This window comes from Oryx dammah, unplaced genomic scaffold (assembly GCF_014754425.2).
Source record: "Oryx dammah isolate SB20612 unplaced genomic scaffold, SCBI_Odam_1.1 HiC_scaffold_28, whole genome shotgun sequence".
Taxonomy (NCBI): Eukaryota; Metazoa; Chordata; class Mammalia; order Artiodactyla; family Bovidae; genus Oryx; species Oryx dammah.
The window spans coordinates 56,372,518-56,516,696 of record NW_024070212.1 but is presented as its reverse complement, the minus strand read 5'-3'; the positions used below and the strand labels follow the sequence as shown (position 1 = coordinate 56,516,696).

At 39.2% G+C, this 144,179-nt stretch overlaps 1 protein-coding gene and 3 long non-coding RNA genes across 7 annotated transcripts; 2 read left to right on the top strand and 2 right to left on the bottom strand.

Annotated features, from left to right (window-relative positions):
• Positions 1-3,583: 3,583 nt before the first annotated feature.
• LOC120856924 lies at positions 3,584-7,955 on the top strand. The gene is made up of 2 exons (XR_005719519.1): positions 3,584-4,406; positions 5,178-7,955. It is a non-coding gene; the product is annotated as an uncharacterized LOC120856924 (long non-coding RNA).
• Positions 7,956-15,557: 7,602 nt separating this feature from the next.
• LOC120856923 lies at positions 15,558-19,316 on the top strand. Its single transcript, XR_005719518.1, has 3 exons — positions 15,558-15,773; positions 16,443-16,561; positions 18,139-19,316. It is a non-coding gene; the product is annotated as an uncharacterized LOC120856923 (long non-coding RNA).
• A 10,012-nt stretch (positions 19,317-29,328) lies between these two features.
• Positions 29,329-101,147, bottom strand: ZNHIT6 (zinc finger HIT-type containing 6). Of its 4 annotated transcripts, XM_040232416.1 has the most exons (11): positions 100,308-101,141; positions 99,143-99,208; positions 98,951-99,057; positions 98,777-98,862; positions 91,126-91,229; positions 90,555-90,602; positions 53,534-53,602; positions 52,414-52,494; positions 50,806-50,883; positions 34,864-34,988; positions 29,329-30,945 (listed from the first exon to the last, which is right to left on the bottom strand). In XM_040232416.1, the coding sequence occupies exons 1-11, from the start codon at positions 100,961-100,963 to the stop codon at positions 30,905-30,907; spliced, it is 1,461 nt and encodes a 486-aa protein (XP_040088350.1). In that variant the 5' UTR covers positions 100,964-101,141; the 3' UTR covers positions 29,329-30,904. The 4 variants fall into 4 exon arrangements, with proteins under 4 accessions (XP_040088350.1, XP_040088352.1, XP_040088351.1 ...); XM_040232418.1 differs by lacking the exon at positions 50,806-50,883 and having other exon boundaries at positions 100,308-101,133; XM_040232417.1 differs by lacking the exon at positions 90,555-90,602 and having other exon boundaries at positions 100,308-101,133.
• Positions 101,148-115,673: 14,526 nt separating this feature from the next.
• LOC120856921 lies at positions 115,674-129,194 on the bottom strand. Its single transcript, XR_005719517.1, has 3 exons — positions 129,184-129,194; positions 123,246-123,255; positions 115,674-115,863 (listed from the first exon to the last, which is right to left on the bottom strand). It is a non-coding gene; the product is annotated as an uncharacterized LOC120856921 (long non-coding RNA).
• Between the last annotated feature and the right edge of the window lie 14,985 nt (positions 129,195-144,179).

Below are 144,179 nucleotides of genomic sequence, written 5' to 3'. Positions count from 1 at the left end.
ATCAGGGATGGGGCAATCAGCCAAGGCCATTGTCATCTCTCAGTCTGTATCACCAGGAGCCTGTGGAGGCCACTCCTGGATAAATACGACCCTGTCTAGCTCTATTCCACAAAATTATATCACAGTCCTTCCTGGAAATTTCTTCAAGAAGGGGATGGAGATGAGAAATGCCCACAGGGAAGGTTTTCATAGTGGTCCACAAGCTCAATTGACTGGAATCTGAAGAAGGCAAAAAAAAAAAAAAAGAGAAAAGATAGAAAGAAAATGGAATCTTCACCCAAATGATTGAACAGAAGATAACCAAACATCGGGTGACAGAACAAACAGGCAGGGAATATGACCTACCAGTCCTGGGAAGGGACATAGTTCTCATATTACTATCAAAATGAGAGAAAGTTCTAATTAACTCTGCGGCTTTGAACCCAAGTCTGAGCAAAAGCTTCAGTCTTGATTCCTGGAAGAGCTGCACGAAGTGCAAGGGCCAAGGACTTTTCAAGCTAATAGGATCTGAGAGTCAGTCTCATGTGAACAAAAGTTCCCAGAACCAACAGTAGCTGGCAGCAGATAAACTCTCCAAGCTGGAAGATAGCCGAATCCTTGACTGTTAGTGCCAGAAGGTATCTTAGAGATGGCCCAAGCCCCAGTCCTCTACTTTAGAGATGAGGAAACCTAGATCCAGAAAGGGTAAAAGCTTGTCCCAGGTCACAGAGCTGCATAATGGCACAGCTGTGACCAGGATCAAGGTGATCCGGCTTTCATTGCCACCCCTCAGCCAATGTGTAACCCAAGATAAAAATAGTCAGGGGCAGAAGGAAGGGGAAAAGTTATGGGTTTTGAGTCATTAGTAATCCTAGCATTAGATACACAGTTGACATCATTAGCCAGCTAACTCTGCTGATGTCCCACGTCCTCAGTGTAAGAGGCAGTATCTATTGTATGAATGAGGGGACTTGTACTATTAGCCTTTTGGCAGACATTTTTTTCAAGTTTAGGGTTCTAGCGAGATATATATATATATATATATGTGTGTATTAATAGAAGGTATCCCTGATGGCTCAGCGGGTAAAGAATCCTCCTGCAATGCAGGAGCTGCAGGTGACTTGGATTTGATCCCTGGGTTGGGACTATCCCCTAGAGGAGGAAATGGCAACCCACTCCTGTATTTTTGCCAGGAAAATCACATGCACAGAGGAGCCTGGTGGGCTACAGTCCAAAGTGTCACAGAGTTGGACATGATGAGCATACACACACACACACACACACACACACACACACGTGGAGATTTATATAATGTAATCACTAAATATACACTTTGACCATTTTATTATGTAGATTGAATGAATGAACATTTGTCCTTTAATTTTGCCAGGAAAAAAATTCCTTTGAATTATACACAAAGTTATATGGCTTGTAGTTTAAAAACAAAATTGGTTAGGTCCCCCTCCTCTTTTTTACTGTTTATTAGTTTTTAAAAAGTGACTAGTTTTTAAAAAGTAACAAAGGTGTTGAAAGAGCAGTGTTTCAAAGGTGTTTCAATCATCCCTGGCAGGATGAGGAACATTTGTCCAATGGTGGAGTTCCTGAATCGGGACAAGGAAGAAGGGTTTGCCTATGAAAGGTATGGGTAAGCCGGTATATTTTAGATGTTTATTTTGGGGGACCCTTCAAAGGACTGAGTAATTAGAATGCCAAGTTGAGAGAGGATATAGAGTTTTTTCTCATTGTTTTCTGATGTAGGTTAGCTAAAACACTTACAATACTGGGAGACCTCTTGTATTTTATTCAAGGTAGATGAATGGCAGTCATAGTCATTTAAATCTAGCAGGACCTCAGAAATCACCTAATTCAGAACCTTCATTTTCCAGATCAGAAAACAGAGCCCCAGATAGATCCAGTAACTTGATCAAGGTTAGCACAAGCTCTCCGAGTGTTTTGCCAACCTCTACTGTGTGTACCTGGGGGTGGGGGTGGGGGTGGGGGGGTAGGGGCAGGGGTGAGGATGGGGAGACAGCATTCCAGCAAGTCTGTGAATCTTTCAAATTGCAAACCATACAAAATATGTATGTAGAATACTCCCCTGGCAGATTTCAATCTACATGAATTAACTTGAAGATTTAAATGAAGATTTTAAAATGTTTTGATTATAATCATTACCCAGCCCTCCAAAGCGTTTAGGTGTGAACGCTCTGGAGACAGATTTTCTGTTCTCTTAGAGGTGCTGGAGTCTGTGTAGTTCTAGACCACTGCTGATAAAACAGAATGGGTGGACTAATAGGATCCAGATGCTGGGAGGCCGCTCCTGGTGTTACCAACTTGCCTCAACTAGGCGTCCTAGTTGTTTGTAGCAGATCACCTTTGGCAGTTGAAGTCTATACTTTTCAGTGATGGTCCCATCTTATGACAACTGTCCACAAAACCAAGGTGGGCCAGCACTGAACCTCCTTGGCGCTCCCTAAATGCTCCAAACCTCAGAACCCCAAAGACAGCTCGATGAATGAGCCCACACACTTTGAGCTTAATGGGACGGCTCTCACCACTCCACAAGGATGGCTTTGAAAAGTAGTAGTAACGGTAGTCGCTCGGTTGTGTCTGACTCTTTTTGATGGCATGGACAGTGGCCTACAAGGCTTCTCTGCCCATGGAGTTCTCCAGGCAAGAAAACTAGAGCGGGTTGCCATGCCCTCCTCCAGGGGATCTTCCTGACCCAGGGATTGAACCTGAGTCTCCTGCATTGCAGGCAGATTCTTTACTATTTGAGCCACCAAGGAGGACTACTATTTATTTATTGAACAGTTATTGTGTACAGAGCTCAAGACCTGTTATCTTATTTCCTCTCAATATCAGCAATGCAAGGTAGGGATAATGGCTCCCTGATACAGAGATGAGGAAAGCAGAGGTCAGTCAAGGCTTAGTAACTCACCCACTTAACTCACACAGCTTGTAAGCGGCAGAGCTGGTCAAATCGTTGACTCTTGGACTCTAAAACCTTTGCTTCCTGGGTCAGAGTCCCTGCTGGTAAAGCAGCACCCATACACTGCAGTTCCAGATTTCAAGTTATTGTCAGAAACCCTCTTAATTCTAGTGTGTTTAGAATCCTGTCTTCTGAAACTTCATGTTTGTCAAGCATACATACGACTTCCTTCGATTTCTCTGCAAATTTTTACCACATAAAATCATATGCACTTCCATAGCAACATTACAACACAAACATGGTGTAATCTTTGTCCACTGCAGTACACAGCTTGAAAAGTTTTTTTTTTTATTAGAAAAAAAATTACATCTGTATACAGTTGAACTGAACCCCATGGCAACAAATACAAATATAAACGAGGGCTCTTCTCTTTAAGCATTTTCTTCTTTTCTTTGCAGGCAAGAGTTTGAGAACATCAGAAACTGGGTTGTACCACTTGTGACTAAGTAGAGCCCCAGTTCGGTGACCGAGGAGCCGCCAGGGCGACGCGGGCCTCCTGCAGGACAATGGCCCCCGCCCGCTGTGCGCGCGCCCGCGCGCGCCACTCCCCGCCCGGGAGCCCCGGCTGCCGGCGCTTGACGCACGCGGCGCCGCGGGGGCCGCGACCCCGGCCTCTTGGAACCCGAGAGCGGCTAGCAAGACGAGCCGGGTCAGGTCCCCGGGGGAGGCCGGGCGCCACCCGACCCGCAGGAACGCGGGTGGCCGTAAGGGAGGGACCAGGGATGCGGGCACATCCTTCCGTTGCCGCTCTGCCTCTGCACCCCCTGGCGTGGCGCCGGCCGGTCCCATTTCATCCTCCCCAAGAACCTCCAAAGCGGTGTTGCCATGAGCCACGTTCACAAACGAAATCTTCCAGCCTCACGGACGCTATGAACTTGCCCAAGCCGCCTCGGCTGGGAAGGTGGAGTGAAGGGATTTGAATACAGGACTTTTCTTCTTCTTCTTTTACTTTATTTCGCCTGGCTCCCGATTCCTAGGGCGCCAAGGAAGGTAATTCGCGCCCCTTCGCGCCGGCTGTCGTGATGCTTCCCGGAGCAGACCTGGGTGCGCCTTCTGGGGAGCGCTGGGGCGGAGGCATCGGCTGCGCCGAGTGATGCAGGTAAAGGCGGGTTTGTTGAGGTCCCTGCTCCTCTCCCCTGATTTCCCCTCCTCCCAGAGCCCCAGCTGTTTAAGACTTTCTATGTCTTGACAAATGGAGACACTACCGAAATGAATACAATCCCAAACAAACTAGGCAACTGGGGTTTATGCGGTGATTTGTTCTCGTTTCCATAGGGAAAGGCCCGGCACGCACCAGCTGATGGGGGGTGGGGGTGGCTGTCATTGAGTAAATGCTATTCTTTGTGTTTCATTTTCTTGAACCGGAGAGACTTATTATGAGCAGGTGCTAAAACCTGAATGTCCTTGGCTGCTTCCTCACTGAGCTTGTGCTGAGGTATCCAGTTGACTGCTGAGGGGGTGGGAGGGGGTGGGGGTGGGTGGGTTGAAGAACCTCCCATTTCTGAAATACTTGCTAGGTGCCAGGCACTCTGAGAAGCCCTTTATAGCATTTCATCCTGACAAAACAGGGGAGACAGATAATACTGTTTATTCTCATTTAACTCATGAGAGATCCAGAGCTCTCAGAGGTAATCTGTTTTGCCCCAGATTCTGCAGTGGCAGAGTGGGTTCTGCCCAGGGCTTCAGACTCCAGAGCCTGTCCAGCAGTGATTTCCCTATAGAGGAGGGTATTGGTTGGTTGGTTAGTGGCACAGTGGTGTCTGACTCCTTTGCGAGTTGGACATATAGAGCCCTCCAGGCTCCTCTGTCCATGGGATTTCCCAGGCAGAATACTGGAATGGGTTGCCATTTCTTTCTCCAGGGGATCTTCCCAGCCCAGGGATGGAACCAATGTTTCCTGCTTTGGCAGGCAGGAGAGAGTGACCTAGGGAAGTCACTAGGGAAGCCCCAGAAGGGGCTGAGTGTGTACTCAGTCGTGTCTCCTATGCCACCCGAGAAGGGTTAAGGGGCCACTCCAAAAAGACACCCATAAGACCGTGCCTGGAGAGACACCGACTCTCAGGTGGTCTTGAACCAGCTTTAGGATATGGTGGGGGAGGAGGAGGAGAGGAGTGGGAACACCCCCGCTTCTTGTCCAGATCCAAAGAGGGGATCCAAAGTTCAGTCAGGAAGGTTCTTTATTTAATCAATTGTTTTTTGTTTTCAGAACTAAAGTGGAAATGACCCAGTGAGGAAGGAAAGTGAGCACCGCCTGCCCAGGCCACACAATTAAAACATATACGCCGGCCAAAGGTGCATCACTCCTCCGCCCATCTCTTCAGAGTGAGAAAGGCTCTTTTTGACCTGGAAGCCTATTAAAGCATTCCACTTGGGGAATTCTCTGCCCCTGCTGAAGGGACACTGTGAGAAAATCTTGTTCTTTAGAATGCAGCCACACAAAGGGTTTTGTGCAAATACCAAGTCATGATTCTATAAATGCAAAGAAGAATTAGGGATGGTATGTGAACAAAAGCTGGACAGAGGATGCACGCCCAGATGCTGTCTTTGGCCAGGTTGCAGTTTGAATGATCTAATGTTTTCTGGCTCCTTGCTTTGCTTTTCCAATTTGGTTTGAATATTTGCATTGCTGTATTATTTTCCCTGTACAATTGCTGTTGTCTATACACAATTAGGTCATTTTCACAGTTGGGTGAGGAGACGCTTCAGACCTGAGATGAGCTGCAGCTGCTAGCTGATTCCCTCCTGGGATGTGTAATTAGATTCCCATCTTGTTGGTCCCAAAGACACCTCTTGCACCCAACATCTGAAAGTTTTAATGTAAGCCATTTAGCCAAGTGGAAAGAAATCATGACATCCCTTTGTAATGGTGGCTAAGCACATCTTGTCTCTGTAAGTTTTGGGTTAATTTGCTGATCTAGTCATCCTGTTCTTTGTGCCAAATCTAACCTTGTATTTCTATGCTCCAGACAAGAGAAAAGGACTGTTTTCTGGCAGCCTATGGCTTCTTGGTTTGTGGCAGGTCCACTGAAGACCTGGGCAAGGGAGAAGAAAAGGAAATTAACAGGATGAGGAGGAAGGACCAGCTGCCTCCAGAAGTGCACACGGAAATTCATGTAGATGCTCAGATCAGTACAGAGGCTGGACTTCGAACTAGGACTTTGAGGAGTGAAAGAAAGGGGATCCCAAAGGAAAGGAGGCTTATTTGGCAGGTGAAAGCTGATCAGGGCCATGTCCACAAAGTGCTCTACAATGCCTCACTGGTGTAAACTCTCACTGATACACATTGACTGATAGAGCTTTCTCGACTAAGTGGAGTTTGTGGCCCTTCAGTCAAGGCCAGGGCTAAAGTTTACGTCCATGCTACTTTGAACTAAGGTTGGGCTAAACAAATGGAAAGGACATCTATGATTATAATCACTAGGGAAGCCCCCTGACTCTTAACATGCTTCATAATCAGACTTGACTGTGCCCAGCTGATTGAAAGGGCAGGACGGTCTCTCTGGCTCAGCCTTCTCATTGTTTTCTGCTTGCTTCCTCTTTGGTACCTTAGGTCTGAATCTGACAGTGGCCTTGTTACTCCTCTTTTCTTTTTTCCTTTTTATCCAGATCACTCGTTCACCATTCATTTACTAGCTATTTGATCCCCTTCTGTGTGTCAGACATGTGTTAGATGCTAGAGTTACAAGTGAGTAAGGAGTCTTTGCTCTCATGGAGCCTGCAGTCTCATGAGGGACAGCAACCATGAGTGTGAAAGGGAAACCCATATTCAGGTGCTGAGTGATGGCTGAAGGATGAGGCAGCCAACCCTGAGAGATGGGACACCTTATCTAAGCTCTCACAGATGGCTGATGACAAAGTTGAAACTAAAGAGATGATTTGGGAATAGAAACCTGGCCTCCTGCCATCATCTCCTTCCAAGGCACCACACTCACAATCTTTTCCTCTAATTCTTTCTCATCCAGTTGCGCATGCTTAGTACTTACCCTTTTCTCAAAACTGAGCTATTCCCATCTCAGTAGAATTCACATTTGTCACTAAAGCTAGATGTCTGTCCTATCTCTAAGAATTGATGTGCTGTGCTTTGAGAACTAAACCCAGTACAAACCTAAGTAACAAAGCTACTATCTAAAATATTGATTCAATACATGAATCCATCAAGGGATCAATCATTAATTAATACTGGTTCTGTGAGGGCAGGACATGTCTTCATATACAGGATGGCCCCATCCCTAAAGGAATTTGTGGACAAGTTGATGGTACAGGGTTAAAGAGGGAAGAAAGTAGGCATTTACTGAGTACTTATTGTGTGGTATGCAGTGTGTTACCTGTTTGTTCTTACAGTATCTCAGATAATCGTCACAACAATCTAGGAGGTTGGAGTGACTTCTTAATGTATGGATGGAATGCCCTCCCCCAATCCCTGTCTGTTCAGGCACAATGTAGCATAATAGCTAAAAGCCTTGTAACAGGACTCAAACTTCTTGAATTCATATCCAGGCAATGCTAACTACTTTTGGTATGACTGAGCAATACAGATTCTCTGTACTTCAGTTATTAAATGGGGATGATAAGAATGGTGCCAATTTTATGCTTTGTTGTAAGGATAAGATACATAGGAAGTACTTGCCACAGTGTCTAGTACAGAGTAAGCACTAGATAAAAATTAGGAATTGTTGTTATTATCCAGCTCCAATCCCTTTTCATCTGCAAAGCCTTCCCAGATCCCCCATCAGAATTGATCTCTTTTGCTTCTGTAGCCTGACATTACTGTGGGCATGCCTTGGCACATTCTTATGTGTATGTGCTTATCAGTGTCTGGCTCAGAAAACACATTTAATAAATGTCGATGGTTGGATGAATGGATGTTTCTGTCTCCTAGATCTCTCTCTTATGCTCATAGAAGGAAGATAGTATTGTGTTTCTTGCTATAAGGCAGAAAAAACACCCAGATGTTCTAAATAAAATATAACAAATATACTTTGAATGCATGGCCAAACTCTTGTGTAAATTAGGAAAATCCTCATGGACACCCACACCCACACAAAGAGGGACTGGAATTCAGAGAGGTAAACTGCTACTGAAACTCTGCTGCTTTGAGAAATCTGACTATCTTGTGACTTTGGGGTTTGGTTTCAGGGACTTTATGGAGGACAGAAGACAAGGCATAGTGTCCTCAAAAGATGGTAAGCTGGAGTGAGATGTCTGCATAAAAGTGAGACTCACGAGGGTAGACTAAGGGAAGAAAAAACAAAACCCTATCTGCATGAAGAAAAACAAAAGAAATGTCTGTCTTGGCTTGTCATAAGATGTTAAAATCACAGACTTCCCCATCACAGATTTTGAGTTTAAATTTGTATTACCTGCATGGTCTGGGAACTATGGCTGAAAATTAGTTTCAGTTGGTGTCAGATTGGTAACATCCCAGAGCACCTGGCATCTTCACTGGAGGGATAGTCACTATGGTCTCACTGGAGTCTAACAGATAAAGCCCCACTGAACATGAGATCACAATCTAAAATCACAAATCACACTAGGAAACAAGCTACCATGAGTGAAAACTAGTAGAAACCATAGAAATAGACATGATAACAGTTACCATATATGAGATATAAACTGCTTAGAATGTCTAAAGAAATAAAGGGGGAAACAAAGATATAAAAAAGAATTAATAAAATCTAAAAGATCAGGAAGAATCGAGAAAGAACCAAATACTACTTCTGGAAATAAAGAATACATAATTATTAAAGTTAGAAATATGGTGAATACATAAAAGTAGCATAGACACAGATAAAAGGAGAGTTAGGGAACTGGAAGACAGATATGAAGAAATTGCTCAGGATACAGGAAAAAAAGGGAGAGCTAGAGAGACAAAGAAATGTGAAACATAAGATGTTAAAGGAGTCAGGGAGAAAAAAAATAGAATATGAGAAAGGCAAAATGGCTAAAGTTTCCAGAGTTCAGTTCAGTCGCTCGGTCGTGTCCAACTCTTTGTGACCCCATGGACTGCAGCATGCCAGGCCTCCCTTGTCCATCACCAACTCCCGGAGTTTACTTAAACTCATGTTCATTGAGTCAGTGATGCCATCCAACCATCTCATCCTCTGTTGTCCCCTTCTCCTCCCTCCTTCAATCTTTCCCAGCATCAGGGTCTTTTCAAATGAGTCAGTTCTTTGCATCAGGTGGCCAAAGTATTGGAGTTTCAGCTTCAACATCAGTCCTTCCAATGAAGGACATTCAGAGTTAAGGGCAGGAAATAGGACTTGCTTAATTTTTGAATCTAAAGCACTTTGGCAAGGGCCTGACACACAGTAGATGTCCAGTAAATGTTGAGCTGAATTGACACATGTGCTGTGGAACTTTCTTGTCCTTTACTTCATACACCTATTTATTTTAAAAATATTCACTAAAGATACGGTTGTGAACAAAACAGACAAAATCCTTGTCTTCACTGAACTTATGTTCTGGATGAAGAAAACAAACACGTTAAGAAATTAATATTCAAGATACTTTAATACTGTAAGAAATGTTATGAAGAAAGTGAAAGGGTCATTTAATAGAGAGACTGGGAATAACTTCATTGACAAAGTGAGAGCTCAATGATAAGAAGTCAAGTGAAGACATTACAAGTGAATGATACAGTGAGTACAAAGGCCCTGAGTGAGAAATAACTTGGCATTTTTGAGGAAGAGAAAGAAGTCGACGTGTCTAGAGCTGACACAAAAAGTGGTATGAGATGTGATCTGATGGGCAGGAGCAGCAGCATTTTTCCCCCTTGAGAGCAGCACAAAATCACTGGAGGGATTCAAGCACAGGAACATGTATTCTACCACACTGCATACTGGGTGGTAATAGATTGTAGTGGTAGCAAGAATAGATTAAGGATCCCAGTTAGTGATTTCAGTCATTAGGGCAAGAGATGACAGCAGCTTGGACTAGGATGATGGCCATGAGTATGGAGAAAAGTGGAGGGACTCAGATATATTTTGGAAGTAGAAACAGGGTATTTGGCTGGTGGCTCAGATGGTAAAGCGTCTGCCTACAATGCAGGAGACCTGGGTTCAATCCCTGGGTCGGGAAGATCTCCTGGAGAAGGAAATGGCAACCCACTTCAGTATTCTTGCCTGGAAAATCCCATGGATAGAGGAACCTGGTAGGCTACAGTCCGTGGGGTTGCAAAGAGTCGGACATGATTGAGCGACTTCACTTTCTTTCCCTTTCTTTTAAAAGGTGAAGGAAAGGGGAGGTGGGATTAAGTATGATTCTTAAGTTTTTGGATTGAGCGGCTGGGTGACTTGCCATGCCATTTTCCAGACGGAGAAGAGTAGAAGAGTAGTACGTGGGTGGGAACATGAAACAGGAGTTCTTTTTTGTGCATGTTAAGCTTGAGATTCCTGTCAGATGTCTGAGCAGACAGCTGTAAATGAGAATATGGAGGAGCTCAGGAAAATGAGCCCCAAGCCAAGGAGTGTTCCTATTTTGCAGCTTATGTTTCCTTCAAGACCCTCCTATAGGGTAGGTATGGATGGGGGTATGTATGGGGGACTGACCACTTTTAGCGACAGACTCTGTGGGAGCAGGGTCAATGGAACTCTGGAGTTTAGGAGACTCTTTTGGGCCCATTGCTTAACTCAGCATGGGAGCTTACAGTCTTCCAGGCCCGTGTAACCCTGATGATTTTGGTTGCTGCTGTAGTTTTAAGGCGATGTGATTTTTGAGGGATGTCAAAAGTCTGAGTTCAGAAACGACTCAGTGACAAACTCAGGCAGTTCTTTGTGGGGAGGGGTGGAGAAGTCATCATGTCATCTGGCTCCCACCCACTCCCACCCACTAACTCAGAGCATTGTATCTCAGAGATCCAAGGGAGTCAAGTGTCAAGAATATGACGCATCAGAGATACAAAGGAAAAGGAGATCCCAGCATGAGTTAATGACCGAAGAATGTCTTAGCCCATTACATAAGCGAAAGTGAAACCTCTGAGGAACAAATAAACAAAGGGTATCATATTGATATAAAAATACAAGCTTACTCTGTGGTTGCTGACATACATCACTGTGGAAACAAACTCATGTCCAAAGTGACTATGGTTAAACTTGGAACCACATGACAGGAGCTTTAGGAAGTTTTGAAGTAATCAAGAATAACTTGAACAAAATAGCTTTCTCCCCCCAAGCTTATGGCTTTGAGAGAAAGGACAAGGATTCCTCTCTGGAGAGGAGGGACCACAATGCAAGGGGACCAAGTGACTCAAGGTACGTTATTTCATATAAAAGAAAGAAACTACTGTCGCCTCGGAAAATGACTGTAAGTTGACTGCCATCAGTCAGGATTCAGCTCTAAAATCCATGAGACTGTGGTAGGATTCTTTTCTTCTCAGCTGTGCATATGTTCAAGGTTGCTGAAAAATCTTTCTCCTTTCATTTCTTAGGAAAACCAAGGCTGTTACTTTGATCCTATACTTTACCATGTCGCTCTGCCAACTAGGAAACTCAGAGTCAAACCAAGGCCCACCCTTAACTTATAAGTACAGAAAACTTTAGGTAAATGTAACTTTAAGTCCACCTCATTATTGGATTAACTTTGTTTTTAACCCTTATTTTTCTTTCATTCCCCATTTTATGATTTTTTTTTTAAAACAGTATGTTTCACATACCATGTGTTTTAGAATGAAGTAGAATACAAGAAAAAAATAAATAAACTTTCTGCCCAAACAAGGCAGCATGGAAAACAGGTACCTGGTGGTGTTACGATATCTCAATGAACAGAAAAGGTTCTAATTGCTGTCTGTTAGACACCTACGTCAGTATCATTAAGTTCATTAGATAGACAGGAATCTTGTTGCAGCTATACCATGATGGCACATTAAACGTTCATGAACAAAAGAGGAGGTATTCAGGTAAGATGGGCAGAGCCAATGAAAACAATCAGCTGTGCAACTCCAACTCTTTTAGGGTTGATTTCCACCCAGCCTGGGAAAGGCTTCCAGGAGGAGCTCCTTTGGCCTGCCTAGGTGGTTCTCTTACAGAAACTTGGTTGTGTCCTAAGTACACTTAGTCCCTCAGCTTCCACCTACTGGGACAGACCAGACTGTTGTCCAGACCAATGGGTCAGAACCCACCCTTGACCTCTGGAAAGGTTACTTTGCTTGTTATCTGATTATTTTATTTATATGTTAGCAGTTTTACTTCTTTTTTCTGTTTTTAGAAAATTAAAAAATATTTTTTTAAATCCCAAGAGTAAGAGAAGGGCAATAAAAACTCAGATATACCAAAATATATAAAATATAAAATCAAACTTCCTTTCTTTTCCTCTCTTCTCCCCTTCCAATGCTCCCACCCATTTGTCAAATGTCAGTCAGTTCATTTCAGTTGCTCAGTCGTATCCGACTCTTTGCGACCCCATGAATTGCAGCACGCCAGGCCTCCCTGTCCATCACCAACTCCTGGAGTTCACTCAAACTCATGTCCATCGAGTCAGTGATGCCATCCAGCCATCTCATCCTCTGTCATCCCCTTCTTCTCCTGCCCCCCAACCCCTCCCAGCAACAGAGTCTCTTCCAATGAGTCAATTCTTTGCACGAGGTGGCCAAAGTACTGGAGTTTCAGCCTTAGCATCATTCCTTCCAAAGAACACCCAGGACTGATCTCCTTTAGAATGGACTGGTTGGATGTCCTTGCACTCTAAGGGACTCTCAGGAGTCTTCTCCAATACCACAGTTCAAAAACATCTAACTGCAGTGCAAACCCATCTGGATCTTTTCTGTACACATTCAGACATCTTTACATACACATACATGTGCTCATAAAGTCTGTGTATAGTGCTTTTTTCTTTAAAGAATTTTTCTCTTCACATTCTATAACTTGCTTTCTGCAGTCAGTAAAATATTGTGAACTACTGTTACATACATAGCAACCACATTCTTTATAACGGCTACTGAATGAATCATGAAACTATACCAAAATGTACTCAACCTATTAAGCAACATAGGTTGTTTCTAATATTATGATAGGACAGATTAATGCTGCATTGAGCAGTCTTATACTTGTATTACTCTTTTTATTTCTAAGAGTAGAACTGCTGGGTCAAAGGGTATGCATGTATTGAATTTTGATAGCCACTGCCAAACTGCCTTCCAGAAAGACTGACCAATTTGTACTTCTACTAACTATGAAAGAATGCCCTTTGTTCACACTCTCATCAACAATGGATATTGCCTGCTTTTTTTCCATTTTCTTTTTTTTTAAATTTTGGCAGAACTGATTGGCAAGAGCATGGTACTTATTTTAATTTGTATTTACCAGACCAATAGTAAGCTTGATCACTCTTAGTCTTTTACTATGGATACAATGAAAGACAAAGTTGAAGGAGTGGTTTTAACGTCTTTCTTTTAGGTATAGGTGACCAATCCAAAGTGTGATATTTTCAGCTACTGATCTCTAAGCAGGCTTCCTTGGTGGCTCAGATGGTAAAGAATCAGCCTGCAATGCAGGAGACCTGAGTTCGATCCCTGGGTTGGAAGATGCCCTGGAGAAGGGAATGGCAACCCACTCCAGTATTCTTGCTTGGAGAATCTCCATGGACAGAGGAGCCTGGCAGGCCACAGTCCATAGGGTCACAAAGAGTCAGACATGACTGAGCTACTAAGCACAGCTTAAGAAGATCCAGTTTTGAATGTTACACATTTCCGTGTTAGGAAAGTCAGTCATAATTGTACTCCCAAGGTCAAATTGCATATGATGTTTATTCTTGGCTTTACATAATGGCTTTGGCCCAGAAAATTAAAAGATGTCAGAACTATATTTTGATAATTTTCCCTTGTGCCAACATTATCACGCTAGCAGTTACAAACAACAGAAACAACTCTGACCAAATTATGGATAATAAGCTTATTCTGTAATGGTTGAGAGCCCACAGTGGGGCTAATTAATGGGATGACTGGCCCCCAGTCAGACCTTGGTGGTCTCTTAGCAGGCATGGTATGGCTGGAAGGTCTCCTCCACACAGCAAATGTTTTAAATTTCTTGATCTCTGTGCTCAAGAGTCTACTTCTAGGGAGAAAGCATCTATTGGTTTAATTTGGGCCTCAAGGGAAGGCAGGCTGTTAATTACAATCCAAATAGACTGAATCCAACAGGAAGAGATCCTTCTTCAAAAGAAAACTGGAGTATTGTTAAGGAGTGAAGTGGATGCTAGTCAGCCAAAACCAAACCAGAAAAACAAAACCATCCTCTACACTAATCTTTCCAACTGCCATTTCTTCCCTTCCCCTTGTAAACCTTTCAGTGCCCACAGTCTTCACAGATAATCTTTCAGATAACAGCAAGCTGCTTATATCCAGAATGGGGACTCCATGGGGGAATAACAGAGACCATCTTATTCAGCTTGCATTTTGTGCTATGCTTTCTTAAGTATTTTCTACTATTCCAGCCCTGGGATCAAAACACTGAAGTCAAGACTTCTCTTGTGGTCCAGTGGTTAAGAATCTGCCTTCTAATGCAGGGAATGAGGGTTTGATCCCTGGATGGGGAACCAGAATTCCACATGCCGTGGAGTTACTAAGCCTGCTCAATACAACTAGAAAGCCCAGGTGCAGTAACTATTGAAGTGCTCCAGAGCCTGTGCTCCACAACAGAGAAGCCCAAGCATTGCAACTAGAGAAAACCTGCACACCGAATGACGACATAGTGCAGCCCAAAGCAAAAAATACACTGGAGTCTTAGAATACGAAAAATTTTCTGGAGAGGTTATAATATTGGCTTTCTCTCACTCTGCATTTTACTTGGTTATCCTTGAATACATAGACATTCTGTGTATTCATTTATTTATTCATTCATTCATCCAACTACTACTTATAGAAAGCAATGTTGTGCTATACATTGTTCTAGGTGCTGAAGGAACAGCAATGAAATGGAAAGACAAGGTCTCTGTCCTAGTAACAGATGATGCTGGAAGGAGGAAGCAAGGCTGGAATTTGGACTTGGGATTTTATCTGAAAAGCAATATAAAGGTTTTGGACAGGTAAGAAAATACAATCAGATTGTATTTTGGATACATTATTTTAATTTGTACTTTAAGTCCATAGAGAATGGACTATGAGGAGATAAGAAGAGAAGCCAAGAGAGCAGTTTGAAGACCAGTGTAGTAGCTAGATGAGAAAAGATGTTAACTTGGACTAGTTTGGTGGCCAAGAGAGAATATCTCTAAAGAGATATTTAGAAAGCTGAATGAATAGGATCATGTAGCCGGTTGGAGTATTAGGGAAAAGGAAAGCAAAAAAGATAATTCTGATACTTCTGGTGTGAGCAACTGAATGAATAGTGATGACCCAGGGGAGCTGGTTAGGGGGAAGTGGAGAAAAGAATGAACTAGCCATGTGTTACACTGAATACATGTGTGATTGTCATGTCAAGTAGCAGTTAGGTCAGGTCTGAAGGTCAGAAGAGAGATTCAGTGGTCACTAAACTAAGGAGTTAGAAGATGATGTCCAAGGAGAGGGTGTAGATTGAATTGATGGGTCACCAACACTGAACTCATATCTTAAATAAAGGAACTCTGGCACAGTTTGCCTCAAGAACTATTTCCCGTGGAGCCCCACATCAGTTCTTAGAAGCTGCAGTTTTTTTCCAGTCTCCAGCACCAGCTGGCCCCTGCATGTAAGGAGGTTATTAACTCAAGCAACACTGCTGGTGGACCCATCATTTGGCCCAGATCATAGAAGGATTCTCAACTAAATCTGTTCAGTTCCATCTTGTTTGGAGGGAGACATGTTCCTTATCATGCCCACATCCTCACACAGACTGTAGAGGTAAGTCTCCCAGCTTTGGCTCAAGGGCTTACAGGTTTCTGGGGGCACTGGACACAGGCTATGTGTATGGGATGGTGGGTCTACCCCTTGATGATATCCCAGCCCTGAGCCCTTCCTACTCTGTTCCTCGGTCTTCATGGCAAATCTGAGGACCCTCCTCCCTCCACCGTGTCCTCTCTGGTGCCACTTGCCCCTTTCCTGCCTCCTTGCCTCACACCAGCACTAGGATGTCCAATCATTAACTACGGAAAGATCGTATACTCAGTGGATCCTTTGGGTCTTTGTTTCTGTTTCCATCTGCAGTGCCCTTAGGTATCAGGGAGAGAGAAGAAGGGAAGGGAAACATACAGGAAGCATGTCAATAGGCTGAGAACTCTGCCACACTTTCAGATGACAGCTCACCTACAGACAGATGGTTCAGGAATCAGCTAAGCGCTGGATTTCTTAATACTGCCAGGAGTAACTCAGAAGGCTGGGGATATGGCTGGAAAGATCAGACACCGAAGCTGTTGAAAACCACAGTTTTGGTAAATATATGCACAATTAAAAAAATGTATTTGCAAAAATCTAGTTGCCTCCAGTCCAGTCTTGCCTATTAATCAAAGGATTTTTTCTTGAGCTCTGTGGCCCAGTCTATGATCCCAGCTCTGACCGCTGCTGCCCATGCAGGTCTCAATGAATTTCTCTCAGAGTCTCCAGACTGCCTTGGCTGACGACTTGTTCCTCTTGGGACAGATTTTGCCCGAGCTGAGCAGCCTGGCCCCCAGCTGTGCGGGGCCCTCTCTCCGGTAAGAGGAAACGCTTTCAGTTTAGTCCATTAACACAAACATTCAAAAGCAAACATTCAAAAGCCACAGAACGTGTTCACATAAATAAAACAGGATTGAGAAAAGCTTCACCCCAAGAAACCAAAGGGGTGTTTTAAAAAACTGCCCCTGCCTTCCAAGTAGGCAGGCAGCAAAAGCCACAGTGATTCCAAAGCCTTGTGTGCTCCTTAGAGCTGGGTGGCTGCGGCCACAGGCCTTTGAAGAGGAAATGCCATCCCTGGGACAGGCAGAGAGCCAGCCCCCAAGTCCTGAAAGTACCAGAGAAGCTGAAAGCAGCGAAGGGGAAGGGGGAGCACAGCTGGGAAGTGAAAAACGGGAGGAAGGTGCAGGGAAAATAAAGGGGGAGGCTCTTCCCAACTGGGCTCCCCACACCCAGGCCAAAGAGTCAGTAGACAGAGCAATTCACTGTGCCCCTGAGACAGAGCTGGGCATGGAGAGGCCTGGGCGGCGGGCACAGCCCAGGGTGACTAAGGCACCGCAGAGGGGTGTGTGTCCCTGCTGAGGGGTGGAGAGGGGTGGTGGTGTCTGGGCTGAGAGATGCCTTTACTTTGAAAGCTTCTGAGGAAATTAACTTTACAAGGTGCCTCCCTGTCTCCCAGAGTTATTAAAAGAAAGGAGGGAGCAAAGAAGAAATGGAAAAATGGTAACACCTCAGGAAGGGCTGAATGATCCCAACTGAAGGAAATGGGAGGCAGATTAAGTGATGAATGTGCAACCTCCTCTCAGGGAGGAAGAACTCTGAGTGTGACCTTGTGTAAATGGGGAAAAGCACAACAAAACAGAAACCCCCCCCACAAAACACAACACTCAGTGTGGCCAAGGGCAAAACACACAGACACACATACACATGTCCTTTGAATATGCAGGATGAATGACTAATTAAATAGCCTAGGAACTTCCAAGTAAAAGGTCTGTTGGTACTTCTGTCTCAATGGGGCAGCACTGAACGCTAAAGGAATGGAGCAAGGAGAAGAGGTACTGTAAATCATGGGGTTCCGAGAAGGTGCAAGTCTTGGGAGCCTTTGAGTCCTAACAATGGGGCCCATAGATGGATATCTCTCTGGACATCCGTTGCTCATTTGTTGATGAAGAGAAAAAAAGCACTAAATCTAATCACTCTTTAAAAAAAAAAGGAAGCCAACTGAAGCCATTCATTTCACAGGAAGCCAGGTGTTTTCCTATGTGTTAAAAATCTGGGATTTAAAAATTTAAACCCCTCCTGCCTGACAATAATCCTCAGATCAGATGAGGCCACCCTCACCCAGCTTTGGCAAGCCCAGTCAGTGTTTGAAAGCATGATCCTTAGAAGCTTGTGCCTGCCCAGACACGTGTACCCACAACTGCCTTACATTCAGAATTCCATTCAGGTGGGCTATGGCAAATCCAGGGTTGGAAAAAATATACTGGGAGAGAAACAGCCTACCTTCCGCTCCTCTTCTTGCTCTTCACTCCTAAGCCCTCAGTCCCCTAAGACTCTGCAGGTGACACTTGGAATGAGTGGCCTTCTAGTGGCTGGGTATCTCTGTGTTTCCTTCCAGATGGTGCTGCATTTGCCTGGTGCTGGAGGAAACATTTCCAGCTGGTGTCTGCTGGCTCCTTCATCAAAGCTGCTTCTGAACCTCTCATACTACTCCTCCCAACATGCAAAGCCTTTGGGTAGTTAGGAGTTTTCTCCACCAAATTGTCGGAGTCCTGATGACAGTACTTCAAGACAGAAGCTGACTCACCCAGGTACACAAGGTCATGATGGACAGCTCCAATCTCCATGGGCTAACTTTTATTTTCAACTCCTCTAATTATTTTGTGTGTGTTTTAAGAGAATTAGAAACAATCATAGCCACTTATATTAAGTGTTTACCATGTGCCAGATGCTTTATATATATTACTCTATGTAATTCTTGGCCTGAGACAGGCACCGTGCTGTTTCCTGGGTTAACTGAGGCTCAGAGAGGCTGTGCAGCTTGTGAGAGGATATAGGACTAGAAAGTCAAAGAGTCAGCATTTGAACTCAGTTCTATTTAATTCACTAATGGGTTCCTTCAATCAGTATCCTGGACTGGCTCCAGGGGCCAAAGATAGATTTATTTCTGCAACAGGGAAAAACTGGTAAGAAATCCCATGCTGAGCTAAACCTTTACCTGATATAACTCAATGGTCTGCCTCTGGTGTTGACCAGCAGAAACATTAGACAGGCAAGGTTAGGATATCATATTAAAAAAGTTGAGCACCTCCCTAAGTATCTCCTAATCTCTCATTGATATATGCTAAATCCATTAATATTTTCAGTCTACATCAATCTCTTGGATACTAGTTTCTATGTTTATTATTTTCTACATTTACTATATTACTTTTAAGTTTCAAGGGACACTCTCATACTCTGTTATTCCTAGATTTATTGGCTGATAGAAATCAAGACCAAAAGGAAAAAAATCTCAACAGGCTGAAATGATAGAATGAAAATGAGTAAGAACAAATGACAAGTCATGAACTGAGGTTCAGTTACTCAGCTAACTGACTGCAGAATGATGGTGAACAAAGATGGACGTTGTTACTTCATGGTCAGCCGTGGATAAGGTGATCTTAGGCTGCCTGAATAGAAACATAGAGTCTAGGACAAAGCGGAGGACAGCTCTAGTTTAGTCTACACTGTATATATATTAAGTCATATTCTAGCCACACAGCTTTAATAGTAACAAAGACATTTGGGTGTTAAATTTTTTTAAAAAAGTGAGAAAACCACATTTCATGAAGAGATCTGATGTGTGTATTGAGCGAAAAGTGGAAGAGGGCAGGATTAAGTGTCTTGAAACATTTGAAGCCAGGGAACAGCTTCAGAGGGAAAAACTGGAACCAAGTGGAAAGAAACTTCAAGGGGCTGATTTTGGTTCAGTATATGCGATAATTTTTCTACCCAAACTTCCAAAACAGAATGTGCTGCCTTAAATGGTGATAAGCTTTCCATCCTCGGGATATGCAAAAAGAGGTTGGATGACCACTTGTGAGAGATGCTTCGGAGGAAATTCTGAAATTGGAAGTGGGCAAGGGCAATTTCGTGACTTCTAGGCTTCCTTCCAGTTATAAGATTCCCCATTTAATATCTCTCATCCTTCATTCACCATCTGGGCAATCCCTAAAACATCCAGTAATCTCTCAAAGCTTCAATTTTCCCTTCGGTAAAAGGATTACATGAAACTTGTTAAATCACAAGTTTACTATGAAAATGCTAGTTATATTTTACTAGGATTCATAATTATATTTTAAAAATTTCATGAATCACATAAAAATCACCTTGCTTAAACCCCTGACGCATCTTTGGAAGTCCTAGAGTAGCTGATTTCTATGGTCCTTTTGGTTCTAAGATCCTACAGTTCTGTGGTTTTGCAGAGACCTTAAAGGCCATGACACACAGGGGAAAGAAAGCTCCTTGGAAAAGACAAGACCACTAAAAAGAGGTGCTTGTTTGACTTTCCTCACATTCTCTATGTCACTTAGGAAATTTTGTTGTTGTTGCAAATGAAGGGAAAGCCCTCCAGAATGACTCCAAAATGAAAGCAAAATGTTATAACCAGGATCCATCTCTTAGCTCTGCTTCTAGCTTCTCACGCTGGGTCCCCTTGTGGCAGCAAAAATGGTGACATCCCTGAGTTAGGCTAGTGAGGAAGAGAGATGGAGTTCTAGCAGTCCTAGCAAAAATTGGAGGCTCACTCTGGTATGGATTTCCATGCCCGTTCCTGAACCAGTGACTGTGGCTGAGATGGAATGGGAAGGCGGGCATCAATCCCAACCAGCCCTACAGCTGAGGATATGGGGAAGTGGCTCTCAGAGGAAATGTGGAGAACCAGACAAGACTCAGCAACGTTGCCTGGTCCAGCCTTCGGCTGCCTGACAGCAACCCACGGCTTCCACGCACTCCGGGCACGATACTTCTCGACAGGGACATCATGTGAGACTTCATTACTAAAGCTAGATCCAAGTTCAATATTTCACGTCAGTGTGCAAATCTTGTCAAGTGATTCTTCTTTGTTCAGTGATCTGTGGGTAAATAAGTTAAGCCACACCCAGAAAAATTCCAAATTGCAAAGGACATCCGGTGGCTACCAGGCCTCACACATACTACAATATTTTTGGACAAAAGTGGCAAAGACTCCCTATTTTGCAGTGAAGTGGTGGTCTGGGGCTGCCTCAGTTTCACTTTCTAAGAGGATCCCCTTGTCTGCTGTTTCTGTGAGAGAGCCTTTTCATAGGACAGCACAGCTTTAAATACCATTGCTCTCTGGTATAAATGGGAGTGCATCTGTGGTGGGGGAAGGGGTTCCAAGGATAGTTTTCAGACTGGTTCCCATCTATGTGTTTCTGGTTGTGATGGTTAATTTAATTATGTATCAACTTGACTGGGTCATGGGATACCCAGATATTTGGTAAAACATTATTCTGGATGTTTCTGTAAGGATATTTTGGAATGAGATTAACATTTAAATCAGAAGAGGCAGTAAAGCAGACTACTCTCCCTAATATGGGTGGGCCTCAACCAGTCAGTTGAAGGCCTGATTAGAGCCAAGTGGTTGACCACTCCCTGAGTAAGAAAGAATCCCTCTGGCCTGACCTCCTTTGAACAGGGACACTCCTTCAGACTCAAACTGAAACATCTGCTCTCCTGGGTCTTAGCTTGAGCACTTACCTTATAGATCTTGGGACTTGCCAGACTCCATAATCACACGAGCCAGTTCCTGATAAATCTGTTTCTCTCTCTACATATATACCAATTGCTTCTGCTTCTCTGGATAACCCTGATAATACACTGGTCAATTCCATGAGTTAGTAATAAAAGCAGAGATCTGGCTGATTTAGAGCTTCAGTTAGAATGCAGATTTGGGGTGGCTGTAACTTATTGGCCTCTTTTGGAGGCAATGCAATGCAATGACCTGGAGCTTCTCTCCCTTTGCTGGAGGGCTGCACACCAGCTGCATCTGTTCAAGAGGCATGACTGTCCCTTTTTACAGGTCAGGAGGGTGCAACAAGAGGATTCCAGAAGAGGCATGGGAGATCACACTTATTCTAGGTCCTAATCTTTCTTTGGGTTTTCCAGGTGGCTAAAGAATCCTCCTGCTAATGTAGGAGACCAGGGTTCGATCCCTGGATTGGGAAGATCCCCTGGAGAAGGAAATGGCAACCCACTCCAGTATTCTTCCCTGGGAAATTCCATGGACAGAGGAGCCTGGCGGGCTACAGTCCATGGGGTTGCAAAAGAGTCAGACATGACCGAGTGAATAAACAACAGTAACAATCTTTCTTTATTGTACTTTTCCCTTCTTTTTTCTTTTGCTCAAACTAATTTAACTTTACAAGGAATCTGGCTTTTCTATTCAGCAAAGGATCCAGATGAATACACTCAGTTGACTTGGGTCACAGGCAGAAACTGTTTTTTGTAGCAAAGCCTTATTTCATTCCTTCTTGGTTTTAGAGGCATTAGCTCTCGTAAAATTTACAAAGGCTTCAACCTGCAACCACTACATTCCTACAACCTGAACTTTCCATCCAAGTCCCTGAATACTGCTGCCTGGAGAGTCACATGGGCTGAAAATCCCAGTATACATTTAACAATTTACCACAGAACAAGAACTGCCAATAACTGACTGTGTTAAAGACTGTGATTGTCCCAATACCATCTAATTATCCTCCTTAGTAAGAAGAATCCACAATTTTTATTAGGCACATTGCTAATCAGAAGGACTTCTTCCCATTCCTTTGAAGCAGGTGTGGCTATCTGGCCAAGTTCTGGATATGGGATATCAACAGAAGTGCTGTGTGCAACTTCCACAAACTGTCCATAAAGGGCCCGTGAAGATTATTTTTCCTTTTACAGACCAACCTAATCCTCACTAACACCCAGAAGTTCTTCTATCTTCATTCATCCAATTCTGTAATCCAGGGGCTGCAACTTGCCACGCTTCATTTCCTGGTATTAAATTCTGACAGCTGACAGAAAATCTAACTTACATAGACTTGATTAAGGGAGGGAAAAAAGAGGAATGTAATGGGTAATGTAACTGAGCACTACACAGGGATATATGGGCTTGGCTTAATCTAGATTCAATCAGCTTCCTCTGAGTTGTCACCAGTCTCAGGCAGGCTCCCCTTACAGTAGCAAAACAAGCTAACCCGCTTTTAACCTGCATCGTTATAGTAGGGGAGATTCTATCTGCCTGTAGAATCTGTAGACCTACAGATTCTATCTGTAGGTCTCTTAGATTGCACCAGCTTAGGTCACCTGCACAGTTCTGAACCAAACACAGGATCACGGGAGTGGGATCTGTTGAGGCTGCTGAAAACCCATCCTAGAGCTAGGGTTGGTCTTAATTCCATCTGAACCAGATCACTGTGAACAGAAGGAGCTGCTAGCTTTCCAAAGAAACTCAAGGTAGTGTTCTGAGAAGGGGGATGCATGTTGAGTAGCAAACAACACATTTTACCATACTTTTAAATTTATACTTAGACCATCACCTGGCCTAAGCTTTACCGATTCATTACCACCCTTCGGAGAAATCTTAAACAGGACTAAAGGAGATTACAAAATATTTTAAAGTCCTTTTGAATAGACTAAGTTATAGGATTTCAAATTAAGTACTGTTTGACGGGTTAAGAAAGAACTTGCTGTCCTTCATACTCCTAAGGGGCACGGAAGTTTGGTAGGGGAAAGGAAGATTTGATTGCTTAGGAAAAAAGAAAATCAAACCAAACCTCCCAACAGGTCTTGGCACTTAAGAAAGTAAGAAAAGAACACCTGGATCATGCTTTCCCTTTGACTGTCCACACACAGGTCAGCCACAAACAGTAGCTTCCTTCTTGCAGAGTCACATTAATTCAATACCTGGAAGACTGGATGCCTGCTCTCACTTGGTTTCCTGGCCACCTCAAGTTTTCCATTTCCAATGCTTAGAAGTTTTGTTTGTGAGGGTCCAAATGTGGCAGGAACTATTTACAGGCTTCTAAGCCGCACTCGTTGTGCAGGCCAAGGTTGTTGGCTGAATAACCGACCAACCTTTCCAGGGAGAGATCTGAAGCAGGGTTTGAAAAAACACCTTCCAATCTGTCAGGAACATGGAAAAAGTTGCTGTTTCTTCTACATTGGCGGGGGCGCCAAAGCACAACATCACAGCATCTGGTTAACCAACTGCTAAAACTTCAAAACACAGAGATCAGACGCTCCTGTTTTTCTTTAGGAACACAGAGCAGCAGTCAAGCATAGGACCACAGGGTTCTAGGAAAAATAAGAAGTTATTGGGCTTCAGGGACTGTCTTTGCACCACAGAATCATACTGTATAGACTTAAACTAGAATCAACTGTTCAGAGAGCCAAAAGAAATCATACCGAGAGGTGATATGTGACAATCTCTTCTCATGGTAAAAATAACTGAGAATACTTAGCAGAAAACTGGGAGAAGGAAAGCTTTTCTGAGATACAAAGTGAAACAGTTATTTGATGAACGCTGCATTACCTACCCAAGGGGGATGGAAATTTCTTTTAAAAATCAAGAGGCTTAGTTTACTCTCCTTGGTTATATAGTTTAGAGCATGAACACTTGCTTTCATGAAATTAAGACTCATATTTCACTATTTACAAGGCCTTTGTCTTTTCATAGATTTTCTCCAACTATCCCATTTCCACTTTTAAAGTCATTCTCAAGATTTCCAACAGGTCCTGAGATTACACCTCCTCCCTATGGTTGTCCTAGCTGCCCAAGCCTGTCCTGTCCTGAGGCAATGCCCAGCAGCTCTCAGTTGGATTCACCAGTGTGCCAAGCACATGTTCCTGCCACAGCTCAACATAAGGTCAACTCGACAATCATTAACAGCTGTCTTTGTGTCCTTATGTCCTTTCCATGTGGGCTCCCTTTAACATATAGTCCTGGACAGCCATGTTCCCTGAGGTCGGTTGTAACAGCTCTGAGCAGTGCTCAGTACAGTGGTGCACAATCCATCATGGACAATGAAACAGACTTGATACTAACATCTTGGATTCCACTGAAAGAAACTGGCTCTAGCATTAACAGCTGGTTTCAAACTAACTGAAGTGATTTAAGTTTTTATGCCCAAACCAGCAAAATATGAGCAACATGGATGAAAGACTCAAGACAGGAACTGAAAACATTAGGAGAAACAGCCCACTGTCCATCAATGGCGAGAAAAACCTCCAAGAAAAGCGGTTTCACAAACTCTGAAGAAACTGTCCTACTATTTCAAAAAATTCTTTAGGTAAAATATTAAATAATATTAAAATAATTATCTATTTTTAAGTAGCAGTAAACTGTAATATCATCTCAAAATCATTATGAAACATAGTATGAATTCAGGATGACTTGATGACCTGGGCAGAGCCCATCCAGGAGTCCAATTAACCTAATGGTTAAGGACATGACCTCTGAAGCCCAACTTGCCTTGGTTTAAATCGTGGCCTGCCTACTTAATTTCCATGTAACCCATCTGGTTTGGATCTTAATTTCCTTTCCTATATAAAATGGGGATGATGGTGCTGTACTTTATTGACATTAGAACCCACATTTTAACATTCTTGAAATCTTTTGGGCCTTAAAAAAGGCTGGTGGCCAGGCCATAGTCATGATGTGCCTGACAATCCTTGTGCATACGTAGTTGTTTCTGGTGGCACAAATGGACATCAGCAACCTTTCAATATTTCATTCCACAGGCCATCATCTTAATAACAGCTGACCAAAATCCTCCTGTTAAATACCTTTAGATCAAGGAAACATCAGCATCAGAACGTGCAGAATGGGTGTCAGTGTTTGACTCTTTGTGACCCTATGGACTGGAGCCTGCCAGGCTCCTCTGTCAGAATTTTCCAGGCAAGAATACTGGAGTGGGCTGCCATTTCCTCCTCCAGAGGATCTTCCCAAGCCAGGGATCAAACTCATGTCTTTAGTGTCTTCTGTATTGCAGGCAGATTCTTTACCACTATGCCAGCTGGGAAGCCCTCATTCCACAGACCATTGTCTTAATAACAGTTGATCAAAACCTTTCTGCTAAATACCTTCTGATTAAGAAAACAGCATCAGAACTTGCAGAATGGGTGTCAGTGACTTTGAAGGAAATTGCACAGACAGTGGTGGAGCAGTTCATTAAGAATTGGCGCATCATGTGGTCTGAGTCATAAAGGTCAGACTGTGAAGTTTTAGGAATGCCTTACCCAGTTCATTTCACTTGTTTAAAATATAAGCCCAGAAAGATATGCTTGTCTCAATATCACACTACATCAATTCTAGCTATTTTTTCCATATTTTAACATCTCAAGTCAGGATGTGTCATACAATTTGTTGAGCCATGTATTTTTATTCCTAGTGCTATACAAAATGGTATGTCTTACAATTGACAAAGTCTGAGATTTATTGAAATAAAACTCCTAAAAGAGCTTTTTGCATAAGCATTCTAAATTTTCTAAAAAGCATTGTCACAATTTAATTGGCAGCATTGTTTTCTGTTAATAAAATGGCACATCTTATCACTAATGACACTGTGGAGTCAATGAAACACAGCAGTACTTACTTCATTGGACTGTGACGAATCAGTGATTAACAGTGGTAACGTGCTTAGAATGGTGCCTTAAAAATTTGTTTTCAACCTAGAGAGCTTCCCTACTTCTCCCAACTTATCTCAATATCCAGTCTTTACTGAGATCTTACTTTATGCCAGAAACTGCTTGATATTGTGCCATAATTATCAACCACAGATTTGGCCTTCAAGACCAGTTAAACAACAGTTTGAGCAATAATTATATAGACAGGAAGAAAGATAATACCAGGTTCTGAGAGGAATTAAGAGAAGGAAAATATTGAACACCCATCATTCATCATTTAACAGTGTGATCTAAGGATAAGTTTGAACCTCTATTGCCTTGGTTTTCTCATCTGTAAAATGGATTTATTGTAAACCCCATTGATAATGCTGTCTACCATAACATGAATCAGTTTCATTTTCCACCTGAGCCCCTGTTCACAAATGCACGTGGGTTCAAATCGTAACTCTTGGTCGAGGCGAGGAACATGAAAGAGAGGGTGAAGGTGGGTGAGGTGGTAGGCTGTCTCAGGAAGTGGGGAGGCAGAGGGGGAGTTAATCTCAGAGAAGGGTGCTGAGATGGGCACTGACTACCTGAGAGACCCCTGGACTCCTGCTGTTTTCCTAGATGTACAAGACAGACATAGGCCTGGCTCACAGTTGTCAGAATAGTGCATGGTATTTAGTAAGCTATTAATATATGCTAGTTATTAACCTTATTATCAGTGTGATATTAAAAACACTTAACAGGCAGTGTGGCATGAGCATCTGCCTATCAGGAGATGCATGCAGTGTGAACATAACTATGGGTTCTACATGAGAGGCTCACAGCCATGACTGGTCAAGCTGAGTCTCAGAGAGTAGGGAGAATATGCTCATATGGAGATTATGAACAAGAAGAAATGCACTTCAGTGGGGGAAATGCTTGGGATGTATATCTGGTAGGGTTTTTGTTGTTTTATGAGACTGAAGTTAAAGGGTGGAGATACAAGAAAGAAATGACTGTAAAATTAGGTTGGGGCCCAGTCATGAAGAGTAAGTGGTATTGTATTCATTAAGAAAACAAAACTGGTGATAGCAGAATTGTATAGCAGCTTATCAAAGGCTAAAGGATGCATTTGGTTATGAAGTTCAAAATGAGTGCAGCTCACCACACTTCAATATGGAAAATGTCCACATTTTAGTTCATTTTAAAGAACACATGCACACATACTTTAGATAGCTTTCAGCTGACCAAAGTTAAAAGAAAATATTTTGTAATGAAGTACAGATCCTCAGAGGTTTAAGGGTCTATTTTTACTAAAATAGTCTTCATTTTTTTGAAGCATTATCCTCCAGTACAACTCTAATTTCAAAATCAGCATTTCTCATATGTTGACGAAACAGGCAATTTCCAAATCCATCTTGGAAACAGACTGGTGTGGTGCATCTGATCAAACCAGTAGCAACATAATGTCAAACACAAATGGGAAGCATTAAAAAAAAAGCCTATAATGGCAACTCAGCAGCAATGGCACAAGTAGGAACTAAAATCTCTAGTTAAAGCCAACGATGGCCTGCAGATTAATTCTGAATTTTACTCCTTATGTGATTTCAAATCAGTAACCCCCTGCTACTCAAATTCCAATAAATGTGAAATGGACATCTGTTTGTTTCTTTTGTATTCTCAGGCACCACCTTTCCTCTACAGTTCCTACACCCTTCCTTTTTCTGGTAATTTCCCCTTCCTTTGGGGGAACTCCTCATCAGCTCAGGGATAGAATGTGATCTAATCTGGTTAAAATGAAAGTTCTTACCGCCAGTTTTACATAACTTCCTGCCAAGCTTTGTATGATGATGTAACTACTATCCTCACCTCAGTGCAAAGTGGGCATCCCCAAAGAGAAAGTTTGCCTGGGAAAGAAAACCAATCCATGGAAAAAAAAAGAAAAACAGGGTCAAATATGGGAGATGGAAAGACATACGGCTTCTTTGTTGTTTGGACCCAGTCATGCCTGGACTTCCCAGCATAGGAGTCAATAAACTGCCTTTCATGCTGACACTAGTTTGAGTTTTTGACACTTGCAGTTGAAGGATGATTGGCTAATAAAAGTATTCAATACTTACCTGAAAATAAACCTAACACATTTTAATACAGTAATTTATGACTAAATAAAAGCAGCTTAGGTTATCTTTACTTAAAATTTAATGCCTGATATAAAGTCAGGCACAACACACTGTATATGCCAAAGAAATTAAACAAAACATATAAATTGTTGGCATTATATGTTTAGCATTTCACTAACATCCTGAAACCTGAATCCTATCACTTGCTACAGTGAAACAAATTGGCTCAACTACACTTAGGAATATTACAGTAACTCTCTTTAATTCCTATTTATAATATGAACAGGTGCAAGTTTTGTTTACTGTAAATTTATGTCTATTAACCCCATATGTAATAATTAGCAATTATGAAAGGCCTACCTTCCCTTTGAAATCATTGTTTAAAAAATAAAGAAGACCAGGTGGAGCCTTTCTCCTTTTAAAATATGGTTCGTGAATGAAATGTAGGATGTTGAACTTAACACGGGTCAGGGAGTTTGTTTATTCATCAGAATTTGTCAGGAATCCAAAATGGTGAAGGCCTCTAAAAAAGAAATTGGGTTTGAATACTACAAACTTAAAGGGCTCTCAGTGAATTGTTCCAAGTTTACCCCATCTAAGCAGTTGACATAGTTATTCACTACAACACGTTTACTGTAAATTCTGTGGGAATAAATGTGCATATTAATCAAATGATCTGATAGTTATATTAAGGGAACTCTGCTATATTCTTTGGAGAAGGCAAAGGCAACCCACTCCAGTACTCTTGCCTGGACCTGGTAGGCTGCAGTCCATGGGGTAGCGAAGAGTCAGACACGACTGATCGACTTCACTTTCACTTTTCACTTTCATGCATTGGAGAAGGAAATGGCAACCCTCCAGCATTCTTGCCTGGAGAATCCCAAGGACGGAGGAGCCTGGTAGGCTGCCGTCTACGGGGTCACACACGACTGAATCAACTTAGCAGCAGCAGCAGCGGCAGCAGCTATATTCTTTCCTAAGGAATAGTCCATAATTTAAAGTCTAACAGAATTCTAGACAATAGATATGGTAAAGATGCATTAGATCATGTGGGGTTTTTTCTGTCCCCCCCCACTCCTGGGGAGGGAAAGTACAGGATAAATCCTTTGGTTTTTGTCCAGTTTTTTAACTTAAATTCTAGATGGGATGGAACTCAACACTTTTCTTGGAAATGAGACTACATCATAACAGATTTCACTGTCAGGAAATTCCTCTCCACCCTGATGCTCAGATCACATGTTCTTTTCGTGTACTTTATCCCACTTTTCCCAATAACAATTCTGTGACACGTTTGATTCAATTCATTCTCTTTCTTGCCTGTCTCAAGAAGATAAATCTCACTGTTAAGATTGTGAAATCCCATTCAGTTGTCAATCCAGTAATTATTGTGAAAAACATAATTCTACACAAATTTTTTGCTATATATGGGGAGAAGATCCCTGAAGCTGCTTTAGGAAGTATATGTATTTTTCGAACGCCTAACCCTTATTGTCTATGAATCACATTTCTACCACTACTCTGTATCAAAGGTCTTTGGGCCATTACTGTCTTCAGATGCTCTTCTCCAATTTCTACCCCAAGTTACATATATTTGTACTTTACAAGTTTCTTCTGTGCTTATAATAATGTTCTCATTATCTTTTCATATTTCTAATCTTTCCAAGCCTCTTTTAATGAATATTTCTGGTTTCTTTTTGGTCTAAAACTTTTCCTAATTATAAACTAAAAACGAATTTCATTGATATTCAATTTTATCATTTGTTTTCTTAACCGTTAGGTACACAGATGCAATACAGATGTAATAATCTTTTATAGTCATATTGCAATTTCATAACTATAAATTCCAATAAAAATAGGAAACTTTAATAAGTGAGATCATAATGTATACAGAGCTGCCATAAGGTATAAATTAAGTCATGTATATACATAAATACACATACACGTTCCAAAAGCACTTTGAAGAGTTCCAAGTGTTTCTTCTTTAGCTATTGTTAGATGTTTCCAAACACAGTGTAAAACTGCTCATCACAACACCCTGTGTGGTAATGTCAAGAGGAGAGTTGAAATGGGGTGCAAGGCACAGAATTCACAGTAAGACACAGCTCACTGTGTGGACAAGGAAAGCCAGATTTGTGAGCACTGATGGTTCAAACAGCAATGCAGAGCCGCTGCTTTTCTGAACTGACTGTAAGAAATAGCAGTTCCTAGTACTTACACAACCTTTTACATAGGGCATCATACCAGGTGCCACCCAAGTATAAAAGATCCATTCGGCTGTCTCAAGAGGTTAAGTTACATACAAATCCCAAGGAAAGAATGGGCATCTGAGAGACTAGTCCTCCTGTGCCTAGATGGTGTGCCATATGGGCCCTTCTTTAGTGAGGTGGATCCTTGGATCAAACTAACAACAGTTTTCAGCCTACAGAATAAAGCATATTAAAGTCTGAGCCTTACAAGTCAATTCAGGAGGCTAGAAAATACATTAAAACATTTTTTTTTTTCCAAGATGGTTTAATCACTTTTCAGAGAAACAAAACTTTCCAATGACCAAGAGAAAGCACCCCCAAATCTTCCAACAAGGTCCTCTGCCACTATCTGGGTATTGTCACATTCTTCCTCCAAAAGAAGTGCTCAATTTTCGTCACCAATGTTCTTAGTAGATTCACTTTTCACTGAAAAAATAAGGAAACATACAGTCAAGTGTGTATACTGTTTCTGTTTAGCCTGTTCTGTTTTTCCCTCTTCTCTCCTCCCTCTGATTCATACCAACAGCACTGCTCATGGGGACAGACAAACCATGTCATGTCCCAGGCAGCTGAGATATACAATTCTGGCCACAATAAATACAGAAATGATGTCTGAAAGTGGCAATTATATTTTGTGAGGTAACATCCTTCCTGCCTCTGCGGAAGACTCAGGAATGGTCACTTCACAGTGTGGGTAGGATCCGATACTTGCACCACTGGACAGACCACTATTATCACTCAGGCTGGCCAAGTGTGGTTGGAATAAATTTTTCCAGGATTTTTTTTAAACTTAAAATTGAGGGTCAGTATATATTGAATGAATGTGGGCTGACAGAAGACTAGCTAATCGCCATCTCCTTCTTTTCACAGGAAAGGAGACTGAGAGCAGAAATGGAGCTCCTTTAAAGGAGCTGTCTTGACTACAGCAAAACTATGATTTACTCACTAATGCAGAGTTCCACGAGGATAGACACTGGGCCTTTCTCTCCTATATTTATTTCCCCAGTGTAGCATGTATACTGAGTTAATATAACTGTAAGCTACTCCAACTTATAGACTGTTTTTTTTTTTTCAATTTGCAAAATGGGAACCAGAATAACTGCTCTCTTTATTTTATTGTACAGGGAAGCTAAAAGGAAATGGCACATAAACACTCTGAAAACTGTTAAGGTTAAAATACAGATTATTTGCTTGAGGCTTATAGCCCTTTATCTCCATTGTGTAGGTAAGGAAAATAAAGCTCAGAGGCAGAATGAATGCCAAGGACCCAGCTAATAAGAGGTGATGCTAGAACCATAAATTTGGATCTTGCTTCATATTCCAATTGCCAAGTTCCTTGGGTTCGTCAATGGTACCTAGATGTAACACTGTACCAGCAACCAAACTGGTGTCCACAGGGTCAATTTTAAAAGGAAGGCATTGAAACAGGTTCTACCCAAGAGATCCTAGCAGAGTCCTTCATAGCAGAGTCCTTCAGGTCTCTCTCCATGATAATACAAGTTACTCGTTTTCTCCTCTGGCTTTCTCAGGATTGAAACCATTATAGACCTTATTGCACTGTAAACTTGCTGTGCTGTAAAGACGGCCTGAACTCCATCCCCATCCCACTGCCCACCCCCACCGCGCCACACACACACACACAGAAACAGAAAGGGGGTTGGGGTTAAGCAGGAGTGAGGCAGGAGAAAGGAAGAAAGGATTTATTGGCCCAAGAAGAGACTGATGTGGGAATTCCCTGATGGTTTGGTGATTAGGACCCAGTGCTTTCACTGCTGAGGGCCCAGGTTCAATCCATGGTTGGGGAACTAAAACCCCACAAGCCTCATGTCATGGTCAAAACAAATAAATAAGAAAGGACTGATATGTAAGTAACTTCTATGTTAGTATTTTCACTAATTCAAGTAATCATTTTTGGGTTGTGTGCATGCATGCTAAGCCACTTCAGTTGTGTCTGACTCTTTTAGACCCTATGGACCATAGCCAGCTAGGCACCTCTGTCCAAGGGATTCTCCAGGCTAGAATACTGGAGTGGGTTGCCATGGCCTCCTCCAAGGGGATCTTCCTCTTAAGTCTCAGTACTGGCAGCGCCACCTGAGAAACCTAAAAAGGCAGAAGTAGTCTGTGATTCTGAGTTATATTAGAGAAAAATATTTTGCTAAGTTTTAAGTTAGTGGGCTTTGCCCTGTTTGGTATTGCAGTTTGGGATGCTTTTCCTTTTGCTGCTTACTGAAGTTGCCCAGTTTTCTTCGTTTAATGGAGCTCCATTCTTTTTTTTTTTTCCCTTAGTCTGAAATGTAGCATGCCTTTACTGTGTCATTTAAATCTACCAGCTAAGTTTGGCAAACAGGACCTGTGAGACAAGAAACACCATTCTGAGCACTTCCCACTGGACTGATACAAGGTGTGGGGACAGCACTCTACGCCTCCAATCCAGTGGGGCTACATTAACTGCTTAACCTTTCCCATTTCATAAAAAGCCAAAAGCAAACAAAACTTGTCTATTGCCCACAGACAGAGGCAGACTTTTTAAAAAATAAACTATGGCCATCTATACTCATAACAAACATTTTAACAATCATCAAACGTGAAAACAACTGAATCCCAGGCCAGAAATACACATTCCCCAAACTAGAAGAGAAACACCTTTGCTATGAACTCGAGATCAAAATCCAACTTTTTTTGCCTCTGGAGAGAGAAAAAATTTCAAGGCTTTCCAAAGAAAATGCCCCGTTCTTATATAACACCCCCTTTCGGCCCCCCTCTGCCCCCCCCACCCCCGCACTAAGGGACCACCCTGTAGAATATCCAGTGCTGTGAGAATGTACAAAGAAAAAGACACCTTGAGGTGCTTACACAAAGCAATGCATCTATAGGAAAAGCTGGCATTATTTTCAGAGCCCATGCATTCATGATGTGGCAACACTGATGTGGTCCTTAAAGTCCTGCTAGACCCTCTTCAGTTCTCTGTCACAGCAGCTCTGAATGAGCCTCTCTACTGAAAGCGCAAGTCACTTGAGGTTCGTGTAAAGAAGTCAAATATCGAACCACCACCAAGAAAGACCAAATTTTACTTCATAGGGTTCCAAGTACACTACAAAAGTAGCCCTTTCTTTTTGCTTCGTGACAGGAAGCCTTACTTCAATGTGCATTCCTAAAGAGGAGCTGCGTGTGCTGTGTTTATTTACACAGACAATGTTTGCTCTGGCTGGTAACCCATATTGCTAAACCACTTTCCCTGAAACCAACATTTAGAGAGAGAGCTATGTGAATTATATTAAGGAAGAAGAAGGGTATAACACAGTTTAAAAAAAAAAAGTGAAACTGGCCATTTAGTACTGAAATTTCTAATTTAATTTGAAAAAATAAAAATGGATGTTCTCAAATTATTTTAAAAAACCACCAAAACATAAAGTCAAGAATTAACCTAAAGATTTAGAGAGCTAATTGATTATTAGAAACTTCTGTTTGCCAATTAAAAATTTGGCTTCAAATTGTGGCACTAACAAAGTCTGGCTAGTTTAAAAAAATTTTTTCTATTAACTTTCACAGAGAAAAAAAGCTACCATCCACATATACAGAGAAGACCTTACAACAAAGGAAATTGCCTATTAAGAGTCTATAATGCTGGTATAACAATAAAACCCGAACCATATATTTCTAATCCAAGGATTTTATGTTTCTCTGGAGTTACAATGAGACTCGGCCTGTACCTATAATTCTCAGCTGAAAGTGCTATCTAGTGGTTCTGAGTTAAGGTAAGTAACTTCTTTTTCTTTTTAGAAGTAATTTTTAAATTTTATTCATCTTTTAGATTACATTCAGCTACATAATTAGTTTCAACAGTAATTGCAAATACGGGTAAGTCACCTTATATACGAACATTTTACACATACCATTTCCAGTTTAGGTACTTCCTCCCAACTTCACTACTCATCAAAGAGGGAAAAGTATAGAATACTAAAAATGTTTTGTGATCTCTCATTTTAGGAATCTCTAAGGAGTTTTAACTAGGGAATAAATTTATCTGATCTTAGACAGACTGTTACTTAAAAGATTATTACCTTAGAAAAAGACAAAATACAAAAAATTCCAAAGAGGCAAAGGACATCTTTTTAGAGGCAGACATTCAATGATTCATTCATTTTAAGTTGATAAAAGCTTACAAGCTCTCAAACAGGACAGAAGCAACAGCTCAATCATATTTTTCTTTATAGCATTATCTGTAGTTATAGAGGAAATTCAGTTAAGTGTGTAAATACAGTGAAAAAATATATAAAGACAATCATGTAACTGTTTCAATTTCACCAGTTATTTAAAAGTTACCAGGAAGAAATTTACACTCACCTTGGTGAAGAACTTTCATGTCATTACTGTATTCTTTTAATACTACATGTAATGTTGGGTACTCAATGATCACTTTGCCCCTCAAATTGTCAAGGAGACTTTTGTCAGGATCCAGCTCATAATATCTTTTAGAAAAAAAGCAAAATAAAAACAAAAATACCCTTTTATTTGAAGTTATTCATAAATAAAATATGAGTTCCTTATATTAAAAAATTTTACATGGAGATGACAATAATTCAATAGCTATTTCCTTATAATATAGTAAGTTTACCACCACTAAGAAAATTGGGTAAAAGAGCTATTATTATGGGATTCCCAAAGTAAATCAAAAGCATATCAAATAATTTGATATTAGGAAAGCTCTAGAATAAGTTATTCATTTTCATCTTAAGGGATAAAGGCTTTTTATATAATATCTATATTTGATGTGTCATGAATTTTTCTTGGATACAATAACTGACTAGCTAAAAACTCAAATTCCTCAAATATATTTAGTTTGAGCCTTAAAAGATAACCAAACAACTAGCCCTGATAGTTTATAGTAATATATGGCAGTAAAATAACTGGCTATAAAATACTCTGTAAAAATTTAATTCTAAATTATATTTTCCAAAATTTATATTACCATATAATTAAATCTGGCTTTATTTTGAAATTAAAAAAAAAAAACAGGTTTGAGTTTATGAATGAGGTAAAAGCACAAAATATAAGAAATATGGAGTTTATCTATAAAGAGTTGGACACGACTGAGTGACTTGCGCTTTTTGGGCTTTCCTGATAGCTCAGTTGATAAAGAATCTGCCTGTGATACAGGAGAACCCAGTTCAATTCCTGGGTTGCGAAGAGCCGCTGGAGAAGGGATAGGCTACCCACTCCAGTTTTCTTAGGCTTCTCTTGTGGCTCAGCTGGTAAAGAATCTGCCTGCAATGTGGGAGACGTGGGTTCAATTCCTGGGTTGGGAAGATCCCCTAGAGAAGAGAAAGGCTACCCACTCCAGTATTCTGGCCTGGAGAATTCCATGGATTGTATAGTCCATGGGATCGCAGAGTCAGACACATTTTCACTATGACATAAGCCAGTAAATGTGTCACAGGAAATTAGATGTTAATATTCCTTAAAGACAGTAAAGCGTCTGCCTAAAATGTGGGAGACCCAGGTTCGATCCCGGGGTCAGGAAGATCCCCTGGAGAAGGAATGGCAACCCACTCCAGTATTCTTGCCTGGAAAATCTCATGGATGGAGGAGCCTGGTAGGCTGCAGTCCATGGGGTCACTAAGAGTTGGACAAGACTGAGCGACTTCACTATCTATTCCTTAAAGTATGAAATTCTCAAGTCATTATTTAAAAACAATTTTTTTTTCAGTTGATTAAAGATATATGCCCCTAGCATTCTTCCTTGCTTGCTCTCTGAGGTAGGAGGAAGGGTGAATTTCAGCTAGCTCATTAGGAGCTGTTTAAGAGAATGTGCTGGCATGTGACTATCATGTCATGACAAACAGGAAAAACCTCAGAACTTCCACCAGTGTAGTGCAGAAGTTCTCCAACTTTTTTCTCTTATCTCCACAGATGACAGATGATACTCACATGCAAAGCACATATACCAAGAGATACCAGGCCTGACAGCTGGAACACCATCCTCCTTCCTTCCACTCAAGAAAGTACACTGAAATACCAGTGATCAAGAGTGAGGGTGCCATTGAGATACATTTGAATCTGCTGTAATTTTAAGAGTAAAACATTCAAATTTTGGTATTTCTTAATTAGCAACAAACTGTTTGCACCACACTTTGCAGCTGAGACAGGCAGCACACTACACTCTTGGAATAGCGATTCCTCTGTACGCTCTGTCCCATGCACTAGTTTTTCAATGAGGGAAAACAGAATTTCTTCACAAAATGCAAAGCTGAGCCCACTACAAAAACTGATTTCTTTTTAAGAAATGAGTGACAAGTGAGAAAACAACTGTAAAACCAAAACTTTACTTATGTTTGCATGACCACAATTAAATTCTTCACTTTAGAATCATAGAATATTTTATATGTTGAAAAGAAACTTGAAATGCAAAACATCAGTTTTCCTAAACTAGTCACCCTTGTGCCCATAGGCCACAGAACGCGTACATTCTTTTCCCTGTGTAATATAATACAGACGTGTTTATGATATTTTAAAAGTGGTTCCAGCCTTCAAGGAATAAATGTTTCACATCTTTTACACATTATTTCCATTTGAAACAAGCAGTATTTTTTTTGAAGTTAACAGTGATTATACAAAAAAGAGAGATTGAATTAGATACAGACATATACAATTAACTTTTATAAAGTAAAATATAAAATGGATGTAACTCAATTTTTCTTAGGAGAAAGTAAGACTTGAACTTTCAAATAGGAAGTTTTCAAGTGGCATCCTACAAACACTTGTGGTAACTTATCTTCTGTACATTTTAACTGAATCATAAGGCTTCTATTAAGAGACATTTTCCAAATAAGGGAATGTTTTCTACATATTTAATTATTTTTGGTAAATAATTTTTAGTTATATCTAATGTTGTAGGTATTTTTTTTGTAAAATATTAAATCTTCGTTAAGCTTCTCTAGATTTCCAAAGTGAAACAATTAAAATAAACCTGGTCAGTTGTGTGGTTTTAATGAGAATCACTGAATTTTACTGTTTACTAAAAGATGTTGCAAACTTATCATAGCAATATTGTTATTGAGTGTCAGTCAGCTTGTAGACCTGTCTTCCAGTCTGTCACTTAAAAGAGGTCAGACTTCACTGAAATTCTGAATTTCTTTGATTTTTCTTACTAGTGGTTACTCTTAGTCTACCATTAATATTTGCCAGTAATTAGGAAGTAAATTATATAAACTGTTTTATAAAGAAAGGCTATTAAACATAAATGTGGTAATGTTTTGTGGACCTGGCATTTAGTTAAAGGAGGAAGTAACTTTGGCTGGTTGCTTGGGTTTGAAGTCTAACACTCAAAGTCCTGGCTCCATCTCTTACTGGTCTGTGATTCTTGACAAGTTACTTCTCTAATTCCTATTCCATGATCGAAAGTGGAGATAATAACTGTATCACTTCAGAGAGTTATTACAAGGGCTAAATGATAAAACACAGAAATTGTTAACTCATTTACTTAATCTGTGAACACAATTTTACAGTTGTATTTACCTAAAATAACAATGCATTCTTACAGAAACTTTAGTTCACAATAGTCAGTCAACATTTTCAATAATGAAGAATGGCACTTATGTAGCACTGAAACACTTTTTTATGCGTTCTGCATTCTAAAATGTAGCCTCACAGCCTTCCTCACAACTTTCAAACCACTGTTTGGTATTACATTTACTTCCAAGAGGCTGTAACTACTTTGAAAGCTTCTGTTTCCATTATCTCAAGGCAAGCTGTAGAGTCTAGCTTGGCACTGCCCAAAACCTTTAGGAGTCAGCTCCTTTGCAAACCATTAAGTCACTGAATCTTAAGTGAAAGCTTCATCTTTTTAAAAAAATTTTCAAGAACTCTGGTGTTCCCATTAGTAAAGGGGTTCTACTACCACAAGACAAACTACTTGGGTTTGAAAGAATTAACATACCAACATTTGTCTTTTCTTTTTCCCTTAGGGACTCTCTTAGACATTTCCTCTTGTTATTTCACTTGCTTATTACTCTCACAGGCTCACTAGCCGACCCAGCTCTAGGCACCTTCACTGGGGCATTGCAAGGGCAGCACAGCTCAGGAGGCTAGACAGGTATTACAGTGATTGACATCATATAGGTAAAAGGGGACTGATATTCAAGGGTATGCTTTTAAGCTTAGCTCTGTCACTAACTTTCAAAGAAACTGGCCAAGTTCTTGAACTTCCTTCTCCGGACTTTATTAGCAAATTAGGATTTTTTAAACTTCCCATAACTCAAAAGGAGACAGAGATTTAAAAAAAAAGAAGAGTCACAAACCACTCTATTTCCTATCTAACTAGTGACAACCCTTAGATCACCTTCCCTTTCACCCCCTTAAAAAACAGGTGAACTAAAATTGAATATTCTCCAAATTTAACAGTTTAATAGCAATCCCAAGGCCACAGAACTTTTCCACCACAAAATAAGGTCATTGGGTGAGGTAATCACCAAGCTCCCCTTCAGCTCTAAAACTGTGCAAGTTTTTTGACATTTATCTACAAAAGGCAGCACTTAACCTATATTCTTCATAGCTGTGTGTTATTTCTTAATTTAGGTTTCTAGGTTAAAAGTGCAAACTGTACACAGTTGAATCTCTTGCTGTTTAGAAAGACAGCCTTAACATAAATCAGTTTATTGTTATCTTATAGGCAAATTTTTTTCAAGTATGACTTATCTTGGTATAAACTGAATTCAGTAAAGTTAATCAATTATAAACTAAATGTTTTAGATTCATACTTATCAAATTCCTTTAAAATAAGTACTAAACTTATTTCAATAGAGCAGAAAGAGAACAGATTAAGTGAACAAACTAGTTTTTAAAATCCAAATGAAAAGGAAGAAAGAAACCAGATTCGTAATGAAGACCCAGAATAGGGGAAAAAAAGGATACATAAAATTCTAATTAACACATGTAAAACCAAACTAAATATAGGGGTCAGACAGTTTTTTTTTTTTTTTAAAAACTCTTCTGTTTAAAAGAAAATGGCATTAGTTAAAATTTCTCCAAATGATACTCCCGTGTGACAATTTTTGCAACTCAAACTGTCCATGTTACATTAGAAACAGGTTTTGCCAAAGTCAAATTTTCTTCTTACCTAATTTCATTTAGTTTTCATATTAAAAATATAACAGTAGTTGAACCAGTAGTTTGCTGCACCTCGTTTTGGGACTTTTATGTAATTTATGTAAACGTGTAAATGAAGACTCCACATGCTTGGCATGGAGCACTGGTCATGAGTGGGGGCAGTGCAGACACCTGCCTCCGTTCATAAAGCTCTACAGCTCAGAAACACACAGGTAGATGATCCCAGTCTATTGATGACATGAAAGCTATGGAATGTAGTGAAATAAACTGACCAACTACACAATTTAAAACATTCTTTAAAGAGGGCTTTACAAGACTCTTATTCTAGATGCCATTAGTAGTAAGCTCAATTACTTGTAAATCCAGAAGGCTTGGGTTCCAATCTTATCACAGGTCCTTACATGCTCTGATTTCTCAAGAGTATTCAGTTTTCCTCATCAGTATAATGATGGAAGTTATCTAGCTTGTAAAAGCTATCTAGCTCATCAGCTAGCTTGTAAAGATTAAATCTAATAGGTGAAAATGTTTCTAAAATGTAACTTGCCAAACTAGTATCAGTAATAAGACTTTGCACTTCAAAGGTAATTTTGCACCTTTAGCAAGGAAATAACATACTTTTCAGGAATTATGTTCATCATTTAAATGATGGACAAGTTAGTAGAAAAAAGCATAAATTCTGTAGACAAAAAGACCTGAGTCCAAATCCTGGCTTTGTAACTGTAATTTGGTTTCTTTGGGTAACTCAATTCCTCAGAGTCCACAATCCCTATCTTGTAGAGATACAATACATGCTTCATTAGAATTAACGCACATGAAAATGTTGTAAACAGTCCCTAGCATTCATTCATCAATCAATTCCTCAAAAATTTATTTAGTATCTACCATGTAAGGTGGCTCAGATAGTAAAGAATTCGCCTGCAATGCAGGAGACACAGGTTCAAACCCTTGGCTGGGGAGATCCCCTGGAGAAGGAAATGGCAACCCACTCCAGTATTCTTGCCTGGGAAATCCCATGGACAGAGGAACCTCGAGGGCTACAGTCCACTAGGGTCACAGAGTCAGATATGACTGAGTGACTAACACTAAGATAAAGATAGTCTCCTAGGTAATGGAAGTTCACAGAAATAAAAGCTACAGTTTACTGGAAGTGCCAGTTAAAGAAACAAGCTATCACATTTCATTGGGACACGTGTCATGATAGAAATCTAAACCCAAGTAGATACTCAATAAACCTTCTCTCTTATCCCTTATTCACCTCCACATGTTCTTTCAGGTTGCAGAGGTGCCTGTAGTATCTAGGCACTTCATTTGCTAACTCGAGCTCCTTCCCTCCTTAACTGGTTTCTTAAAAATCCTTCCCCCTGCATGGATTTTCTCCTAATTAATACAGGGGATTTTAAGTAGTCTTTCTCCTGTTAACAAAGCATATCCTTCTTCTGGTGCTAGACTAAATGCAAGAGTCTTATACACCTTCAATCTTCATTAGGAAGTATCACTTTGGAAAATATGATCATGTTCCTCCAAATAACTTGCTTAAATGTTAAGCAGTTCATGAATTAACTACACCATAGAATTATTTGCCTGTTTGGTTATTCCTCACTCAACACATACTTACTAAGGTCTACCACGTACCAGCTGCTGTTTCAAGAACTGGGAATACAATGGTTAACTATTAGGTATTCACTAGATATGAAAAGATGAAGGCTTTCTAGGAAGAAATCACATGTACAAGGTATTAATAGAGAATATGGGAACACACGCAGAATTCAGTTTTGGTACTTATGAATTTCAGTGAGAAGTCTAGTTGAAAAGGAGATGAGGTACTTTGGCTAAAATGAATCACCTAGAAATTTCAATATGTCGTTATTCTCTCTGCAGAGTATATAAAATTTGGCACGAGTTACCATGTAACGTAACTAGAATGGATAAAATTAGTGGATTAACATCAAGCCGAGACTTAAAATTTATTTTCCAAGTTTTTAGAGAAAACTTTTTATGTTTTACATAATCCTCTTAATCAATAATCAAAATAGTATATAGTTGAAATGAGATCATTACTATGGAAACTGTAGGCTTATCATCTGTTAAGACTTTGTCATATCATTTGGATCTACTTTTCTGTACAGTCTCTCAAATTAATATTTACAAGTTCACAGCAGCTGAAACTTCAACCACTCATCCATCCAGCTGAGTTTCAGCTTCCCTGGAGCTAAATAAGAGTAAACTTCTCTAAAGCTATGTTTACAATTCTTATCACAAAACTGCCTCAAGCAGAATGCCACACATGAAACCCATTTCATCACTGGATATGTTGTGAGATGATGAAAATATTTAGCAACCTGTGCTACATATTTTCCTTATGTGTGCAGACATTCTTCACGTTGATTCTAACATTTTCTAGTTCTGAAATGATCCCTTGCTTCCTCTCTTCTAGAGTCTAGATCCAAAATGTGGCCAACGGTTAAGACCATTTGGAGCACGTACTCATCCTGCTCATGATTCTCACTTTGGAAAATAATCAATAATCCCAGCAATGGATAACAAAGAACTGGGGTTGAGTTCTACATCTTCCAAGAACGTGTACTCTGATCATTTATGGTGCTGAGAGCCATGTGTTATATCGAAAAGACCATACCAAGGCTTTGGAAGCAGGTGTGCCTATGTTTGGACCTAGGTTTCACTAGTTAGTGGTTACAAATTTGCAGTCAGGGCTTTCTGGGTAATAAAACATATTTATGATGTATAATGTACGTATGTTGTTGTTTAGTTGGTAAGTCGTATCTGATTCTTTGACCCCATGGACTGTAGCCCACCAGGCTCCTCTGTCCATGAGATTTCCCAGGCAAGAAAACTGGAATGGGTTGACATTTCCTTCTCCAGGAGAACTTCTGGACCCAGGGATTAAACCGTCATTTCCTGCAGTGCAGGAGGATTCTTTACCACTGAGCCACCAGGGAAGCCCAAGGTATATACTGTGTAACATAACTGTAATGTCTATAAAATGCTTAACAAAGTACTTAAAAAACAGTAGGAGGCACTCAATAAAAGGGTGTCATTAATACTTATATGTTCCATAAAGACATCCAGCAGCCTTTAGATTAACTCTGATTTTAAATACCCTTGCAGCAAACATTTGTGTATGTCTCCATTTGGGAAAACTGATGCACGTTCTTCACATTTTTCTGCTTATCATAACCTAAAGTAATTTTAGAAAACAAACATACTTTTGTACATTTTAAAATAGACATCTAAAATTTCATTTAAAAATCTTTATTCACAAGTTTAAACAGATTATAAAGAACATAATTTGTAGTGCAGTGCAAATACTGATAATTTAAAATGAAAATGTTATATCACTCTTAAGTATATTCGCTGGAATTTAAATAAAATGGGAATGGTACCAGTATCACCAACTTAAAAACTGTTTGAACAAGTTCTTCCTTAATAGTTAGAAATCTTATATGGTTTCCCTTTCTCCTTGATTGTCTTTCCATTTCAGTTTTCCACAGAATTTTATCCTAAATACATTCATGCTTGAAAACCCTTTACTTATCACCCAGTTATACTTCCCTATAACAAAAATGTGTATGTTACGTAAAAATTTCATTTTATTATCTATGACCTTAAGGCTTTAAATGTTAAAATTTCTTCTGGATAGAATAATTTTAAGTATTAGTAGTACAAAACTGATCAAAACAAAAACATATTACAAACATTTTAAGTACAATTTTACTAGGAATGCATCTCTTAATGAGATGAGTGAGTGCTGATGATGGCATCTTCTACTAACCTGCAAGGTTTTTTACAACAGATTCTTAGATTAAGTGATTTCCCCCCATTTATCTCTGCAGAATTCATTACTAGAATTAAATTCCAAAAGGGAAACAAAAGGAAGTTTAAGTAATCTCATCTAGAGAGCACACTGCTGTTAGTCACTAAACCTTCCTTCATCACAGTTATTTTCAAAGGATCTAACTAAAAGGCAAAACCGGTCTCTGGCTATTTACATAAGACAAGGCATCTGAAAGTAGTTAATGCCGTTCTTAGAAATCCTGGAATTCCTTTAATGTTCTCTGATATAATTTAATTCTATACCATTATTATCAAAATAATCTTAAATTCAAACGTCTTCAGTTCCTTAATGGCAGGATTTTTTTAAAAATCCTTTTAACATGTATATTATAAATTTTTTATTTAGAATATCTTCAGAGTATACTTTTCAATCATTCTCTGTAAGCCTGAAATAAGATTTAGTTTCTTACTACTAGTTTGATTAGGCAAAGGGTACAGACCCTATCTTTAAAGATGTAGAAAATTTGACTTCAAAAATTCATCCTCAGTTCAGTTCAGTTGTTCACTCGTGTCTGACTCTTTGCGACCCCATGAACTGCAGCACTGCAGGCCTCCCTGTCCATCACCAACTCCCGGAGTTCACTCAAACTGATGTACAACGAGTCGGCGATGCCATCCAGCCATCTCATCCTCTGTCGTCCCTTTCTCCTCCTGCCCCCAGTCCCTCCAAGCATCAGAGTCTTTTCCAATGAGTCAACTCTTCGCATGAGGTGGCCAAAGTACTGGAGTTTCAGCTTTAGCATCATTCCTTTCAAAGAACACCCAGGACTGAGCTCCTTTAGAATGGACTGGTTGGATCCTAATGTTACACATTTCTACATACAACTTCACAACTCAACTGCATAAACATCTACCAAATACTTTTTATACAGAAAATACATTAGATAGTTGTATGGGATTTAAAAATGTCCTCAAGGAGTTTACCATTCTGGGCAGAGTTTCTAAATGTGGTTCCAGGGATAACTTCTGTCAGGGTCCCTTAGGGGCCAGAGATTAAAAAATGCAGGTTCTGTGTAAGATTGACTAAGCCCAAAACTCTGAAGGCGGGCTGAAAATCAACATTTTCATCTGTCCTAGATAATTATGATGGACACCGAAATCTGAGAAGCAACGTTCTGAGAAAAGAAACACAGGTTAAATAATCAGCTGGAGAGATGCTTATGCTAAGGGAGTAAAATCAGCCAGTACGTGTCTGCTGCTGCTGCTAAGTCGCTTCAGTCGTTTCCGACTCTGTGTGACCCCATAGACGGCAGCCCACCAGGCTTCCCCGTCCCTGGGATTCTCCAGGCAAGAACACTGGAGTGGGTTGCCATTTCCTTATCCAATGCATGAAAGTGAAAAGTGAAAGTGAAGTTGCTCAGTCATGTCTAACTCTTAGCGACCCCATGGACTGCAGCCTACCAGGCTCCTCCGTCCATGGATTTTCCAGGCAAGAGTGCTGGAGTGGGGTGTCATTGCCTTCTCCAGTAGGTGTCTGGGCGAGGTGAAAAGCAAGGAGAGACCTGGAGGAGGTGACACAGGCAGGAGACCAGGCTCTCAGAATCGACAAAGTCTGAGAGGTGGTGCCTTGCAGGCAGAATTCAGAGTCTAGGAAGTCAGAATCTGAGCAAGTAACCTGAGCTGGGGGGTCACTCTGCTTTAAGGTAGAAGTGGGTGGGAGGGGGTCTTTGCTTACTGGTGGGTGGGTGTTAGTGAAAATCCAAAAGAAGAAAGGAGGGTCTCACTTGAGGCCTTTATGGAGGCAAAACCAATTTCTCTAAAAGGGCATAGGAAAAAGTATCTTATCTCTTAACTTCACAGTAAATGATTTTTAAATATTTCAAGTTACAGATCCAAAGAAAGTAAAGTAACTTTAGTTTTTTTTTATTTAAAAAACATCCTCTCAGCATGGAAATAAAATCATCCAAGAGAAATAGGTCATTCTTTTGCTGGTTGCTTTTTTGCTTGAAAAAAAGAAAAAAGTGTTCCGAAATTATTAACTACAACCAGCAACCAGCACAGTAGGAAACAACTAATAGAATCTGTGCAAGTACAATAGGTAGTCCCCACAAAAGTGTAATAACGTCTTCTGTGACATTCATGAAATCAAAGCTTAGACAATATTTTAATTTGGTCTGGGTTTAAAGTCTCAACTCCTGGCTCTATATGCCGATTTTTGCAAGTAGAGTGAAGACAACTGGTCTGTGCACCCATCAATGTATGGCAAAACCAATACAGAATTGTAAAGTAAAATAAAAAATAAATAATTAAAAAAAAAACTGACATGCTAAGATGCCCATGTTTTCTGCTATGCCGTATTATTAAATACATATCTATTATAACATTTACCACATACCTATCTCCATTCCTTAACTGTGAGCATCTTGAGGGCTAGTCTTTTAGATGTCTATGTGTTCCTAAGGCTTAGCACTGTGCTGGCATATGGAAGGGACTCAATGAATATTAACTGAATAAATGAAAAATAAAGACTTGATCAATCTTAACCTATTGATACTTCAGGTCAAGGTTACATATCAAAAAGCCTGTTCTCTGAACAAGTGCTTTTTCTGAAGAAACTTTACATTATACTTGGCAGTTGTTTTAATAATCTATCTCTCTCATTTTAGAGAACTGAGAATTGAAGCACGCAGGAATTGGCAAACACAGTCAGCAGGCTAAATTCTGTCCATCGTCTGTTTTTGTAAATAAGGTCTTATAGTCATACCCAGACAGTAATTTATGTACTGTCTACAGCTGTTTATGTACTACTGTGGCAGCTTGACAACTGCAACTGTACTGTCTGGCCACTCGCAAAAAAGCTGTCCGAACCCTGCTTTAAAGTGGTATCAACGCCTAGCACATAGCAGGCACACATATATTTAAATGAATTAGTATACTACCTACTGGGTCTTCCCTTGTGGCTCAGTTGGTAAAGAATCTGCCTGCAATGCAGGAGACCTAGGTTCGATTCCTGGGTTGGGAAGATCCCTGGAGAAGGAAATGGCAACCCATTCCAGTATTCTTGCCTGGAGAATCCCATGGACAGAGGGGTCTGGCGGGCTACAGTTCCTGGAGTCACAAGAGTCAGACATGACTTAGGAACTAAACCACCACCACATTACTTATTAAAAGAGTTCAAACTGAATTCCTTCTATGCGAAAGTCACTGACTCAGCACTGTCAGGACTATAAAAATGAAGATGCATATGGCAGCCACTGTTTTCAAAAGGGAGTTTATCACCATATGGGATGTTTCATTGAGATAAATATAAGACAGGAATGCAGGAATCTATCAGAAGCTTTTGAGGCTCAAAGGATATAGAAATAGGGAGCTTAGTAATAAGGGATTAATACAGAAAGGCCATTTTTTTTGAAAGTAATGACTGAGAAAATGATGACACTTCTACTTGAAACTCAATGTGCCTTAACCCTCTCCAGACCTTATCTCCATCTCTCAGAAGACAGATCCACACCAGGCACCCCAGTCAACTTTGCTTCATGTCTATTTTCTTCATTAAAACAAAACTGTACCCTACTCAGTCTTATATAAACCCCAATTTTTGTAATTTATAGGCCAAGGAGAGTAAATGTGCTTAATTAATGGCTTTTGAGTAAATCTGAAAAGAATTCATCCCACAACAGCTTAAACCACATTGTTATCAAAATCAGGATCTTATATGAACATCAAAGCAGCAACAAAGTAAACATAAAACAATAGAAAATGCATCTGAATTTCTTTATGGAAAATAAATGATTCTTTATGGGAAGTAAATAGTAAAATACAGGTCTAAAATTTAATAGATTTGAAAAATTACAACTGAATGAACAACATCAAACCTGGGAGTATTCTAACTTATTTTGTCAACAAGTTAGCAGCAATATAATGGCTGCCTCTGATGCTGCCTGGTATTACTGTCATAGCCTTTTCTGCTTCAAAACACTCATTTACTCTCTGAAAACAGAAACATGGTGAGAAATGATGTGCAAGAGAGTATCTTACATGAATTCTCCTCCACTGGGAACATGAGCTCCACAGAATCAAGAATGGTTTTCCTTGCTGCTATCAGTCTCATGTCTATAACACCTGGACCACAGTGGGTACTCACTAAGTGTCTGCTGGATGAGTGAATGGATTTACTTAAGCAGACATACTTACATTTATAGTGAGTGAGTGAAAGTCGCTCAGTCGTGTCTGACTCTTTGCCACCCTATGGACTATACAGCCCATGAAATTCTCCAGGCCAGAATACTGGAGTGGGTAGCCTTTTCCTTCTCCAGGGGATGTTCCCAACCCAGGGGTGGAACTCAGGTTAGGTGGATTCTTTACCAACTGAGCTACAAGGGAAGCCCACTTACTTTTATAAGAAGATACAAATTCAATCCTGTGTATTTTGGAAAGAAAACGCCTAAAGAGCAACAAATTCCTTAGGGTGAGATACATATTCTATGATCACCTAAATCTAAACATAGAAGTTGAATAAAGTAAAGCTAAAGCATGGGAAAATTTAAGATTGCTCTAGCTGATTAGTTATTTAATAGGACAATTGTGATAAACCCTCCAAGAATGAAAAACACAACCAGTGGAAATCACCAATACCAAGTATCTGGTCAAAAGACTACTCTGAAGTTACTGGAGTGCTATAAATCATATGATATATTTAAAATCAGAAAGCCACAAGAAAAATATGTTTCAACCTTCTAAGCACTTTTCAGGAAATAATAAAATCCTCCTTATCTTAAATTAGAAGTCTGCATTTTATAACCTATAATATTCTTACTTAGATGTTCTCTGAATGTACTTTCCTTTAATGGTGTAACTGTAATTAAGTATACAATGAAGTGTAAATGCTCATCTTAGCCTATCTATGAATGTATAATCTGATGAACACAGGTTTAAAAATCTTTAATAAAAAAAATACTTCTAAATGTATCTCCATAGTATCAAATATCATTATTCATGATTCAGTTCAGTTCAGTTGTTCAGTCATGTCTGACTCTTTGCGACCCCATGAATTGCAGCACGCCAGGCCTCCCTGTCCATCACCAACTCCTGGAGTTCACTCAAACTCATGTCCATCGAGTTGGTGATGCCATCCAGCCATCTCATCCTCTGTCGTCCCCTTCTCCTCCTATCCCCAATCCCTCCCAGCATCAGAGTCTTTTCCAATGAGTCAACTCTTGGCATGGAAGCTAATAAAACTGGGGAGTTTTGTAGAAATTAGGATAACTATACTTAAGGCTGACTTAACAGTCAAGATATAAGGATGTACCTTAGTCCAACATAGGTCCACCTTCAGGATAAAAGGTATCTCACTTAAGAGTTTCTAATGTTATTATTGCCTTAAAGTGAAAAACATCACTAGTCAAAGTTACACAGCATGGCAATTTTTTAAAAACAAAATTCTTAGACCTTGGTTGTAAGTTACTGCTTCCCCTTCTTTGATGGCATTTTCATATATTATTGAGTTTAAATAAACAACTCAAATGGAGAAATCTGGAGGACATGTTTTCCTACATAGATAAGGGAAAGCCAGAATACTTTTCATCTTACTCAGCTTGGCTTGGGTTTAGTATTCTAGGTATTCCTTAAAGTCGATACCACTAATCTTTTACTTTATTACTGTACCATTGTTTCCCCTCTGGGGATTAACAAGGTTAATCCAAGGCCCAATTGAAGTCCTTTTTAGGTTTCTAAAGAAGGAAAGCCATAACATAAGAGAAACTAAAGGCTCTTACAGGGGAATGGAGCCGAGAAGTTGAGTGTCTAGAATTAGGTCATCTGATCTTCACTGCAGTACAGTCCTTTGACCTTTTTTGGTGAAGGTTTATCCTCTTTGGTCCTTTGTTAAAATATAATCTACCAATCTCACTTGTATTTTCCTGTCTTGCTATGTTCGGATTTCTTTCTATGCAACTTCCTGTAAAGGTTTTACCAACTGCTCCCCTCTGGGTTGTGTCATGCTCCAGGCATTTCTGTCACTCTCCGAGAAAACTCTGTCCTCTAGGACAAGCTGAGATCACCATTCCCATTCTCTCTTCACAGATTTACAGTATGTATTTCCAAGTCAAAAATGAACACTTATCTAGGCCTAAGCAGTCTATCCTATATTATAAACTTTAAACTATGCAGTATCTTACATTTACCTTACCTTTTATAATAGGTAAGGAATTCAAGGAAATTTTGGTCTCCTTGAATTTTGGAAGATGTTTTGTAAGAATCCATTTATCTGTTGTAATAGTAATAATAACAGCAATAGTAGCAACAGTAACAATAAAAGCATGCACTTACCATGTGCTAATAGTTATCTCAATCTCTCATGACAACCTGATTATTATTACCCCCAGTTTAGAGTTGAGGAAACTAAGGCAGTTAGGCTATGTAATTTACTCAAGTTAATGAAATTAGAAACAGACTGAGCCAGGATTCAAACCCAGCTTTGTTTTCAAAGCTTAGATGCTTAGATCTCTAAGCTATACAAGCATATGAGACCAATCATATTTAGTCTGAAGTGAATCTAGTAGTTTTGTTAATGAAACAAAAGGGGGAAAGCATCACAGATCTTAAAAGATCAGTGTTCTGCAATTTAGTATAATGCACATGTAACTGGCACTTATTAAGGACACACTGCAGGGACTCTCAAAGATCTGTCAACGTTGCCTACTTCATCAATCCATTAAAGAAGGGACAGAGAGCCTACTGATATTAAAACTCTCAAATCACAAGGTTTGTTACAGCCTGGCTTTCTTCACGTTCTGTGTAGAGCTCTTTCCACTGTGATATATGCAATGGTCAGTTTTATTCCTAAAGCAAAACCTGGAACACTGGAACTCTGTTGTATAGAATAGGCTTCCTCGGTGCCTCAGTAGTAAAGAATCTGCTTCAGTGCAGGAGATGCAAGAGACTTGGGTTTGATCTCTAAGTCGGGAAGATCCTTTACAGTAGGAAATGGCAACCTACTCCAGTATTCTTGCCTAGGAAATTTCATGAACAGAGGAGCCTGATGGGCTACAGTTCATGGAGTTGTTAAATAGCTGGACATGACTGAGGATGCAAGCACACACACCTGAAAAGAATATTTCTTGAAATAAGTTATAATGAAATTTAAAAACCTTTCAGCTGCATATGATATTATTTCAAAATATTCTAACCAGGGTGATTTTTCAATTGCATTTATCCTATATTATGATGTGTGATTATCTTAAAAATTTTAATTTGAAAGTCATTTTTAAAAGCCTAAGCTTTGCTGACAGCCAGATAATTAGTAAAATAGCCACTTCCACTAAGCAAGCTACTTAGTTATATTACAGAATTAGAAAACATTTAAAGAAATGGAAAGAGAAGCAACTTTACCTTACTAAATTTTGCTGCATATTTTCTACCTTCATTAAAATTCGGACCCCAGTCTGAGAGCAAATGTAGGCTTTCAACCTGAAATAAAAAAGTCATATTAAAGGAAGTAAAACTGCTTTTTAGTGTATTTTAAAACTGTGTCTATGGAAAACTAAGCATCTATAAATAGCTAATTATAATACTTAAAATTTACCTAGCCAAGTACAGAAAAAGGGTTAAAGATATTTTCTAACCAACAATCCAAATGTAAAAAAAATTACCTATCTTCTCTCTGTACAGATTAATCTTGCTAATCTATTTTTTTTTTTAAAGTATCCAATTTGATGACAGGTATTTTGCCTTATTGTTAAATATATGACCAGTGATAACAATTAGATTATTCGTAGTAAGAGGAAAGGCTTCCCTGGTGGCTCAGTGGTAAAGAATCTGCCTGCTAAGCAGGAGATGCGGGTTTGATCACTAGGTTGGGAAGATCCCCTGGAGAAGGAAATGGCAACCCATTTCAGTATTCTTGCCTGGGAAATCCCACAAACACAAGAGTCTGGGGGGCTACAGTCCATGGGATCACAGAGAGTCAGACATGAGCTGAATGACTAAAGTAAAAGGAAAAGAAACATGGCAGTGGTCCCAAAGACACTGTGTGGTATGCGACATAGATCGGGTTTGAGTCAACATTTTTTATGAAAAGTAGAAGATGAGATTTAACTAGAACTGAATCAGATGCTTTAGAATTCACCCAATTTAAAATTTAAAACAACCAATCATTACTATCTTAAGCAGGTATCACCTGGTGAAAAGAAACTCCTGCTCAGAAACACATTCCCGTACTAACAGTTTCCTTCTTTCTGTACCAGGAACCTTATATACATAATTTTTTAAAAGCTTCATAACAACTCTATCTAGTAAACATCATCATTCTCATTTTACTGATGGAAAAAATTAAGGCCCAGAAGTTAGGTAAGTAAGTTGGCTCCTGATCACATAGCTAATAAGGGACAAAATTAGCTATTCTAAAGCAGATATTCATAACTGAATCTTTCCACTATGCTACGTTAACCATTTTTGTCCATGTATTTCTGGACAGGAGGCAGAACTACATTACTTAGTTTTATGAAGACTTGGCTGAAACAGGATTTCCTGTCTTTAACTACTTGGAAACTCTAATTTTCAGAGTTTTGAGTTCAACTTTGAAAGGCAGTTTAGTTTAAGGGGTAAGAGTACAGACTCTGAATCCAGACCGCCTGAATTTGAATCCTAGTTTCCCTAATTATTAGCTCTATGAGGTCACTTAACCACTTTAAGGCTCAGTTTCTCCACCTGTAAAATGGATATAATGGCAATAATCTACTTTAAAGGGTGATTGTGAGGATTAAATGAATTAATACAAAGTGTTAAGTACTGTTGTTTTTACTATAACCAAAATTCTCATCCAAAACATCACCTCTGACTGACAAAGCCTTGAGTACACCCCCAAGGAAATGGGACAGAAAGTAAACTGTATGAAAATATCACATTCTAATAAAAACATGGCTTTATTTAAATATGCACATAATACACACCTCATTATGTAGAATAATTTCAGAAAGTTACAAGATTTTTGAAACATACCTTTGACGAATTACAGGATCAGACTTTTCAGGATCAATGTAAGGTCTTAGGATTTCATTAATAGTTTTATCATCTGGTACTCTTCCCAACAAAAACAAAAACAAAATTTATTATTTATAATTTTCTACTAAAGGTGTTAATTTAGAATTATTAAATATTGTGGCTTTAGAGAAAAAACTGAACATAGACCTTTTATTCTAGTCTTGGCAAAATATAACATCCTTTTAAGCAAAAATTACTTAGGAAAAAAGCTCATACATATTCATCTACACTACTGTGGCTACATATCCCTACCTGTAAAATATAAGTCCTTTCCTTGTTGTTAGTCAGTTATGCAACCTTAAATAATAAAGTTCTTCCCTAAAATTGATATGGCAATTACAAAGAGAGGACATTTATGCATAGTATGAATATATGCTAAAGATATTATTTAAAAGGCAACTTTAAAATTTTCTTAACCCAAGGAATTAAATAGCATACTACCATTCAAATTTTTAAATGGTATCTGAAAATGTTCATAATATGAAAAAAGTAGGATAAAGAACTGTTATGTGAATTAATTCCAATTATGAGTATACATATTATTCATGTCCAAAATAATGTATTTTCTGAGGACACATTGTGATGTTAACAGCAGTAATTTTATCACAGTAGGATTTGGGATTATTTTTCATTTCCTAGTATAACCACCTGCCTGAAGATGTTTCCTCCTGATTCAGCCCTCCTGATTCTCCCTATGCTGCTCTCCTTAACATCTGTCCCCATGTTGAAGTAAACACTATTATGATTTCTGTGCTAATCACTTCCCTCAGAGTTCTACCGTTACTATAGGTATTCCTAAAAAGTATACTTTTATTTTTTTCCATATTTACATACAAAAATCATACTTTATATTCTTCCTTAACTTGGTTTTCTCACTTGACATTACTTTTGAGGTTCATCTATGTTGATATGTGTAACTGTAGTTGATTCATTTTCAGTGGTGTGTAGCATATCGTTGTATGAATATACCATACTTAGTTATCCATTCTACTACTGACATCACATTTAACAGTTTATTTTAAATACGGAGACGTAATGAAAACAAGTAAATTCTGAATAGACAGTGGTGATACTATACCTTTTTTCTACATACACAGCTTGACTCTGAGGAAATTGAAGCTTCACATGCCAACAAAACTGTCGTTTTCTAAGAGAGAAAACAATCATGTGGGGGATAAAGGCAGACAACAGAAATATGAACACACAACTAACTTCCTAAATTTTTGTTTTCAGATAATAATTCTACAAGTATTATTAGAGTTTAAAATTGTTTTCTAATAAAAGCTATTTTCTCTTTTCTAGAATGTTAGAGGCTATGTTTTTTAAACAGTATACTTGCAAGAGGTTTTAAGAGGAAAAAATATTAAGCAGAACAGAAATTCCAAGGACTTTGCATTCTTGAATTAAAAGGCAATTTCTCATAGTTCAGGGGCTTCTGAGATCAGTGAGCTACTACTTGAAGTTTACAAATAAATTTCCTCATGACTAAAAATAAAAAGCTGATGTTTCTGCCTGACTAGTCTGGAAATTAGGTGAATGAAGTATTGTCCAGTTGAGACCAGCTGGCTGCAGATACAATTCTGAGCCATGAGTACGTGCATTCAGTAGCAAAACAGGAGACAACAAATTGGTTGCTAAGCAGAAAGCACTCTGAGTTAGTCTGTTCGCTGTTAGTCTAAACTTTGGCTTGACACAGAATCAACTGTAACAATTTACTAAATGTGTGATTTTAGAAAAATGGCCATATGCTCTACCTAATACATCAAAATTTGGAGACCATTCCTTTTTTAAAAAATTTAATGCTCAAAATATTCAATCCATTACAGAAATTTAAATGTCTTCACTACATGATCATTTTATACATGTTTTCCTTTCTTAGCAAATAAATTTCTAACAACCCACTGGCAAGTTTATTGCTAGCTGTACGTACAAGCAATGGTCAACATCTCCTATAAATCTATCCTTTAGCAGCATGGTCCTAAAATCTAAAATAATTTTTAATACTATCTGGCAGAATATCTCCCACCAAACATTTATATGATTTGGTCAATTTTTTGTGTGAAGACTAACATAAAATTAAGTAAAAATCCTTCTATTAATGTAAGTTATCACAGATTTGCTTATGGATGCTTTCTTCAGTAACAAGATAGTTTTGGGCACTAGTTAGAGAAAAACATATTGATGATGCTTGATAGTGCCACTTATACAAGAAGCAATCATGTTAAATTTAATTTTTTTGATAGATTTAAGTTGTAAAGCGCCCCTTACTGATTTAAAGGTTGGATATCTAAAATCTCAGAGGAGAAAACTTAAAAAAAAAACAAAAACAAAAAAACCTGAACACAAACACAACAGTTACTGATTTTAAATAAAGAATTCTTCTAAAATGAAACAGTTTGCAGTATTTGCTATTTGTGAAATAGGTAAGTATAGTATCAGTATCGAGAGGCCAAGAGACACCACATTTCTCAGTATGCAGTAAAGTAATTTTTTAATCTCAATGCACGATATGGTTTCCTTCTAAATATATTTAAGTTACAGAGGGAAGAGGAAAGATTACCAGCTTGTCATGTTTTGGAATTGTAAATCATAATCACCACAATCGTTGCTTGAATAATTTCAATAACCATTTGCCTTTCTTAACATTCAGTGGACTCCAGATACCCTCAGAAAGTACTTAACATTCCAAAAACAAAGACAGAAAAGTCCTTGGAAATAATTTTGTTAGTTGTAGTTAACTAGTTGTGGCTATATGGGAATCATTCATTACTATTTTATTATATATTGCTAAATTATGCCTATTATCTATTTATATTTGGCCTAAGTTCAAACATGAACAAATCTGAAAAGTGTATTTAGCTTAAAAACAAAAAGAGAATAAAAACATTCAACATACACATAGTCAACCAACTTGCATGTTGCCCTATTTATATGCTTGAGATACTTTCTTCTAAGAAATGTAAGATTATAAATGTGGTTGATGAGTCTCTTCACTTTTCCTTGATCCAATTCCCTTCTCCTTAAGAGAAGTAATTACTATTCTGAGGTTGGGTATCTATTTTTGTTATTTATGGTTTTACATTTTTAATACATATATAAACATATCTATAAGGACTATTTTGTGTGATAGCAACACCTATTTCAGTGTTATCATACACTAAATACCTCATGTCATGCTCTTTATGTTATGCTTTGGAGACTTATGATGATACATGTAAATCAGTTCATTGATTTTAACCATTACATAGTATTCCATTGCATGAAGAATGCCAAAATCTATTTATCAACTCTCTAGACATTTATGACTGCTTCCCATTTTTTACCACTTGTTCTTGTCCTTACATCACAGTAAAGAAAAAATAGAAGAATGGCCTCAGGGATGGGGCTATCATCTACTTTTTCTGGTACATAGAACTTAAAGTTAACTTCACTGAAAAACTACCTCTATGTTTTTACTCTATGATGGTATCAGGGGTATTTGTGAACAGTAATGCAGAGAATGGACAAAGAGGTTCAAGAGTACTGTATAAAAAATTCCTGAAGTGAATGAGTTAATTAATTACCTCTGAAGTGGTTCTTTAGTGTTCCTGAAATTGATGCAGTCCTGACTAAGGCAATGAAATCTCTAAGTCTGAAAGAATTAACTTTGTTTTTCATTTTTCATACATATATAGAGTGATATGGGCTTCCCTGGTAGCTCAGACAGTAAAGAATCCGCCTGCAATGCAAGAGACAGGGTTTGATCCCTGGGTCAGGAAGATCCCTTGGAGAAGGGAATGGCTACCCACTCCAGTATTCTTGCCTGGAGAATTCCACGGACAGAGGAGGTTGGTGGGCTACACTCCATGGGGTCGCAAAGAGTCAGACACAACAGAGTAACTGAATAGCAGCATATCACTATGTGAAAGTGAAAGGAGTCACTCAGTCGTGCCCGACTCTTTGTGACCCCATGGACTACAGCCCACCAGGTTCCTCTGTCCAAGGGTTTTTTCCAGACAAGAATATTGGAGGGGATTGCCATTTCTTTCTCCAGGGGATCTTCCTGACCTAGGGATCAAACCCACATCTCCTGCACTGCCGGCAGATTCTTTACTGCTGAGCCACCAGGGAAGCCCATATAGTGATAAAAGTCCTACTTAAAAAAGTACATACATCAAAGTGAAAGGAGTCACTCAGTCATGCCCGACTCTTTGTGACCCCATGGACTACAGCCCACCAGGTTCCTCTGTCCATGGGTTTTTTCCAGACAAGAATATTGGAGGGGACTGCCATTTCCTTCTCCAGGGGATCTTCCTGACCTAGGGATCAAACCCGCATCTCCTGCATTGCAGGCAGATTCTTTACTGCTGAGCCACCAGGGAAGCCCATATAGTGATAAAAGTCCTACTTAAAAGAATACATACATCAAAATCCCAACAACATTATTTTTGGGGGGAACTGAGTCCCCCTCTCTTTTGTTTGTAAGTTTTCTGAAAGAATATTTTGTAAAAAAAAGAAAAGATTAAAATTAATAATGCTTCAGTGAGCATCTCTAGGCATACATACAATTGTTTCTGAATTTGGGGTTATTTTCTAAATATAGATTCCAAGATATAGCATCCTTAGGACAAAGCTGGGTTTCTCAACCTCAGCAGTGCTGACAATTTGGACCAGATAATTCTATTATGGCTCACAGTGGGGATACATCACCCTGTGCACTGCAAGATGTTTAGCACCAGGCCTCTCACCATGAGGTGCCTCTAGCAGCACCCACTCCCTCAGTTGTGACAACTAAAATGTTCCCAAACACTGCAAATGTCCTCTGGGAAGCAAAATCATGATTTTTGACAGCCACTGGGAGAGAGGTTTAAATATTTATTATTGTTCTTAATGCATTTCGACTTCTATTCCCTCCATTCAACAAAATGCCTTCAATTATAAAGATGTCCTTGTGTCCTTGCCATATTTATCAACATTCTCAAGGATGGGATTATTATACCCAGAATATTCTCAACAACTTAGGCACCCTAAAGCATGACACACACACACACACACACACACACACTTTCTCTCTCTCTCTCTCTCACACACACACCATACATTCTCAATGTGGGAAGCATCACTCCCAAAAGGCTGAAAACTGGTTCTTCAGAGCGTAAAAAAAATTAGTATAATGGTTTGTTTGTGGCTCTTTGGAGGGCTCCAGTACATAAACAGATACATACGTGCTATTAAAATATCAGGGTGGGCAGGCAGGCAGCAATTTGAGGGAAAATGTTTAAAAAGGTTCCTTGGGAGGTGATAATGAGAAAAGACTGAGAAACACCTATGTGAACAAGTATTAAATGACAAAAATAATTATTATTTTACACTTGATTTTAGTGAGTTAACATAGGACATTTATTCAACAACTCCTGCTTACTAGAAACTGTTGAGGTTCATTCTCTCCCACAGTTCCAAGACAGTAATATGTGGATGAAACACAAATTTGGGGCTGGGGAAGTACTGTATTTATATACTCAACTACTCTTCTGACTTCATGACTTTGTATTTAGAAGTATGAAGGATATGCCCCAATTTTTAACTATGGTTATTTCTTAACATTATGAAAGGACTTCATTCTTTCTTTGTGTGTCTGTATTAAATAAACTGTTGACATAATGACTGGCTATTTTTTATTATCAGAAAAATCAAAGATGCTTTCATGGGGAAGTCACAGAAAAGACAAGAGTAATTTTAACATTCTTTTTAAACTTAAAGATATTTTATTCACTGACATATATACACTACCATATGTAAAACAGATTGCTAGTGGGAAGCTACTATGTAACACAGGGAGCCCAGCCTGTGCTCTTCGACGACCTAGACGGGTTAGATGGCAGGGTTGGGAGGTAGGCTCCAGAGGAAGAGGATATGTATATGACTGATTCACACTGCTTTATGGCACAAACCATCACAACATTGTAAAGCAATTGTCCTATTAAAAACAAATAAATAAAAGTGATGAATATTCAGGGGAAAATTCTCAAGTTTTTCCAAATAAAAAAATTTTATTATTAGAAGTCCTATTTTAAACTGTTTATCTCAGAAATTATTACTCAACCAGAACTAGGGTTCCTTATTTAATCTTCTGACAGCTTCAAAGCTTTATGCCTCAAGAAATATGCTGCAACTAAGAGTAACATATGGAGACCGAATTCTAAGAACTAAGATTTCTAATACAAAGTTTAAATGCACGTGAACACTTTTGTTCCTTAAAAAAACTGCCAATTCTCATTCCATTACATCACTGATTAACTAACATTTACTCAAAGAACACTTATGAGGGCTCATTGGGTATTAGGGATGCAAAGAGACAGAGGGGATGAACCCAAAGCAGCCTCTTTTTAAAAGGGCAGTGAATCAACCACCAACGCACAATGTTTTTCCTTCCAAATCACTGTAAGAAGAGTATAGAGTCTCACATAAAAGAACTCTGTTCTTTATTGACACTGTACACAGAAAAGATATCCAGTATACTGTAATGCACAGAGGCAGGAGAGGGGAGAGGTTAAGTGGACTCTGTTTGAATCCTACTCTTAACAAAATTTATTACTTCATGTGATCTCGAGAAAGAGACACATCTCCTCTATGCCTCAGCGTTCTCACAGTAAAACAGGGAGAACAATATTTATATCATAGGATTAGGAGAGTATATATAGGTCAAGCGCTCAGAACGCCACAACCAAAAACGTCAGTTACTGTTATTACTACTGTTATAATTTTACATTCAATCTAATGTCCTGTGAGTTATGAAGCTTAGAACAGAAATACTGCAGGGTCTTCAATTTAGAATATTGTGCCACGAGTTTATAACCAAAATCTACTTTCATGGAATTCAGTGTTTATGAAACTGGATATGTGGACTAATACCAGAGTGCAAAGGGCTCTGAATGTTCTGTCAAACAATATGGATTTTATTCTGATTAACGCACTACCAACAAAGGTTTTTAAAGAAGAGCGAAATGAAGGCTTAGAAGGAAATCTATCATCCTGCTATTTAACTCTCCTAATAACTGTTTCTACGGTATATTCAGGCCATTAACTCTTCAACCCTTGTTTGCAGTTATTAAGGGAAGTATTTCCTACTATTGTGGAGAAGCTTGCTGATACAGTGCAGTTTAAATATGCCTGAAATTTTTACTTATGATTCATAAATACAGGTGACGTCATGAGGTAAGTGAAAGCTAAATTTTCTACAAGTCTGGTCTTCAGATTACCATGTGTATGTGCGTGCTCAGTCACTTCAGTTGTGTCTGACTCTTCATGGCTCTATGGACTGTAGCCTGCCAGGCTTCTCTGTCCATGGGAGTCTCAGGCAAGAATACTGGAGTGGGTTGCCATGCCCTCTTCCAGGGGAGCTTCCTGATCCAGGCATCGAACTCATACCATTCATTAACTCAGAAAAGTCTACAGGTTATGCAAACTACGAGTGAAGCCTTATACCAGAAAGCACTAGCTAGTAGCAATAGCAATAACAACAGTCATCCTTTGGTATCCTAGGGGAATTGGTTCAGTCCTCCCCTGCACCCTGCTGCACAGATACCAAAATTGAAGATGCTCAAGTCCTTTATATAAAATGTCTATCAGCATATAACCTACACACATCCTCCCAAATACTTTAAAATCATCTCTAGATTGCTTATACTATCTAACACAGTATAAATGCTATGTAAACAGTTGCTGGTATACAGCATATTCAAGTTTTGCTTTTTTGGAACCTTCCAAGATTTTCCCCAAATATTTTTAATCTGTGATTGATTAAATCTGTAGATGCAGAACTGGCAGGTGCAGAGGGCTGACTAGTTTATTAAGTGCCTCCTGAATGCCAGACATTGTTCTAAGTGTTTTATATGTATCAATTAATTTAATTCTTGTAATTCTATGGGATAAAGGCTACTATTTCATTTATAGGAGAGCACACTAAGGTAAAGACAAGTCAGGCACTCTTCCAACATTAATATTCTGCTGGAAAGTGGCAGAGCTGGGGTTTGAACACAGGCAGCACTTTAACTCTTAAGAGTTTAGGCTGCAATCTAGCATACTATTATGAACTTTCCAGAAATCAAAGTTCAATAACAAACTATGTATTTTTCTGTACTAATAACTCAAATGGATCTCAATTTTATTTTAAACACTTGCCTCCATATTTTAAAATCACTTTTAAGAGTTATCTTGGACATTCTGTTTCCTCGGCAATCCCTTACCTCCATTCTCCTTCCTAATCCATAATCAGATTTTGATGAATAGATCCCATCCCCATCTCTAGGACTACACACTTACTGTTTGGCTTAAGAAAATCACATCTTATATTCTCCTGAACACAAGGTCTCAGGATTGGGCAGAGGACCTAGGTGGTCCAATCACAGTGAATTTCAGGTTTCCTGTTCAGTTACACTGAGAAACAAGCACTCCGAAAAATTTTACCTAAACCATTGGAAGGATCTGGTGGACATCACAGAAAATACAATGCAGAATCATCAATAAATAAACTGGGTCTTTCATGATACAATTGAGTCACTGTACCTGAAGTCCATCCTACCTGTGGACATTTCAGTTATGAAAGCCTATATAATAATACACCACATTTATAGCTCAAATTAGTTTGAACTGAGTATTTTATTTCATGCAAACAAAGCATCTTGTTTCATACAAGAGATTACATTTTTCTTTCTAGGTTCCTTCTTGCATTTCTAAGCCATAGTGAAGATAGATTAATCAATATATTGTCAACTGCTATAAAATTTGGAAACAGAAAATAACACCCAATGGAATATCAGGAAAAAGGAATTTTATTCCACTGTGGGTTATAAAATCTAAGCAGAAAAGAAAATCTACAAAAATGTGAAACCCTTCAATAATAAATAAATGCACATAATCCTTCACTCACAGGCATTTTATCTTTTGAAATTTAAATTTTTGTCTTTTAAATTTAAAGCCTCAAAAATAAACATAACTATCTTCATAAAAATAACCCATCTATTTTGTTAGGATTGGTACCATAGTAAATGTTCTTGAAAGAGTGAATGCAAAGGGTTACTGGAACTGGGGAGAATGAAAACCGTAATTTTATGCCTCACATCATTATGAAATACTTTGAGAGGTTCCAGTTATATTTTGCTCTTTTAAAAAACAGTTTCACTACTGGTAATACATGATAATAATAGGAAACAGGTTACCCTATTTGTGGAGTATGTGCTAGGCAGTATATTAAGAAAATGGATATAGTAGGTAAAGATCAAAATGAAAAAAAGTACATTTTGCTTCAAATAACTAATATATATTAGAGCACTTAATAAGGCAGTTCTCCACCGGGAGTGGCATCAACCTCATTTGGAAGCGGCTAGGCAGTTTTGATTGTTCCAAGACTGGGGAGCACTTTAGGTATTTAGTGGGCAGGGACCAGAAATGCCAACCTTCCTGTAATGCACACGAAAGTGCCACACAACAGAAACTGTCCTGTTCAAAATGTCAACAGAGCCCTTACCAAGAAACACTAGAATACAGAAAGGAGAACAGATACATGCATACCAAAAACGGAACACCAGCACTAAATGCAGGCATCTGTTTTACATTAACTTTGGAGAAAATATGAACCATAGGAACCCTGGCAAAGGAGAAATAATGGAGAGGATGAGCTACCATGTGTACTTCACAGATGTCTAGGGAACAGGAAAGGGGAAGGCATTCGAGGATTAAGAATATAACCACTCTGGGTACCTTTAGTGGAACACACTAGGAAATCAGGTGGGGACATATCTGAAAATCTACTGTTTAGTATGGATCTCAATCCTTAGAGGAACAGGAACATACTGCTTCAAGTAAGAAATATTTGAAACAGACATTTCCAACTGCTGAAAAGTAGCAATTTCAAATGGGGGGCGGGTAGGGAGGGATAAAGGAAGGTAATTTTAGGTCACAGAAAAGAGTAAAACACTTGAGACCTTCAGATAGTCCAAAGCTGGTGAGGTGACAAATTTCACTTACTGGCAATTCTGCCTGTGACTAGTAAAGGTATCTTGGAGCTAATGACTCCTGTGGGCACAGAAGCAGTAAAGGATTCTGAGCAGGTGACCATAAACACATGCTTTCAGAAGATGTATTGGATCAGTGTATGAGAGTGACTGAAGTAAAGAGACACTGAAGGTACGGAGAGTTCCTTAGGGGCTCCCCAGTAAGCCCGGGTGAGGCAACATGGGCCTGCATGGGAGAAGATGATAGCTGCTGGGTGCTACAGATGATAGATGCTACAGTGAAGCAAGTGGAAAGGCGCTCATTCCTGAGATGACCAAGCAGACTCAGTGACTGAGGACAGACTCTCCTAACTGAACCAGTACGGGGACCATAACATGATCAACAATGTTTGGTTTCCACTTGCGTGAATGCCGCCTGTTGCCGTGGAAAGGTATACCCTCTCTGATGCTGTGGAGTAAAAACTTCCTTACCACTGTCTACATGGCCCCAGTAAGGAAATACCTGATTAACCGAAGAACCATTAGAAGAACAGTGTGAAAGAATAGAGGCAGTAAGTCCTTATTGTTGCTTTGAAATTCTTCCATCAAACTCTATCAGTTATGGGAAAGAAACCACAGAGCTAACCATGTTCAATTAGTTAACAAGTTTGCACTGAAAACCTACTATGTCATATTCTCTAATCCACCTCTCTCATCATCTAATCCATCTCTCTCTCTCATTAGACCATAACTGCTAAACCCATTATTTTGTTTTCTTTTCTAAACTCAGTTTGCAGCAAGGTAAAAACCTATACTACTTATAAAACACCATGCCCAAAATGAAACAAAAAGCTCAAACCCACAAAAACAAAACCAAAAACCTGTCCTTTAAGAAATGTATTGCCATATAATTGTTGAAGGAAAAAAGTGCTACTGATGTTAACACAGTGATGGATAGGTATATCACTGCAATAAAATTTGAATGTTATAATTTTATTCAAAAAGTAATGAAAAATAATTTTACTGAAGTGTAGTTGATTTAGAATGTTTTGCCAATCTTTGCTATACAGCAAAGTGACTTAGTTATACATATTTAGACGTTTTTACAAGAAGTAATGTTAAGACTCTGTAAAAGGTTATTTCTTTACAAGAGAGACATCTAGTGGCTAGCTTCTAAAACAGGACTGGAGCTCAAATATCAATTCATACTGTTATTTAACAATGGACGCACTTCTACTATCTAAACACTCTAAGACAGACCCATAGACAGAGAGCCTAAGAACTCTGAGCCAAAAGTAAGATAGCAACTCAGTTCTAAGTTGACAGTGGTAAAGGAATGAAGATAGACTGGGCTGCTTAGAACTGAGGGTCAGGGTCATGTGGAGATAAACTGCCAGAAGAGGAAGGTCAAAAGCTGGGTCCACTCCTAGGGAATAAGAGGTTAGACCACACAAGAGAGCATATGCCTGCAGATAAGGTAAATATATTACTGGGGAGGAGTCCTCAGTCCAATTCTTTTTTTCCAAATGACAACTCAAAATATATTGCTCCTCACTGCTAAATTCTCAGCTCAGACCCTAATAGCCCAGGAAAATAAAATAAGGAACTTAGGCAACCAAATGAGATGTTATTCAAACACAATCAAGATAATCTCTAGGTTTGCTACTCATGGCTTCCTATAAAAGAAAAAATGAAAAACTAAAATACAACTGAAAAGATGAAGCCATGGATAAAAACATGGAATTTTATCTGAGTATCAGAATACTTTCCGAAGACTATAACTACAACTCAAAATGTATAATGGTCCTACCACATTTATCAATTTTTAAAAAATTATCATATAAAATTTCATTTATTTATTCTTAAAATAAATTTAACATGCACAGTCTAAAATTCAAAAAAGGTACAAAAGGGCACATAATTCCCACTCCTGTCCTCCTCTACATAGTTCCCCTCCCTTAAGATAACTACTATTAATAGCTTATAACATAAGAATAGATATTATATTAACCTTTACTTTTCACACAGTGGCAGAAAATGGTAGTATATAATGAATGTAGTTCTGTATCTGCCTTTATTCACTTAGTATTTCTGGCAACCACTCCATATTCATACATTTAGAGTTGCTGAATTTTTTTCGCATTACAAAGGCAAACCATAATTCACTTAAGTAGTCCACTATTGACGGGTATTTAGATTCATACTACTCTCTTACTATCAAAACATTGCCCTGAATATCCTTGTACATATTTAATTTTCCACACATATGATTATATGTGCCAGATACATTTCTTATGATTATATGTGCCAGATACATTTCTTATGATTATATGTGCCAGATACATTTCTAAGAGTAGAACTGGTCAGTGAACAAGTCATTATCATGCCTTCCTGATCCATCTCTCTTTAACAACTGAAGTTCCCTTTGTTCAGGGCCACTACTTATTTCAAGCCATTAGTGCAAAATGGTAAAGAAGATCATCTGAAAATCCTCTCAAAGCAATGAGAAATCCTGGACAAATACAGCAAACATATTGAGCTCATCAAAAAGTAAGAAAAATCTTCAGGAGCCAAAAGGAAGGAGGAACTAAAAGCCATAGTGGAATGAGGAAACTACACTGCTCTGGAGGCCTTTGCCTCTGAGTAACCAAGAGGCTTAGTAATTAAAAGGCTTATGTTTCAACAGCCACTGGGGAACATGAGACAAGACACTGGTATCACATAAGGCAAAGACCTTAAATTGAGGTCACGCATAAAACTAAGGAAAGGGTGAACCAGAAAAACTGTGCCTACCAGCAAAGGGAGATGAGGAAACAAGTTCATCTCAGCTTAAGCCTGAGGGAGAGAGAAAGGATCAGGGGCTGGGGGAAAGGTTTCAATTGAGAATGAATAACTATGAAATCCTCAAATGGGTTTGGAGTTCAAATCATTACCATAGTATAATCTGATAAAATTCAAACTAAGAAATTAAAGAGGGTCCTGGACTGGTGCATTGGGGTATCTGGCATAAGCAATCGCATACCACCTTCTACATGAACTTGACTTCACAATTACATTTTAGAAAAAAACAAGGAAATAAGCCATCATAATGAAGAATCAGCAGAAACAGCAGATAGCTGTAGCAAATTTCCAAGAAATTCAGACAGAATTATTTATGCGGATAACAGATGAATTAAATTATTGAATAAAAAGGGAGGTTAAAACCTGAGACGGGAACACATTCTTCTTAAAAGACCAGATACATTTGAAAAAGGAACATAACTCCTAGACATGAAAAATGTTAACTGAAACAAAAAACCCATCTAGTGCATGGGCTAAAGGTCAGATTAATTAGACACAACAAGGAGGGAAAAGTGACTTGGTTGATACAGCTGAATTAATTGCCCAGAATGTAGCAAAGATGAACAAAGAAGCAAAATGTTAAGGTAACGTATTAGAATTTTCCAGAATTACCCAGAAAGCACACCACCACCGAAGGAAGATAAATCACCCAAAGACAAAAATGAAGAACTTAAAAGCAATTGACATAGAAAGACTATATAAAACAACAATGTTCTCAATAGTGGCAAAAGAAGTGAGAAGAGTGTAACAAATAATTAAACTGAAGTACTAAAATGTGACCCTGAGATACTTCATATTCAGCTAAACTATTGTTCAAAAGCAAGGGTGGAGCTATAGGATTCATACATATGAAATTTTAAAACAGGCAAAATTCATCTTCAGGGGAAAAATTAGAATAGGTTGTCTGGGGAGGAAATGAGATAACTAGGAAAAATCTTTTGGGTGATGATAGTGTTTTACCTATTTACAGGGACTGGGTTATACAGGTAGATATGCATTTGTCAAAACTCAACAAATATACACTTAAGATTTGTGCATTTCACTGTATGTAAATTTCACAATAGTAAGAGTTAGCTTCTTATCTTTCAGACAACTAAACTCCAATATTATTTTTTCACTGGATATTTATCACGGATGTCATGGCATGACAATACTTCTATATCTAATTTAATGGTTGCATAGAATTCCACTGTATGAAGGCATCATTATTATTAACTTAGCTCAGTCCAGTACCGAGGGATACTCAAAGTTGTTTCCAGGTTTTGCGTAATTAAAAACAATACTGTGCTAGATAAATATGTACATATATCTCTGTGAACTGTACTAATACATGTGTACGCTAAATTCCTACAGGCATGCATAACATTTTTAGAAATACTGCCTTCTAAAATGACTCCTAAGTTTTTACTCTCAAGAACAGTGAAAGAAGAAAATGGTCTGGGTAGCTCACACGTTCACTGTATTAGATTTTATTAATATATGCTTGTCAGACACATACTCTGTGTGTATATACACACACACACATACATATACATCTTTCTATGACCATCTATTCTTATCCTTTGTCCTCTTTCTTAGTTACTAGTCTTTTTTCTTATCAATGCATAAACATTCTGTCATATATGTCAAAGATTTTTTTGGAGGGGGGAGTCTTTTGATTTTATTATGGTCTTTTCAGGCTATACAATTTTTTTTTAAAGCTATGTAAATTTAGTTATTTTTCCCTTAATGGCTTTGGATGGGATGCTTCTCTCTTCAAAATTATGAAAATATTTCCATATTTTTATTTCAAGTTTTAGATTTTACTAACATGATGTTGTAGGTCACTTAGATTTCAAAAATAAATTTACTCATTCACAGAAAATGAGATCAGATTTCTGGTTACTGGAGAGAAGGGAGAAGGAAAAGGAACTGGAGAAGGGTAGTCAAAAAGTACAAACTTCCAGTTATAAGAGAAATAAGCACTAAAGAGATAAAAAAACAACATGATAAATATAATCAACACTGCAGTGTGTTATATATGAAAGTTGCTCAGAGAGTAAATCCTAAGCATTCTTATCACAAGAAAAACTTTTCTATTTCTTTAAATTTTTCTCTATGAGATGAGGGATGTTTACTAAATTTATTATGATAATCACTTCATGATGTTAGTAAGTCAAATCATTAGGCTGTACACCTTACACAGAGCTATATGTCAATTATATCTCAATTAATTCCACCTGGACCTTCATCAAAAGATCATTTGAATGCTGAGCAACTTTTACAAAACAACTTCTGAACACTGGTGGAGGACACCAGGCACCCAGAAAGGCAGCCCATTCTCTTCGAAAGGAGGTAGGACAAAATATAAAAGACAAGAAGAGAGGCAAAAGAGTTAGGGATGGAGACCTGTCCTGGGGAGTCGTGAAGAAGGAGAAGTTTCCACAGAATAAGAAACCCTCTCACAGGCAGGTCTGTGGAGAGTTCTGGAATCTCAGAAGGCAATATAACCTAGAGGGGGAAAGAAAAAAAGCCCACAGAATACACGCCTAACCGCAACTGTGGAAAAGAGAACTTTCCCGGAAAGGCTCTAACCTAACAACCTAACATGCAGCCTGGCCTGATCACAGCACAAAGGACTGAGCAAATCCCCGTCCAGAGGCAAAGAGGCAGCCTTGACACAGCCAGAGCCTGAAGGCAAGGGACTCCTAGAGAGGGCATCTTAGCCCTAGAGAGGGGATCTTCTGCCGAACTGTGAGCAGGCTCCCAGCTGCTAACCATTTCTTCCTGAGATCCTGGATGGCTGACATCTGCCAGGAGGGTCGCAGCCTAAGATCAGCTCTTGCTGCGCAGACAGGACAAGGTGATTAAGATGCACAACCCACCTGAGACAGTGCGCTGGCCAAGCACCTGATCACCTGAGCTGTTCAGACCAGAGAAGGGCACAAAACACATGCCCAACCCACAGAAAGTGAGCCAGAACTGTGTCTGAGTGTCTACTGAGGGTCAGCAGTGGCCTGCCACAGGGGCAGGGGCTCTGGGTGCAGCAGACCTGGGCATGGCATAAGCTCTCTTGGAGGAGGTGGCCATTAACCCACCACAGAGCCGCCAGAACTTACACAGAACCGGGGAAACAGACTCCTGGAAGTGAAAGTGAAGTCGCTCAGTCACGTCCGACTCTTTATGACCCCATGGACTGTAGCCTACCAGGCTTCTCTATCCATGGGATTTTCCAGGCAAGAGTACTGGAGTGGGTTGCCATTTCCTTCTCCAGGGGATCTTCCTGACCCAGGGATTGAACCCAGGTCTCCTGCATTGCAGGCAGACGCTTTGCCCTGAGCCACCAGGGAGGGCACAAGCAAAACCTTGTGTGCACCAAGACCCAGGAGAAAGGAGCAGTGACCCCACAAGAGACTGACCCAGACATGCCTATGACTGTCCAGGAGTCTCCAGTGGAGGTGTGGGTCAGAGGTGGCCTGCGTCAGGGTCAGAGGCATGCATGGGACCTTTTCAAGAGGTCCCCTTATCTTCATTACCTCCACCATAGTTGGCCTCAGGTCAAGCAACAGGGAGGGAACACAGCCCCGCCTATCAACAGAAAATTGGATTAAAGATTTACTGAATACAGCCCCACCCATCAGAAGACCCAGTTTCTCCCTCAGTCAGGAAGCTTCCATAAGCCTCTTATCCCCATCCATTAGAAGGCAGACAGCATGAAAACCACAATCACAGAAAATTAACCAAACTGATCACATGGACCACAGCCTTGACTAGCTCAATGAAGCTATGATCCATGCCTTGTAGGGCACCAACGACGGATGGGTCATGGCAGAGGGTTCTGACAAAACATGGTCCACTGGAGAAGGGAATGGCAAACCACTTCAGTATTCTTGCCTTGAGAACCTAATGAACAGTATGAAAAGGCAAAAAGGTATGACACTGAAAGATGAACTCCCCAGGTCAGTAGGTGCCCAATATGCTACTGGAGAAGAGTGGAGAAATAACCCCAGAAAGAATGAAGAGACGGAGCCAAAGCAAAAACAACACCCAGTTGTGGATATGACTGGTGATGGAAGTAAAGTCCAATGCTGTAAAGAGCAATATTGCATAGGAACCTGGAATAAGTCCATGAAAAAAGGCAAATTGGAAGTGGTCAAACAGGAAATGGCAAGAGTAAACATTGACATTTTAGGAATCAGCGAACTAAAATGGACTGGAATGGGTGAATTTAACTTAGATGACCATTATATCTACTACTGTGGGCAAGAATCTCTTAGAAGAAATGGAGTAGCCATCATAGTCAACAAGAGTCTGAAATGCAGAACTTGGATGCAATCTCAAAAACAACAGAATGATCTCTGTTTGTTTCTAAGGCAAAACATTCAATATCACAGTAATCCAAGTCTATGTTCCAACCAGTAATGCTGAAGAAGCTGAAGCTGAACGGTTCTATGAAGACCTACAAGACCTTATAGAACTAACACCAAAAAAAGATGTTCTTTTTATTATAGGGGACTAGAGTGCAAAAGTAGGAAATCAAGAGCTACCTGGAGTAGCAGGCAAATTTTGGCCTTGGAGTACAAAATGAAACAGGGCAAAGGCTATAGAGTTTTGTCAAGAGAACGCACTGGTCATAGTAAACACCCTTTTCCAACAACACAAGTGAAGACTCTACATGTGGACACCACCAGATGGTCAACACTGAAATCAGACTGATTATATTCTTTGCAACTGAAGATGGAGAAGCTCTATAAAGTCAGCAAAAACAAGGCTGGGAGCTGACTGTGGCTCAGACCATGAACTTCTTACTGCCAAATTCAGACTTAAATTGAAGAAAGTAGGGAAAACCCGGAGAAGGCAATGGCACCCCACTCCAGTACTCTTGCCTGGAAAATCCCATGGGTGGAGGAGCCTGGTAGACTGCAATCCATGGGGTCTCGAAGAGTCGGACACGACTGAGCGACTTCACTTTCACTTTTCACTTTCACGCACTGGAGAAGGAAATGGCAACCCACTCCAGTGTTCTTGCCTGGAGAATCCCAGGGACAGGGGAGCCTGGTGGGCTGCCGTCTATGGGGTCACAAAGAGTTGGACATGACTAAAGCGACTTAGCAGCAGCAGCAGCAACAGCAGGGAAAACCACTAGACCATTCAGGTATGACCTAAATCAAATCCCTTACTATTTTACAGTAGAAGTGACAAACAGATTCAAGGGATGAGATCTGATAGAGTGCCTGAAGAACTATGGATGGAGGTTGCGACACTGTACAGGAGGCAGATTTCAAGACCATCTCCAAGAAAAAGAAATGCAAAAAGGCAAAATGGCTGTCTGAGGAGGCTTTACAAATAGCTGAGAAAAGAGGAGAAGTGAAAGGCAAAGGAGAAAAGGAAAGATATACCCATCTGAATGCAGAGTTCCAAAGAATAGCTAGGAGAGATAAGAAAGCCTTCCTCAGGGATCAATGCAAAGATATAGAGGAAAATAATATAATGGTAAAGACTAGAGATCTCTTCAAGAAAATAAGAATATTAAGGGAACATTTCGTGCAAAGATGAGCACAATAAAGGACAGAAATGGTATGGATCTAACAGAAGATATTAAGAAGAGGTGGCAAGAATATACAAAACTGTACAAAAAAGAACTTCATGATCCAGATAATCACCATGGTGTGATCACTCACACTCACCTAGAGCCAGACATCCTGGAATGTGAAGTCAAGTGGGCCTTAAGAAGCATCACTAAGAACAAAGCTAGTGGAGATGATGGCATTCCAGTTGAGCTATTTCAAATCCTAAAAGATGATGCTGTGAAAGTGCTGTACTCAATATGCCAGCAAATTTGGACAACTCAGCAGTGGCCACAGGACTGGAAAAGGTCAGTTTTCTCCACTCACAAAGAAAGGCAATGCCAAAGATGCTCAAACTATCACACAACTACACTAATCTCAAAGGCTAGTAAAGTAATGTTCAAAATTCTCCAAGCCAGCTTCAGCAATATATGAACAGTGAACTTCCAGGTGTTCAAGCTGGTTTTAGAAAAAGCAGAGAAACCAGAGATCAAATTGCCAACATCCGCTGGATCATCGAAAAAGCAAGAAAGTTACAGAAAAACATCTATTTCTGCTTTATTGACTTGCCAAAGCCTTTGACTGTGTGGATCACAATAAACTGTGGAAAATTCTTAAAGAGATGGGAATACCAGAACACCTGACCTGCCTCCTAAGAAACCTGTATGCAGGTCAGGAAACAACAGTTAGAACTGGACATGGAACAACAGACTGTTTCCAAATAGGAAAAGGAGTACGTCAAGGCTGTATGTTGTCACCCTGCTTATTTAACTTCTATGCAGAGTACATCATGAGAAACGCTGGGCTGGATGAAGCACAAGCTGGAATCAAGATTGCTGGGAGAAATGACAATAACCTCAGATATGCAGATGACACCACCCTTATGGCAAAAAGTGAAGAGGAGCTAAAAAGCCTCTTGATGAAAGTGAAAAGAGGAGAGTGAAAAAGTTGGCCTAAAGCTCAACATTCAGAAAACGAAGATCATGGCATCTGGTCCCATCACTTCATGGCAAATAGATGGGGAAACAGTGGAAACAGTGTCAGACTTTTGTTTTTTGGGGGCTCCAAAATCACTGCAGATGGTGACTGAAGCCACGAAATTAAAACATGTTTACTCCTTGGAAGAAAGTTATGAACAACATAGATAGCATATTCAAAAGCAGAGACATTACTTTGCCAACAAAGGTCCATCTAGTCAAGGCTATGGTTTTTCCAGTAGTCATGTATGGATGTGAGAGTTGGACTGTGAAGAAAGCTGAGCACCAAAGAATTGATGCTTTTGAACTGTGGCATTGGAGAAGACTCTTGTGAGTCCCTTGGACTGCAAGGAGATCCAACCAGTCCATTCTGAAGGAGATCAGTCCTGGGTGTTCATTGGAAGGAATGATGCTAAAGCTGAAACTCCAATACTTTGGCCACCTCATGCGAAGAGTTGACTCATTGGAAAAGACTCTGATGCTGGGAGGGATTGGGGGCAGGAGGAGAAGGGGACAACAGAGGATGAGATGGCTGGATGGCATCACCGACTCGATGGATGTGAGTTTGAATGAACTCCGGGAGTTGGTGATGGACAGGGAGACCTGGCGTACTGCGATTCATGGGGTCACAAAGAGTCAGACACTACTGAACGACTGAACTGAACTGATGTAACAGTACTTCATTCCTTTTTATGGCTGAGTAATATTCCATTCCTGAATATATCATATTTTGTTTATCTATTCATAACTTAATGGACATTTGGGTTGATTCTACTTCGTCAGGATAGTTTTTTCCTATATAGAATTCTTAAATTGGCAGGTTTTCTTCTTTCAGCATTTTCACTAAACCATACCACTGCCTTCTGGCCTACATGGTTTCTGATAAGTAATCAGCTATTAATCTTACTGGAAAATCTCTAGTAAGGGTCTCACTATAGATCTCTGAATTTATTTTTTTAAGGTTTACTGATCTTCCTGGATATACAGATTCATGTCTTTATCAAATTTGGGAGACTAACTTCAGAAAACCCTTGAGCATTATCTAGTCTAGCTGAACATAAATAAACCCAGTAACTGAGAAATTCCACCGTGAATTATATATCCCAAAATAATATGTGCACATGTGCACTAAAAGACTTCTTTAAAATGTTATTAATAAAAGTCAAAATTTTTAAACAATTTTTATTATCCACTCAGAGTTTACACAAATGTTTACTGCTGTTTTATTCATGATAACCAAAAAGTAGGAGGAGAAAAATAAATGTTCTTCAACTGGTAAATGGATAAGCAAATTGCAGTGTCTTAATACAGTGAAATTCAATAATAAACAGTAATGAACAACATGCCACAATATGGATGAATTTCAAAAACACACTTACTGAAAGGAACCAGACACCAAAAAACTCAAGAAACAAAAAACAAAATATGCAATTACATTACATGAAATCATAGTTATTATAAACTAATACACTGACAGAAATTAGACTAGTGGTTGCTGGGGGCTGGAGTGGGGGAGAAGGGCTGACTAAAAGAGGAAACTAGGGAACTGTTTGACAGAATGGAAATGTTCTATCCCTTGACTGTGATTATATTACACGGTGTAAAAGTTTTCAAAATTTAAAGAAGTGTATGCTAAAAATGGAAACATTTTTGTATGTAAATTATACTTTCATAAAGTTGATTTTATAAATAGATTATTCTTGTTACCATATGGAAACTGGATTTGGGCCAGACAAGGGTGGAAGCAGGTATGCTAATTACCAGGTTATTGCAGAGATAAGAGTAGCTTGGATGAGTGTGGTAATCACAACGATAAAAGTTAATCTGTATGTGACATTTATTATGTGCCAGGCACTGTTCTCTGTACTTTGTGTGCACTGGTTTAGTTCATGCTCCCGCTTATATGAAGCATTAATAAGTACTGTTATTATGTTAAAGCACAAAAAGCTTAAGTGACTTGTGTCAGTCAGTTCAGTCACTCAGTCCTGTCCGACTCTTTGTGACACCATGAATTGCAGCACGCCAGGCCTCCTTGTCCATCACCAACACCCGGAGTTCACCCAAACTCATGTGCATTGAGTCAGTGATGCCATCCAGCCATCTCATCCTCTGTCGTCCCCTTCTTCTCCTGCCCCTAAACCCTTCCAGCATCAGAGTCTTTTCCAATGAGTCAACACTTTGCATGAGGTGGCCAAAGTATTGGAGTTTCAGCCTCAGCACCAGTCCTTCCAATGAACACCCAGGACTGATTTCCTTTAGAATGGACTGGTTGGATCTCCTTGCAGTCCAAGAGACTCTCAAGAGTCTTCTCCAACACCACAGTTCAAAAGCATCAATTCTTTGGTGCTCAGCTTTCTTCACAGTCCAACTCTCACATCCATACATGACCATTGGAAAAACCGTAGCCTTGACTAGATGGACCTTTGTTGGCAAAGTAATGCCTCTGCTTTTTTAATATGCTATCTAGGTTGGTCATAACTTTCCTTCCAAGGAGTAAGTGTCTTTTAATTCCATGGCTGCAATCACCATCTGCAGTGATTTTGGAGCCCAGAAAAATAAAGTCTGACACTCTTTCCACTGCTTCCCCATCTATCTACCATGAAGTGACGGGACCAGATGCCATGATCTTCGTTTTCTGAATGTTGAGCTTTAGGCCAACTTTTTCACTCTCCTCTTTCACTTTCATCAAGAGGCTTTTTTTTCCTCTTCACTTTCTGCCATAAGGGTGGTGTTATCTGCGTATCTGGTTATCGATATTTCTCCTGGCAAAGATTCCAGCTTGTGCTTCTTCCAGCCCAGTGTTTCTCATGATGTACTCTGCAGAGAAGTTAAATAGGCAGGGTGACAATATACAGCCTTGACATACTCCTTTTTCTATTTGGAACCAGTCTGTTGTTCCATGTCCAGTTCTAACTGTTGCTTCCTGACCTGCATACAGGTTTCTCAAGAGGTAGGTTAGGTGGTCTGGTATTCCCATCTGTTTCAGAATTTTCCACAGTTTAATTGATCCATACAGTCAAATGCTCTGGCATAGTCAATGAAACAGAAATACATGTTTTTCTGGAACTCTCTTGCTTTTTCGATGATCCAGCAGATGTTGGCAATTTGATTTCTGGTTCCTCTGCCTTTTCTAAAACCAGCTAGAACATCTAGAAGTTCACAGTTCTCGTATTGCTGAAGCCTGGCTTGGAGAATTTTGAGCATTACTTTACTAGCGTGTGAGATGAGTGCAATTGTGTGGTAGTCTGAGCATTCTTTGGCATTGCCTTTCCTTGGGATTGGAATGAAAACTGAACTTTTCCAGTCCTGTGGTCACTGCTGAGTTTTCCAAATTTGATGGCATATTGAGTACAGCACTTTCACAGCATCATCTTTCAGGATTTGAAATAGGTCAACTGGAATGCCGTCACCTCCATTAGCTTTGTTCGTAGTGATGCTTTCTAGGGTCTACCTGACTTCACATTCCAGGATGTCTGGCTCTAGGTGAGTGATCACACCATCGTGATTACCTGGGTCGTGAAGATCTTTTTTGTACAGTTCTTGACTTCTGTATTTAGTATTAACAGAAAAGCTGGTAGTGTGGCTTCAATTCACACACTTAGCCATTATGCTCTACAGGACAGATTCAGAACAAATTTTGAAGGTACAGTTGTCAAAAGTTACTGATACATAGGATGTGCTACATGTGGAAGGTGATGATGCCATAATGGTATGAAGAAAACTGGGGAAGCATCATGATTGAAGGGAATAAAATGAAGAGGCCTCCATTGAGTAACTGAAAGCAAAAGTAGACTCTTTTCTGTATTCAACAAAAAGGAAATTTGTTTCCAGGTGAAGCCTCTAAAAACAACAAACCGTTAGTATTTGGGATTTCCAGGAGGAAGTTCAGGAAATGGCGGAATATCACAAATGGAAACATTTAGGGATCAATTGACTACAACCCAGAGTATGGTCATTGAAGTTAAGCTGTTGCTGCTTGGCTGGCTCTTAGAGGTGTAAGCCTTAGTAGGATGCTGTCACTGATTCATCGGGAGGGGAATAACATTTGTTTTGCTGTTACTTTTTACAGCAAAAGTAACTTACAGTGATCAAAGATCATTCTACTTCTTTATAAGAGGATAAGAATTTGTTATTGTCAAGAAATAAAAAATACTTAAACTGTATTTAGGATATGTCAGGTTTGAGATACTAATTCAGTTCAGTTCAGTTCAGTCGCTCAGTCGTGTCCGACTCTTTGCGACCCCGTGAATCGCAGCACGCCAGGCCTCCCTGTCCATCATTACTCATCCCAATAAAGATGTCAAGAAGATACTAAGTCACATCCATCTCGAATTTCCAGTACAGACACATCAAGTCTGAGAGTCATCAGCTGATAAGACTGAATGAGATCACCCTGGGGAAATAAAGAGCTAGATAGAACCCTAGATGGGAAGAAGTCTCCAAACTTCTAGGACAGGAAGAGTGGGAGGAAATAGCAAATGTGTTTGAGGACAGCTGACCAGGACATCTGAAAAAATTTCTAAATATCCAATGAAGTATTTACAGAAAATATTCAAGTATTTAAAAGGATAAAACTGGAACAACTTTACCTGAAAAATTCTGAGTATTCCATTGCAAATAAGTCATAAATAAAGAAAACATGTTTATGAAAATGAAATATAATATCACCGAGTGCCCACTCCATGTATGGCATTATACAGGCACAGAAAGAGTGAGGTGAGTGAGAAGGTTTCTCTTAAAATGAAGGTTTGTATTTATTTTTCCATTCATTCTACCAAAAACAAAAACAAAACTATTTAGCAAATGTCTTTGAGGCACTTGACATATGCTTGACTAAAAGAAATAGATGTGACCAAGGCAAACATACTCAAGAAGTATAATGGAAAAGAGTATCAGATACACTATTTTAGTGCATAGAGTGCTTTGGGTACTTAAATCAGGGAGAACTAACCTAATCTAAGGGTCATGGAAAGTCTGAGAGTAAAATTTCAGCTAAAACTTAAGCTGTGATTAGAGATTCACCAAGAGGGTAAAAACTAATGTTCAAGGCAAAGAGAACAACATGTGCAAAGAGTCAGGCAAGAGAGCCTCAGGTCGACTAGTCTGATCAGAATAGGAAATCCAGCTGAGGAATTAAGTATGTGGGTTTTAATGAGGTGGGGGCCTTGCAAGTCTCACTAAGGATTTTGGACTTTATCATAAGGTAACTAGGATTAATACCATCAGAACTTGTTTTCAAAAGTTCACTACTGTAGGTGATATAATCTATATAATTAAAAGTATCTGTAGGATCACAGAAGAGGGAAAGGTCACCTGATCAGGTTAGCTCCCCAGAAATGAAACATTTGAATTGAGATTTGAAGCATGTGAGAGATTTTACCAGACAATGAAAGAGAAAAGGCATTCCAGGAAGAAGAAACAACAAGGGCAAAGATGCCAGTATACAAAAAGAGCTGGGCACAGTAGGGTACAGGAGGCAACCATAAAGGACTATAGCAGAAAGTGGAGAAAACACAGAGGGAAACAAAGCCACGGGGCACATCCCTCACATCTATGTACAAATGATACAATATGGAACAAATACCACATATTTAAATATTTAAAAGTTATAAATCATACCAACAAACTATTATATAAAATTTGTTCTCCTCTCTATATATCTATTGGAGAAGGGAATGGCAAACCACTTCAATACTCTTGCCTTGAGAAACCATGAACACTATGAAGAGGCAAAAAGAACTCCGAAAGATGAACTCCCCAAGTCGGTAGGTGCGCAATATGCTACTGGAGACAAGTGGAGAAATAACTCCTGAGAGAATGAAGAGACGGAGCCAGAGCAAAAACAACACCCAGTTGTGGATGTGACTAGTTATAGAAGTAAGGTCTGACACTGTAAGAGCAATATTGCATACGAACCGGAATGTTAGGTCTATGAATCAAGGCAAATTGGAAGTGGTCAAACAGGAGATAACAAGAGTGAACATCGACATTTTAGGAATCAGCAAACTAAAATGGACTGGAATGGGTGAATTTAACTCAGATGACCATTATATCTACTACTGTGGGCAAGAATCCCTTAGAAGAAATGGAGTAGCTATCATAGTCAACGAAAGAGTCCAAAATGCAGTACTTGGATGAAATCTCAAAAATGACAGAATGATCTCTGTTCGTTTCCAAGGCAAACCATTCAGTATCAGTAATCCAAGTATATGCCACAATCAGTAATGCTGAATAAGCTCATGTTGAATGGTTCTATGAAGACCTATAACCTTCTAGAACACCCCAAAAAGATGTCCTTTTCATTACAGGGGAATAGAAGGCAAACGTAGGAAGTCAAGAAACACCTGGAGTAACAGGCAAATTTGGCCTTGGAGTGAAGCAAGGCAAAGGCTAACAGAGTTTTGCCAAGAGACCAAACTGGTCATAGCAAACACCCTCTTCCAGCAGCACAAAAGAAGACTCTAACATGGACATCACCAGATGGTCAACACCAAAATTAGATTGATTATATTCTTTGCAGGCAAAGAAGGAGAAGCTCTATAAAGTGAGCAAACACAAGACCGGGAGCTGACTGTGGCTCAGATCATGAACTCCTTATTGCCAAATTCAGACTTAAATTGAAGAAAGTGGGGAAAATCACTAGACCATTCAGGTATGACCTAAATCAAATCCCTTATGATTATACAGTGGAAAGGGGAATTAGATTTAAGGGACTAAATCTGATAGACAGAGTGCCTGATGAACTATGGATGGAGGTTCATGACATTGTACAGGAGACAGGGATCAAGACCATCCCCATGGAAAAGAAATGCAAAAAAGCAAAATGGCTGTCTGGGGAGGCCTTACAAATAGCTGTGAAAAGAAGAGAGGCGAAAAGCAAAGGAGAAAAGGAAAGATATGAGCATCTGAATGCAGAGTTCCAAAGAATAGCAAGAAGAGATAAGAAAGCCTTCCTCAGTGATCAATGCAAAGAAATAGAGGAAAACAACAGAATGGGAAAGACTAGCGATCTCTTCAAGAAAATTAGAGATACCAAGGGAACATTTCATGCAAAGATGGGCTCAACAAAGGACAGAAATGGTATGGACCTAAGAGAAGCAGAAGATATTAAGAAGAGGTGGCAAGAATACAGAGAACTGTACAAAAAAGATCTTCATGACCCAGATAATCATGATGGTGTGATCACTCACCAAGAGCCAGACATCCTGGAATGTGAAGTCAAGTGGGCCTTAGGAAGCATCACCGGGAACAAAGCTAGTGGAGGTGATGGCATTCCAGTTGACCTATTTCAAATCCTGAAAGATGATGTTGTGAAAGTGCTGCACTCAATATGCCAGCAAATTTGGACAACTCAGCAGTGGCCACAGGACTGGAAAAGGTCAGTTTGCATTCCAGTCCCAAAGAAAGGCAATGCCGAAGAATGCTTAAACTACCGCACAATTGGACTCATCTCGCATGCCAGTAAAGTAATGCTCAAAATTCTCAAAGCCAGGCTTCAGTAATATATGCACCGTGAACTTCCAGATGTTCAAGCTGGTTTTAAAGGCAGAGGAACCAGAGATCAAATTGCCAACATCTGCTGGATCATGGAAAAAGCAAGAGAGTTCCAGAAAAACATGTATTTCTGTTTTATTGACTATACCAAAGCGTTTGACTGTATGGATCACATTAAACTGTGGAAAATTCTGAAAGAGATGGGAATACCAGACCACCTGACCTGCCTCTTGAGAAATCTGTATGCAGGTCAGGAAGCAACAGTTAGAACTGGACATGGAACAACAGACTGGTTCCAAATAGGAAAAGGAGTACGTCAGGGCTGTTCATTGTCACCCTGCTTTTTTAACTTATATGCAGAGTACATCATGAGAAATGCTAGGCTGGATGAAGCATAAGCTGGAGTCAAGACTGCTGGGAAAAATATCAATAATCTCAGATATGCAGATGACACCCCCCTATGGCAGAAAATGAAGAAGAACTAAAGAGCCTCTTGATGAAAGTGAAACAGGAGAGTGAAAAAGTCGGCTTAAAGCTCAAAGTTCAGAAAACTAAGATCATGGCATCTGGTCCCAACATTTCATGGGAAATAAATGGCAAAACAGTGGAAACAGTTGCAGATTGTATTTTTTTGGGCTCCAAGATCACTGCAGATGGTGACTGCAGCCATGAAATTAAAAGACACTTACTCCTTGTAAGGAAAATTATGACCAACCTAGACAGCATATTAAAAAGCAGAGACATCACTTTGCCAACACAGATCCATCTAGTCAAGGCTATGGTTTTTTCCAGTAGTCATGTATGGATGTGAGAGTTGGACTATAAAAAATGCTGAGCACCGAAGAATTGATGCTTTTGAACTGTGGTGTTGGAGAAGACTCTTGAGAGTCTCTTGGACTGCAAGGAGATCCAACCAGTCCATCCTCAAAGAGATCAGGCCTGGGTGTTCATTGGAAGGACTGATGTTGAAGCTGAAGCTCCAATACTTTGGCCAGCTGATGCAAAGAGCTGACTCATGTGGAAAGGCCCTGATGCTGGGAAAGATGAAGGCAGAAGAAGGGGATGACAGAGGATGATATGGTTGGATGGCATCACCGACTCAATGGACATGAGTTTGGGTAATCTCCGGGAGTTGGTGATGGTCAGGGAGGCCTGGTGTTCTGCAGTCCATGGGGTTGCATAGTCAGACACAACTGAGCTACTGAACGACATATCTTCAAACTTAAAAAATGGTTGAGTGAGAGGTTGTTTACTGTAATTAAATATAGTAAATTTACACTCATTCAGACCTTTATTTACACTTAACAGTCCAAATATTGTTATATTTTTATAGGAAGTTTGCCAAGTCATCTAGTTCTAAATCAAAGTTCATTAACCTTAAGACTAATAAAGTTACATAAATCTTGCCAGTTAACAGTAATTAACAGGCAACTGCTAGGTTCTAGGCCTAGTTACTTCTTTTAAAAATATTTTCAGTATTTTCTGCATATCTGACAAGAGTAATCAAATATGGATATAAAACTGAACAGTTTGTTAAACTCTTTACTAAATGTAAAAATTGTGAAGTGCTTTTGAGTGAAGTTAGTCCCATTGGAATCTTACAGGGGCTTATATGGCACATAAACAAACTCTTTACTATGTAAACACAATTTTCTAATGTTTTTTATATGAAAGTCTAACAATATCATAGCTTCTTTCATCATTTCTGTTGATTCTTGCTCAAATTATCCCATATCTTTTTTTTTGTTTTCTTATCACTCTAGTCTCTTCATACCTGAATGGACTTGAATGGTTTTACTGTATTTTTAAGTTTCTGCTTGTTTGAGAAATTCTTAGTTTCTTCCTCTATTTCTTCTTCTCTATTCTAAATAAAAATATTGATGGATATAGATTCCTAGGTTGCAGGTTTTTCCCTTTCAGGACATTGAGCATATCATTCCCTTCTGGCCTGCAAATTTTCTGCAGAACAATCAGCTAATATCCCTACAGCAGTTCACTTATAACTGACTCTTCTCTTTTTGCCTTTAGAATTATCTTGCTATCTTTAAGTTCTGCTATTTTAATTATATGTAGTGATGTGTTTGGGTTCATCTTATTTGGGATCCTCTGTGCTTCCTATACCTGGATATGTTTCTTTCTTTAGGTTTGAAAAATTTTCAGCCATAATTTCTTCAAATATCTTTTTGATTCCCTTTCCTCTTTCTTCCCCTTCTGAAATCCCTATTATTTACAGGTTGGCAAGCTTCATAGCTTCATAGTGTCATAGCAGCCATCAGTTCTGGTCTCTCTCTACCATTTGTCAGCAAGCCAGCACCTGTACACTTATCTCAAGCAAAGTTCAGGCCACTCCAACTCCCTGTCTGGCCAGGGACCTTCCAGGCAGTGAAAGGGGTTCCCAGAATGAAGGAACCTTTCCTCTTTCAAAGCTCCCTTCCAGGGGAGCAGGTCCATCCTGATTCTTTTTTTTTCTCTTCGTATTACCTGGTTACACTGGGGATCTTCCTTGAAGCTTTTTGTTGTACCAGCTTTCATCTGGTACTTTGTGATAACTGTTAATGCAGATTTATTTTTGATATGTTTGTGGGGGCGGGGGGAGGTGAGATACACAATCATTCTACTCTGCAATCTTAATCTTTGCCCTCTTCAGTCATATCTTCCTAACTCTTCCCTGAATCCAAATTCACCTCTCTTCCTTCTTTGAACACAAATAATATGTTTAGATATGCAACAAAGAGAGAGACAGACAGCCAGACAGACAGGCAGACCAATATATATGTTAGAATTCAGAGAGTTATCGATCCAAAAATGACTAAAGGAATTAAATTTCAGAGGGAAAATTATTCGTAGGAGCATTGGCACAGGATAGGGTCTATGTCAGGCAGAGGGATTCTGCTGCAGTAAGAAGCTAGTAGTGCCTTTAAGAACCACACATGCTGGTGTGATAGACTGTAATCTGTATGAGTCCCAAATACAGAGGTAATTCTTCCATTCCTCTACCAATTCTGTTCCATGGGACTTCTGTGCAGACTGCAACAGAACAAGAGGCTGGTGGCTGCACTTAACAGCAGAAAGTCTCATGATGCTTAGACCCCAAAATCCTTTTTAGAGGGAAACTCCTGTAATACACACAGAATAGATCTGATTCTCAAGATATTTGAAACTACATGTGAATTCTAATTACCCCAAACTACAACCCATTCCTGACTCAGGTGGACGTCTTAAAAAACAAAGGGCATGACTTTTTTGGGAGAAAGCAATACTTAACTCAATCTCTAGAGTACTTTCAAGCACAATGTCAAGGATATAATAAGAAAAAATGGTACGCTGTGCAAAGAATCAGAAAAATATGAACCATGGACTTCCCTGGTGGTATGGATAGAATCTGCTTGTGAATGCAGGGGACATGGTTTCAATCTCTGATCTGGGAAGATCCCACATCCTGCAAAGCAACTGTCCATGTGCTACAACTACTGAAGTTTGCATGCTCTAGAGCTTATGCTCCACAACAAAAGAAGCCACAGCTATAAGTCCATGCACTGCAACTAAAAGTAGTCCCCACTCGCTGCAAGCAGAGAAAGCCCATATACAGCACTGAAGATCCAGCACAACCGAACAAATAAATAAATACAAATACAAAAAAAAAAAAAAAAGAAAACACAAATGTTTATATAAAATAAGAAAAAATGAACCATAAATTTAGAGAAAATTTTAAATATGCTAAAGAAATGAATGAAAGAGTAGAATTTCAACAAATAAGCGGAATCCCTAAAACATCTCTCAAAGCAGAGCCTACTTTTCATAAATGGGGTTAAAAAAAAAAAAAAACAGAAGAGGTTAAAGCTTGGTTTCAAACTACATACTCTCTGCTCACTCCAAGACTTGACAATGTCAGGAAACAATCCTTAAGAAAGGATGTGAGCTACAGTGATCTTGATGAAGCTTGCCTCTAGTGACACTGAGAAATATCAATAACCTCAGATATACACATGACACAACCCTTATGGCAGAAAGCAAAGACAAACTAAAGAGCCTCTTGATGAAGGTGAAAGAGGAGAGTGAAAAAGTTGGCTTAAAGCTCAACATTCAGAAAACTTAAGATCATGGCATCCAGTCCCATCACTTCACGGGAAATAGATGGGGAAACAGTGGAAACAGTGGCTGACTTCATTTTTTTGGGCTCCAAAATCACTGCAAATGGTGATTGCAGCCATGAAATTAAAAGACGCTTACTCTTTGGAAGGAAAGTTATGATCAATCTAGACAGCATATTAAAAAGTAGAGACATTACTTTGCCGAAAAAGGTCCGTCTAGTCAAGGCTATGGTTTTTCCTGTGGTCATGTATGGATGTGAGAGTTGGACTGTGAAGAAAGCTGAGTGCTGAAGAATTGATGCGTTTGAACTGTGGTGTTGGAGAAGACTCTTGAGAGCCCCTTGGACTGCAAGGAGATCCAACAAGTCCATCCTAAAGGAGATCAGTCCTGAATGTTCATTGGAAGGACTGATGCTGAAGCTGAAACTCCAATACATTGGCCACCTGATGCGAAGAGCTGACTCACTGAAAAGACCCTGATGCTGGGAAAGATTGAGGGCAGGAGGAGAAGGGGACAATTGAGGATGAGATGGTGGATGGCATCACCAACTCAATGGACATGGGTTTGGGTAGACTCCAGCAGTTGGTGATGGAGAGGGAGGCCTGGTGTGCTGCAGTTCATGGGGTTGCAAAGAGTCAGACACAACTGAGCAACTGAACTGAACTGAACTGAACTGAGTGGAGGTGTTGGCATTCCAGTTGAGCTATTTCAAATATTAAAGATGATGGTGGGAAAGTGCTGCACTCAATATGCCAGCAAATTTGGAAAACTCAGCAGTAGCCACAGGACTGGAAAAGGTCAGTTTTCATTCCAATCCCAAAGAAAGGCAATGGCAAAGAATGCTCAAAGTACTACACAATGGCACTCATCTCTCACGTTGGCAAAGTAATGCTCAAAATTCTCCATGTCAGGTTTCAACAGTACATGAACCATGAACTTCCAGATTTTTAAGCTGGATTTAGAAAAGGCAGAGGAACCAAAGATCAAATTGCCAACATCTGCTGGACCATCAAAAAAGGAAGAGAGTTCCAGAAAAACATCTACTTCTGCTTTTGACTATGCCAAAGGCTTTGACTGATCACAAGAAACTGTGGGAAATTCTTATACAGATGGGAATACCAGATCACCTGACCTGCCTCTTGAGAAATCTGTATCCATGTCAAGAAGCAATAGTTAGAAATGGACATGGAACAGACTGGTTCCAAATTGGGAAAGGAGTACGTCAAGGCTGTATATTGTCACTCTGCTTATCATGCAAAATGCCAGGCTAGATGAAGCACAAGTTGGAATCAAGATTGCTGGGAGAAATATCAGTAACCTCAGATACACAGATGATACCACCCTTACGGTAGAAAGCGAAGAAGAACTAAAGAGCCTCTTGATGAAAGTGAAAGAGGAGAGTGAAAAAGTTGGTTAAAATTCATTCAGAAAACTAAGATCACGGCATCCGGTCCTATCACTTCATAGCAAATAGATAGGGAAACAATGGAAACAGTGAGACTGGTTTTTTGGGCTCCAAAATCACTGCAGATGGTGACTGCAGCCATGAAAGATGAGTGCCAAAGAATTGATGCTTTTGAAGGGTGGTGTTGGAGAAGACTGTTCAGAGTTCCTTGGACTGCATGGAGATCCAACCAGTCCATCCTAAAGGAAATCAGTCCTGAATATTCATTGGAAGGATTGATGTTGAAGCGGAAACTCTTAATACGCTGGCCATCTGATGCAAAGAACCGACTTATCTGAAAAGATCCTGATGCTGGGAAAGATTGGAGGTGGGAAGAGAAGGGGATGACAGGGAATGAGATGGTTGGACGTCATCACCGATGCAATGTACATGAGTTTGAGTATGCTCCGGGAGTTGGTGATGGAACAGGGAAGGTTGGCGTGCTGTGGTCCCTGGGGTCACAAAGAGTTGGACACGACTGAGAAATTGAACTGACTGGACATTCTAGTAAAAAAAAAAAACTGTCAAATGGCAGGCTGTCTCAACTGCATTTATTGAATAAGTCATTATCTATACTAATTTGAAATGCTATCTCTATCTGATCATATACTAGAATGCCAAATAGCCTCATGTCTATTTTCTATAATCTCACTGTAGATTTCTACCTCAATACCATAAAACTTTACTATAATTTCATATATTTTAATGAGTCCAGCCTTATTCCTCCCCCGCCCCCCCCCCCGGTTTTTCCTGGTGCTTCTCCCATGTTTATTTTTCAGAATAAATTAAAATCATTTTATGGATCCTTTCCTTCTCCCTGCCCCCAAAAATTTCCAAAATAAAAAACGAACAGAATTTCATTAGTGATTTCATTAGGACCATATCAGATTTAAAGATCATTCATTTAAGAAATAAATGTTATTTCTATAATATTGAGTCAGCTAATAACAAGGTCCTCTTCCCCCATTTGCTTGACTTTTTAAAGCCATTCAGTAGAATTTAAGTTTTCTTCATACAGATCTTTCCTATTCTTTCAACAGTTTCTGATTAGCCCTGGGTGAGAATAAATATAAAGTTATATGCCATACAAAGAGCTGAGGCAGAGCATTTACCTCTGAAAGAGTCACTATTTAAAAGAAGTAGTTTGGGGTCCACTCTAAATGTTGGCCAACTGATGCAAAGAGCCAATTCACTGGAAAAGACCCAGATGCTGGGAAAGAGTGAAGGCAGGAGAACAGGGCGACAGAGGATGAGATGGTTAGATGGCAGCACTGACTCAATGGACATGAGTCTGAGCAAAGATACTGAAGGACAGCGAAACCTGTGTGCTGCAGTCCATGGCATTGCAAATAGTTGGACATGACATAGTGGCTGAATAACAATGACTAAAATAAATAGGGGAGCCTTATACCATTTTCTTACCAAGCTCCTCTATTTCTAACAGAGAATGTCTATTTTGTATTGGCTCAAGTTATTCTTAACATAAGCATCTCTTAACTTTTCTTTGTTCATTAAAGTTATCCATTATGACATTCCAGCAAATTCACCAGTCCTTTAAAATTTGCAGCTATTAAATATACTTTTGACATCACAGGCTGGTTAGTGTTACATCATACTTCGACTATAAAATGAAAATTATGGTTCCTAGTCTTAGAAAAATTTATATATCACATAATTTTCATATGATTTTGGAGATTTGAAGTCATACTGGTCAAAAACTTCTACCATAAAGAATGCCTGGCTTAAAATGAACCTATGATCCTAAGGTATTAATGCACTTGCTACTATATAATCGGAGAAGGTAATGGCACCCCACTCCAGTACTCTTGCCTGGAAAATCCTATGAACGAAGAAGCCTTGTAGGCTGCAGTCCATGGGGTTGCTAAGAGTCGGATATGACTGAGTGACTTCCCTTTCACTTTTCCCTTTCATGCATTGGAGAAGGAAATAGCAACCCACTCCAGTGTTCTTGCCTGGAGAATCCCAGAGACGGGGGAGCCTGGTGGGCTGCCGTCTATGGGGTTGCACAGAGCAGACACGACTGAAGTGACTTAACAGCTACTATATAATTTGCTATTAGTCCTACAGAGGTAATTCAGGTACAATGTACATTAGTCACACTTCATGGAGGTGGGGGCGGGGGGGGTGTAAGTATTTAATTTTTTTTTTAAAACCCTCTTATTTTCAAATAATTTCAAACTTTACAGAAAAGTTACAAAAATACCACAAAGAATTCTTCACTCAGATTGCTCAAAAGTTACCACTGGAACATTCAATTTGAAATAACTTCAATTTGAGTTTTTGCATATATTGTAGTTCAAGCTGCTTAAATAAGCAAAAGACCAATTTAATGCCCAGGGAGCAATTACAATAATCTTAGTACAGGACCAAAATCACATGGGAACAATTCCAAGCCCTGAATCTCTGAAGCTGAAAGATTTTCATAACTCTTCCAGCAGCAAAAAACTGACTGAGCTCATTTATACTCATTATTTTCCCATTTTAACTTAAACATTTGGAGGTTTCACTGGAGAAATAGTATTGTTTGATTATAATGCTGCCCTAGACCTACTAGGAATAAATCTAATATAGTAAATGTATTCCCAAAGATTTCCAGTATGAAAATGCAGATCTTTTATTGCTGTACATTATCTACTAAATGCTGGGTATTATTTTAATATTATTTCATTTATTTCTATCAGCAATCTAGCAAATTCACTTTTGCCCAAGGACACCTAACATATCAAGTGTAGAAACAATATTCAAATTCATGTTTATCTCAGTCAAAACTTTAACCACTTCTTAAAGTTTAAAAAAGCATTATAAACAATTCTCTTAAAAACAGAATATCGGAGATATGGGAGGTAAAAATAATTCTTTGATAAGAGGTAGTATCCCCTTCTTCCTTCCAGCAAATAACATTATGATCATCAAAAGTTTTATCATTTTCATACAAATGTCTGCAAAACCACAGGCATCACAAAGAATTCCTTTGTGTGTTTGTTACCAATATCCAGTGGGTAGAGGCCAGGGATGCTGCTAAACATCCTAAAAGGCACACTCACAACAGGAGCTCTGTGGTTCAATATGTTAGCAGCACCACGATAGGAAATCATGACCTAAATCACTGATGAAAATGCTGAAAAATGAACAAAGTATAAGGACACACTCAAAAGACTTCCAAGCTATTAACCAACTGAGCAGACTATTGACTAAGTATGGCTATCAACAAAATGGGAACTCACCTTCATGCCTTATTATTCAGGGAATATCCACATACAGACATTTTAAATTCAGTTTGTGGCATGATTATTTTCCATTTAGAAATAATAATGGGCAATTTAACAAAGAACAAATGGAAAAATTCTGTCCCACAGATCTGAATTATTTATTTTACCAAAACAGTTCTAAGATCATCTTACTACCACAGATTAGATTAAGTCAAACTTCACATTTGAATTTTAAAATATTGCTTTGAGACACATGGGCAAATACTCCATATCTATGTAGCAATTAAGTAAAAGCAAATTAAAACAATTTCCACCTTCCAAAATAGCAACAAATATTAAAAAAGAGACAATTCAGTGCTACTGAAATGTTTAAATAGGATTTCTAAGTTACTGTAAATGGAAATGAAAACTGGCTTATCCCTAGTTTATTATTACTAGCCCTACTTTATAGATGAGGAACTGAAGCACAAGGAAGTTAGGTGGCTTAGCTTAGTATCACATGGCTAGAAGAGGAAGGTCAGAAATTTGAACCCAGGCAGCCTAGCTCCAGTTTGTATTCTTAACCACTCCACTTTAATATCTTTATGTTTTATAGAACCTTTCTTCTTTTTAGCAATTCTTTAAAATGCATCAAAAATGACTAGAAGGCAAAATTAAGCATGGAAAGACTGGTAAAAACATTTAAAATACATGCAACTGATCAAGATGAGATAAAAACATGCATATCTGAATAAAAAGAGGTTGAAGAATTCAACCTCTAATCAGATAGGCAAAGAAGTTTAATAATATTCAGTTAAAGCACAGTATAAATAAAATAGGTACTCATACATTTTTGTAAAAGCTACAAAGTGGTACTTTTTTTGAGAGGACAATTTGGAGTTTCTCTCAACAGTTTAAATGCATGTAATCTGTGACCCAGCAATGCCACTTATCAGGAATTGATCTACAGAAAAGTCACATAAGCATGCAAAACAACTTGTTCAAGGATGTTTACAATAGCATTATTTGTAATAATTAAAAACCAGAAATTAAGCAACTGTTCGTGAATCTGGTAATAAATAAATTAGGATACAGTAGTCACAGTTGAAATATACTACTTAAAACGAGGCAGACTTGCATTAACAAGCATGAAGTTCATAATATGCTGCTAAATAGGAAAAAGCTAGCTGTAGAAAAAAAAGTGTACCTTTATTTATAAAGTAATGTTTAACTTGAGGAGAGTCAAGCAAATTTTTATACTTTTATGTAAGGATTTAATATTATATTTTATTAATTGGAAAAAAGAAGCAAACATGATGAGAAAGAAACATGAAATATTATCATTGGTTGTCTCTACATAGTGGAATTACAGTTACTATTTTTCCTTTAAACTCTTTATGTTCTTTATTACTTTTACAATTGCTACTATATGCTGATTTCCTCCTACCCTCAGGTTAGTGTCTAGGAAAATTAACATACTATGGTCAGGACTACACAGTAGCTATTATTAGCTCCATTTTACAGAGGTGAAAACAGCTGAAAAACTAACTAAAGTCTATTGTGTTCTGTGTTGCTAATCTCTTCATGGCAAGACACTAAAAATATAAAAACATCAAGCCCAAATCATTGTAAATTCATGAGTAAAAGGCATAACGCAAGAAGAGTCTGATTTGCTACTTCACAGATGAGGAATTCCAAAATAACAGCATAAATTTGTAATCTAAACCCAGAAAATACACTGAATATAGTAGTCTTGGAAAAAACTTCCCACAAACATTTATGTACCTAAAGACCTCAAAGTTTTACATTTGAGGCTTTGAATGTTTTCTTTCATAAAACAGGAATATATTTTATATTTCAGAAGGCACAAACCAGTTACTTTAAATTTCAAAGAAATCATGTCAATTTCTGTGTCAGTTTCAAAACACACAAAAGAATTATCTCATATTTGATAAATGCAAAGTGATGTGAAGTCACTCAGTTGTGTCTGACTCTTTGCGACCCCATGGACTATAGCTTGCCAGAATACTGGAGTGGGTTGCTATTTCCTTCTCCAGGGGATCTTCCCAACCCAGGGATCAAACACGGTCTCCCGCACTGCAGGTAGACTACAGTCTGAGCGACCAGGGAAGTCTGACAAATGCAAAATATTACTATAATCTTGGAAACCAACCAAAAAAAGAGAAAACCATCTTTATAACTATCTGTTTTGAAATATATAACTGGATAACACCATTCTCTAAAAATACAACATCTGTTGAAAAGGTGGACGATTTTTAGAATAATGATAATTCTGATGGTTCCGTTTTTTTAATTTACGTAGTAAAATTTTAAGGGAACAGTAGCATTACCTAGTTCAACCCCCACCATTATACAGATAGAGCCCAGAGAAAGGAAGTAATTTGCTCAAGGCCTTGCAGTTACTAACAGGCTAAAGAGGGAGGGACTCACTCAGGCTTTTTGACTCTAAAACCAGAATCTTGATTTTGTAAAGGTATTATCTAACAATTTAATGGACTACTTACAGTACTTTGGGATCCTGTTCTCCTCTGTACGAATGGGGCCTTTTTGACCTAGCAATTTCAGAGAGCAAGAAACTAATCTCTAATGTATTATCTCTATTCAGATTTTCTATAGAGTAAATGTTTTCCAAGTTCCCGTTCTTCTCCATTACTGACTCTCAAATGAATTACTATTTGTAATTCCAAAGGAGAAAGGAGTATAAAAGTCAAGCTCCTCTGGTTAAAATACGCAGAAATTCTGCTTTGACTTCTTGTTTTGTCCTTGAAGTTTCTGAAATACTTTCATGGTATTTTAGGTCTCAGAGAGAAAGATACATACATATACACGCTACCTTCTCTCTCTCAAACACACAGGGAGCAAACCAAAAATGTTAAAGTCACATGACATAAAACTAGCATAAGTTCCTAAATGCTTAAGTCCAGTTTCTGCAGTCATCTTGTCCTCTACCAATCAATGACAAACATCTCACAGGCCACACTTTGAGGAGCAATGTTCCAAGCAAACCAAACCTTAAAAGATGCTCCTCATCAAATTAGAACATCTAATATACTAAAAAAGAAGTCAGAAACTTACTTCTTATCAAAAAATGTTGAATTTTCTTTTCTTTTTGTGAATCCATTGGGTAGAAGTTTTAAATTAATACCTTGCTTTCGAGCACGATTTTTCATAAAGTACATCTAACAAACAAAAACAAATAGACAAATTAATTTTCAAATAGCTTAAATTCCAAAAGCACATAAAACAATGTTTAAAACATAAGTTAAGATTTATCGAATACTTATGCTTCACAAACTACACTAAACAGCAATATGTCATTTAATCCTCACAATATTATGAAGCTGGTACTATTATTACTCTCATTTCTGCTATTTCAGAGATGTAAAGTCTACATTTAAATCGAGGTCTGTCTAATTGCAGTCTGTGCTTTTAACCATATATCTTATAAGCCAAAAGAAGAATTTCATGGGGATTTTAAAAAAATACAGGTTTCAGCAATCACAGGGATTACCTATACAGTTTTTTTCCTTCTTTTTTACTGATGGTTTCATACCATAGTTAGCTATATATATGCCTGCTTTTATTACTCGGCAGGTAGGTCATTCAGGGAAGGAACTATGGCACTGCCTAGTATAAGGCTTAACTTAAAAGTAGCCACTGATGTAGGATGTACAAAATGAGGTATGAGAATTCTAGCTCTGACATGTATTATTCCACTGACCACATAGGTTGGTTGAGCTGAATTAGTCAACTCCAGAGAGTACTGAAGGAAGTAATATCATCAAGGAAGAAGAAAGATCACTCCAAGAAGTGGCAAAATATAAATGCAACTTTTAAAGTGAGTGGCATCTAGACTTTGCAATGTACAGAGTTAGACAATCAAGTCATAAGTCAAGAGGAAGGGAGGGTCAGTAAGAAAATGACTTAAGAAATTACATGCAATTTCACAGTGCATGGAACTTTGGTTTCAGTAATGACAGTGATTTATAAGGACCCAACTCTCCTACTGAAAACGTCTAAGAATGCTATATATATTCGTGTGTGTATATATATATGTGTGTGTGTAATATTTTTAAAGATCACCTTAAAAGCATTGAAGAGCTGACAAAAACAAGAAACTACAGGCCAATATTTAATGAAAAGTAAAACTCAGAGAAGCAAAAAGCACTGAAGTCACTTTTGCTAATTATGGCAAATATAGGCTTCCCCTTTCTACAGCCTCCTCAGCAAGACAGTCAAGATCCAGTTATGTTTGTGGAAACTCCTCTCAAATGAAATGAAACTGAGTCACAGAATAACACACCCTCAGGATAAGGGTCACCAGAGCATGCTAGGAATTTTTTTATTAGTCTGACTGGAACAGGGGGAAAAAGAAAAATCCATTAGGAATCGTCTAGCCTGGCCATGGCAGTCCATGCTCAAACTTGAAATGATTTGCCTTGCTTTGGGATTAATGTAATCTTAAGCCTTCAACCTGGTTTAAGATAGTCTAGATCTGCAATGTTCTAGGTATCTGGTAGAATAAAAGAAGGCCTGTTTATTTATTCTAGCCTTCAAACAATTCTCATAAATAATTTTTAAAGCGAAAAATAAAAGGAGTACTCAATAAAAAATAAACAAGCATAACCAATATAAGAAAATAAGGGGGTCTTCCCTGGTGGTCTAGTGATTAAGAATCCGCCTGCCAATGCAGGTTTGATCCCTGTTTAAGGGACTAAGATCCTATATGCCGAGGGGCAATTAAGCCCAAGTGGCACAGGCACTGAGCTGTATGCTGCAACCACTAAAGCTGATGCGCTGTAGAGTCTGAGCTGTGCAACAACAGAAGCCACCACAATGAAAAAAATAAATAAAAATAAAGAAGAAAGTAAGCCTCAGTATACAGGAACCAAAAGAGAAAAAGAGATTCAGTTAAGAGTTACAGATTGTCAGAATGGAGAAAAACTAGAACTATATGGTACTTTGAAAAGACACACACAGAACATAAGGATACAGAAAGGCCTAAAGTAAAATTCAGGGACAAAATACACCAAAGGAGTGAAATAGTTTAATAACAGACAAATACAAAAAAGCTAGAGACAAAAAGGGTTACAACATAGTGCCAAAGGTTAAATACACCAATAATTTCCTGAAGTATGCATCTAATAACGTACCCTTAAAGCATATGAAGCAAAGCTAACTGAACCACAAGGAGAAACATACAAATCCTTCTGATTTTATCTATTGGGAAGTATTAACATATGTCTCTCAGTAACTGGTAGAAGAAAGAAAGAAACAAAAACCAAAAAATCAGCAATGTTATAATTTGAACAACGTATTTAACAAACCTGACCTAAAAGGAATATGTTTAGAATAAGACATTTAGCAATTGCAGAATACTTCCCCTGCTCCAAGAAAACAGGGAACGTTACAAAATTTGACTATATGCTGGGACATAAACACAAGTCTTAACATATTTTTTAAAAAATGAACTCAGAAAAAAATATGTTCTTTGACCATAATGCAATTAAGCTAAAAATAAAAAAGGATATAGCAGAAGAGGACACAGTAACTAAATAGAAAAGGAATCTGTAATAGCAACTGATCTAGAAAAAAAGACACAAGTAAGCAATATTACAAATGATAATACTACAATTCCTACAGACACATTAAAGAAAATGTTATGAAGAACTTTATGCCAATAATTGGAAAATCTAGGTAAAATGAACAAATTCTTAGGAAAATGTAGTCTTAAGACAGAATAATGACATGAGACAGAGAAAACCTGAACAGTCCCATTAATAATAAAGAATAAACTTCTGCAACCTATTAAAAAATTATATCAACTTCCAAGGAAGAAGTAATCCCAATGTTAATGTATTTAAGAACAAAATGGGAACATCATCAAATAATTTTATGAAACTGGAATCACATCAATAGAGAAACTTAAGAATACCAAAAAGGAAAATTAGAAGTTATCTCACTCATGAACAGAAATGCAAAATGAATGAAAGGATAATGTGTTCACATATATAACACAACTGAATTCTGCAAAGTATAAAAAGCATGATATGATAATAATACACCATGCAAGTTTAGCTAAAAATAGAAAATCAGCTAAAAGATTATTCATATTCTTATTAGAATATTATATATTAAAATAATAAAATATAGAAAAAACATTTGATAAAATATAACCACCATTCATGTTAACATGTGTTAGCAAACTGGGAACAGAACTTCTTTAATCTAGGTATCAAACTATACCTACAAACTGAAAAGTAAACATGGTGAAATCTTAAAACTTTTCCCTCTATGATCAGGGTTATAAAACAAAGATATAGAGAGCTAACATACGAGGCCTGAAACTTATCCTTAGAAAGTTCTGTTGGCAAGGTTTGCTCTTGGCTGGTGTCCGGCAATTTGACTGACTGGTAAATGGAACCTAAACTGACAAAAAATTTCTCCTAAAATGGTAGGAAAAATGGTAGGTTCTGCTTCATTATGCTGAAATTGTACAAAAATGTGGTTTTTATCTGCTTTCCTTCTGCGTGTATGGAACTTGGCAAATGCTAGGCTAAGGGTGTTTCTGCAACCAGTCCCCATAAAAACCTTGGGCACTGAGTCTCTAATGAGTTTCCCTGGTAGACAATAAACTTTAAACATTAGTTATCACAACCTGTTGCCGGAGGAAATTAACTGTGTATTGTATGACTCCAATCGGAGAGGAATTTGGGAAGCTTGTGGCTGGATTCCTACAGGCTTGGCCCCATATACATTTTCCTTTTGCAAAGTTTGCTCCGTATCCTTTCACTGTAATAAACTTTAGCCATGAGTTCCATTGTATGTTGTATCCTGTGAACCCCTCGAGCAAATCATCAAACTCAGGAGTGGACTTTAAATATCTATTGTCATCACTACTATTTTACATTATTGGAAGTTCTTGCTATTCTAATAAGGTAAGAAAAAGAGATAAAAGAATAAGGACACAAAGCTAGAAACAAATTGTGATGAACTGTTTATAGAGAAATCCTCAAAAAATCTATAGATAAGGTATTGGAATAGATTTTAATATGACTACTACCATAAAATGGACAACAACAAAAACTTTCATTCCTGAATACCAGCAAAGAGATAATAAAAAAATTTTAAAGAAAATGCTATTTAAAATACTATGAAAACATAAAGTACTCAAGAATAAGTCTAACAAAAAATGTGCAAGACCTTCACTGAGAAAATTACAGAGGTGTTAAAGACCCAAATAAATGCAGAGATACAACAATCAAGGATTTAAATATTCAATGCCATAAAATCCAATCACCCAAGTAACTCTACAAAATAAACGCAAATCCAATCAAAATACCCAAGTGGGGAAGGTAGGACTATAAATCAGTTGGCTGATTTTTCACATTTGTATAAAGTTACAAAGAGCCAGATCTGTATTTCAGACAATACTCTAGAAAACAGTCTAGAAAAATGGCTATGGTCTAATCTAAACAATGAACAAAGGGAGATTTACTTCTTCAGTGAGTTCAGGAAAGACTACAATAGTTGCAAGAGACAAGAGGTTTAATAGAACAGACAGGCCAGAAACAAACAGGCCAAGCATATGTGGATGCCTGATAATATAACAGAGATGGTCCTGCAAAGCAGGGGAGAAAGGATGAAGTTTTCAATAACTGGTGCTAGAAAAAGGAGATTATTCATTTGGAAAATTAAACAGGACCTCTACTTCACATGACAGACAAAAATCAGTTCCATGTTTACAGACATAAATGGGAGACGTGATACTACAAAGCTTTCAGAAAATCATTACAGGAGAATAGCTTCATAACCTCAAGGAAGGGAAGGATTTCTTTAAAAACACATAAAACTATTAACTATAAAGGAAACACAAGACAATTTCTACTACATTAAATTTTAAAAAAGCTGTTTACCATAAGACATGAAAAAGAGTACAAACACAAGCCACAGAATGAAGGATTTATAACATACACAATCAACACCAGCATCTAAAAATACAAAGAAAACCAGTAGGAAAAAACAACAGACCAAAGACAAGATGAGCAAAGACTTAACAGGCATACACCACAAAGGGGAATATCCAAAGACCACTAAAATATTTGAAAGGTGCCCAATCTCATTAAGAGGCTTCCTTGATTGCTCAGTTGGTAAAGAATCCACCTGCAATGCAGGAGATCCCGGTTCAACTCCTGGGTCGAGAAGATCCACTGGAGAAGGGATAAGCTATCCACTCCAGTATTCTTGGGCTTCTCTTGTGGCTCAGCTAGTAAAGAATCCGCCTGCAATGCAGGAGACCTGGGTTCTATCCCTGGGTTGGGAAGATCCCCTGGAGAAGGGTAAGGCTACCCACTCCAGTATTCTGGCCTGGAGAATTCCATGGACTGTATAGTCCATGGGGTCGCAAAGAGTCGGACACAACTGAGCGACTTTTACTGTCACTTTCAATCTCATTAAGAATTGGACAACTGTAGATTAAAAATCATAATAAAGTAACAAAGCCATCAAACTGACAAAAGCTTAAAAACTATGACCAAGTCAAGAATCTGGAGAGGATGTGACAACAGGTATACTTAAATACTGTGAGTATAAACTGGCATCACCACTTTGGAAAATATTTTGGTAACATACAGTCAAATTGAAGATATGCATACTCCACAACAAAGCAATTTCACTCCTAGGTATGAACTCCAGAAAAACATATGCATAAGCAAACCACAATTCTAAACAAAAGTGTTCACTATAGCTTTGTTCATAAAATGTATTACAGAAAACCCAGAAATAAGAATGGTTCAGGGATGGGCATAACATGGCGGTAGGAATTCTTGAGAAGCTGGTTATGTTCTAATTCTAGATCTACGTGGTAGCTACATGGATGCTCACTCCATAATTATTATTAAATGGTATATTTCTGTTTTATGCTTTTTTACATGGATGCTATATTTCATAAAAAGAAAAATTTAAAAAGCAGTTTATCCTTTTTGCAACCCCATGGATAGTAGCCTGCACCAAGCTCCTCTGTCCATGGGATTTTCAAGGCAAGAGTACTAGAGTGGGTTGCCATTTCCTTCTCCAGGGAATCTTCCCAACCCAGAGATCGAACCCAGGTCTCTCACATTGTAGACAGACGCTTTACGGTCTGAGCCACCAGGGAAGTAAATATATAATTTAATGATGTTTAATTAAGCTTGAGGAAAAAAAACTTGATATATGGTAATTTTTCTTTCAGACATGTGTAATGTCATGTCTGTACCGATAATACCAATGAAATAAACTGTTTAAAGAGTATTAAAATTCTGCAACTCCAATACCACTATGGTCTCTGAAAAACAAAGATAATTCCATGATGTGATTAAGTAATATTAAAGAATTTTTAGAACAACAGCAGTTGGAAAATATTTCCAATATGTAAGCTTTTAATTTTGCACAGTGCTTAAGGAATGAAAAAGAAATTAAAGAGTATAACAAGTTTATTAAAATAGCAAGTCTTATTAGCCCTTCTTTCAAAATTCAAATCTAATCACTTCCCCTGTATAGCACAGGGAACTCAGTGCTTGTGGTGATCTAAATGGAAGGCAATCCAAGGAAGAGAGGATATACATTTATACATGTTGCTGATTCACTCTGCTGTACAGCAGAAACTAATATAACATTGTAAAGCAACTATACTCCAATTTAAAAAAACACATCTAATCACTTCCCAATAATTCTGTGATCAGAACCACAACAACAGCTCTGTAACTGATCTCCCAGCTTCCAATCTTCCACTCTTGCCTATTCAAGTCCACTTTCCAGAGAGCCTCAAGAGTGATCTTTCAAAAAGCAAACATGCTCAATTGCCTCCCATGGCCTCCATTTTTACTTTGAATACATTAGGAGACTTCATCAGTTTCTTTAACCTCACTGTTCAGCATGCTCCTCACTCAACTATGCTACAGTCACTGGGCTCCTCTTTTAAGCCCTCAAACACACTAACTCTGACCCTGATTCATTCTATACTTCTGCTTTTGTCTCTGTCTGTAAAGTCTTCCTTCAAATAATCACGTGACTGCCTCTTTCTCATCATTCACATTGCTGCTTGATGTCATCTCTTCGAGAAGACTCTCCTGACTACTCTCAGAACCCCCTTCCCCCACAAACACCGTTTTTGATTTTCTAAGGAGATCAGCCCTGGGATTTCTTTGGAAGGAATGATGCTAAAGCTGAAACTCCAATACTTTGGCCATCTCATGTGAAGAGTTGACTCACTGGAAAAGACTCTGATGCTGGGAGGGATTAGGGGCAGGAGGAGAAGGGGACGACAGAGGATGAGATGGCTGGATGGTATCACTGACTCGATGGACGTGAGTCTGAGTGAACTCCGGGAGTTGATGATGGACAGGGAGGCCTGCCGTGCTGCGATCCATGGGGTTGCGAAGAGTCGGACGTGACTGAGTGACTGAACTGAACTGAACTGAACTAAACCTACTGTGGTCCTCTTTATCTTTCAGATGCACTTAACTCTATCTGAAATTACATCTGTTCCTGTACTCATCCCCTGTCTCTCCCGCTACAAGTTCCATGAGGGGAAGGACTTTGTTTTGGTCACTGCTGTATCCCTAGCAACTGGAACAGCCCTGGATCATAGTAGCCACTTAATATATTATTTGTTGAGTGCAAAAAGAAAACAAAAGAATCTATTTGATAGAAGAAATTCTAACTGGAAAAGAACAGAAGAAATACTTACATGTTTATTGCTGATTGGTCTTTTCAAGAAAGCATCTCTAGAAATATGGTCTGCTGTTCTTGCCACATCTTCTAAAAATCGATAATCTACAAATTTCAAAAAAACAGAAAAATAAATAAATGATATAGGCCTATGGCCAAGAAGCATCAGTCTGCTATACATAAGATGGCTTACCACTTAGGAGATTCATTTCTGTAAACTGTTGTATTGAAACATACGCAGTTTTATCTCGAACTCCGTTACACGTTAGTTCTGCTTTGTGTTTCTTTACACAGGGCAAACTGAAGGGACAAAGAGAAGGAACTTTTACCCTTTGAGATAAAAAGGGTACAGGCAGAGATAATAAGGTAGAAATTACATATATACCTGCAGGAATACCGCAAACAACGTGGACATCTGTACTTTGCTTCTTCTGTACCACAAGTTTCACATCTACAAAAGCCCACAAGAAACTTACTAAATTATCAAATATTAATTCCATATATTTATTTATAAACTTTTAATCCATCACAATTCACAGACATGCAGTCACAGTGAATAAAGTAGATGCAAGTAACTCTAATGAAATAATGGACAGCTGTCAAACATTATTAGAAAATTCTCCTCTAGGAAACCATGTCTAAATGACACTACATTTACAATGTTGTTTAATGATAAGTAATTCAAGAAAACATGTATTACACTTAAAAAATTATCTCACTGAGACTTCCTTTTCTAAATAATCAGACAATGAGATAGCTTATTGATATTTTAACTTTGTAATTCCTGACACTGTGTGTGTGCACATACCCAGAAGTCCAATCCATGAGCTGTTGATATATCTTAAAGGCAGACACATTCAGAAAAAGACGACACAGGCAAATTTAGAGCAGTTGCATCTTTCTTCCTCAGTTCCTCACCCAACTGAGAATGGGCACCAAAACCCTCTAGAAATACTACTACCCATCATCTGTCTCCAACTGATCTTTCACTTGAGTGACAGTGTACAATGACAATCAAACTACAGACAAGCAAACTACATGTTGATTCACTGTATTCAAGACAGAAATGGTCCCAAGAATCTGACTATTCTCATGCCACATGATCACACTATAAAGAAATTAAATCAAAAGCAATAAATGTTCACAGTACCCATAGAGAAACTAGCCAATTGAGTGAGTTACAATGTATTCTGCCTAATTTTAACTTACTCCACTTTTCCTTGTTGGTTTTATTAGACTGTTCCTCACACCTATCCTCTCTCAAAGGAATACTGAGCCAAGGGCATACAAAGTCAAGCCAGATTCTGGTCCAAGGGTTTTCCGGTCCCAAGAATTTTCACTTCCTAACTTGGCCACTGGACACTAGTACCAACCTCACATATTTCCACAGAATTTGTTATCAGACAAAACCCTCCTTTCCTAATCGCCCCTCCCTCCACCACTCAGACTCCCGGCCCAAACGCGCGCTTATTTTTCATTATTCCACACCTTACTGATCGTGTAGTTTCTTTCAACCTAGACAACAAAGGACCTTCACAGCTCTGCCCTACCTTGACATGGCCAGTTTCCGCTTGGAGCCCACTGAGGGATTTATTTGAGGCTCTTCTTTCACCTTTGTATCATCCATCATTTCTTCTTTGGGGAAATACTTCTCTTCTTTTACATACACTTCATCCATTATTTCCTCCTTTTTAATATTCTGATCAAGAGACACTTCCTCACGTTTAATGTCCAAGCTATCTTTCTTCTCTTCCTTCACTTCCAGCCAGTCCATCACTTCTTCCTTCACCTTCACTTTCTCTTCCTTTATCTCTGTTTCTTCCACCTTTTCTTCTTTTACCATCAAACTACTATCCATCTCCTGCTTCACCTCCAGTGTGGCTGGTTTTTCCTCTTTCACCTCATGTCCGTCCTCCTCCTGCTTTACCCACTGGCCATTCAGCGTACCTTCTACCATTTCTGACCAGTCCATTACTTCTTGCTTCACAACCGTTAGGTCTATTCGCATCTCCTCTGCTCTTCGTCTACTTTCTTCCTCCCCTGCCCCTGTCTTCTCCATTCCGGTCAGACCATTCTCCGCCCCTCCATCGCCGGACTCCTCCGTCCTTACTCTCTCTTGATCTGACTCGAGACTTAGCCGCGCCCCCTCAGCTTCACTCTGGAGACCTCCTCCCGACATCTCTTCACTTTCAGCAGCAAAATCCATCAGCTCAAGATCCTTGACCTCTGTTGCCACTCCGTCCTTCAATGTGTTTGGTTCACGCCAAGAGGGCTGAGTTATCTGCAAAAACACGAAGAGCTGCCCACGTGCATATCAGAGAAGTAGCAAGCAGGGAACGCCGACCCGGCGCGCCTGTCCCAACGGTCGTAAAGCAACGCTTCCGCGCCGTGCCCTTTCACGACTCATGGAGCTCTTTACGGCTCTGCGGCAGTCCCGCACAGATCTTCCCGGGATCCGTTTGAGACCACGCCCACTTCGATCCCGCCTCCGGGGCGGGGTTTCATCAAACCCTTCCCTTGGAGAGGCGGTGCTTTCTGCACGGGGACACTTGCTTCCGCTTTAAGAGACCGGAGGCGTTCAGGATAAGGGAGAGTGCCGAAATCCTCGCTACATTCGAATGTGAAGACCTACCCTACTCTGTTCTAAGCTTGCATGAAGATGGAAGAAATACCTAATAGCACTCCTCTCCATGCTTCAGTTTCTTAAGCAGTACTCCAGAGACGATGGTATTATAAAACTCTTAGTTTATTTTGATGTTACGTGTAGTAATGTATGGAAATAAGCTAGCAGTGATAAAACAAACAACATATCGTCTCTATTATTACCGGGAGGTTTCAGGTAGAAAGAAGGCATTATTTTTATTCTTTCGGTTATTTGTCAATAACAGCAGGCATCAGCCAGTTCCCCATTTACAGCATCCTACTGAATTATCTTTAGAATGTGTGTGTGTGTGTGTGTGTGTATATATATATATATATATATATATATATATATATATATCACATATATTTAAAGACTGGGTCAAAATATCAGACTCCAGGATTTCCTAGAACTTATAGGGGAAAAAACCCAAAACAACCCTCAATAAACAAAAATTTTCCTGGCATCCATTTCAGTTACTTTTGTTGTTGTTGTGTTGTTGAGTCACTAAGTCATTTCCAACTCTTTTGCAAGTCCACCAGGCTCCTCCTCTGTACTCCAGGCAAGAGTACTGAAATTGGTTGCCATTTTCTTCTCCAGGGGATCTTTCCTACCCAGGAGTTGAACTCATATCTCCAGCGTCTTTGTACTGCAGGCGGATTTTTACCACTGAGCCACCAGTTACTTTTAAAGATTGTTATCACGTACTGATAACCATGATGGTGTCATCACTCACCTAGAGCCAGACATCCTGGAATGTGAAGTCAAGTGGGCCTTAGAAAGCATCACTACGAACAAAGCTAGTGGAGGTGATGGAATTCCAGTTGAGCTATTTCAGATTCTGAAAGAGCATGCTGTGAAAGTGCTACACTCAATATGCCAGCAAATTTGGAAAACTCAGCAGTGGCCACAGGACTGGAAAAGGTCAGTTTTCATTCTAATCCCAAAGAAAGGCAATGCCGAAGAATGCTCAAACCACTGCACAGTTGCACTCATCTCACATGCTAGTAAAGTAATGCTCAAAATTCTCCAAGCCAGGCTTCAGCAGTACGGGAACTGTGAACTTCCAGGTGTTCAAGCTGGTTTTAGAAAAGGCAGAGGAACCAGAGATCAAATTGCGAACATCTGCTGGATCATCAAAAAAGCAAAAGAGTTCCAGAAAAACCTCTATTTCTGCTTTATTTACTATGCCAAAGCCTTTAACTATGTGGATTACAATAAACTGGAAAATTCTGAGAGAGATGGGAATACCAGACCACTTGACCTGTCTCTTGAGAAACCTAAATGCAAGTCTGGAAGCAGTAGTTAGAACTGGACGTGGAACAACAGACTGGTTCCAAATAGGAAAAGGAGTACATCAAGGCTGTATACTGTCACCCTGCTTATTTAACTTATATGCAGAGTCCATCATGAGAAACGCTGGACTGGAAGAAACACAAGCTGGAATCAAGATTGCCGGGAGAAATATCAATAATCTCAGATATGCAGATGACACAACCCTTATGGCAAAAAGTGAAGAGGAAGTAAAAATCCTCTTGATGAAAGTGAAAGAGGAGAGTGAAAAAGTTGGCCTAAAGCTCAACATTCAGAAAACGAAGATCATGGCATCTGGTCTCATCACTTCATGGGAAATAGATGGGGAAACAGGGGAAACAGTGTCAGACTTTATTTGGGGGGGCTCCAAAATCACTGCAGATGGTGATTGCAGCCATGAAGTTAAAAGACGCTTACTCCTTGGAAGAAAAGTTATGAGCAACCTAGGTAGCATATTGAAAAGCAGAGACATTACTTTGCTAACAAAGGTCCGTCTAGTCAAGGCTATGGTTTTTCCAGTGGTCATGTATGGATGTGAGAGTTGGACTGTGAAGAAAGCTGAGTGCTGAAGAATGGATGCTTTTGAACTGTGGTGTTGGAGAAGACTCTTGAGAGTCCCTTGGACTGCAAGGAGATCCAACCAGTCCATCCTAAAGGAGATCAGTCCTGGGTGTTCATTGGAAGGACTGATGCTGAAGCTGAAACTCTAATACTTTGGCCACCTCATTCGAAGAGTTGACTCATTGGAAAAGACTCTGATGCTGGGAGGGATTGGGGGCAGGAGGAAAAGGGGACAACGCCGAAGAGATGACAGAGGATGAGATGGCTGGATGGCATCACTGATTTGATGGACATGAGTTTGGGTAAACTCCTGGAGTTGGTGATGGACAGGGATGCCTGGTGTGCTGCGATTCATGGGGTTGTAAAGAGTTGGACACGACTGAGCGACTGAACTGAACTGGTCATGTACTGGGCATTAAGAGTTTTCACTTAATGTTTGCATAGTGTCTATGAGATACACTATTTTTCTCTGTGCCTAAAGAGACTTCAAAGAAATGGATTTTTAGCTGTAGGCTGCTTTCTTTCACTCCCTCAAATTCTGTTATGGTTTGCAGGGTGCTCAGCTGTTATCACTCATTCACACTTGAAGGAGTGGGTGAGAAGAATGAGGATATTTTGAAACTTTAGTTGAGGCTGCACTGATTGAGTAGTCCTGGAGGTAGCACTGAAGTAAGTTGCGAAAGTTTTGTGAAATTTTCTTATGGGTTAAGGTAAAGAGGCTTACAGAGAAGTCCTCACAGTGTTTTTTGAGATACTTAGAGGTACCAGCTGCCCATAGAGTCAAAGAGCCTTACTGGTAACCCTGTTAGCGATCATGTTTGTTGGACTCCTTCATCAACAGAAATCGCTAAGAGACCAGGCAAGAAAATCAGGCACGGCTTTATTGGGAGGGAAAGCAAGGAACAGATGATTTTGCTCGCTGGTGGGAATGGGGGAGGGGTGCTCCAGGGCAAGCTGGTTCCTTGTATGGGGTGAGGGTAGGGGTGGGTCTAGGGTTCTGGGATTAAAGGTTGGTCTGCCTAACCCCTTGGTGGTGCTGTGTGACGGGTATGTGCACAGTTCCCTGCTTTTGTTCCAGACTCTTTAGAAGTTATAGTTGGGTTTTTGGTCTTTTTTTCTCTTGTTCATAATTTGCCTCAGCTGCCCATGCAGGCAGTTATATTTTTAGTCCCTTATGGTTTCTTTGTATTTTGTTGCTGGAGGAGACTTTTGTCCAGGTGCAAGCACTGTAGCAAAGGGTCGCAGGTCTCACGGCCCAGCCTGTCTCAGATTTGCAGGCCGGATTACATGTTTATGCTAGAAATAGTGCTAAATAACAAGGGATCCACGTGGCCTTGCTAAAGGCAAAATTTGGGGGAAGATAGTAACAGGAGGATGTGTTTATCCTCAAGAGAATAAAACCATCTGGATTTCCATTTAAGATTACAGGGCAAGTTGTGAAACTACAAATCAGACACCAGAAGTAAAAACACTTTGGAGTATTTTGTATATTTGTCATTTTTCTACATTTGTTCTTGTAATCTGCGTGTGTGTTTTAACGGTCATTGGAGGGAAAATTGTTAAACCAGTAAGGATTCTTGAGGGCATCACAGCTAATCACTTACCTGAGTTAAACAGTTAACACTGTAAGACTAGTTTTAATGGAGGTATCAGGGGTTATGGGGCTTCCCTGGTGGCTCAGGGATAAAGAATCTGCCTACAATGCAGGAAATGCAGATTCGATCCCTGGGTGGGGAAGATCCCCTGAAGGAGGGAATGGCAACCCACTTCAGGATTCTTGCCTGGAGAATCACATGGACAAAGGAGCCTGGCAAGCTTCAGTCTATAGGATCGCAAAGAGTCAGACATGACTGAAGTGACTGAGCATGCATGCATGCATGCAGAGGTTGTGATGATATTGTTAAAGGGCAGTTTGAAGGAGGAGGGGGACTTGAGTGGTCCTAGAGGAGAGAACTTTGGGTTGTCTGAGTATAGAGCAACCTGCCATGTCTAGGACAGACATGGCAGGAATTCTGGGTTAGGGGGGAGGGAGAAATTATTTGTGAGGCTGTCATCGAATTCCTATCCAGTTCCTCAGACTCTTCCCCCTTCCTTTTTCTGCTTCAATGGAGTAGAAGAACAAGCCCAGCTCCTTCAGTATGGGATTGAAACTGCATGCTGTCCCTATCGTCTCTGTCCACCATCCCTGCACAAGGCATCATGGTGCGCTGTCCTCCTCACTTTGGCAGCTGGCCCTTTGCCAAAATCATAGTTGGTTCAATTTAACAGCTAGGAAACTGGGAATGCTTTCTATGAAAGCATCTTAGCTCAGACTGAAATACTATGAGAGAGTATATAGTAGGGATGGTTAAAGCCATTTTGGTGGCTCAGCAGGCACTATGGGTAGAGTGAAATTTAGGAGTGTTTTTTCCTGACCACTCAATGGACAGATAAGAAGATGGAGACCCATGGAAAGACAATGCTTTGTTCAGTGTTATGTGTCTATTGGTGGCACTACTGAAGCAGAAAATGATCTGGTCAGAGCCTTTTGTTCACACTTGAGTCTGGTTAAGACAAAGGCTGGGGAATGTAAGTGCGGCTGTGTCCACATGAGAAGCAGGAGCCGGAAAGCCTGAATTTTACCTTGTGCCCATGTGTTGTGATATATTGCAGGTTGGGTTACTGAGAAACAGATGCTGATAGCAGTTATCAGAGTTCAATGCTTATAAAAGGAAGGAGGATTAAGCAGGACTGGCTAAAGAAAAAAAATTAAGTTGTGATGCAGACCTGACAAATCCTTGGCCAACCTGCAGGGTGTTGCTGAGAAAGCATTTTCTTCTCGAGTGTCCCCCATCAGGGCAGAGCTGCCCCATACTTTATATCTAACCCCACTCAGTCTCCTCATGGGTCCTGCCCCAGAAAGGGAATCATCTTGGGCAATGGGCTTCCCTGCAGTTGGAGGTCACAGCAGGAGGCTGATGACTGCCCTTCTTGTAACAAGTAACAAGCTGGATAACAAGTTCTTTGAAGGGAGATCTAGGTGGTGGTTCTCCATGGCTACCACAGTGTGAATGTGTATTTGCCTTGGTGGTCATGAGGCCTTTTGTCACTGAATTTGCTTGATTCTTCTTTCTTAAAATGGAGATAGGTATGCCTATTTCACAAAGCTATTTCAAGAATTAAATGAGAAAATGTATGTGAGCTTTTGAACAGCAAAAGCAATCATAACTATTATTTTCCTCATTCTACTAGTAATTTTGAAAGCTCCCAGTGGTGACAGCTTACTTGTTTTCTCAGACTGGAGGACAAAGCTGAGATAATCACATTCACTAGTTCTTGGCATGTTATCACCATATGCAACAACCCTCTCTGTTTTCACCATTTGTACGTCACCACTATCATTACCCTTCCTCTCACTCTCATGAGTTTGATATGATTCTTTACATAAACACATGTCTTTGTGAAGTACATAGTATTGTTTCATAGTGTGCTATTTTTTAACAACTTCATTGAGATATGCATGTGTGCGCTCAGTCATGTCGAACTTTTTGTAGCACCATGGATTGTAGCCTGCCAGGCTCATCTGTCCATAGAATTTTCCAGGCAAGAATATTGGAGTGGGTTGCCATTTCTTTCTCCAGGGCATCTTCCCAACCCACGTCTCCTGCATTGGCAGGAGGATTTTTTACCACTGTGCCACCTGGGAAGCCCCTCATTGAAGTATAGTTTACATAAAAATATACCTGTTAAAAAATACACCCACAATAAACTTACAGTTCAGTAACTTTACATTTATAGAGTTGTTCAATCACCACTATCCAGTTTTAGAACATTTTAATCTTCTCCTTAAATTCCCTTGTTTCTGTTTGTAGTCAATGCCTGTTCCTAGGCCTAGCCCCAGACAACCATTGATCTGCTTTCTATCTCTTGAGATTTGCCTTTTTTGGAAGTTTCATATGAAATCATATAATACATGATATTTTGAGTTTGGCTCCTTTTATTTAGCATAAAGTTTTTGAGGCTTATCTATGTTGTAGCATGTGTCAGTAGTTCCTTTTTATTGCTGAATAATATTCTATTGTATCGATATATCACATTTTGTTCATTCCTTTACTAGTTGATGGACATTTGGATTATTTCCAGATTTGGTATTATGAATGATTTTGCTTCCACATTCACGTGTAAATCTTTGTGTATACATATATTTTCACTTCCCTTTAGTGGATAGGTACGTGGGAGTGGAATTTCTGGGCCATGTGTAAAGTTTGTGTTTAATTTTTTAAGAAATGGTCAAACTGTTTCCCAAAGAGGCTATGCCATTTTACATTCCCAGTAATAATGTATTGAGGCTCCAATTTCTCTACATCCTTACTAAAATTTGGTATGGTCACTTTTTGATTATGGGTATATAGGGGCTACCAAGGTGGCTTAGTGGTAAAGAATTCTCCTGCCAGTGCAAGAGACACAGGTTTGATCCCTGTGTTGGGAAGATCCCCTGGAGAAGGAAATGGTAACCCAAATTGGTGTTCTTACCTAGAAAATTCTGTGAACTGAGGGGTCTGGTGGGCTGCAGTCCATGGGGCTTGCAAAAGACTCAGACACAACTGAGCATGCATGGGCATATATAGTAATATCTCATTGTGAATTTCATTTGCATTTTCTTGATCATCTAAAGGAGATCAGCCCTGGGTGTTCTTTGGAAGGAATGATAATAAAGTTGAAACTCCAGTACTTTGACCACCTCATGTGAAGAGTTGACTCATTGGAAAAGACTCTGATGCTGGGAGGGATTGGGGGCAGGAGGATGAGATGGCTGGATGGCATCACTGACTCGATGGACGTGAGTTTGAGTGAACTCCAGAAGTTGGTGATGGACAGGGAGGCCTGGTGTGCTGTGATTCATGGGGTTGCAAAAAGTCAGACATGACTGAGCGCCTGAACTGAACTGAACTGAACTGAATCACTAGTAATGATATTGAGTATCTTTTCATGTGCTTACTCGTCATTTGTTTGTGAAATGTTTTTAGTGAAATATTTATTTAGATCTTTTGCCTATTTTTTTAATGTTATTTTTTATTTTTCAAATTAAAATTTTAATACAATTTTAAAAAGTTACTTTCCATTTAGTTATTACAAAGTATTGGCTGTATTACCTGTGTTGTATGATATGCTTGAGCTTACCTCACAGTCAATAGTTCGTACCTCTCACTCCCCTACTCTTGTATTGCCCTGCCCCCTGCATCCTCACTGGTTACCAGTAGTTTGTTCTCTGTCTGTGAGTCTGATTTATTTTGTTATTATGTATTAGTGGTAGGGCTAGTGTGCAGTGGTAGGGCTTCCCAGATGGTGCTAGTGGTAAAGTGGTATACTGCCTCCCAATGCAGGAGGTATAAGAATCATGAGTTCTATCCCTGGGTCAGGAAGATCCCTTGGAGAGGGCATGGCAGCTCATTCCATTGTTCTTGCTTGGAGAATCCCATGGACAGAGGAACCTGGAGGGCTACAGTCCATAGGGTCCAAAGGAGTTGGACTCAACTGAAGCAACTTAGCATACAGTATGCAGCCATTAGCGTGAGACCATTAGGGCCTAACCATTAGCACTTGTGGGTTAGAAGTACCACTCCACCAGTAGTCTGCTATCAGTCATTCTCAGGGCAGAGAGTGAGGTAAGAAGCTGATCTTCTCCCCAGGGCCCTCCAGGCCCTCTGACCTTGGGCTGGTGAATGAGCTGGGGGTGGAGATGGGACAGGCTGAGGGCTATGTCCTGCAAAGCTGCAGAGCCCTCACCATGGCTGCCCACTGTCCAGACCTGGGTCTTAAGCAGCAGCAATCCTCTTCCCTTGCCCTACCTCTGTGACCTATTGTGGCGGCAGTATCCATGGGTTGCAGTCCGGGAAACTCGGCACCCATTTGGGTGGCTGGAGGAGTCTGAGGGCCAGCTGAGTCCTGGGTGCCTGGTTCCCTCAGTGATGACAGCTGGGCAGGGTCTGGGAACCTCACCCTGAGGGCACTGCCAGCTGGGATCTGCCTCTTTAGCTGGGCCTGGGCATTGGCAAGAGGATCCAGACTGGTTACTGGAAGAAGGCTCTTGGGCAGGGTGACCAGTCCTTACAGGGATCTCCCCCTCCTTTTACCCAGGGCCTGAACCTCTGAGGGCAAAAATTGAGCCTTGGAACTTGTCTTTCCTTGTCAGAACAGAGAATACATTTCTTTCAGTGGAAGTTTACAAGAATGTCATGACCTAACTTCACTTCAGGAACAAAGGATCTGACACCAAGAAGTTTGCAACAGCTAATCATGCCCCTTCCTCACCTTTCCTATAAAAGGCTATGCTGAAAGTCTTTAGCGAGTTTGAGGTTTTTAAGGCGTGAGTAACCATCTCCTTGCATGGTGCTTCACTAAACCTTCTCTGCTCCAAACTCTGCTGTTTGTATTATTTGGTCTCACTTTGTGTTGGGCGCATGGATTTGTATTCATTTCATAACATTTATATTCACTAGTCTGTTGTATTTTCTAGATTTCACATAGAAATGGTATCGTACATTATCTGTTTGGCTTATTTTGCTTAGCATCATGCCCTCCAAATTCCTACAGATGGCAAAATTTTGTTCTTTTCATGGCTGAGTAGTATTCCATCATCTAGACATACCACTTCTTCTTTATCTATTTATCTGCTGAGGAACACTTAAGTTGCTTTCATGTCTTGGTGATTGTAAATAATTCTGCTATTAACATTGGGGGTGCATGTATCTTTTCAAATTGTTTTGTTTTCTTCAGACATATACCCAGGAATCCAATTGGCATTCTATTTTCAGTTATATTTGTAGTCTTTTTGAGAAACCTCCATACTGTTTTCTACAACAACTTCACTAGTTTACATTCCCATCAACTATGTACACAGGCTGCTTTGTTTTTGTTGTTGTTTTGAACTGCTCAGTTTTAATTGAATGAATTTAGAATTGGGAGAATTTTTCCAAGAAAGATATGAAACTTACGCCTAAAATTCAAGGCTTCTTAGAGCCTTAGCGTTATGGCTTTTCTTTTCTCATTTTCAATTGGTCTCTATCTCTGGATTTTTTTACTTAATCATAAAGTACTAATTCATAAAGTTTTGAGCCAGGAGAAGGTAAAAACACTGAAATTCTTGGAGTTTCTTGAAATGCTATGGGTTACTACAGTTCAGAGTAGTTTTTTTCTAATGAAATAAAGTGAGACTTTGTCTTTTGGCTTATTAGAGCATATGAATTATGTTACCATAGTGTATTAAAACTACTTATTTTTAGAAATATTTATCCAAATTAATATCCTTCTAAGTAGTCACCTAGGGATTGCATATACTTACTTTTCTTGATGCTATTGTTTAAAGATAGGTTTTATAAAATTTTTTCTTAAATTTATCTTCTGGAATACATTGAATCAAGCTAAAGTTTGTTTCACATATTCTTTTTATTCTTTTAAAAATTATTTTTATTAGAGTTGATATACAATGTTGTGTTTCAGGTGTACAGCAAAATGATTCAGTTATATATTCTGTTTTCCAGATTCTTTTCCCATATACATTATTAGAGAATATTGAGTAGAGTTCCCTGTACTATACACTAGGACTTTGTAGAGTATCAATTTTATATACAATAAAAATTTATATATAAAATGTACATATTTAAATTTAAAATTATATATTTAATTTATATTTTATATATAAAAATATATATGGTATATATACATGTTAATCTAGAATTCCTAATTTATCCCTTCTCCCACCATTTCCCTTTGGTAAATAGAAGTCTTCTATGTCTGTGAGTCTGTGTTGTGTAATTAAGTTATTTCATATAATTTTTTTTGATTCTATATATATGTGATATTATATGATATTTGTCTTTGTCTGATTTATGTCACTTAGTATGATAATCTCTAGGTCCATACATGTTGCTGCAAATGGTATTTCATTCTTTTTAATGGCTGAGCAATATTCCATTGTATATATGTACCACATATTTATCCATTCATGTGCTGATGTACATTTAGGTTGCTTCCATGTCTTGTCTACTGTAAATAGTGCTGCAATGAATATTGGGGTGCATGTATTTTTCTAAGTGTGGTTTTCTTCAAATATATGCCCCCAAGTGGGATTGGTGGATTGTATGGTAGCTCTATTTTTAGTTTTGTAAGGAACCTGAACTGTTCTCCATAGTGGTTGTACCAGTTTACATTTCTCCCAACAGTGTGGGAGGGTTCCCTTTTCTCCACACCCTGTCCAGCTTTTAATGCTTATAGACTTTTTGATGGTGACCATTCTGACTGCTGTGAGGTGATACTGCATTGTAGTTTTGATTTGCATTTCTCTAATTATTATTTGCTCAGTCATGTCTGACTCTTTGTGACCCTATGCACTGTAGACTGCCAGACTTCTGTATCCATAGGATTCTCCAGGCAAGAAACTGGAGTGGGTTGCCATTTCCTTCTCCAGGGAATTTTCCTGATCCAGGGATCAAACCCAGGTCTCCTGCATTATAGGGAGATTCTTTACCATCTGACGTTGAGCATCTTTTCATATACTTTTTGGCCATCTGTATGTCTTCTTTGGACAAATAACTAGTTAGATCTTCTACCCATTTTTTAATTGCATTGTTTATTTTTTTTTTAAATTGAGCTGCATAAGCTATTTGTAGATATTGGAGATTAATTGCTTGACAGTCAGTTTGTTTGCAAATATTATCTCCCATTCTGTGAGTTGCCTTTTTGTTTTATGATTTCCTTTGCTGTGCAAAAGCTTTGAAGGTTAATTAGGTCCCATTTGTTTATCTTTGTTTTTATTTTCATTACTCTAGCAGGTGGGTCCCAAAAGATATTATTACAATTTATGTCTGATTTATGCAGAGTGTCCTGCCTATGTTTTCCTCAAAGAGATTTATAGTATCCAGCCTTCCATTTAGTTCTTTGTTTCCGTTTTGAGTTTATTTTGGGGTAAGGTATTAGAGGGAGAAGGCAATGGCAACCCACTCCAGTACTCTTGCCTGGAAAATCCCATGGACGGAGGAGCCTGGTAGGCTGTAGTCCATGGGGTCACGAAGAGTCAGACACGATTGAGTGACTTCACTTTCACTTTCATGCATTGGAGAAGGAAATGGCAACCCACTCCAGTGTCCTTGCCTGGAGAATCCCAGGGACGGGCAAGCCTGGTGGGCTGCCATCTATGGGGTCGCACAGAGTCGGACACGACTGAAATGACTTAGTAGCAGCAGCAAATTGCTTTGCCTGTTTGGGCTCTTTTGTGTTTGCATATACATTTTAAGATTTATCAAAATGCCATCAGTAATTTGATAGAGATTGCATTGAATCTGTAGATTGCCTTGGGTGGTATAGTCATTCGGACAATATGGATTCTTCCATTCCAGGAACATGATATAACTTTCCATGTGTTCATCTCATCTTTAGTTTCTTTCATCACTGTCTATAGTTTTATGAGTATAGATTTTTTGCCTCTTCAGATAGGTTTATTCCTAGTTATTTTATTCTTTTTGATATGATAGTAAAAGGAGTTTTTCCCCTTCCTTGTTATAGAAATGTAACAGAATTCTGTGTATTTTGTAACCTGCAAATTTACTGAATTCATTGAGCTCTAGTAGTTTTCTGGTAGAATATTTAGGATTTTTTATATAAAGTATCATGTTATCTGGAAACAGTAACAGCTTTGTTTCTCCTTTTCCAGTTTGGATTCATTTAATTTAATTTCCTTCTGATTGCTCTGGTTAGGATTTCCAAAACTATGTTGAATAAAAGTGGCGAGAATCAACATCCTTGTCTTGCTTCTGATCTTAGCAGAAATATTTTCAGCTTTTCACCATTTAGTTCAGTCAGTCACTCAGTCATGTCCGACTTGTGACCCCATGGACTGTAGCACACCAGGCCTCCCTGTCCATCACCAACTCCCAGAACTTGCTCAAACTCATTTCCATCGAGTTGGTGATGCCATCCAACCATCTCATCCTCTGTCATCCCCTTTTCCTCCCACCCTCAATCTTTTCCAGCATTAGGGTCTTTTCCAGTGAGTCAGTTCTTCACATCAGGTGGCCAAAGTATTGGAGTTTCAGCTTCAACATCAGTCCTTCCAGTGAACACCCAGGACAGATCTCCTTTAGGATGGACTGGTTGGATCTCCTTGCAGTCCAAGGGATGCTCAAGAGTCTTCTCCAACACCACAGTACAAAAGCATCAATTCTTTGGTGCTCAGCTTCTTTTATAGTCCAACACTCACATCCATACATGACTACTGGAAAAACTATAGCTTTGACTAGACAGACCTTTGTTGGCAAAGTAATGTCTCTACTTTTTAATATGCTGTCTAGGTTGGTCATAGCTTTTCTTGCAAGGAGTAAGCATCTTTTAATTTCATGGCTGCAATCACCATCTTCAGTGATTTTGGAGCCCAAGAAAATAAAGTCTGTTACTGTTTCGATTGTTTCCCGATCTATTTGCCATGAAGTGATGGGACCAGATGCCATGATCTTAGGTTTTTGAATGTTGAATTTTAAGCCAGCCTTTTCACTCTCCTCTTTCACTTTCATTAAGAGGCTCTTTAGTTCCTCTTCATTTTTTGCCATAAGGGGGGCATCATCTGAGTATCTGAGGTTATTGATATTTCTCCCAGCAGTCTTGATACCAGCTTTGCTTCATCCAGCCTGGCATTTCACATGATGTACTCTGCATATAAGTTAAATGAGCAGGGCGACAATATACAGCCTTTGACTTACTTCTTTCCCAATTTGGAACCAGTCTGTTGTTCCATGTCTGGTTCTAACTGTTGCTTCTTGACCTGCATACAGATTTCTCAGGAGGCAGGTAAGATGGTCTGGTATTCCCATCTCTCGAAGAATTTTCCACAGTTTGTTGTGATCTATTCAGTCAAAGGCTTTTGCATAATCAATAAAGCAAAAGTAGATGTTTTTCTGGAATTCTCTTGCTTTTTGTATGACCCAATGGATGTTGGCAATTTGATCTCTAGTTCCTCTGCTGTTTTTAAATCCAGCTTGAACATCTGGAAGTTCATGGTTCACGTACTGTTGAAGCCTGGCTTGAGAATTTTCACCATTTGTATGATAGCTGAGTATGATGTTAGCTGTAGGACATATATGGCCTTTATTATGTTAAGGTAGGTTCATTCCCTCTATGCCTGCTTTTTTGAGTTTTTATCATGAATGGGTGTTGAATTTTGTCAAAAGGTTTTTCTCCATTTATTGAGATGATCATATGGTGTTTATTCCTTGGTTTGTTGATGTGATGTGTCATACTGATTGATTTGAGGATATTGAAAAATCCTTGAATCCTTAGGAGAAATCCCACTTGATCATGGTGTATGATCATTTTAATGTATTTTTGATTCAATTTTCTAGTGTTTTGTTGAGGATTTTTGCATCTGTTTGTCAGTGATATTAGCCTGTAATTTTGTGTGTGTGTGTGTACAGGTGGGATAGGGAGGACTCTCTTTGATGTTGGTATCAGAATGATAGTGGCCTCATAGAATGAGTTTGGGAGTTCTTCCTCTGCAATTTTTGGGAATATTTTCAGAAGGATAGATGTTCATTTTTCTCTAAATGTTTGATAGAATTCACCTGTGAAGACATCTGGTCCTGGACTTTTGTTGTAAGTTTTCAAATCACAGTTTCAATTTCAGTATGTGTTTAGTCTGTTCATATTTTCTATTTTCTTCCTGGTTCAGTCTTGGAAGATTGTACCTTTCTAAGAATTTGTCCATTACTTGTAGGTTGTCCCAAAATCCAAAACTTTGGATTTTGTTTGCTCTTCTTTCTCTGGTTGCTTTAGGTCCGAGGTTATGTTATTTATTTGAAATGTTTCTTATTTCATGAAGTAAGATTTTATTGTTATAAACATCCTTCTTAGAACTGCTTTTGCTGTATGCCATAGATTCTGGATCATTTTTCACTTTCGTTTGTCTCTAGGTACTTTTTGATTTCCTCTTTGGTTTCTTCAGTGTTCCACTGATTGTTTAGTAGCATATTGTTTAGCCTCCACACATTTGTGTTTCTTATGTTTTTTCTACCTTGTAGTTGATTTCTAATCTCATAAAAGACGCTTGATATGATTTCAATTTTCTCAAATTTATAGAAGCTTGCTTTCTGGTCCAGAATGTGATCTATCCTGGAGAATGTTCCATCTGCACTTGAAAAGAATGTACTCTACTGCTTTTGCATGGAATGCTCTATAAATATCAATTAATTCCATCTCATCTAATGTGTTATTTAAGGCCTTTGTTTCCCTGTTGATTTTCTGTCTGGATCATCTGTCCATTAATATAAATGGAATGTTGACATCCCCCCACTATTAATGTGTTACTGATAATTTCTCCTTTTATGGCTGTTAGCATTTGCCTTATATGTTGAGGTGCTCTTATGTTGGGTGCATATATATTTACCATTACTATGTTTTCTTCTTGAATTGGTCCCTTGATCATTATGTAGTGTCCAACTTTGTCTCTGTAACAGTCTTTAAAGTCAATTTTGTCTGATGTATGTGTTGTTATCCCAGCTTTCTTTTGCTTTTCATTTGCATAGAATACCTTTATCCATCCCCTCACTTTGAATCTGTGTGTGTTCCTATATCTGAAGTGGATCTCTTGTAGAAAGAATATATATGGATCTTGTTTTTGTGTTCATTCAGCCACTATTTGTCTTTTGGTTGGAGCATTTAATCCATTTACATTGAAGGTGATTACTGGTATGTATGTTCTTATTGCCATTTTGTTAATTGTTTTGAATTTGTTTTTGTAGGCCCTTTTCCTTCCCTTCCTCTTTTGTTCTGTTGTGCTTTGACACACTTCAGTGTCATGTTTGGACTCCTATTTATTTTTTGTCTGTATCTCTATTGTAGATTTTTGGTTTGTGGTTATCATGAAGTTTGATCTAGCAGTCCACATTTATAAAGATTGTTTTAAACCTGTTGGTCTCTTAGTTTCAGATGTATTCCCAGTGTCCTGCATTTGTACCCTTCTCATGATTGCTGGTTTTGATATATTTGCATGAGGATGACTTCCTGCCTTTACTATGTGTGCTTAGTCACTCATTCATGTTTGATTCTTTGTGACCCCACGGATTTTAGCCCGCCAGGCTTCTCTGTCCATAGGATTTCTTGGGCCAGAATACTGGAGTGGGTTGCTATTTCCTACTCTAGGGGAGCTTCCCGACTCAGGGATCAAACACAGGTCTCCTGCCAGTCTCCTGCATTACAGGGGGATTCTTTACCCACTGACCCATCAGGAAAGCCCATACCTTTACTATATGTTTGCCTGAATTAGTGAAGTTTCCCATTTGCAATTTTCTTGTTCCTAGTAGGCTTTTCTATTTTTTCACCTAGAGAAGTTCCTTTAGCATTTGTTGTAAAACTGCCTGGTGGTGATGAATTGTCTTAGCTTTTGCTTGTCTGTAAAGCTTTTGATTTCTCTGTTGAATCTGAATGAGAGCCTTTCTGCATACAGTATTCTTGGTGGTAGGTTTTTCTCTTTTATCCCTTTAAATATATTGTGCCACTCCCTTCTGGCCTACAGAGTTCCTGCTGAAAAATAAACTAATAATGTTATAGGTAATTTCTTGTATGTTATTTGATGCTTTTAATATTGCCTCTGTTTTTAGTTGTTATCAGTTTGATTAACCTGTGTCTCAGCATCTTCCTCCTTGGGTTTATTCTGTATGGCACTTGCTGCGATTCCTGGACTTGGGTGACTATTTCTTTGTCTATCTTAGGGAAGTTTTTGGCTGTTCTCTTTTCAAATATTTTCTCAGGCTCTTTCTTTCTTTTCTTTCTGGGACCCCCTAGAGTGCAAATGTTGGTGTATTTAATGTTATCTTAGAGGGCTCTTAAAATTGTCCTCAATTCTTTTCATTATTTTTTCTTTATTCTGTTCTACACCAATGATTTTCACTATTCTCTCTTCCAGGTTACTTACCAGTTTTCTGCATCAGTTATTCTGCTACTGATTCCTTCTAGTGTATATTTTATTTCAGTTATAGTCCAACTCTGTTTATTCTTTAAATCTTCTAGCTCCTTGGTAAACATTTCTTGTATCTTCTCAGTCTTTACCTTCATTATTTTTCAGAGATTTGGATCGTCTTTACTATCATTACTCTGAATTCTGTTACTCTGAATTCTGTCTTCAGTAGGTGGCCTGTCTCTACCTCACTTAGTTATTATTTTCTTGGGCTTTATCTTGTTACTCCTTCTGGAACATATTCCTATGTCATCTCATTTTGTCTTTCTTCTCAGTCTCTGTTCTGCAGGTTGCAGGATTGTAGTTCATCTTGCTTCTGGTGTCTGCCGCCTCATGGGTGAGGCTGGTCTAGAGGCCTGTAAAGGTTTCTGGTTGGGAGGGAGTGGTACCTGCCCACTGATGGGTGGACCTGGGTCTTGTTCTTCTTGTGGGCTGGGCCATGTCAAGGGGTGTTTGGAGGTGTCTCTAGGCTGAGGAAGACTTTAAGCATTCTGTCTGCTGATGAGTAGAAATGCATTCCCACCTTGTTGGTTGTTTTGCCTGAGGTGTCCCTAGGTATGGCCAAGTCTTTTCTTTATTTTCTAATTGGAGTATAGTTGCTTTACAATGTTGTGGTAGTTTCTGCTGTACAGCAAAGTGAGTCAGCTATATATATACATCTATCCCATCTTTTTTAGATTTCCATCTCATTTAGGTCACCACAGAGCACTGAGTAGAGTTCCCTGTGCTATATAATAGGTTCTTATTAGGTATCTGAGAAGGCAATTGTAACCCACTCCAGTACTCTTGCCTGGAAAATCCCATGGATGGAGGTAGGCTGCAGTCCATGGGGTCGCTAAAAGTGGGACATGACTGAAGTGACTTAGCAGCAGTGACAGCAGCATTAGGTATCTATTTTATATTTAGTACTCTTATGTCAATCACAATCTCCTAATTCATCCCACAACCCCTTTCCTCCTTGGTATATATATCTTTGTTCTCTGCATCTGTGTATCTATTTCTGTTCTGCACATAATTTCATCTGTACCATTTTTTCTAAATTCCACATATTAGTGACATTATGTAATATTTGTTTTTCTGTTTCTGACTTACTTCACTCTAGGTGACAGCCTCTAGGTCCATCCATGACTCTGTGAATGGCACAATTTTGTTCCTTTTTAATGGCTGACTAATAGTCCATTGTAGAGATGTACCATATCTTCTTTCATCTCTTCTTCTATTGATGGACATCTAGGTTGTTTCCATGTTTTGGCTGTTGCAAATAGTGCTGCAGTGAACATGGGGTGCATGTATCTTTTGGAATTATGACTTTCTTTGGGTATATGCTCAGGAGTAAGATAACTGGGTCATGCTGCTACTGCTGCTAAGTCACTTCAGTAGTGTCTAACTCTGTGCGACCCCAGAGACGGCAGCCCACCAGGCTCCTCTGTCCCTTGGATTCTCCAGGCAAGAACACTAGAGTGGGTTGCCATTTCTTTCTCCAATGCATGAAAGTGAAAAGTGAAAGTGAAGTCGCTCAATCATGTCTGACTCTTAGCAACCCCATGGACTGCAGCTCACCAGGCTCCTCCATCCATGGGATTTTCCAAGCAAGAGTACTGGAGTGGGTTGCCACTGTCTTCTCCCAACTGGGTCATATAATAGTTCTATTTTGAGTTTTTTAGGGAGCCTCCATACTGTTCTCCATAGTGGCTATATCAATTTACTCCTACCAACAGTTTAAGAGAATTTCCTTTTCTCTGCACCCTCTCTAGCATTTATTGCTGCAGAGTTTAAAATTTTTAATTGGAGGATAATTGCTTCATAATGTTGTATTGGTTTCTGCCATACAACAATGCAAATCAGCCATAAGTATACATAAGTCTCCCTCCCTCTTGAACATCCTTCAAACCCCCACCACATCCTACCCCTCTCAGTTGTCACAGAGCACCAGGTTGAGCTTATTGCATTATACACCCACTTCCCACTAGCTATCTTTTTTACATAGAGTGATGTATATGTTTCAGTGATACTCTTAATTCATCCCACCCTCGCCTTCCCCCACTGTGTCCACAAGTCTGTTCTCTATGTCTGTGTCTCTATTCTTACCCTGCACAGGTTCATCAGTACCATTTTCCTAGATTCCATATATATATATATATATATAATATACACATATACAGTATTTGTTTTTCTCTTTCTGACTTACTTCACTCTGTATAACAGGCTCTAGATTCACCCACCTCAGTTAGAACTGACTCAAATTTGTTTCCTTTTCTGACTAAGTAATACTCCATTGTATATATGTATAATACCACAACTTCTTTATCCATTCATCTTTTGATGGATATCTAGGTTGCTTCCATGTCCTGGCTGTTTAAATAGTGCTACAGTGAACATTGGGGAATATGTGTCTTTTTGAATTATGTTTTTTTATGGTTATGGTCCAAGTAATGGGGTTGCTGGGTCATATGGTAGTTTTATTCCTGTTTTTTTTTTTTTTAAGGGATCTCCATACTGTTCTCTATAGTGACTGTATCAATTTACATTCTCACCAGAAGTTTTAAAGGATTCCCTTTTCTCCACATCATCTCCAGAGTTTATTGTTCATAGAGTTTTAAAAGTTAAGTTTAATTGGAGGATAATTGCTTTACAGTATGGTGTTGGTTTCTGCCTTTATTATTGTTCAGTTGCTCAGTTGCCACATCCGACTCTTTGTTGACACCATGGGCAGTAGTATGCCATGGGCAGTAGTATGCCAGACTTCTCTGTCCTTCACTGTCTCCCAGAGTTTGCTCAAATTCAAGCCCATTGGGTTGATGATGCCATCCAATCATCTCATCTTCTGTCACCCCCTTCTCCTGCTACACTTAATTGTTCCCAGCATCAGAGTCTTTTCCAACAACTGGACTCTTCACATCAAGTGGCCAAAGTATTGGAACTTCAGCATCAGTCCTTCCAATGAATATTCAGGGTTGATTTCCTGCAGTGTTATGAACCTCTGTCCTGTACAATGAATTATACAGAGTTGATCTCCTGTACAATGTTATGAACCTCTGTTCTCAGGCATTCTGTCTACCAGATCTAATACTTTAAATTTGTCCCTTCCACTGTATAACTATAAGGGATTTGATTTAGGTCATACCTGAGTGGCCTAGTAGTTTTCCCTACTTTCTTCAATTTAAGTCTGCATTTTGCAATAAGAAGCTCATAATCTGAGCCATAATCACCTCCCAATCTTTTTTTCTTTTGCTGACTGTATAGAACTTCTCCATCTTTGGCTACAAAGAATATGACAAATCTGATTTTGGTATTGACCATTTGGTGATGTCCATATGTAGAGTCGTCTCTTGCGCTGTTAGAAGAGGGTGTTTGCTATGATCAGTGTATTCTCTTGACAAAACTCTGTTAGCCTTTGCCCTGCTTCATTTGTACTATAAACCAAACTTACCTGTTACTCCAGGTATCTCTTGACTTTTGCATTCCAGTCCTCTATGATGAAAAAGATGTCTTTTTTGGTGTGTGTGTTAGTTCCAGAAGGTCTTATAGGTCTTCAGAGAACCAGTCAAATTCAACTTCTTCATCATGAGTGGCTGGGACATAGACTTCTTGTTGAATGAGTTGCCTTGGAAATGAACTGAGATCATTCTGTTTTTAAGATTGCACCCAAGTACTGCATTTTGGACTCTTTTGTTGACTATGAGGGCTACTCCATTTCTTCTAAAGGATTCTTGCCCACAGTAGTAGATATAATGGTCATCTGAATGAAAATTCACCCATTCCTGTCCATTTTAGTTCACTGATTTCTAAAATGTCAGTGTTCACTTTGCCATGTCTGGTTTGCCATGTCTGCCATGTCTTGTCCTCTTCTCCTGCCTTCAGTCTTTCCAAGCATCAAGAGCCCTTGTGAGTTGGCTCTTCACATCAGGTGGCCAAAGTATTGGAGCTTCAGTTTCAGTGTCAGTCCTTCTAGTGAATATTCAGGGCTGATTTCCTTTAGGATTGACTAGTTTGATCTCCTTGCTGTCCAAGGGACTCTCAAGAATCTTCTCCAACACACTTCTCTAACACCACAGTTCAGAAGCATCAGTTCTTTGGTGCTCAACCCTCTTTATGGTCCAACTCTCACATCCATACATGACTACTGGAAAAACTATAGCTTTGACTATATGAACCTTTGGCGGCAAAGTAATGTCTCTGCTTTTTAATATTCTGTCTGGGTTTGTCATAGCTTTTCTTCCAAGGAGGAAGTGTTTTAATTTTGTGGCTGCAGTGATTTTGGAGCCCAAGAAAATAAAGTCTGTCACTGTTTCCATTATTTCCCCATCTATTTGCCATGAAGTGATGGAACTGGGTGCCATGATCTTAGTTTTTTGAATGTTTAATTTTAAGCCAGCTTTTTCACTCTCCTGTTTTACTTTCATCAAGAGGATCTTTAGTTCCTCTTCATTTTCTGCCATTAGAGTGGTATCATCTGCATTTCTGAGGTTCTTGATATTTCTCATGGAAATCTTAACTCCAGCTTGTGCTTCATCCAGCCTGGCATTTCTCATGATGTACTCTGCATATAAGTTAAATGAGCAGGGTGACAACATACAGCTTTGACATACTCCTTTCCCAATTTGGAACCAGTCTGATGTTTTGTGTCCACTTCTAACTGTTGCTTCCTGACCTACATACAGGTTTCTCAGGAGGCAGGTAAGTTGGTTATGTATTCTCATCTCTTTAAGAATTTTCTACAGATTTTTGTGATCCACACAGTCAAAGGGTTTAGCATAGTCAATGAAGCAGAAATAGATTACCTTCATTCATGAACCTAACTTTCCAGGTTCCTATGCAGTACTGTTCTTTATAGCATCAGACTTTACTTTCACCACCAGACAGATACACAGCTGGGTGTCATTTCCACTATGGCTCAGGCTCTTCATTCCTTCTGTATTTATTTCTCTACTCTTCTCCAGTAGTGTATTGGACACCTATCAACCTGAAGAGGTTCATCTTTCAGTGTTATACTTTTTTGCCTTTTCATATGTTTATGGGGTTCTCAAGGCAAGAATTCTGAAGTAGTTTGCCATGCCCTTCTCCAGTGGACCACATTTTGTCAGAGCTCTCCCAAACACCCATTTGTCTTAGGAAGCATGTCAGGGCATGGCTCATAGTTTCACAGAGTTACACAAGACTGTTATCCATGTGATCATTTTGGTCAGTTCTCTATTATTGTGATTTTCATTCTGTCTGCCCTCTGATGGATGATGATAAGAGGCTTGTGCAAGCTTCCTGATGGGAGAGACAGCCTGTGGGTTTCTGTCATATAACAACATAAATCAGTCATGGATATATGTATCTCCCCTTCCTCTTGGGCCTCCCGCCCACATCCCACCCCATCCCACCCTTCTCAGTTGTCCGGGAGCACTGGATTTGAGCTCCCTAAATCACACAACAAATATCCACTGGATATATAATTTTACATATGGTAACATATATATTCTCATGCTACTCTCTGAATTATTCCCACCATTCCCTTCCCCCACTGTGTCCATAAGTCTATTCTCTATGTCTGTGTCTCCATTGCTTCCATGCAGATAGATTCATCAGCACCTTCTTTCTACATTACTTATATATGTGTGGTGGGCCTGGGCCAGGCTTCTATAAAGTTACTGCTTTTTCTGTGGATCTTTGTACACCTAAGACACTGTGTGTGCTCCCTGTGATGTTTGTTTTTCTCTTTCTGAGTTATTTCACTTTGTATAATAGGCTCTGTGTTCATCCACCTTGTTAGAACTGAGTCAAATATGTTCCTTTTTATGGATGAGTAGTATTCATTGTTCCAAACTGGGAAGGGAGTACGTCAAGCCTGTATATTGTCACCCTGCTTATTTAACTTATATGCAGAGTACATCATGTGAAACACTGGGCTGGATGAAGCACAAGCTAGAATCAAGATTGCTGAGAGAAATATCAGTAACCTCAAATATGCATATGACACCACCCATATGGTGGCAAGTGAAGAAGAACTCAAGAGCCTCTTGATGAAAGTGAAAGAGGAGAGTGAAAAAGTTGGCTTAAAGCTCAACATTCACAAAACGAAGATCATGGCATCCAGTCCCACCACTTCATGGCAAATAGGTGGGGAAACAGTAGAAACAGTGTCAGACTTTATTTTGGGGGGCTCCAAAATCACTGTAGATGGTGATTACAGCCATGAAATTAAAAGACGCTTACTCCTTGGAAGGAAAGTTATGACCAACCTAGACAGCATATTAAAAAGCAAAAGCATTACTTTGTCAACAAAGGTCCATCTAGTAAAAGGTTATGGTTTTTTCCAGTAGTCATGTATGGATGTGAGAGTTGGACTAAAAAGAAAGTTGAGTGCCAAAAATTGATGCTTTTGAACTGTGGTGTTACAGAAGATTCTTGAGAGTCCCTTGGACTGCAAGGAGATCCAACCAGTCCATCCTAAGGGAGATCAGCCCTGAGTGTTCATTGGAAGGACTGATGTTGAAGCTGAAACTCCAATACTTTGGCCACCTGATGCGAAGAGCTGACTCATTTGAAAAGACCCTGATGCTAAGAAAGATTGAGGACAGGAGGAGAAGGGGTTGACAGGGGATGAGATGGTTGGATGGCATCACCGACTCAACAGACGTGAGTTTGGGTAAACCCCGGGAGTTGGTGATGGATAGGGAGGCCTGACGTGCTGCAGTCCATGGGGTCACAAAGAGTCGAACACAACTGAACAACTGAACTGAACTGAATATTCATTGTGTGTATGTACCACAGTTTCTTTACCCACTTATCTATAGATGGACATCTAGGTTGCTTCCATGTCCTAGCTGTTGTATACATGCTGCAATGAACTTTGGTGTACATGTGTTTTTTTCAGTTATTGTTTCCTCAGGGTGTATGCCCAGTAGTAGTATTGTTGGATCATATGGTACTTTTATTCCTAGTTTTTAAAGGAATCTTCATGTTGTTCTCCATGTGGCTGTATTAATTTGCCTTCCTGCCAACAGTACAAGAGGGTTCCCTTTCTTCACATCCTCTGCAGCTTTTATGGTTTGTAGATTTTTTGATGATGGCCATTTTGTCTAGTGTGAGGTGATATATCATTGTGGTTTCGATTTGCATTTTTCTAATAATGAACAGTTCAGTTCAGTCACTCAGTTGTGTCCGACTCTTTGCTATCCCATGAATTGCAGCACGCCAGGCCTCCCTGTCCATCATCAACTCCCGGAGTTCACTCAGATTCACATCCATCGAGTCAGTGATGCCATCCAGCCATCTCATCCTCTGTTGTCTCCTTCTCCTCCTGCCCCCATTCCCTCCCAGCATCAGAATCTTTTCCAATGAGTCAACTCTTCGCATGAGGTGGCCAAAGTACTGGAGTTTCAGCTTTAGCATCATTCCTTCCAAAGAAATCCCAGGGTTGATCTCCTTCAGAATGGATTGGTTAGATCTCCCTTGCAATCCAAGGGACTCTCAAGAGTCTTCTCCAACACCACAGTTCAAAAGTATCACTTCTTTGGCACTCAGCTTTCTTCACAGTCCAACTCTCACATCCATACATGACTACTGGAAAAACCATAGCCTTGACTAGTTGGACCTTAGTTGGCAAAGTAATGTCTCTGCTTTTGAATATGCTATCTAGGTTTTTCATAACTTTTCTTCCAAGGAGTAAGTGTCTTTTAATTTCATGGCTGCAGTCACCATCTGCAGTGATTTTGGAGCCCCACAAAATAAAGTCTGGTACTGTTTCCACTGTTTCCCCATCTATTTCCCATGAAGTAATGGGACGGGATGCCATGACCTTTGTTTTCTGAATGTGGAGCTTTAAGCCAACTTTTTTATTCTCCACTTTCACTTTCATCAAGAGGCTTTTTAGTTCCTCTTCACTTTCTGCCATAAGGGTGGTGTCATTTGCATATCTGAGGTTATTGATATTTCTCCCGGCAATCTTGATTCCAGCTTGTGTTTCTTCCAGGCCAGCGTTTCTCATGATGTACTCTGCATATAAGTTAAAGAAGCAGGGTGACAATACACAGCCTTGATGTACTCCTTTTCCTATTTGAAACCAGTCTGTTGTTCCATGTCCAGTTCTAACTGTCGCATTGAGCATCTTTTCAGGTTTATTCGCCATCTGTGTGTCTTCTTTGGAGAAATGTCTGTTTAGGGTTTTTTGCCCCATTTTTTTTTCTCCTTTTCTTTTTTTAATAATTTTGAATTTAATTTTATATTTTATACAATTTTTAAAGGTTATATTTCTTTTACAGGTATAAAAATAAGCCATATTCCCCATGTTGTATAGTACATTCTTTTTTTTTTTTTTTTTACTTTACAATATTGTATTGGTTTTGCCATATATCAACATGAATCTGCCACGGGTGTACATAAGTTCCCACTCTGGAATCCCCCTCCCACCTCCCTCCCCATACCATCCCTCTGGGTTATCCCAGTGCACCAGCCCTAAGCATCCTGTATCCTGCATCGAACCTAGACTGGTGATTCATTTCTTATATGATATTATACAGGTTTCAGTGCCATTCTCCTAAATCATCCTGCCCTCTCTCTCTCCCACAGAGTCAAAAAGTCTGTTCTGTACATCTGCATCTCTTTTGCTGTCTCACATACAGGGTTATCGTTACCATCTTTCTAAATTCCATATATATGTGTTAGTATACTGTATTGGTGTTTTTCTTTCTGGCTTACTTCACTCTGTATAATAGGCTCCAGTTTCATCCACCTCATTAGAACTGATTTAAATGTATTCTTTTTGATGGCTGAGTAATACTCCATTGTGTATATGTACCACAGCTTTCTTATCCATTCATCTGCTGATGGAGTCTTTTCTATTCAGCTGTTCTAAGCAGTGCTGCAATGAACACTGGGGTACACGTGTCTCTTTCAATTTTGGTTTCCCTTGTGTGTATGCCCAGCAGTGGGATTGCTGGGTCATAAGGCAGTTCTATTTCCAGTTTTTTAAGGAATCTCCACACTGTTCTCCATAGTGGCTGTACTAGTTTGCATTCCCACCAACACTGTAAGAGGGTTCCCTTTTTTCCATACCCTCTCCAGCATTTATTGCTTGTAGACTTTTGGATTGCTACCATTCTGACTGGTGTGAAATGGTACCTCATTGTGGTCTTGATTTGCATTTCTCTGATAATGAGTGATGTTGAGCATCTTTTCATGTGTTTGTTAGCCATCTGTATGTCTTCTTTGGAGAAATGTCTGTTTAATTCTTTGGCCCATTTTTTGATTGGGTTGTTTATTTTTCTGGAATTGAGCTGCATGAGTTGCTTGTATATTTTTGAGATTAGTTGTTTGTCAGTTGCTTCATTTGCTATTATTTTCTCCCATTCTGAAGGCTGTCTTTTCACCTTGCTTGTAGTTTCCTTTGTTGTGAAGAAGCTTTTAATTTTAATTAGGTCCCATTTGTTTATTTTTGCTTTTATTTCCAATATTCTAGGAGGTGGGTCATAGAGGATCCTGCTGTGATTTATGTCAGAGAGTGTTTTACCTATGTTCTCCTCTGGGAGTTTTATAGTTTCTGGTCTCATGTTTAGATCTTTAATCCATTTTAAGTTTATTTTTGTGTATGGTGTTAGAAAGTGTTCTAGTTTCATTCTTTTACAAGTGGTTGACCAGTTTTCCCAGCACCACTTGTTAAAGAGACTGTCTTTAATCCATTGTATATTCTTGCCTCCTTTGTTGAAGATAACGTGTCCATAGGTGAGTGGATTTATCTCTGGGCTTTCTATTTTGTTCCATTGATCTATATTTCTGTCTTTGTGCCAGTACCATACTGTCTTGATGACTGTGGCTTTGTAGTAGAGCCTGAAGTCAGGTAGGTTGATTCCTCCAGTTCCATTCTTCATTCTCAAGATTGCTTTGGCAATTTGAGGTTTTTTGTATTTCCATACAAATTGTGAAATTATTTGTTCTAGCTCTGTGAAAAATTTCAGGACAATATGAAATGCTCCAACATTCGAATTATAGGAGTCCCAGAAGAAGACGACCAAAAGAACGACCATGAGAATATACTTGAGGAGATAATAGTTGAAAACTTCCCTAAAATGGGGAAGGAAATAATCACCCAAGTCCAAGACACCTGGAGAGTCCCAAACAGGATAAACCCAAGATGAAACACCCCAAGACACATATTAATCAAATTAACAAAGATTAAACACAAAGAACAAATATTAAAAGCAGCAAGGAAAAATCAACAAATAACACACAAGGGGATTCCCATAAGGATAACAGCTGATCTTTCAATAGAAACCCTTCAGGCCAGGAGGGAATGGCAAGACATATTTAAAGTGATGAAAGAAAATAACCTACAGCCCAGGTTACTGTACCCACCAAGGATCTCATTCAAATATGAAGGAGAAATCAAAAGCTTTAGAGACAAGCAAAAGCTGACAGAATTCAGCACCACCAAACCAGCTCTCCAACAAATCCTGAAGGATATTCTCTAGACAGGAAACACAAAAAAGTGTAGAAACCCAAACCCAAAACAATAAAGTAAATGGCAACGGGACCATACTTATCAATAATTACCTTAAACGTAAATGGGTTGAATGCCCCAACAAAAGACAAAGACTGGCTGAATGGATAAAAAAACAAGACCCCTATATATGCTGTCTACAAGAGACCCACCTCAAAACAAGGGACACATACAGACTGAAAGTGAAGGGCTGGAAAAAGATATTCCATGCAGATAGAGACCAAAAGAAAGCAGGAGTTACATTAAGGCCAACTCATATCAGATAAAATAGACTTTAAAACTAAGGCTGTGAAAAGAGACAAAGAAGGACACTACATAATGATCAAAGGATCAATCCAAGAAGAAGATATAACAATTATAAATATATATGCACCCAACATAGGAGCACCACAATATGTAAAACAAATGCTAACAAGTATGAAAGTGGAAATCACAATAACACAATAATAGTGGGAGACTTTAATGCCCCATTTTTTATTTGATTTGATTGTTTTCCTGGGATTGAGCTGAATGAGCTGCTTGTGTATTTTGGAGATTAATCCTTTGTCAGTTGTTTCATTTGGTGTTATTTTCTCTTATTTGAGGGTTGTATTATCACCTTGTTTATAGTTTGCTTTGCTGTGTTAAAGCTTAAGTTTAATTTCATGTCATTTGTTTATTTTTGTTTTTATTTCCATTACCGTAGCATGGGTCATAGAGGATCTTATTGTGATTTATTTCAGAGTATTCTGTTTTCCTTTAAGAATTTTATAGTTTTTGGTCTTACATTTATGTCTTTAATCCATTTTGAGTTTATTTTTGTGTATGATATTAGGAAGTGTTCTCCTTTCACGGATCTTTTCTCCATTGTATAGTATAGCTTCATTTATCAAAGATAAGGTGCCCTTTGGTGTATAGGTTTATCTCTGGGCTTTCTATCTTGTTCCATTCGTTTGTATTTCTGTTTTGTGCCAGTACTATACTGTCTTGGTGGCTGTAGCTTTGTAGTGTAGTCTAAAGTCAAACAGGTTGATTCCTCCAGCTCCATGTTTTTTTTTCTCAAGATTGCTTTAGTTCTTTGGGGTCTTTTGTATTTCCATACAAATTGTGAAAAATTTTTTTCTAGTTCTGTGAAAAATACCATTGGTAGTTTGATAAGGATTGCATTTGTTTGTAGATTTTTTTTTTTTGATGATATGGCCATTCTTACCAGTGTAATGTGATACCTCAGTGTAGTTTTGATTTTAATTTCTCTAATAATTATTGATGTTGAGCATCTTTTCATGTATTTGTTTTTCATCTGTATGTTTTCTTGGGTGGGACCAGGTGTTGGTGTCAAAATGGCTATCTCAGGAAGAGCTCTCACCAATGAATAATCACTGGTACCTTTGCCACCAGCTTCCTTGTGGGTACATTGACTTAAAGCTGCACCCCACCCCCCACCTCTTCAGGAGACCCTCCAATACCCACAGGTAGGTCTGGTCCAGGCTTCTATAAAGTTACACTTTTTCCGTGGAAAAGCAGCCATTTATCCAGTCATCTGTTGATGGACATTTAGTTTGCTTCTATGTCTTGGCTATTGTAAATACAGTAAGTCCCCTGTATATGAATGTGTTCCATTCTGAGAGCAAGTTTATTAAGGCCAACTCATTTAAATCCAGCAAAATTAGCCTAAGTATCCAACAAATATTATAACAGCTTTATAATACTTTTCACACAAATAATATATAAAAAACAAAGAAACACAAAGAATAAAGGAAACATTTTAAATCTTATAGTACTGTATTCTAAGTATAGTAATACAGTAATACATCTGGCATATAGGGGCTGGCATCAATTGAACTGACAAGAAGAGTTACTGACTGGAGGAGGGAGAGGATGTGGGAGATGGTAGAGCTGAAGTGTCACCAGCAATAGGAAATGGAGGGCAAGCTGCAGTTTTACTCAGAGGCCCAGGTTCTAATTCCTTGCTGGATTTAATTCTATCTACCCTCTTAAAATAAATGATCCAGTGATCTTTGGGAAGTAGCTCTTTTTTCTCACCATAGATGACATGGTAGCACTGAATCGCATTCTGAACAGCTGCTGCAACCTTTGCATACTGTTTTACATTTGAGTCTTGGGCCTCAAAAATGCAAGTGTTTTCTCAAATAAGGAACACCCCCTTGTAATTTTCTGTGTTATGAATCTTTACAGTTCTTCAGTTATTTTGTCTTCATCTTGTCTGTCTTCATCATTTCTCTGGTCCTCCAGTTCCTGGTGCTTCTTAGTAGTACCAGCTACATCACTGCTGCTTTTAAGCTTGCTTCTGGACATCCTGGGCTTGTACTGCTGTGCTCTATACAGTACTATACAGTAAAGAACACGAAAGCACAACTACTTGTCGAGGACGAACATATATGACAATGTATTCCAGACAAGTGATTGGACATGCAATTGAATATTTGCATCTTTGAAAGCTCGACACTTGAAGGTTTGTATATAGGGGACTTGCTGTAGTGCTGCAGTGACTATTGGGAGTGTGCATCTTTTTCAATTTGATTTTTCTCCAGTTATATGCCCAGGAATGGAAATGCTGGGTCATATGGTAGTTCTGTTTTTAGTTTCTTGCTGCTGCTGCTGCTGCTGCTGCTAAGTCACTTCTGTCATGTCCAACTCTGTGCTACCCCATAGACAGCAGCCCACCAGGCTTCCCCATCCCTAGGGATTCTCCAGACAAGAACACTGGAGTGGGTTGCCATTTCCTTCTCCAATGCATGAAAGTGAAAAGTGAAAGTGAGGTCGCTCAGTCATGTCCAACACTTAAGATACCTCAATACTGTTCTCTGTAGTAGCTGCACCAATTTACATTCCCAGCAATAATGTAAGAGGGTTCCTTTTTCTCTCCAACCTCTCTGGCATTTAATATTTGTAGACTTTTTAAATGATGGCCATTCTGACTGCTGTGAGGTGACCTTATTGTAGTTTTGATTTTCATTTCTCTGGTAATTAGTGATACTAAGCATCTTTTCATTTGCCTGCTATCCATTTGTATAATGTCTATTTAGGTCTTCTACTCTTTTTTGATTTAAAAAAAATATTGAGCTGTATGAGTTGTTTGTATATTTTGGAGATTAATTCTTTTTGGTCCTATCTTGAAGAACAGAACTTGAGGAATCATGCTTCCTGACTTTAGATCATGCTACAAAGCTACAGTAATCAAACCAGCGTGATATTGGCACAAAAACAGAGACACAGACATAGAACAATGAAACAGGATAGGGTCCAGAAATAAACCTACATATTTAGGTTTAATTATGCTATGACAAAGGAGGCAACAGTAAACATTTGAGGAAAGACAGTCTCTTCTATATGTGGTGCTGGGAAAATGAGACAGTTACATGTAAAAGAATGAAATTAGAACATTCTCTAACAATGTATACAAGAATTAACTCAAAATGGATTAAAGACCTAAATGTGAAATCAGATACTATAAAACTCCTAGAGAAAAACATAGGTGGAACACTCTCTGACTTAAATTACAGTAATATATTTTTTTGGATCCATTTCCTAAAGTAAAAAAAAAAAAAAATCTGACATAAATTATTGGGACCTAGTTAAAAGGTTTTGAACAGCAAAGGAAATCAACAAAGTGAAAAGACAATCTTTTGCCTATTTTTATTTGCTATTTGTTTTATTATCAAATTGTAGTAGTTCTTTGTGTATTATGGATAAAAGTCTTCCTTACATAGTTACCAAAGTGTTCCCCAATGATCTCCACCTTCTGTCATTCATACCAATATGTAGTTGTTGTTCAGTTGCTAAGTCCTGTCCAACTCTTTATCACCCCATGAACTATAGCACACCAGATTCCCCTGTCCTTCACTGACTCCCAGAATTTGCTCAAATTCATTTTCATTGAGTCAGTGATGCCATCTAACCATCTCATCCTTTGTTGCCTGTTTCTCCTCTTGTCCTCAATCTTTCCCAGCATCAGGGTCTTCTCCAGTGAGTCAGCTCTTTGCATCAAGTAGCCAAAGTATTGGAGCTTCAGCATCAGTCCTTCCAGTGAATATTCAGGGTTATGCAGATTCTGAATGTGAAGAACCTTTCCAAATTGTTCCAAGATTGGTCTATATTACCAATAGTGTACAGAAGCAGTAATAGTTTACTCCCTAAGTTAGGTTTGGAAAAAGGCTGTGGTTTCTGTCTCAGGCAATTGCTTTCTTACTGTCTTTCCTAGATCACCAAATCTGGGGAAAGTAAGCTGCCATGTTTTGAGCCATGTGTCAGGGAAGTGGAATTTCTGTTACCAAATTCAGATGCTGAAACCCTAACCCTTAGTATCTCCAAATGTAGTTGTTTGGAGATTGGGCCTTTCAAGAGGTGAAATTAAAATGAGGCCATTCAGTTGCTCAGTTCAGTTGCTCAGTCGTGTCTGACTCTTTGCAACCCCATGAACTGCAGCACGCCAGGCCTCCCTGTTCATCACCAACTGCCAGAGTCCACCCAAACCCATGTCCATTGAGTCGGTGATGCTATCCAACCATCTCATCCTCTGTTGTCCCCTTTTCCTCCTGCCCTCAATCTTTCCTAACATCAGGGTCTTTTCAAATGAGTCAGCTCTTCGCATCAGGTGGCCAAAGTATTGAAGTTTCAGTTTCAACATCAGTCCTTCCAGTGAACACCCAGGACTAATCTCCTTTAGGACGGACTGGTTGGATCTCCTTGCAGTCCAAGGGACTCTCAACTTGACTTAAACTCAACATTCAGAAAACGAAGATCATGGCATCTGGTCCCATCACTTTATGGCAAATAGATGGGGAAACAATGGAAACAGTGACAGACTTTATTTTGTGGGGCTCCAAAATCACTGCAGATGGTGATTGCAGCCATGAAATTAAAAGATGCTTACTCCTTGGAAGAAAAGTTATGTCCAACCTAGATAGCATATTAAAAAGCAGAGACATTGCTTTGTCAACAAAGGTCCGTCTAGTCAAGGCTATGGTTTTTCCAGTAGTCAGGTATGGATGTGAGAGTTGGACTATAAAGAAAGCTGAGTGCTGAAGAATGGATGCTTTTGAACTGTGGTGTTGGAGAAGAGTCTTGAGAGTCCCTTGGACTGCAAGGAGATCCAACCAGTCCATCCTAAAGGAGATCAGTCCTGGGTGTTCACTGGAAGGACTAATGTTGAAGCTGAAACTCCAATACTTTGGCCACCTAATGCAAAGAGCTGACTCATTTGAAAAGACCCTGATGTTGGGAAAGATTGAGGGCAGGAGGAGAAGGGGACAACAAAGGATGAGATAGTTGGATAGCATCACCAACTCAATGGACGTGGGTTTGGGTGGACTCTGGCAGTTGGTGATGGACAGGGAGGTCTGGCGTGCTGCAGTTCATGGGGTCGCAAAAAGTCGGACACAACTGAGTGACTGAACTGACTGATTTATTGTTTTAGTATCATTTGTTAAAATTATTATCCTTCCCTTTTGAATTGCCTTGACATTTTATAAAGAACCAAGTGACCACAAATGTAAGAATTTATTACTGGACTTTCTATCCTCTTTCATTGATCTGTAGGTCTATCTTTGCACCAATACCACACTCTCTTGATTTGTTGTTGTACAGTTGCTCAGTCATGTCCAACTCTTTGTGACCCTATGGACTGCAGTATGCCAGACTTCCCTGTCCTTCACTATCTCCCAGAGCTTGCTCAAACTCGTCCATTGAGTCAGTGATGCCATCCAACCATCTCATCCTCTGTTTTCCCTTTCTCCCCCTGCTTTCTATCTTTCCCAGCATCAGGGAAACTCACTCATCTTTTCCACTGAGTCAGCTCTTCACATCAGGTAGCCAAAGTTTTGAAGCTTCAGTTTCAGCATCAGTCCTTCCAATGAATATTCAGAGTTGATTTCCTTTAGGATTGACTGGTTTGATTTCATTGCAGTCCAAGGGACTCTCAAGAGTCTTCTCCAACACCACAATTCAAAAGTATCAATTCTTTGGCACTCAGCCTTCTTTGTAGTTCAACTGTCACATCAGTACATGACTACTGGGAAAACCACAGCTTTGACTATACAGACCTTTGTCAGCAAAGTAATAATCTCTGCTTTTTAGTACACTGTCTAGGTTTGTCTCTTGATTACCATAACTTTAAGTTTTAAAATCAGATAATTAAGTCCTTCTAATTTTGTAAGAATATCTTGACTATTCTAGGTCTTTTGCATATTCATATAAATTTTAGGATCAGTTTATGAGTTTCTACAAAAGAGCTTGCTGGTATTTTGACAAAGATTGTGTAGAACTGACAAATCATTTGGGAGAGAACTGGCACCTTAATGGTAATGTTTTATTGTGGTTGTTTAGTCTCCAAGTTGTGTCTGACTCTTTTGCAACCCCATGTACTGTAGCCTGCCAGGCTCTTCTGGTGTGTTTTATTACAGTCCATGAAAATGGAATGTTACTCATTTATTTAGATTGTCTTTTAGTTTCATTTAACAATCCTTTGTAGTTTTTAGTGTAAAATTTTTTGCATGTGTTTTGCTAAATGTATTCCTAAGTGTTCTTTTTAATGTGATTTTGAAAGGGATTAGGTTAAATTTCGGATATGTCATTGCTAGCATATGGATATACAATTGATTTTTTATCTTGATTCCAAACCCCCAACCTGTCTAAATTTATTTATTACATATGTTATATATAACGTATATCTGATTGACTTTCTGTATTCTGTTTCGATGTTTCCATGTATGTTAATGAGGGGTATTTGTCTATAGCTCTCTTTTCTTGAAATGTGATCAAGTTTTGTCTTCAGGGTTTTTTTCCTCTCTCTTAAATTTGATGTTTCCCATCTTTTCATTGCTTCTAGATACATTTCTGGCAGAGATCCCCAACTAATTTCTACCTTACTAATTTGTTATTTTATGGTATCTAATCTTCGGCAATCTATCTGCTCAGTTTGTTTCAACGACTGTATTTTTCATAACCAGGGAAATAACTGGAGGCCAGAAACTTATTAGTGCTTCATATTGCTAATATTCTTCCTTTTTTGGTGGCATTTCTTTTACTCATTTAAGATTTCTCACTAGTTTTGGTCTAGTAATTCTGCTCCTCTAGGACAAATTGTCCAGTTTTTTTTTTTTTTAATTTCTTTTGTGGATTTATACTCAACTGTAATATTTTCCCTATGATCTCATATTCTCTTGGGACTATAAGCAACTTCAGCTGTAATTCATACTTGAAAGGAAGGATCAAAAACCTGAGCTTGGACTGTAATTCCTCTGATGCGATTTTCTTTCTTTCTTTCTTTCTTTCTTTTTTTTTGAGATGGTACAGGAAAGAGGAACCTCAGGGTGAAAAGCCGTTTGTGTTACAATCTGGATTCTGCTAGTTCCATTCTACCTTTCCTTGAAGAGAACATGCCCCTAGGTTTTTCCCCAGTATTCTGCATTTACTACCCCTTCTCCATTAGCTGCTGTATTCTGTGGCATCATTTAGACCCCAGGGTGGAGGGAAGTAAAGGAGAGAACTATTTCAAGCCTACCTGTATGTGTAATTATCAGCTTCCCTATGTAACTCTGCCTGCTTGGATAGGTGCTGGACTGGACCTGCTGTTTTCATGCCCACCTTGAGTTGGGGTGTGCTGTGATAACTCCAGGATGATATGATTAGAAAAGGGCATAATCAGAGAGACCATCTCTCCATTCTACTCCTTACCTAAACCAGTGTCCATCTGTGATGCCAGGCTTTCCTTTTCCCACAACAATGGTATCCAACTCCCTTTCATCTCCCAGGGGTTTCTTAGAGTTTCTGAGTTATTCTCCAAGATCCATCATCACCCTCTCACTTACATGACATCTCAAGGATTAGATTTGGGTCCCTCAGGAAGGCAGTAGTGTTGTTAATTTCATTTCTTTTCAGGAACTGAATTCTACAGGTTGAACTTTTAGGAGGTAGTCATGATAATGAATTTCTGAAATTACTTTAAAGGTAAGTCAAAGATCCTTCCTACTGGGCTTCCTGTGACATTGCTCAAATTTTTCAAGGATGCAAAACATTTCATTATATTCCCAAAGGTTTCTTTATATTCCCAACTTTGAGGCAATGCAGAAATTCCCATGTTTGTTCATGGACTGTTGCATCACTGTCACTTTGTGTACTTGATCAAAAATAGATTTCTGGGCCTCTTCCTAGAGATAGTTAATCAAAATGGAGAGATCTATTAGGAAATCTTTTTAATAGGTGTCTTTGTGCATACTTCTGATGTATAATCAGATTTGGAAACCACTTGGGGAAGGCATTACAGCTACCACTGTCCAGTAGGGTACCACAGGGCAAAGTGGCTACTGACCACTTGAAATGTACTGATCCAAGTTGAGATGTAGTATAAGCGTGAAATATTTACATTGGGTTACATGTAGTATAAATGTGAAATACACTGGATTACAAAGATTTAGTATTAAAATTTAATAACTTTCATATTGAGTACATGTTGAAATAGTATTTTAGATACAGTGGGCTATGTATAATACATTATTAAAATTATTTTCACTTGTTTCATTTTACTTTTTAAAATGTAGGTACTTGAAAATTTTAGATTATGTATGTGGCTCACATTAAATTTTCATTGGACAATGCTGGACCAATGGACCAAGAAGATACTATTAAAATTTAAATTCTAATTAGATGGGCCTAGTATTCTTGCTTTGGAGAAGGAAATGGCAACCCACTCCAGTGTTCTTGCCTGGAGAATCTCAGGAACAGGGGAGCCTGATGGGCTGCCATCTATGGGGTCGCACAGAGTTGGACACGACTGAAGTGACTTAGCAGCAGCAGTATTCTTGCCTAGAGAATCCTGTGGACAGAGGAGCCTGGTGGGCTGCTGTCCATGGGGTCACACAGAGTTGGATGCCACTGATGTGACTTAGCATGCATGCATGCATGCATTGGAGAAGGAACGGCAACCCACTCCAGTATTCTTGCCTAGAGAATCCCAGGGACAGAGGAGCCTGTGGGCTGCTGTCTATGGGGTTGCACAGAGTTGGACATGACTGACGCGACTTAGCAGCAGCAGCAGCAGAAGCAACGTAGCAGCAGCAGCAGCAACGTAATGTGAATAATCAAGAATTAGCTAAGTGTCAATAAGTTCACTTATTAATTTGTTAATTCAGTCAATAAATATTTGTTTCTTCAGTGTACTTTCCAGACTGTTGCTTGAGCATCTTTGCGAAACACAAGTCTGATAATGTCAGTCAATGCCTTAAAACTCTTGAATGCTTAATGTTGCTCTAAGGACAAAAGAGCTAAATCCTTATTATGGGCTTGCAAAGTCCCCTTATATTCTGACCCATAGCTTCTCCTCAGATGCTGGGAGCCAACACGAGAAGTCCCGCCCGTGGCAAAGGTCATGAGGTTAAGGGGTCCAACAGGCAAAGGCGAGTCTGGCCTTAAGGGAGCCTTGCTGAATCTGCTCATGCATCTGCCCCAAAACCAGAGTCTACCTGCCTTACTGCATTGTGCTTTTCACCTACTTTTCTGACATTAACAGGGGGTTGTCCCCCCACCACCTTTTTCTGGAAAAAGTTAATTTAGAGCTTTTAGATAATAAGTCTCCTAGGCATAATACGAGTGTTTCAATCCAAAAACCCCTCTGATGGCTTTCTAGCCTGCCTACAGGATTTTTACAGCTGCACATGTGATTGTTTGTGGCCTCCTGACTGTGAGATGCACAGGAAGCTTAAAACATCCTAGGAATGTAGGGACTTCTGAGGAGTCAAAATCATTAGAATAGGACTGATTAAGGGCTTCATTGTTCAGCCAATACTTGCTGCCAAATTGTCATATCTTTTATTTGTTGACATAGTTGGTATATAGAAAAAACAAGTAGCAACATAGATCTTTGAGTTAAGTACCTTCTTTGTTATAACCCACTGCACTTTTGTTCTACAGGGATGTAACTTTATTTAGTACTTTAAAGGTGATGCAGATTAAAGAAAAACACTACAGGGAAAATGAGATTAACATTCATTAAGGAAGAGAGCCATAAAATGTTAACAGGCCTTTTGGCCAGAAGATAATGTAAATCACCTGAGACCCTTTGTATAGGGAAAGATTTGCAGAAAGAAAGCCTGGTCTTGATAAGGGTCAGGGCTGCTGACCCTGCATAACTTTGTATTATCCATTGATCTCTATGTACAACCAAAAGTATAAAAAGCTTTCCTGGAAAATAAAGGATGGACCAGTTTCTCAAACTAGTTTCTTGGAAATCTGGCTCCCCCAGTGTCGACTCTCTCTCTCTCTTTTCTCTCTCTTCCTCCTTCTCTTTCTCAGGCTGATCCCTTAGAACGCAGAGGCTCTCCTGTCTACTTATTTGGCCGGGCTTCTAAGACCCACGAGAGAGGGAGCCCAAGGCGGGGCACCCTCTGCTATTCAAACGGGCGCCTGTGGCCTAACGTAGATGGTGCAAGTTTCTTGTCTTGAGACTTTATTAGCTTTCCGTGTAAACCAAGGAATATCAGCCTGTTTTCTCCACTAATTTTGCTACTACACTATCCTTTCCTAATCTCTTTTTATATCTCTAATTAAATAATCCTTTCCTAAGATGCCGACTCCGTCCCCACTTCGAATTCCCTGGATCCACCGGGGCTGGACCCTGGCACTCAGCCTCGTTTCTAATTATTCATCCTCTAGATGGCCAGTAAGCACTACTTTCCTAGGGGAGCCTTCCTTAGCTATTGCTCCTCCTTCTGCTCCAGCCTCAGTAGAATTTCTGTGTGTTTCTTTCAAATTGTAATAATATATTCATGAATATTATCATTTTATTAACACTAGTTTTTCTCCAGATAGTGAGTTCATTAAGCACAGGGACCTTGCCCTTTCTTTTTAAATTGCCAACTTGGGTCTAGTTTGCAACCCACAAGAAGACTTGAAGGACTTGAGCACCTGTTTGCATCATGCACCAGGCTGTACTATGTGATTATCAACATTAAAATCTATACTGTCTTCAGGGGAGTCACAGTTAAATGAAGGAAGACAAACATGCAAAAAGAAGTAACAATAAAGTGAAATGAGTATAGAGGATAAAATGTGATATAAAGAGGGGGAAGCCTGCATTCCTTTGTAGAGAAAGTTGGGAGAGCCTTCCTAAGGAGCTGACTTGAAGAATGAGCAGGAGTTGGCCAGGAGGTCAAGGTGGGAAAGCTTTCTAGAAAGAGGAATGAAAAAGTGTACCATGTTTAGGGAACAGCAGATAAGTTAGGTGTGAACTACTAGAGTATAATGACTGATTAGAAAGGAGGGAGAGAAGATTGACAAGTGATCAGAGGCCAGGTCTTCAAGGCCTAATAGGCCTTGGAGAGAAGCTTGCATGTCTTCATTTTCTAGGCAGTCAGGAGCCAGATTCATTTCCTGAGGCTGTGTTCTTAGGTTGGGACACAGAAGCAAGTGGTCAGGGAAGAAACTGCTGGTTGATTCTGGGTTTGATTATTCTTTAGCAGGGGAACATGACGTTCTGTGATTTGGATGGGCTTGTTATTACAACACAAGTAACAGTTCCCAAAGAATTGGCTGGATCTGTTATTGGCAAAAGTATGATAAGGATCTAATAAATAAATCATGATTCAGGAGAGTTTAGTCATAATTGATGAGCCCTTAGAAGGATCCAGTAATTGGGTCATTGCTATTAGAGGAATCTAGACCTAATACACAAGGCATTGTGTTTGCTGCAAAGTATGTGGAATAGGTTCCTAAAACGATTTTAAAGTTTTCTCAAAAAAAAATCTAAAATTTTAATTTTTATATTTTTAATACCTAAAGCCTAAAAACAGAAATTTTTACTAGCCAGAGTAATACTTAGTTTTGAAACCAAACTAAACAAATTCTGCTTGTTTTAATTTCTCACTTCCAACTGTTAAACCAAAAACTTGTTTGGGTTTACTAATTACATTTTGTACAAAGTTTTAAACTTTTCATTGTAGGAAAACTTGAAAGTTTTTCTGTGGTATTTTGAATTATATAGGAAATAGTAAGGGACAATTAAATATTACTTTAATTGAATATTTTGTATAGCATCTCAGCATTTGTATTGGTTGTTAAACGGCTTAATCTCTTTTACAAATCCAAAACGTCACTGATAAAAACGAAATATAAAATCCATAAAGTTAAAGTTTTCCTTTTTAAATGAATTACTCCTTTTAATGAAAATATTACTATTAATATTTTGAAATAGGTATCATTCATACCAGTTACATGGCAGCAAATTGAAATAGAAAATATAGGGCTATTATCTGAGTTTTTAAACTAATACAAGCTATTTATAGAATAATAATGGAACATACATAGATGAAATAAGTTATCCTGGTTACAGAGGCTGCTAAGTTGCTTCAGTCATGTCCGACTCTGTACGACCCCATAGATGGCAGCCCACCAGGCTCCCCCGTCCCTGGGATTCTCCAGGCAGGAACACTAGAGTGGGTTGTCATTTCCTTCTCCAATGCACGAAAGTGAAAAGTGAAAGTGAAGTCGCTCAGTTGTGTCCGACCCTCAGCGACCCCATGGATTGCAGCCTACCATGCTCCTCTGTCCATGGGATTTTCCAGGCAAGAGTACTGGAATGGGGTGCCGTTGCCTTCTCCGGGTTACAAAGGACGGGCAGTGAAATCACAGAGAGCTAGGTTAAAATTATTTCTCTGCAAGTTTCCTGCCGTTTGACCTTGGGCAAAATCTCAGTCCTTCATATGTCAATTTATTTAAGGATTAAATGCATGAAAGCTTTTAGTACAGTTCCTCACATGATGAAAATACCTAACATAACATAAGTAAATCATTAATGCTTGTTATTGTTTTTTAAAATTTTTGGTTCCCTTTATTGTTTTAATTGTACTGAAGTATAGTTCGTTTACAATGTAGTGTTAATTTCTGCTGTACAACAAGTGACTCAGTTATACATACATAATTTTTTTGTATATGTAAAAGAATATATTTATATACTTTTTCATATTCTTATCCATTGTGGTTTATCACAGGATATATAATATAGTTCCAATGTTATAGAGTAGTAGGACCTTGTTGTCTATCCATTCTATATATAATAGTTTGTATCTGCTAATTCCAAACTCCCAATCCTTCTCTTCCCTATTCCTCTCACCCTTGGAGCCACAAATCTGTTCTCTGTATTTATGGGTCTGTTTTTGTTTCATAGATATGCTGTGTTGTATTTTAGATTCCACACATAAGTGATATGATACGGTATTTGTCTTTCTCTTTGATGTATTTCAGTTTGTATGATAAACTCTGGTTGCACCCGTGTTGCTGCAAATGGCATTATTTTGTTCTTTTTTATAGCTAATATTCCATTGTATATATGTACCATATCTTCTTTATCCATGCATCTGTCGATGGACATGTAAGTTGTTTCCATCTGTTGACTATTGTGTATAGTGCTGCTATGAACATAGGATTGCATGTATCTTTTTGAATTATGGTTTTGTCTGGTTGTATGCTGAGGAGTGGGCTTACCAGATCATATGGCAACTCTATTTTTAGTTTTTTTGAGAAACCACCATACAGTTTTCCATCATGGCTGTACCAATTGACGTTCCTACCAACAGTTTAAGACATGTAAGAGGGTTCCCTTTTCTTCAACATCTTCTCCAGCATTTGTTACTTGTAGACTTTTTAAAAATTAAATTATCTATTTTAATTGGAGGCTAATTACTTTACAGTGTTGTGATTTTTGCCATATGTCAACATGAATCAGCCATGGATGTACATGTGTCCCCCCATCCTGAACCCCCTTCCTGCCTCCCTCCCCACCCTATTCCTCTCGGTTGTCCCAGAGCACTGGCTTTGAGTGCTCTGCTTCATGCATCAAACTTGCACTAGTCATCTATTTTACATATGCTGCTGCTGCTGCTGCTGCTGCTGTCACTTCAGTCGTGTCTGACTCTCTGCGACCCCATAGATGGCAGCCCACCAGGCTCCTCTGACCACAGGATTCTCTAGGCAAGAATACTGGAGTGGGTTGCCATTTCCTTCTCCATTTACATATGCACTGGTCATCTTTTTCACATACATATTTCGATGCTGTGCTCTCAAATCATCCCACCCTTGCCTTCTCCCACATAGTCCAAAAGTCTGTTCTTTACATCTGTGTCTCTTTTGCTGTCTTGCATATAGGGTCATCAGTACCGTCTTTCTAAATTCCATATATATGCATTAGTGTACTGTATTTGTATTTCTCTTTCTGACTTACTTCATTCTGTATAATAGGCTCCAGTTTCATCCATCTCTTTAGAACTGACTCAAATGTGTTCTTTTTTATAGCTGAGTAATATTCTGTTGTGTATGTGTACCAAAACTTCCTTATCCATTCATCTGCGATTGAACATCTAGATTAGTTCCCTGTTGTAGCTAAACAGTGCTGTAATGAACATTGGGGTACATGTGTCTCTTTCAATTCTGATTTCCTCAGTGTATATGCCCAGCAGTGGGATTGCTGGGTCATATGGCAGTTCTATTTTCAGTTTTTTAAGGAATCTCCACACTGTTTTCCATAGTGGCTGTACATTCCCACCAACAGTGTAAGAGGGTTCCCTTTTCTCCACACCCTCTCCAGCATTTATTGCTTGTGGACTTTTGGATCGCTGCCATTCTGACTGGTGTGAAATGGTATCTCATTGTGGTCTTGATTTGCATTTCTCTGATAATGAGTGATGTTGAGCATCTTTTCATGTGTTTATTAGTCATCTGTATGTCTTTGGGAAAATGTCTGTTTAGTTCTTTGGCCCACTTTTTTATTGGGTCGTTTATTTTTCTGGTGTTGAGCTGCATGAGCTGCTTGTGTATTTTGGAGATTAATTCTTTGTCACTTGTTTCATTTGCTATTATTTTGTCCCATTCTGAAGGCTACCCTTTCACCTTGTTCTGTTGTGCAAAAGGTTTTAAGTTTAATTAGGTCTCATTTGTTTATTTTTGTTTTTATTTCCATTACTCTGGGAGGTGGGTCATAGAGGATCTTGCTGTGATTTATGTCAAGAGTGTTCTGCCTAGGTTTTCCTCTAAGAGTTTTATAGTATCTGGTCTTAAATTTAAGTCTTTAATCCATTTTGAGTTTTGTGTGTGGTGTTAGAAAGTGTTAGAGTTTCATTCCTTTACAACTTGTAGACTTTTTAATGATGACCATTCTGACTGGTAGAAGGTGATAGCTTATTGCAGTTTCATTTCTCTAGTAATTAGTGATGATGAGTATCTTTTCATGTGCTTACGGGCCATCTGTATGTCTCCTTTGAAGAAATGTCTATTTAAGTCTTTTGCCCACTTTATGACTGGGGTGTTTGTTTTTTGTTATTGAATTATGAAAGTTGTCTGTATGTTTTGGAAATTAAGAGCATTGTTGAAAGCATCATTTGCAATGTTTTCTCCCCATATATAAGTTGGCTTTTTGTTTTTGTCTTCCTTTGCTGTGCCAAAGCTGATGAATTTATTTCCCATTTGTTTATTTTTGCTTTATTTCTATTGCCTTGAGAGACTGACTTAAGAAAATATTGGTATGATTTATGTCAGAGAAAGTTTTGCCTATGATCTCTTCTAGGATTTAATGGTGTCTTATACTTAAATCTTCAAGTGATTTTGAGTTTATTTTTGTGCAGTATCAGGTTGTGTTCTGAGTTCATTGATTTACATGCAGCTTTCTAACTTTTCCAGCACCACTAGATGAAGAGACTGTCTTCTCCCCATTAATTGTTCATAGGTGTTGGGTTTATTTCTGGGCTCTCTGTTCTGTTGATCTGTATGTTTGGTTGTTCAGTCATTAAGTTGTGTCCAACTCTGAGACCCCGTGGACTGTAGCACACCAGGCTCCCATGTCTTTCACTATTTTCTGGAGTTTGCTCAAATCCATGTTCAATGAGTTGGCGATGTTACTTAACCATCTTATCCCCTGACACCCCCTTCTCCTTTTAAAAGACTTCAATCTTCTCCAGCATCAGGGTCATTTCTAATGAGTTGGCTCTTCATATTAAGTGATCAAAGTATTAGAACTCAACAACAATCCTAATTGAATACTCACTGTTGATTTCCTTTAGGATTGACCAGTTTGATCTCCTTGCAGTCCAAGGGACCCTCAAGAGTCTTCTCCAGCACCACAACTCAAAAGCATCAGTTTTTGGAGGTCAGCCTTTTTTATGGTCCAACTCTCATATCTATACATGACTACTGGAAAAACCATAGCTTTGACTATCTGTCACTGTTTCCACTTCCCCCCTTCTATTTTCCATGAGGTGATAGGACCCAGTGCCATGATCTTAGTTTTTTAATGTTGAGTTATAAGCCAACCTTTTTTACTCTCCTCTTGCATCCTTATCAAGAGGCTCTTTAGTTCCTCTTCTCTGTCTGCCATTAAAGTGGTATCATCTGCATATCTGAGGTTGCTGATATTTTCCCCAGCAATCCTGACTCCAACTTGTGAGTCATCCAGCTTGGCATTTCAA

Excerpts from the sequence above, each read along its gene's own strand:
- ZNHIT6 (XM_040232416.1), bottom strand. The coding sequence starts at position 100,963 with ATGGATTTTGCTGCTGAAAGTGAAGAGATGTCGGGAGGAGGTCTCCAG. Across the intron at positions 99,209-100,307 it reads CGGAAACTGGCCATGTCAAG|ATGTGAAACTTGTGGTACAG; the intron begins GTAGGGCAGAGC and ends GGGCTTTTGTAG. Across the intron at positions 34,989-50,805 it reads ATGCAGCAAAATTTAGTAAG|ATATTATGAGCTGGATCCTG; the intron begins GTAAAGTTGCTT and ends TTTTTCTAAAAG.